General features: G+C 42.1%; 6 protein-coding genes and 2 long non-coding RNA genes across 11 annotated transcripts in view; 2 read left to right on the plus strand and 6 right to left on the minus strand.

The window, feature by feature from the left end:
- Positions 1 to 1,938, minus strand: part of kynu (kynureninase) — a 16,753-nt gene extending 14,815 nt beyond the window's left edge. The window contains exons 1-2 of the mRNA XM_030068248.1: positions 1,823 to 1,938; positions 415 to 607 (exon numbers count right to left, since the gene is read on the minus strand). Coding sequence (XP_029924108.1) covers positions 415 to 583 — 169 coding nt within the window. The 5' untranslated portion in view covers positions 584 to 607; positions 1,823 to 1,938. The remainder of the gene's footprint in view (positions 1 to 414; positions 608 to 1,822) is intronic.
- Positions 1,939 to 9,556: 7,618 nt separating this feature from the next.
- Positions 9,557 to 65,003, plus strand: LOC115370564 (von Willebrand factor D and EGF domain-containing protein). The gene is made up of 33 exons (XM_030067626.1): positions 9,557 to 9,845; positions 15,947 to 16,131; positions 17,348 to 17,576; positions 18,112 to 18,177; positions 21,796 to 22,028; positions 24,248 to 24,337; positions 24,653 to 24,794; positions 25,448 to 25,665; positions 26,394 to 26,467; positions 27,144 to 27,432; positions 29,245 to 29,447; positions 30,506 to 31,416; positions 32,194 to 32,330; positions 32,807 to 32,968; positions 35,260 to 35,364; positions 36,709 to 36,823; positions 38,526 to 38,806; positions 38,889 to 39,108; positions 40,109 to 40,246; positions 46,457 to 46,945; positions 52,233 to 52,403; positions 55,854 to 56,239; positions 56,679 to 57,189; positions 57,772 to 57,867; positions 57,991 to 58,086; positions 58,757 to 58,852; positions 59,503 to 59,598; positions 59,681 to 59,776; positions 60,469 to 60,564; positions 60,839 to 60,934; positions 62,337 to 62,432; positions 63,170 to 63,267; positions 64,630 to 65,003. The coding sequence occupies exons 1-33, from the start codon at positions 9,746 to 9,748 to the stop codon at positions 64,648 to 64,650; spliced, it is 6,342 nt and encodes a 2,113-aa protein (XP_029923486.1). The 5' UTR covers positions 9,557 to 9,745; the 3' UTR covers positions 64,651 to 65,003.
- LOC115371119 (uncharacterized) lies at positions 57,037 to 66,843 on the minus strand. Its single transcript, XR_003929326.1, has 4 exons — positions 66,289 to 66,843; positions 63,837 to 63,875; positions 59,660 to 59,765; positions 57,037 to 57,153 (listed from the first exon to the last, which is right to left on the minus strand). It is a non-coding gene; the product is annotated as an uncharacterized LOC115371119 (long non-coding RNA).
- A 5,103-nt stretch (positions 66,844 to 71,946) lies between these two features.
- LOC115370977 (transcription factor 15) lies at positions 71,947 to 74,773 on the plus strand. The gene is made up of 2 exons (XM_030068080.1): positions 71,947 to 72,672; positions 73,980 to 74,773. Exons 1-2 carry the CDS (start codon positions 72,136 to 72,138, stop codon positions 74,013 to 74,015), a joined length of 573 nt encoding a protein of 190 aa, XP_029923940.1. The 5' UTR covers positions 71,947 to 72,135; the 3' UTR covers positions 74,016 to 74,773.
- Positions 74,774 to 77,337: 2,564 nt separating this feature from the next.
- bzw1a (basic leucine zipper and W2 domains 1a) lies at positions 77,338 to 89,485 on the minus strand. 2 transcript variants are annotated; one of them, XM_030067959.1, is made up of 12 exons: positions 89,331 to 89,485; positions 87,461 to 87,534; positions 87,181 to 87,357; positions 86,334 to 86,428; positions 85,491 to 85,556; positions 83,894 to 84,029; positions 82,667 to 82,776; positions 81,450 to 81,620; positions 80,917 to 81,063; positions 79,362 to 79,500; positions 78,829 to 78,951; positions 77,338 to 78,254 (listed from the first exon to the last, which is right to left on the minus strand). In XM_030067959.1, the coding sequence occupies exons 2-12, from the start codon at positions 87,522 to 87,524 to the stop codon at positions 78,223 to 78,225; spliced, it is 1,260 nt and encodes a 419-aa protein (XP_029923819.1). In that variant the 5' UTR covers positions 87,525 to 87,534; positions 89,331 to 89,485; the 3' UTR covers positions 77,338 to 78,222. The 2 variants fall into 2 exon arrangements, with proteins under 2 accessions (XP_029923819.1, XP_029923828.1); XM_030067968.1 differs by lacking the exons at positions 87,461 to 87,534; positions 89,331 to 89,485 and having other exon boundaries at positions 86,423 to 86,428; positions 87,181 to 87,225.
- A 2,175-nt stretch (positions 89,486 to 91,660) lies between these two features.
- aox6 (aldehyde oxidase 6) lies at positions 91,661 to 119,449 on the minus strand. 2 transcript variants are annotated; one of them, XM_030067677.1, is made up of 35 exons: positions 119,380 to 119,449; positions 118,055 to 118,112; positions 117,089 to 117,185; positions 116,062 to 116,170; positions 115,817 to 115,943; positions 115,313 to 115,374; positions 114,884 to 114,943; positions 114,073 to 114,153; positions 113,077 to 113,221; positions 112,064 to 112,156; positions 111,478 to 111,629; positions 110,577 to 110,673; positions 110,318 to 110,424; positions 109,281 to 109,465; positions 108,742 to 108,904; positions 107,839 to 107,928; positions 107,196 to 107,365; positions 105,088 to 105,214; positions 104,541 to 104,663; positions 103,597 to 103,693; positions 102,188 to 102,312; positions 101,651 to 101,784; positions 100,950 to 101,037; positions 100,736 to 100,822; positions 100,150 to 100,341; positions 99,216 to 99,443; positions 99,007 to 99,102; positions 98,261 to 98,389; positions 96,946 to 97,020; positions 96,786 to 96,838; positions 95,527 to 95,641; positions 94,828 to 94,893; positions 93,867 to 94,055; positions 92,786 to 92,953; positions 91,661 to 92,005 (listed from the first exon to the last, which is right to left on the minus strand). In XM_030067677.1, exons 1-35 carry the CDS (start codon positions 119,431 to 119,433, stop codon positions 91,955 to 91,957), a joined length of 3,993 nt encoding a protein of 1,330 aa, XP_029923537.1. In that variant the 5' UTR covers positions 119,434 to 119,449; the 3' UTR covers positions 91,661 to 91,954. The 2 variants fall into 2 exon arrangements, with proteins under 2 accessions (XP_029923537.1, XP_029923530.1); XM_030067670.1 differs by having other exon boundaries at positions 110,318 to 110,427.
- An 8,434-nt stretch (positions 119,450 to 127,883) lies between these two features.
- Positions 127,884 to 134,090, minus strand: LOC115371133 (uncharacterized). Of its 2 annotated transcripts, none has more exons than XR_003929331.1 (3): positions 134,073 to 134,090; positions 133,706 to 133,784; positions 127,884 to 128,105 (listed from the first exon to the last, which is right to left on the minus strand). It is a non-coding gene; the product is annotated as an uncharacterized LOC115371133 (long non-coding RNA). The 2 variants fall into 2 exon arrangements; XR_003929332.1 differs by having other exon boundaries at positions 127,884 to 128,108; positions 134,073 to 134,086.
- arl4ca (ADP-ribosylation factor-like 4Ca) lies at positions 131,752 to 133,232 on the minus strand. The gene has a single exon (XM_030068068.1). The coding sequence runs from the start codon at positions 132,829 to 132,831 to the stop codon at positions 132,238 to 132,240; it is 594 nt and encodes a 197-aa protein (XP_029923928.1). The 5' UTR covers positions 132,832 to 133,232; the 3' UTR covers positions 131,752 to 132,237.
- Positions 134,091 to 143,673: the final 9,583 nt, after the last annotated feature.

Consider the following 143,673-nt stretch of genomic DNA (forward strand, 5'->3'; position numbering starts at 1 on the left):
CAATTCTTCGGAGGTGCGCGGCAAGGCTCTGCGGCGGTCGCACAACCCCCGTACGCTCCGCTTACGCAGAAGCATAATCCGGCCTTTAAGGTTATCTTCTAATTTGTCAACCATTTTTTCGATTTAAACCTCCAGAAAACGATTATAATAAAAACTGTTACCCAAGTTTATGTGTCACCTACCTTTATGATTCTCGTTAACTTTCTAAACAGTCCTTTAAATAACGCCCCCCCCACACACCCACCCACACACACTTCCACTTTACTTAACCTGAGAAAGTCAAACTGCACTTTGACCCCGCTGTGTGTGTGCTGTGTAAACTGCCTCCCACTTCAGAGCAGTTTCTTAAGTTTAAAAAAGATATTTCTGTGTGTTTGAGTCGGGGGTCGGGGGTGGGGGAGGAGGGGGACTCACATGGAGGCAGATCAGAGATTTTGGGAACCAGGAATTCGTCCCTCATGTGTCTCAGCTCGTCGTGCTGGTCGAGGTACGCCGCCACGTCTCTGGAGGTCGGAGCGCAGCCCAGCGTGGCCGCGACACACTCGAAGATTTCACTCGGAGGCGAGTCGCTGGACGAGTCCATTGTTGCGTCAGACTGGAGCGCCCTCTGCTGGAAGAGATGAGAACTGCATGGACAAAATAGCCAATTTGACTTAAATTTTGACTTAAAGGCCCCATGGCATGCAAATGCAATTTTGGTTGTTTTTACGTGATAGGGAAGCTCTCTCACATAAATACTGTCGCATGCATTAAACCTGTGATAAACGGAGAAATGCACACAGGCCGTTTTTTGAAACTCTCCCTTTAAGACGTCAGCTCCACCACCGGTACGTGATTTCTTTCTCTGTCTCATCAAGACGGGAACATTTTCAGAAGTTGTAAAGTATTTCATTTGTACCGTTGATAACGTTATAGCCGTTAACTTGCCTGTGATTGGCCCGACCATGTGTCACTCAGAAAACAGTCAGCCAATCAGAGGAGAGGTGCTGATTCTCTCTTCTGATTGGCTAAAGGAACCGTGCTGCCAGAGCTCCGGGAGAAAGGCCAGAGAGAGGAGCTGTGAAACTATGTTTATCAGACCACAGGTTCAAAACCACACATACATCTTGCAGGGAGATCAGCAGTTCAAATAAAACCCTGGAAAAATGGACAGCAGGGGGCCTTTAAATATAAATTACAACAGTCATCTCATCCCTTACTCCTCACGAGGAAAAAAATACATTTCATATACATTTGGGAACAGTTTTTTTTTTTCCAAATAGGCCTATGCATGCCTAACTAATGTTCAACTTTAACTGACAACATCAGGGCTGTCGTTCTAACTCCTTTAAAGCCTTATATTATAATATAAATATATGTAAATATTTAAATATGAATTATCATGAAAGCTTTTCATTTTAAACACTAATTATTATTATTATTATTTTTTTTTTACATGACAATTTACAGAGGTTTCCCTCTTTGTTTTACTGATGTAGTGAGTTACTGTTTAATTACGAGTGCAGCCCAGCCAGACTGCTGTAATAACTTCATGAACCACAGGGATCTAACTTGACTTGAACTGGCTGCTTTAGCTTTACTTTCACTTTGAGCATTAAAAGAGAAGCATTACTGAGCTCATCCCTGCATGTGCCTTCTTTTACTTTACACACCGACTTCAGCGGACACAATATTAGTTTAAGCATTTCCACGGCGCACATAACACACTTTTTTGTGTCTCGTTGATTCTCGCGGTTTGTTTTTATTCGTCTTTCTTCGGCGCTTTTGCAAAAAAAAAAAATATGAAAGTGGATGAAGGGGCCTGGTCGGCGTGTTTACTCACCGCGGATCAGGTGATTTCCAGACGAGGTGAAGAAGTGTTGAATGAGTCCTGAGCGGTGGAGACGCTCTTTACCCCCGGTGTGTGTTAATCATTGTCAGCGTGTCGGCTTTAGGTCGCACACACACCGGGTCACACGGAGCCGGATGATGCGCCCGGAGTTTCCTGTCTGCAGCACTTCTCTCTTTTCTCTCTTTACCTTTCGCTTTCTGACTTGTGGCGGTGATTGGGCCGGAAGACGCTCCACACTGCAAATAACAAATAAACAAAATAAAAATAAAAAATTATTATTATTATTATTATTATTATTATTATTATTATTATTATAAAATGCCCTTCTCAAATTACTTTAATTCAATGGTTCTCTTGATTTAATTTAATTTTCTTACATAAATTTCCATTTTTATTTCTAATCTATTTATTTGATGTCATTGTTTTTGTTTGTTTGTGTACAAATCGTTACCATTAGTTTAGTTTTTATTTAGTTTAGTAAGTTATTAGTTATTTAGCTCTAGATTTTCAACAGGTCGCCTTTTTTTTTTTTTTTTTTTCTTAACAGGCTTGCGCCAGGTATTGAGTAATTTATACAATAAATCATAAGACGTCCTATGTTAAAGATTTATTTATGTACAGGACAGTTTCAACTTTAAAGTTAGGACAAATCCAGATGTCCTCCAAATTTATTTATTTATTTTTTCATTACCCTGCACATAAACAAAAACTTGTCAACCAAAAATCCACAGCCCTCTACTTTTACTGTCATTTTTTTTTCTTTCTTTCTTTCTTTTTTTTTTTTTTTTTTTTTTGAGGTTGTTGGCAAGACTTTAGTTCAGTTTTAGTGTCTTTACTGTAGTTATGTTTTTACTGTTGTCAGTTTATGACAGTGATGTATTTTATGAGAAGCCTCCCTGGTCTGACAGGATGAACTTGGTCCCCAGTAAAATGAACAGGAACAGTCTGAGTTTGCTTTTAATTCTCCTCCCCAGGGCGAATAAGACTGAGTAAGACTGAATAAGACTGAGTGAGACTGAGTGTCCTGATGTAAAGCAGACAGAAACCACTGGTCAGATTGCTGTGGCTCTGCAGGACCAGACAAATAATCTGTCATAGCACATAAGCAGCCCTGCATGAAGCCACAGTGAAGTTCCCGTGAAACGACCTCACATGACCTCTACTTCCTGTCACACAGAGCATCTGAAACAGTGACATCATCATCCTGCACCAGTGGCTGCAAATTAAATTTTCAACCAATAAAACCTTCACAAATCTTTAAACATCCTGTCTCACCCACCTGTCCCTTCAAAATGCACCGTGAGTGATCCTCCCTGTACCAAGTCCTGCCCAAACTTCCTGTTCCAACAGGAAATACATCAAATCAAGAAAGTAACCCTGCGTTCCAATACCCATACTACCATACTATTTAGTAGGGAAAAAAAGAATTAGTATGTCCCAATACATACTAAACTACATACTTTGTAAGGGCAGCTGCAGTACATACTAAAAGTAAAAAGTATAAGTATGCGATTTGGAACGCAGGGAATGAGTCTATTTCATGGGGTCTTTGGCCAGTCACATCTCTCTCCCTCTCTCTGTTGTACTCTCACATCTCCTCCAGGTGGCAGCAAAGTCATGCACATGAGGCAGAGGTTGCAGACGTGACGTTTTCAAACTCACAGCCACAGAAACTTCATTGACCCAAAGATGCAGAAGCGGCTTAAGATGACCTGCGCTGCTTGTTTTTACACAGCAATTAGTCTGGAAGGTCATGTGGAAGGGGGGTTGCTGGTTTGATTTGATGGTTTTAATCTATAATTCATTGCACACAAAATATGTGCATTTAATAAGATTTAGTCAAATTAACAGCTGAATTACTGAAAAATACACTGAATCTGATACAGGTCATTTTTTGACCCACTCATGGCAGAGTGGGAGGGGCCACTGAGTCTCAGATTAATTGTGATTAGAAATGTTATCTTTAAAAATGATTGTTCATCATGTTTTACACAAAGCAGTCGAGACTTGGGAAATGCTTGGCGCATTGTGGTGATTAGGTTCAGTTCTCCATTTTTGCCGTTTTGTTTTTGTTTCTCTCTCTCTCTCTCTTTCTCTCTCTCCCTCTCTCGCTCTGTTTTTTCTTACATCTCCTCCAGGTGGCAGCAAACCCTCTCTTATAATATTCCTATGATGTTACTACAGACATTTACATTGAGTCTGTTGTCATTTAGAGTGTGTTTATTCTGAATGCTGAGTCACATGTCTGTTCACGGTGACTGGTAGTGAGCTGCAAACTGAAGAGAGTTTAATCACTGACTATCTTACTAAATATTTCCCAGGGAACAGTGATGTAAGATGTTTCCACCTGATTCAACTCTCCTGATCACACATCAACAGGTAGAGGAAGATCATTCAAAGCTGGAGAGTTAATTTATAATAACATGTAATATGTTTTACATAGCACGCCCATTTCATCACAGCAACTACAACTACAAACCCAAAACACAAAAGGAGGAGTGCTCCAGTGATTTGAATTGACAATACTGAAGTAAAGCAGAAATTTCCCACAGTGCTACACTGCACACAGACACTGAGTCAGTATATTGGGTTTTTTGCTTAATCAGAGTAATGCAACTCATGTAAACGTCTTACCTGATTTGCTGCCATAACCTATCAGGACTATTTCTTATAATCTAGGGTTTAAAAGATATCATTATACATATGCTAATTTATTTGTCAAAACTTGCTCATTTAAAATCTGTTTGTGCTCTGCTCTTCTCTCCCAGTTTAAAAATGTGTCTTTGTTGTGGAGCAGCAGGCTTTTGGGAAAAGGAAAGTGAAAACACTGATGTGTGGAGTGAGAATGGAGGGCCGAAACAGCATGTTTGGATTTACCTGACATGGCATAAAGAGAAAAAAATGTTTTCACTGGAGTTTGAAAACATGAGGGAACCCAGCAGGGATCCTTGAGGAATTTCTTCATGAACAAATGTTTACAATTTTGGGAGGGCATCATCTTCGACCTTTTCTATATGTTGTAAACATGAACATTTCTGATAGTTCTCTAAAACTTTTACACACACACACACACACACACACACACACACACACACACACACAGATTTTTTTGGATTCTAGTCAGTTAGCGCCGATTGAACTTGAATTCATGACAAATATGTGGACTTTCACAAATGAACCCTTTGTTTATATTTTCCATAGGAGCTGGCAGCAGTAATTGTTAATTAGCTTGTAACTTCCGTGCCGAAGAGAAACATACATAAACTAAGCAGCCAGTAAATATGTTTTTCCACCACTACACTCTTAAAAATGAGTGTCATTTCCAACACATCTGGACAGCACACATCCCAGTCCTGCTCCAACACAGCTCACGTTAACGGGAAGTAAGGCCAACCCGAGCCGGCCGGCCCTCGGCACGCAGACGTAAGCCCACCGAAAGTGACTCCATGTTTTTAAGAGTGCAGAAACAATATGGTCGCAAGATGTTTGGGGGCATTGTTGCCGCTGACATGCCTCCTGTATGTACCTCCCTTGTTTTTCTCACGGTAAAGGAGGATGTGTGGCATCTGGAAGTGCTCAGGACTCAACCCCCCCACCACACCCCCTCCCCTTGTCGTCTCTCAGGCTCGGACATCAAAGACGGCCACAGATAATGTTTTCTCTCCCGTGAAGTCGCTTTAACTAGCAGCCACTGCCACCGCCAGCCTGAAATCAGGGAGTTTCTCAGAGGCTCTAATTGTGATGATGCAGCACTTATAAACACAGAGGATGGCTCCGCAAAATTTGAGTGTAACAGGACAAATTGAGGCTTTACTGGAAGTCACTTAGGAACAACGCTGGGGAAGCTACTTTAAAGGAATAGCGTGGCAAGCTGCTAATTACCCCAATGCATACGGGAACGTTAAAGGAATGGCAGCTCTCTGCAAAAAGGAATTTCCAGGTTACATAATTTGGCCTTATCTCCTGTTTTTTTTTCTGGGAATAAACAGGGCAGAATAATGCAGATCAGCCACTAGGATCATGAAAATGACACTTAGTTCAATAAGATTCTGGAAACAAGTGGGATTATCTCATCCCACTGGCAGAGTTTTGATTTAAAAGTTATCTTGTAAGTATGTCATCAGTTTTATGGTTTAATTTTCTTTTCAACCTTCAAACTAAGCTGATGTGTATATGACTGAATGAGTTTGAAGCTGGCTCGATTCCTTGCAAGCATCGGGGAAGGTCTAGGAGGAGAAAGTCAAAGTCTCGCCTTTCTTCATAATCAAAGTGAAGACTGTTGTTTAGCTGGGAAGCCAGTTCGGGGCGGGATGTTACACAGAAAACCTTCAGCTTTTCCTAAAATTTGCCACATGCTGTTGTAATAAAAAATGGATTAATTTTTATTCTAGTATGGAATCAATGCTGGTTGGTTCTGTTTGCTTTGATGCAAACGTCTACAAGAAGACAGTCCTGAGGTTTGACACAGACGATGAAAACTAAGCGTCCGTGGCTTTCTCACTTTACCTACAGCAGTGAAGCCTGGATGAAAAGGCGAGAGCGCTGAACACCTGCGTTTTGTCTTAGACCTTTTATTTAGTGGAAAGGTATGTCTTTCTGTCTCCAGAGCCTCCAGCGCCTGATGTGTTCTCTTCACTGCGGAGGCCGACCTTCTCTGTTTCAGCTTCGCAAGTTCTCGGTTCCCCCTGCGGTGAATTATTTCACTCACAAACTGTTTTCAGTCACATGAGGCGATAATGAACTGAACGACTCAGCCCGTTCTGTTTTTACTGGCACCGAAACCACACAAATCAACGTTTTAATTCAATTACGCAAGGCAAAAACTCAGTTATATATCCACACACTATGGAAACTCAAAGTGCTATACACATCAAATATATACCCATGTACATATATACATACAAAGGCATATATATATATATATATATATATATATATATACATATGAAGATATACATATTATACACACACACACACAGATAGATACATATATAAACATATATGTAGATACACAAATATGCATGTGTATACATACTGTATGTATACACATGTATATACATACACCCATATGTGTGTGTGTATATATAAAAACATGCAAATGAATATGTATGCATAAAATCAAAGTGCTTTGCATATCAAATACATACCCATGTATATATATATATATATATATATATATGTATATATATATATATATGCATGGATATATAGGATATGTAACGTTTTGGTTACAAAGTAAGAAACCCACAATTAAAAAAAGAAAAAAGTGACGTCCCCTCTTAAAAAAGTGACTGCAGGCACAAAATAAAACAAATTCTGGTCCTTTGTAAGAATAAAAGCCAATCTACGTTTTGACCAAATGAAACATTCGAGCCTACTCTTTGGGTCCAGTGTACTTTAGAGAGATATTAAAAAATGTGTAGCACTTTTCCACAGAGCCTCTCAGCCATACAATATTTTGTCCAGAGCTGATAATTAAGTCCATGTGCATCATTTTATTCAGTATGACTTCCTCATGCTACACTGGATCATTGCATTAGTGGACACTGACTGCACTTCCCTCTGCAGCTGCCTGAACATTTACATCTGCGCAAAACTCAATGTATACACAGCAGCGTGATGTGTACAGTCTGCTGGCCACACGGCGCCCTGGACTGAAGCTTCACTGCAACAAAACATCTCCAGCTTAACAAGACATCCAGCCTCATTCTCTGTGCTAAACGTCTTGTTTTTTTCTTCAAGCAAGGTAAAAAGAAAAAAATGGCCAGGGGATGAGATAATCCCACTTGTTTCCAATGCAGTTTCACTTGTTTTGGATTTTTTTTTTCTAAGAACAAGTCTAAATGTGTTGAAACAAGGCAGAATAAGCCAGATCAGCCACTAGGATCAAGAAAATGACACTTGATTCATGAAAACAAGTCGATTACTGCTGAAACAAGTGGGATTATCTCGGCCTACTGGCAGATTTTTTATTGCCTTGCAGGAAGAAAAAACAAGATAGCAGAAAAACAATGGCTCTAAAAAGCTTCTTCAAAAGACTGTGTGGTTCCATGAAGAACAACTTTGTTTAGTGGATGGTTCCCCATTCTTATGAGATTTTTTTCTGGTTTTCCTCAAAGAACTTTTTTGATGGGTCTTTGAGGAACCTTTGCCTGCAGATACTTCAAAGAACCGTGTTCTCAAAGCTTGTTTGTGGTGATTCTGGATGCTGGTTCCTCAAAGAGCTGATGTTATGTTGTGTTGAGGCACCTTTAAACCATCTAAAGAATTGTGGTGTGAAGGGTTCTTTGTGGAACCAGAAAAGTTTCTCTGGCGGTAGTGGTTCTCAAACTTTTTACAGGAATGTTTGAAATATTTTTTCAGCCAAATTCCCCCTGACCAGTGGGGGGAAAAAATTGGTCAAAGAAACCCCTCCTGTGCTCAGAGGGTCAGTGCAGCTCCATCAGTGTGAAACAACAACCTGATACCGAGCAGATTCTCTTGTTTGTGTTTCTGCTTCTTCTTCTCTTCTTCCTCTTTGTTTCCAGCTGTATCGCTGCTACGCTTCAACCACTGATCCATTTTCTGGATTTTTTTATTCCCGGTCATAGTGAACAAACATCCTTGCTCAACGACCATGGCAGCAGATTTTAACTACAAACACACACATCTAACACTTTCAGGAAGCCTGGAGGGGAAACTGAATGTAAAATCTGTTTTATCAAACTCACATTTTATTAACCTTGTTACAGCATAAGTGCATTATTCAAGGAGTTATGCAAGATTGTTCTTTTTTTTTTTTTTTTTTAACATTTTTAAAAAATCTCTCGTCCCCCTGCAGTATTCCAGCGTACCCCTGGGAGTACGCTGACCCCCATTTGAGAACCACTGTCCTATGGCATCCCAGCAACCATTTTTGGTTCCAGCTGGCACCTTTATTTTTCTGTGTGTACTTCTTAATATGGAGATTGTTTTGCAATGTGTTCACTCTTTTATTTACTGTTTAACTCTTAAAAATGTCCTTATGAAATGTTTTTTTTTTCTGCATCGACACAAATTCCAGAACATTTCCTGATTAAACTGGTGATGATTCTGCTCACATCTGTGCAATAAAATGCATTAAAACATTTTATAAGAAAAGGCCAAGTGATTTCTCATTACATGATGAGGAGTTAATTCTCAAGAATCCGGGAATATGATCTTCTGCGGGGCTAATTGGCTGATGGTATGGGAGGAAAAACACAGCAACACCACATGTTGTCTCTGAGGCTGCTGTGCGCTGGGATGGACTGGACCGTCTGATATTGTAGCGTCAAGGGCGCAGATTCAGGCGTGGAAACTCTCTGTGTCTTTGCAGCACCAGTCTCTTCCCTGCCTCACACTGAAAGCAGTCAAATTTATGAAGACCACACAGCAAACTCTGGAGAAACAAGAGCGGCGCAAGTGTTTATAATCTAATAAACCGAGGCCGACGTCTCGGGATCAAACCATCCATCACGCCGACCGAGAGAATTCACGCTTTGATGACGCATGACGTGCGGTTTTCAAAGGACAATAAACGCGGCTAATTTACTGATGTGTATCCCAGTGATGTCCAAGGAGAGAGGTTTGCTTTGCTTACAGCTCCCCTGACAGACCTCCAGGCCGCCCACCTACAGGGAGAGCTGCCCTGGCTCATCTGTTGCCTCCCCTTTTCCTCTCTCTGTAATCTGCGCTCAGAGCTGGAAAGCTACTGCTCCCCGACGAGCGCAGCGCAAATTGAAGCCTCTTTTCTCTAATTACCGGGCAAACGGAGCAGAGAAATAACACTAACACAAAGTTTGCGCCACTTTCGCGCAGTTTTCTCCAAACTTTCAATGGGACCCGACGACTGAGAGCAGCTTGGTCGCATCCCTCCAGTTGTCCAGGAGCCAGATACCGAAGCAGCGCAGCACCATGGTTTACTGCGCGGTTCATGTGGTGCGCCTCCGGCTCCCTGCATATTTACGCATCGCGTTGCTCTGTCTCATGCAGTTAGGAGCTTTCACCCAACATGGTAAGTGATTTTTAAAAATGTTATGTCGCCAAGTTATGGCTTATTTTTGCGCAACGATTTCCAAGTGGCATCTCAACCAGCGTACATCTGTGTTGTAAGACGCACTGCGCAGTGAGGAGCTTAACCCAACATGCTAGGTGATTTTTAAAATGTTATGCAAATTAACTGCGGCTTATTTTTATGCTGCTGACATCGAAAGGTCTGTTTTCTGTGCGCTTTTATGCAAGAATGATTCTCATGGGGCATTCTAGCTTTTCTTAGAAAGAGGGACCGTGCATTTAGGAGCGTTGAGCCAACATGTCAGGTGAGTTTTAAGGTGTTGCATTGCCAAATTATAACTTATTTACATGCAGTAAACAATCAGAAGACCCATTCTCTCCGCCGATTTGCGCAAAAATCACTTCCACATGGCATCACTGCCGTCCTGAAGTGATGTTATGGAGTAAAAGTTGTGACAATAGGTGAATTTTAAAGGACCACGGCCGTTTCTAATCAGAAGCAGAGGGTCAGTGCCCTCACCGAGGCGGGTTCTGCTCATTGTTTGTGGTTATGAAAAGCAGAAAGCAGCGCTTCCTCCTCTGGACTGTGCGCAGAGAGCGAGGCTCCGCGGCCGCATTCCCATCACTCAGCAGCTCCGCAGATTAGATGGACCCTCCGAGATTAAAGAGACGGAGTCAAGGGCACCGGCAGAGGAGGAGGAACAGAGAGTTTACTCAAATTAGAGCGTCTGGAGGGAACTGGTCCGGTCAAACAGCCGTTTACTCCAAAGTTATCAAGTATTTACCTTTAATTTCTTTACCGTTTCCCCAGTTTTTATGCGACCTTGTGGTTTTCTGCCTGCATGCTTCTTGCAAATCACGAGACGGACAAATTACCAGGGAAGGTTTGGAGATGGACTGCTCATTATCATATCAGCAAATGCATTATTGCATTGCAAAAAAAAAAAAAAAAAAAAAAACAGTCCTGGCTGATGACAGACAGATCTCACTGTGTTGTTCTCTTCTGAGGTCAAGAAATTCACTGAAGTGAAAAAAAGAGGAGCATGTCTTAACAATCCCAGGGAGAATCAGAGCTTAACTGAAACATGACAAAGTGTATTAGCACTCAGTCTCTTGTCAGACTTTCTGTTGCACAACTTGTTGCTCAACACGATGCAGTGATGCATCAAACAGCTGGCAGGGTTTAACTTCCCTTCTCCCTGTGCTGTTGACTTCATTACCCATCATGCTCCTCTCCCTCCCAGCGCTGCCACAACACATGCAGTCATGAACTTACAGGGCTGCAAAACCAGAATGTGCACCGAGATCATTATGAGTTTTGCACAGTCACTAAATTCTTATGTAATTTCCTTCAGTCTGGCTCCATTCACACTGAAGCTGAAAATGTCCCATTTCTTCTCAAGGCTGCAGGGGGGAGGTCACATTTTTTCGTGGCCATGCGCTGGAAAATCAGATCACAGATAAATGCAGCATGTATTTGAAGACTCCAATCAGGATTCGTCAGCATTGTCATGGCAATAACTACATCTAACATCATTCAGTTTGTGCCCCTGCAGCTTAAAGAAGTGCCAGCAGGGAAACACAGTAAATAAAAGACAGACAAATAAGAAGTGGGAAAAGAATATGTTTATTTCCACGGCGCTTTTCTAAATAATCAAATGCTTCACATGTAAAACAAATACAGGCCAACTACAGGGGATGAAAAAATAAAGATAACATATACCAACATACAGAAGATCTTTACAACAGGAAATGCCTAAAATCAGTGAGTGTAACATCCTTTGATTTAGTCACTCTACTTCCTATATCTCTTTTTAACATTGTGGTCAGTTTTTATCAGATTCGGGCTACGCACCAAATAAATACAACAAAACATGAGCAGAAAATCAGAATTGAGTATGAAGTCCTGCAGTGTGGACGGAGCCTCACCGTCTGGAGAAACTTGAGTAAAATTTAATCAGGACAGCAGTATTTCTTCTTCTTCTTTTTCCTCCTCTTCAAATAATGCCATGGTCTCTCTGCAGCTTTGCCGGTGTGTGTGTGTGTGTGTGTGTGTGTGTGTGTGTGTGTGTGTGAGACTGACGCTGGGTCGCTCCCATCACACACTCCTCTCCACACATCAAAGCCCATAGTCGTAAACTCAAACGCAGACCATCGTAAAAAGGAAATTCCCTGGGTGGACACAAATCGCTCTCCCGCCACTGAAAGACCAAGCACTCGTCTGCCGACACATCTGATGCATTTAAAGGTGACGACCGATATAAAAGACAAAGTTTAGAGGTCAAATCCTCAATTGGAAAGATTTTAAAATGCAAGAGTTAACAGGTTCTAGAAAATATGTCTTATTACATGTCTGAAGACCTTGAGTTATCATTCAAGATCTGGAAAATAGGGTTAGACCGTTCTTTACAATGTGGATCTCGGAGCAATTAATGTCATCCTTCTATCAGTTATTCACTGGCGCTCTCCTCGAAATGTTTTTTCTGATTCGTCGTTGGCGTCTTTTCTTCTTCATCTTTCATCCTAACTCATCATCCTTAGTTTAAGTGGACACTTTCAGTGTTTTGGGAGTCTAAATGATTTGTTTCTGTGGCTTTTCCAACCTGACAAAAGGAAAATTCTTACAGAGAGAAATTCAATATTCAAAGATTTTTTTGGCATGAAAATATATCATCATGAAATATCGTCTATCTGCAGCTACAGTCCAAAAATTATTGCCACTGGTTAATCAAATGTTCCTTTAAAATGATTGAGGATCTAGTTACATTGACCCCATGAACTTAAAATAAAGTTCTGTGGGTTTGAACAAACACGGCCACACAGCGTATATTACTAATGACAAGCTCACTGTTGCTAACATCAGAGTTGACAAAGTTGCCATCATTTGTTGACAAAATCATTGCAATAGAGTAAATGTCATGTTTTATTAAACTGTTGAAGGACTTTTTGTTTTGGCCCTGTGAGAATAAGACCCGTAACCCCAGTTGTGTTAACACCCTGCTCTCCCGAGTGAATCTCCTCCAGTGGGAAACAGGAGGAAGCCTGGCGGGGTCGCACACATCTGGGCTGCTCAGGAGCTCCTGCTGGGGTTTTCCTCCCCAAGGGCAGAGTCATTAGCTCACCAGCCCGCCCCCCACCGGCTCTGTAAACTCATTAAAGCTGCCGATCGCGACAGTTCAGCCAGCAGCCAGAGTCTCGCCGATCGCCCCGTCCCTGCAGACCTGTATGTTTGGACGACCTGCGACCTCGCCTCTCGTCAGCCCGGCTCCCAGACGAGGCGTATGCACAGACGAGTGACGGCGTAAACAAAGGCGTTTGCTTTCAAGCGGCTGTCAACACGAGGACGAGCCAGCGAGGCCTTGTTTAGGCCTGGGACACTGGCAGTAACTCGGCCCGGTCCATTCAAACCCCTGACAGTCTTAAGACGTCTTAAATACCCCTGGTGTTTGTTTTCCCCGGCATTTCCAAGCCACAACTTTACTTAGCCGCCACAATCAATACGCTTCAAACTCCAACGGGGGAAAAGGGGGAACAAGTTTGTTTGTTGGAAGTCAAAGAATAGCCTGTTCCTTTTGTTTAGCTTTGTTAAGAGAGGGGCCGTGCTGACGACTCGCCGTTTGACCCGTTTTGACTTTACAGATGTGGAGCTTTTGAGAGTGCGGTAGCGTGGAAAACTTTTACATGCTCTGCTCAAATAATTTCAGGCTCCAGCTGCAAGCTGTGTTCAGAGGCTTGTCATGCGCCATTGGCTTTAGCAAAGCTTCCCGGGGCGAGTTTGGAGAGGCACGGTGCTCACAGGAATGCCTGTTATTCTTAGTAATTTAGATAACCTCTGGGGGTGAAATGATCCTTCCTGCTCGCCTGCTTTATGCCGACTGACAGCTTAAGAGCAACTTATGGACACAATTACGCCGACTTTCCCTCTCTCCCGCCTCTCTTGGTCAATGTTGATATGGATTTTAACACTGTAAGCCCTAAATAATCATTTCTTGAGTAGCTGCAGCTATAAAAACACAGTTTCATGAAGGGCAGGACTTTGAAACGGGTAATAATATTACATCAATTTTGAAATAGTAATCTGCGAGATCTGTGTTTTTACAAAAAATAACTGTTGTCGTCTTTGGTGCTAAGTGCTGGTCCCTGCGGTGATTCTGTACTGCACTTCCTGAGGATCACCTGTCAATCAAGCAGTGTGGGCAGGGCTTTTCTTTGGTGGCTATCACTAACCACCCAGTTCTTCTTCTTCTGTTAGGGTTCGTTATTTGTATGTGAATTTTGGCCAGGATAAGCGACACTTGTAAAGTGAAGTTAAACCTTCCGTGAGTGGATTAAGGCACTTATTTTCGAGAATGTTGGCCCGGGGTGAATGGGGCTAACTGTTAGCATATGGGGCTTCTAGCCAGTATCCAGCTCTCAGATAGCACCACAACTGTCCTATATAACAGCTAGGAGGGGAAGGGAAATGGGTGACCTATCCCTTTAAGGTATGGAAAGCGGAAAAGATTCATTAGCAGGATATTAATTCCTGGAATATTAGTTTAAGGAGGACATCTTCAAAATACTCTCCCTCTTGGTATCCAGAACTCATTCGGACAGTTTGAACTTTGAACTTTAAACCAGTCCTTTAATCTCACTGTTGTATTCTGATCTTGAACTTGTCTGTTGAACGTTTAGCAGGTTTATTGGTTTTCTCCTCAAGGACAAACGGACTGTCGTTCACCACCTTCCCATGACGACATGAGCTGTTTGGGTTTTCTTAATCTCTATAATGTCTACTCTCTGAGACTCTAACCCGGTGCGGCAGGACTCTCAGAGATACAGACACCTTCCAACCAGATATGATCACATCCTCAGAGTGTTCATTTTTCATTAATTTTATAATTAAGTCAAAGATCTGGAAGGGAGTTAGGGAGTTGATTCAAGTTCTCCACAAAAGAAAAATCACTTGGAAGATGAGTTTCATAACTGGTCAGAATAACCTATGAATTTTGCTTTTCAACATGGACTAATGTCATTTTATATCATGCCTTTATATTATGCCTGATGAAGCCCATGCGGTGAAACGCATTGCCAAACTTTTAACAAATAAATGATATTAAAGTCACCACATTATGTGCGGCTGAACCCTTTCTTCTACTATGGACTTCTTTCCTGATACCACCAGCACCAATGTGAAGCTCTGAGCTGTGCAGGGCAATCTACCCTCTTAATGTCATTTTATCTTACCCTCACTGGTATTTTTCATAAATTATAGTTTTTAACAACTGAAAACGTAGATCAGAACCCAAAGCAAATCTTCTGTCATTCGCCTGACTGAGCTGTCATGATGCTGATGCCTGAAGCAGGTTGGCTGGGCAACAAATCAGATACAGACACGGAAAGAAAGACGAATAGAAAGCTGATTAGTGTATAAGGAGACGCCTCGATTCAGTCAAACTCAGAAGACACACATCGTTATCCGAATCTTAACCAGACTGCCGTCAGGTCGTACCGGGGATATGTCATGTTGTATGTGGTACATTTGTTTTAAAACCATAAGAATATTCAGCTTTATACTACCATATACTTTGCACTTGATTTTATACCACTGGAAAGTGTGTGCACATGAACAGATGTGTGGGAAAATGTTCATGTTATGAGGGATGGACCAGTATATTGGTGGGAAATCAGTTATCAGCAGAAATCAGCTTTGTAAAGCAATAACGGTATCGGTCCTACAAATATTTTTACTGTTGATAGTTGGCTAATTGTGAACTTTCAAACCGTCAAATTAGCAAGACAACCAAACTAATATGGTCTTTTATGTATTTGTATATGATTCTTACGATGATTCATGTTGGTATCAGAAATTATGAGTGGAAAGATATCCGTATCAGCCTGAGAAAACCAAATCATTCCATCACACAGCATTGTGTAAGAATGAAATACTGAACAGGAGCTGCTGTTCTTGACTAAAGCTGCGTTCCTTGTATGTGTTGCATACTTGAGCAATAAAGCCTGATCTGGTTCTGAAATGGCAGATATGAGCAGAAATCTGTAACCGAGTGTGAAGTCCTGCAGTGTGAACGCAGCTTACCGCTCTCCTCGTATGTCCCTCCTCAGCTCCGGAGTGCTACCCAGGAGGCCACCGGACGTTACGTAACCCGTACCGCAGCGTTGACTTCGACTCCACTGAGATCCAGAACACGGCGATCCAGGATCTGATCTGCGACCACTCGCTGTCGCCGGGCTGGTACCGCTTCAGCATCAACAACAAGCCGGCCGAGATGCCGACCACCTGCGTGGAGGTGAGACGACGTGTTAAACGAATGTCTGCACAATACCATGTTCACAGTACTTATTATTTAAAAATACAATCTGCATCAGCTTCATTTTCAGCTGATAAAAAGCAAGTCATGCAAGTGTAGCTGATCAAGGCAACAAACACAATCAAACTTTAAAGTTTTCTGCTGTCTCCTGCTTTCATCCTGGTTGTTGTATTGAAACCATGAAGTCCTCCTCCTCTTGATTTTGATTAAAAAAAAACAAAGACCACAACATGGCTATAAAAAAAACTGCTGCAGTTGCTCAATTCTCAAGAGAAGACCAAATTATAAGAAATAGGAAAGAAATAAAAAATATAAAAATATGTGCCTAACAACTTTGTAAAAAATGCGGATTAAGTCTAAATATGTGGATTATTCCCACAAAATATTACAACAATAAACATGGAAATAAGAAATTGAGCATATGTATAAAGGTAAACCTATATACACTGCTTTAAAAAAAAAAGCTGAATGTGTATCATGCTATCAACTCATCATGGAAGTAAAAGCACAAGTTGCTGTTAAGAGTTTTCTATAAGCACCAATGATGAGATTGCAAACTTGTGATGCTCATCTCCCCGTCTCACCCGTCTCTCTCTGATTAGCGCTCTGCTGCTCCTGGAGCAGACGACCATATAAAGAAATCCATGTCAGGCTGAGGTCGGCTTGTGGCCAATGAAATGTAAAAAACGCTGGACACTGAGTACTCTACCTGAGCCTTTAGCACACACAGATCAAGATTATTAAGATTATTGATCAAGATTATTATCATTTACGAAAACGAATGAAATAACAAAAACTGAGTTTTTGACAATATTTTTTTTTTTTGCTTTTTGAATTTCAAATACATTATATTACAACTTGCTTTAAAAAACAAACTAAACTGCCATAATTTTTTTTAATTAAAAAAAATTTAAAAATGCAAAACTATAACCTTGACAGGGAAATGTTTTACATTACAATGTTTACCTCATTATTTCAACTTTTGTTGAACATCAACATCTGACATGGTAACATTCTATATGACAGTAATAAGGAAAAGTATAGTAGGTCCCCTTTAAAGATCTGGTTTCTCCTGCCTGTGTAAAGGCAGGCAGGGCTGTGCTGACTGTGGTTTAGCAGCATGTTTGTGTAATAGCCGCCTTCGGGCCAGGTGTGCAGGTGGTAATGACCACCTCTGTCGTCGGTTCCCCTGCAGATGAACCGCTGCGGCACCCAGGCGCCGGTGTGGCTGTCGCTCAAGGACGCCTCGCTGCCTCGGCCCGGCGAGGTGCGGCAGCTGTCGGCCTGCGCCACCTGGCAGTTCTTCCACGGCAGCGCCAAGGACTGCTGCCTCTTCCGCATCCCCATCACCGTGCGCAACTGTGGGGACTTCCTGCTCTACTACCTGCAGCCCACCCAGGGCTGCATGGGCTACTGCGCTAAAGGTGAAGCCCCGGCCGGACGGTCGGAGGAATCTGAAAACATCGCCCTTGAGATGTTTTCATTTGTTTGTGGTTCTGTTGTTATTCTATTAGTGGTTAAAGGTCACAAATCGCTGTTGTCCAGTGTTACCAAATCATTCAGTCCTGTTTTTCTTCAAAGTAAAAAAAAAAAAAAAATAGCAGTGGGATGACGTAATCCTACTTGTTTCTAGTGCAGTTTCACTTGTTTCAGGATTTTTTTTAATCTCATAAATAGTCCAAGTTCAAGCATGTCAGGTTAAGGTAGCAGATCAACAACATGGAACAACTGTGTTTCATTTAGAGTATCTGCTGTAGCTGAAAATATGAAAAATGTTGATCAAAAACTGCAGTAAGATAATTTTGAACTACACATCACTGAGACTACTCATTGTGATCATATCCTGTCATCACATTATCTAGCAAAACAATTTAAAATTTAGCTATAATGATAGGAGAAGACTATAAATGTAGATATATAAATTGTGCTGAACTTGAATCTGTCCATTTCTCCTTTCAGTCACTTCAGAGCTTGGGCCCAGACTTTGTCCACCAGGTGAGGTGGAGGTGAACGGACGCTGCAAAGGTAAGAGACGGCAGAAATGATGATGCTGATTTGACACAAAAAAACAATCGATCGCTGTAGCTGGGTTTTGTTAAAGTGCCACGCCAGGCTGAACCATCTGGGAAGTTGTCATTGGAAACCGTTTGGAAAAAAACTTTAAAAAACTGGATGAACCATCTGTCTGTTACTTCAACCAATCAGATCAACAAACCGCATGAAGTAGCAGGAGAGCGACGATGAGCCGCAGTCTGAGGAACTTTGACGGCTACCAAGAAAGTCAGTGCAGCTCCCGATAAAATTAATGAATATTCAGTGAAGAAATCCTCTCCAGTTACAACAGATATTACAGCAGCATCTCTGCTAACCTGCTAACTTCTTTAAGTGCCATTGTTGTCATCTCTCGCTATCGTCACGTAAACCACGCCGGCAGCTGCACTAATTCTGATGTGATTGTGACCTCGTGAATGCAGCTGCCTCGCAAGGTAAGACTGAGACTGCTGCAGGTGTTTTTCATATCTACTGTCACTGTGCTTCACACACACGTTGTGCTTGGAAACCACGCCCAGGTATACCAACGACCACCAAAGTATAACTGGAGCCATTCAGGGTTTCCCCATTAATGAATTAAACTGTGGCGCTCCACCTGGTGACAGTTTCCTATCAGCCCCGTCCTGCTTCCTGGTCACAGTCACCAGGTAACCAACACTTTGCCCCGACAAACACACACACACACACACACACACACACATACAGTCTTAAACATGTAATTTATAGCTGGGTATCAAAATTCGGGTTGCAGAAGGGAAAAGAAGCAGAATTAACAAGAACTGAAAAGGTGAAATACTAGAAAGAAATACTCGAAATATGCTAATGTACTCATTCAAATAATTTCAATAGACAATTATAATTCCCTCAGGTACCGCGTCTTTCTGTGGGAAACACTGGCATATAAAGTTTAATTAATAAATCAGAACATCAGACTTTAGTTTTGGAGTGTGTGGCTTGTTCCTGTGTGTGTATAGGGAGAAAATGACATATTGATCTTGTTGCACTTCAAATGTCCACCATCAAATATCAAATGTGCAACACTCAACACTGTTTACCTTCTTAAAAAGCACAGCTGCACAGTTTGCTGATAAACCTTTAGCACTCAGTTATTAATAACAGATTTCTTTAAACCAAAAGGTCTGTGTTAGCCTAATGAAGACACTGGATGCTGAATCCTCTGTATTTTTTGTCTACTGGCCATATATGAGCAGTTAACACACAGCGAAGAACTCATGTTTTATAAAGTTGCTAATGGCGTTGATAACATTCCAGTTTTGCAGTTTTATTGTTTTGTTTGTTGTTCTGAGCAGTCTCTGCTTCTTGTTGTTTTTTTTCTTTCAGCTGCTTCTAATTTGCTTCAGTTGTGTTTTGCTGCCACTTCACTCTGAGTACAATGCTCTGTAACTTCATTTTGGGAATCCAAAGGGATCAATTTCCCCTCAAAGAACAACTTTACTTTTCTTGAGTGTTTCTATCCAGTGAGACCACGTTCTACTTTCTACATTTCAGAGGGAAAACTTTTTCCTTCACTACATATATCTGACGGCTGCAGTTTCCTATTACTTTTCAGAATAAACTTTTACATGCAAGACATCGCCTAAGATATGATGCACTGTTAGAGTGTAAACTAACAATATTAAAATACTTTTTACTGGTTAAGGCATCAATAATTTAATTCAATTTAACTCTCCTATCACTAAAATGACTTTCCATTATTGTATATTAATTGGGTCTCTATCTCTGGTTATGAAAACCCTGGAAAAGTCATGGAATTTCAAAGTGTGTTTTCCAGGCCTGGAAGTGTTTTGGAAAAAAGATTAAGGGCCCTATCTTGTGCCACCCGCTATCCGCTGCCACGACCCGCTACCCGCAAATTGCGGATTTAGGAGCTTCCGCTATCCCTAAACGGTATCTTGCGCCACCCGCTACCCGCTATCCGTTATGCCGACTGCATCATTTGCGCCTGGAGGTGCGTCGTGGGCGTGTTTCATGCGCTATCCCTAAAGTTGCTATCTTGCGCACACACTTTAGGGATAGCGGATAGCGGGTGGTCCTGACCACCCGCTATCCGCTTTCCCTAAAGTTTGGGCTGTTAGGAGAGCGCGCCCAGGCGGCTTCAATGCGCGCCCCGACGGAGCCTCGCCACGCACACGGTCGGACTGATACCGGGACGCCGCCGGAATGGACTGAGTATATTACTCATATAGACTGTTTAGAGGAAAGACTGTTTTAATTGGACACTTACGCCAGCACGTTTTATTGTTTTATCATAAGCCAGCAGCTGTGCTATATTTTTATTATTATTTTAATATTGTATTTGCCCAATCTACCTTGTCAATAAATTAGTTTACACATAGTTCCCCCTCTGCCTCTTGTGTGTGGTGTGTGACCCGGGGATTTTACTCAATCAGTACAACCTTGTGACACGTCCACTTGGACACATGTGGCTCCACCTCCCGAATTAACTCGCCTATAATATAATATATAATATGTATATAAAGCCACCTTGCTTTAGCCTCAGTAGAAGCCCTGAGAAAATCTACCTCCCTCTCTCCATCGCGGGTTTAGGATTTAGGATTTAGGATAGCGCATCCTGCCCTTAAAGGCAATGGCACCTGGCACACTGATTGGTTTAACTGGCGTAACGCCCAAAACACGCCTATACATAATATAGCGGGTAGCGCAGGTGTTTTGCGGATAGCGGGAGGTGCACAAGATAGCAATTTTACGGGGGAACGCCTCTTCCTAAATCCTAAATCCGCAGATAGTGGGTTTAGGGAGTCTGGCGCAAGATAGGGCCCTAAGTATCCATATCCAACAAAGAAGAACAGGTTATGTAAGGGCTTTAAGTTACTGATTTTCAATATTCTTTAACTTTGAACACTAATGTGGGACAGCTGATCACAACTTTGTTCCTCACCAGCAGGACTGCAAAAAAAAAAAATAAAATAAATAAATAATAATAATAATAATAATAATAATAATAATAATAATAATAATTTAGTACTATGTTTTAATTTAATAATAACAATTTTTTAAAAAATAAAATCTGTAATTTTTGGGGCTATAAAAATGTATGATCTTCATTTATGTTTTTTATTGTATTATTATTTATTGTACTATTTATATTATTTTATATTTAAATGTTCTGGTCTTTTTTTTTAATTATATTATTTTCTATTTATTTATCTAATACTCTTTTTTACTATTTTCTTGTCCTTTTTTTTTATGTATAATATTCTGGTCAATTTTGGGGCGATTTTCTTGTATTTTTTCTTATAATTTTCTGTTATTTTCTGTTGTTGTTTTTTTTTAGTTAGGTTTTTTTTTAGTTTTTTTTTAGTTTAGTTTTAGTTTTTTTTTTCAGTAATTTTATGTACAATTTTCTTTCAATTCTCAATTCTAAATTTCTTTCTTTTTTGTATTTTTGGTTACTGTGTCGCCATTGTTTTGGGGTCATTTTGTGGTCATTTTCTGGGAGAAATCAGTAACTGGGGTAACTGGGGTTTTAGGTGTTAGGGGTTTGGGTATGCTCTCCCTCAGTTTACAGTGTTACCTCATCTTCTGTGTTACTTACTTCTGTGTTTTTAGCGTCCATCCCAGCCCTGTCATCCCGGCCCGTCATCACCACGGAGCTGATCGGCCACAGCGTCCACCTGAGGTGCTCCTTCGCCGCCGTGCCCTCCAGCCCGGATCTGGGCTACCAGGTGGTTTGGGCCCGGCACATCGGCAACAGCATGAAGGCCGAGATCCGGCAGGAATCCACACTGAAGACGTTCTCGCTGGTGGAGATGGACGGTGTGCACTTCAGACTGGGAGAAACGGTAATTCCTGCCAGATTGTGCTGAATCTGTCAGGCAGCACATGCTGAGGGGTTGACCCCGACCGAGCGAGGAAAGCAGTGGATCATGCCGACCTCGCCGGCAGGGTTCAGCCTGCAACAAAGCAAAGACAAAGTGTGTCATATCCCGTTAAGGAAATGCAAGAGGTGGGTAGGGACGTTAAATCAGTCCCAGGTTGGACAAGCCGTTCTGCACATGCTTTCCATTTAATTTCCTCCATTTGGTGAACGGAGTGGGATGGTTTTTGTTTTCACAAGGACACAGATACACACAAATATGCAAGCCAGCACCTGATGCTATCCACACTGCAAAAAAATCTAAATATTACCAAGTCATCTGGTCTCAAATTCAGTGTTCAAATCTTGTTTTTCTTCCAGAAAGATCAGAAATTTGCAGGTGAGATAAGATAATCCCACTTCTTTTCAACATTAAATTAACTTGTTTCCACAATTTTCTTGAATTAAGTGTCATTTTCTTGATCCTAGTGGGCTGATCTGCTTGATTCTGCCTTATTTCAACACATTTATACTTGTTATCCGGAAAAAAAAAATCATGAAACAAGTGAAACTGCATTGGAAGACAGTGGAATTGTCATTGTGTGAGATGTGTTCGGTGAAGAATCTTTTATTGGATAAATGTTGGAATTTTGTGACATATTGAAGATATCTCTGCAGACTGTGCTCCAGGGGTGCTGTTGGTGGCTGTTGATGGTGTTGAAAAAACAAGATTTTAGCGGTTCAATTAAATTTGGTACGCATTGCATGAGCTCATGTTGAGCCCATGATGACTATGCTTTGTTGAATGTTTGCACTGACTCTGTCAGCAGTTTTCTCCATCACCAACTCACACTGTTTGCAGCTGCTGCTGTGTTACTTTTGTTTGTGGGATTTGCCACACAGGATCACATTAAAACTTCCCAATTCGACAGGTGGGGAATATGGCGCTCTGGTTTTCTTGTTGGTTTCCATGGTCAATCCTTTTATCTGTGCTCCACTGACGCTGGCTTTGTAATTCACTGTGAATGCACCGCAGTTAGGCCCAATCCACTTTGAGTAGACTGAACTCATCGTAAGCAGCAGTTCTGAGGAAAAATCTCATGTCGGCGCCACATAAACAGTGGCAATGCAAAGTTAATTAGGATCCTCAGTCATGCTGGACACACAGATTACCGGCAGCATAAAGAGAGAAAAGGTCCATGTTAGGATTGGCAGCCATTTAGATCATTATACTGTGATCTAACTAGAAGTAGTTCTGCATGTGTATCTATAGAGCTAAGCTTATTTTTGGAGACAACTATTTCATTTTTTTAAGCTGCTAAAACAAATAATTTGACTTCTAATAAGGTCCTTGAATGCCTCCCAACTTGTGTTAGCAGATGTTTGATCTTGATATTGATTGAAGTATTACACTGAAAATACAGGTCAAATTGATGAAATGATCATGAAAAGGTCACGCATGACAAACCTGTCGGCTGTCTGCTGACTGTCTTCTCACACGTGAGAATTTACGGCTCGCAGCATCTCGCTGCTCCGCCGCACAGCTTGATTTTGAAAACAGAGGCTGCCAACAGCTCTAGTTTCCTGGTAATACAACTTGTTGCCAGGAAACATGAAGTCATGAGGCTGTGGAGGCGGTGCTGTGTGAAAGTCAGCTGATGTCACTCTTCCAGCTGTGGCCGCTCGCCGCTCGCTGTCGTGTTTGGACTCCGGCTCCTATCAGTTGTGTCTGGAAGGCTTTCACACGTGTTGATGTCGCAGCTGGGCTGGGTCAAAGGTCAACATTGTTTTTATTGGTTGTTTTTTTTTTTTACCTGAGTGAGTTAAATGTCCCTGCTCTCAGTGCTGGGGTTCAGCACTGAGAGCAGGGACAGGGAAAATGCATTTCCATTCATTTAATAGCAATTTGGGGTATATTTTGTGTTCACTTTAAAACGAAACTTTTTTAATGAGTTTTGACTTTTACAATGCAAAAATTAGTGACTGCACTTTGCCTCTGCACAGCAGAACTGTTTTCTTAAATTATCACACTGGTAGAAAAATCAACTTTGTGTGTCTTTTGTTTGCACGTCTGCTTTACGAGTCACTGGAATATTTTCAAGGCACTGTCCCTCTGATCTCCTCATTACTGATGAAGTAACACTGTGTCAAAAGCCTCAAATCTAAATGTAAAATGAGTTTTGTAAGTAATGTGTTCTCCATCAGTTCTCCTGCAGTGTTTCAACGTTTAGAGCCAACTACAGCCACAGCAGATCTGCAGCTAAAGAGAGTGAGAGTTTCTACGCTGGACTGAAGGTAAAACCAAAACGTTAAAAACATTTACTTTGAAATGTTTCTTCCTCTGCACAGAAATTTAACATCTCCTGATCACCGTTAACTGGATTACATCAATTTAAGAAGAATAATTTTGTGGATTGATGCTTACACTCTGATCAACCTCTTTCACATTGTAGACTGAAAAGATGTAAAGATGCGATCTCCCCAAACATGCAATCATCTGACCGATAGCGATGGATGACATTTTACAATAATACTGAGATACAAGTGGAGATTAAACTTAACTTATAAAATGCAAAGCCAAACTCACTGTGTTTTTTCATCCTCCATCAGTTTTCTCCAGACTTGCTGCACGTGGCGGAGAACAGTAAGGAGCACGAGGTGACGGTCCACAGCACCGTGCCCATCCCCTGCTTTGGACCCGAGCACGGCCGCCAGTGTGGAGTCCCTCTGGCTCTGAGCGTCCACGACCCAGGTCAGACCTGAGGGACAGACAGACAGACAGATATATGTTTATTGATCACAATTTGGGAAATTATTATCAGGCTATCCAGACATTGCACAGGAACAATAGCAGACCACACAAAATATACCTCTCAACACTCAGGGGGGATACCTGAATAGGCCCACCAATTTATGACTTGACTGCCATCTCTGTCATCTGCAAGGTCCTTAACAGCACTGGGGAAAACCTAAATCCTCTTGTGTCTGCAATTGTTGTGTACTTATATGTACATTATGTGGAAGCCTCAACACATTGCTCACATTATCTTGATGGTGAGGACATGCAAGTTGAGACTGCACCTAATTTATTTACACTTCTGCAACACTGTGTCCCCTCCCCCCTGCACAGAGAGATCAGTTTAGTTACTATTATTGCTGTAAAACGTAGACATCAACACAAACAAGAGGGACGGTTTTTCATCCTGTAATCTTAAATCAGATCAAAGAACACCCTGATTATAAAGGGGCTTTAGCACTCCCTGTTTGGGCTTCTCTTCCTTTATGCTCTGACTTGCCTGGTGCATCGACACATCAAAGCCCTCACAGGAAGACGTTATTATGGTCCCCCTGGCAGCTGTGCAGTGTCCGTTAACACTAACTCAAGCGCTCTGTTGACAACTGCAGATAGTCTTGGACAGGAGGCCTCCAACGTGGCGCTGTCCGCCTGCCAGGTGGAGCTCCAGCCCAGCGCCTGTAGGGACGGCAGCTGCGCCCAGGCAACATTCATCCTCACCGCTGTCACCGACTTTACTCGCGACGGGAACCGCCACAGCCTCATAGGTGCCATGCCTGGCCCCGGTGCCCCTCGACTGTGGAGGAGCTATGTCCCAAACTCCTTAAAAGTGAGTGAACTTCATGGAAAGAGGATGTATGGTCCTTGAGGAAATTCCAAGGTCCTTGAAGGGATTCTCATTGGGGCTTGCAGGAGATTCCGGGGGTCCTTGAAGAAGTTTCTGGGGTTTTGAGGCAGTTCCAAAGGCCCTTTAAGAGGTTTCAGGGGTTATTTAGGGGATTTGTTTAGTTGATTCAGGGGTCTCTAAGAAGGTTCCATGGGTCCTTGAAGTGGATATCGATCTACTTGCAGAGGTTGCTGGGGTCTTTAAAGATGTTTCAGGGGCCCTTGAAGAGGTTGCATGAGTTTTTGAGAGGGTTCTTGGTGTTCCAGAAGGTTCCAGTGGTTCTTTGGGGTTCCAGGTGTCCATAAGGAAGTTCCAGGTGTCACTGATGGGGTTCCAGGGGTCATTTAGGAATTTCAAGGAATTCGTATGAGAGACACATCAGGAAGCAAGGATTTGACAAGGTCTTATCAGATAAGACCTGCTGTCCTAATATTTGTCTGTTTGGCGATCTGTCACAGAGACAAGTTCCAAGTGTCTTGGAAAGCATCCATTAGTTTGTGTCAGAACTAGCTATTATCTTACATAAGTCGTGATGTAAGCCCTGCAGACATTGTGTCTCTCAGCGTGTCGTCGTATAGGAGTTTTCCCATCTGTGTTTGGTGAAAACATCAAAGCGAGGGGTCAGAGGGTGGAGCCACACTAACCTTTGTACTGCTTTCCTTTGCCCCCAGGTTACGGTTCAGGACATTCCCACTTCCATCTGCTACTCCCTGACTGACCCGCATGTCATTACCCTGGATGGCAGGTAATTTACCTTTTTACTGAGTCTAATGGGGACTTGAGGCTGTTTATAACACTATTAGTAGCTCCTGTCATCAGTTCTGATTGGTTTAGTCTCATCTGAAGATGTAAAACACCTGCTCAATGCACAACTGTGAGCACACAGCAGTTAATATTACTATTAATTATATTAGAGCAACAAAAAATCTGTGAATGCCTAACTGTCATTTCACCAATACCAGTATCTTCATGGTAGCTAAAACCAGTATACAGTCCTGGGTATTTTTGGTTGTATTCATTTGAATCCTTTCAGGTTAAGGGTTTCTCAGTGACAACCTGTCTAGGATCAATTAACTCTACAATAAATCAACTTAATCAATCAAACTGCATCACATCCATTAAACCCCCTAAAAAGCACATGTATTTTTAGATATCTAACCAATACTAGTATCTTCAGATAATGCCAGTATATAGTACTAGATATTTTTGGTTGGATGAAATCAATCAAATTGTATTGAATTGAATTGTATTCATTAAGTAAGCGGTGAACAAGACCGACCATGTGCCATTTTAAATAAAAGGACATTACCATACCCATATGAATCTAGCTCTAAAATTTAATTCGAAATCTAGTTCCTAGCTAATTTAAACATAAATCCAGTGAGTAATCTATATGATGCTGAAATTCTGATTGTGCAAAGGCGATATGAAAACCATCAGACTGGAACATTCGTCCTTTACCGGAGCCTGACCCGGCAGTTTGAGGTTCACTCCCGCCAGTGGGACTGCGGCAGCCGGCATTACGCCGTTGCTTGCAGCTGCGGTGTAGCGGCACGAGAGGGGAACGATGTTGCCGTCTTCGACATGTGCAACGGCCGCCCGCAGGAAACCAGGCCACAGCTCACCCTTAAGAATCTGGTCAACCACGAGGGCGACGGGAAGGGCAGCCGGGTCAGGGTCCTCGAGTCCCACCAGGGGAAGAAGGTCACCGTAGGTATCCTTTCAGGTTGACTTCGCCACAAATATATTCAGAGACTCACTGCACTGCAATTCTTCCATTTTTGCATCCTATCACTATGAAATGCAAACCCCTTATATGTCTTTTGTCTTAAATTACATTTCACCTGAACATACACACATCATTCCAGTTCATGAGTTCTTAATTTCAAGACTGAACTAATTCCATGTCTGTAAAGACATGGAATGTCACTGATTTTTCCCCACTTACAACTTGAATCTGACAATCTGAAAAATTACAAGGAGTTGACTTACACATGAGTTGTATTTAAACACTGGATATTAGAGAAAAAAACTGCAATAATCCACCTCAGGTAAGTCAACTTACAACAAGCCACAACAATGGAAGGAAAAATGAATAACTGCCCTGATGCCTCAATTTATAAAAGACAAGAGACGATCTTCACATTAACAAGTCATTCAGTCTCATTTTCAGTGTTCAAATGTGCTGTCCTTCTTAAAACAACGTAAACAGAAATCTGCCAGTGCAATGAGATAATCCCTTGTTTCCAATGCAGTTTTCTGGGAGAAAGTATAAATATGCTGAAAAAAGGCAGCATCAGGTAGTTCAGCCACTAGAATCGGGAAAATGACAAGTAAATGACAAGTGTCGGAAATAAGTGATATTATCTCATTCCAGTGGCAGATTTTTTTTACCTTGTTGGAAGGAAATCAAGATTTGAAGCCTGAAGATGAGGCCCAATTACTTGTTAAGGTGTTTTTTCTTTTTTGCGGTGTGCATTTTTGCATGTCTTAACAACATCTCTGTCAGTTCTTATCTCTATCAGATTATGGGTTACAGTCCTAAAAAAAAAAAATCAGATCTGAGCATCAACTCCTGCAGTGTAAATGGAGCCTCGGTGTTAAATTGACCATGCATGCACTTTTCAAAATATGTGGTTGGTTTTCAATGGGCTTCCCAGGCCTGGAGGTTATAACAATTTTTCTAACCCTGAGAAGATCACATCATTCTTCAGTTTGTGTAAAAACATGAAAATCACCTGAAGTGCAGTTACAAGGTTTTCAGCTGACAGCAACAATTTGCTTAAGCCCTGCAGAAGCGACCCAAAGCTTATTTTGTGTAAATACACTCAGACCTCTAAGGTACCTGCAGGCTACAGCTAACAGAAGAGCTCCAGGTCTTTTTTTTAAACAGTTAGTTTAAAAACTAGGCACAACTTGAACATTATATGCTCAAAGATAAACTTTATTAACTAAAAGACGACCCTTCGACCCATTGAATGAAAAATTTTCTCTGAATTCTTTATATTTATCTCAATAATTCAGAAAAAAGGGCTCAGGCCGATTTTTTATCTGAAGTAAATACACTATGATACTTAGATTCACAGTCTCGCTATTTTCAGGAATTAATGTAAAAATTTGTGCAACAAATCAAGTATACAACTTAATATTACACTCAAAATTAACTTTACAAAGTAATGTGCAGGTTCTCTGCTTAATTTATTGCACATTTTTCTCAGCCAAGCACCTAATATGAGTGGACAGATTGATTCTGAATCTGATTTCATGTTCCTTGCTGTTAAATTCAAATTTGTATTTCCTTGTACCCTGTTACTGGCACTCTTGAATACTTTGGTACACTTAATACCAGATACTTGAGGACTTTCACTTTTACATGAGTAGTTTTCGAACAAGGTATCTTTACTTTTACTTGTGTATGAAGTTTGATTACTTTGCACCTCCGTGAATGACCGGCTCTCTCAGTATTTATTTACATAAAGAGATTGTGTTTATTAGCTGACGGATGTGACTCTCCTCTCGTAGTTGATCTTTCCCTCCGGGGCCTTCGTCAGGGCCGATGTCAGCGACTGGGGGATGAGCCTGTCCGTCAGAGCCCCCAGCGCCGACTTCGGCAACATGCGAGGCCTCTGCGGCACCTTCGACCGCAACGGAAACAATGACTTCCACGGCACCGACGGCGGCGTGTACGGCCCTGACGACCTGCAGCGCTTCATCGAGGCCTGGAGGTCAGTCAGTGACATCAGTTTCAGTGGATGCTGAGTTTGTTGTTGCATAAATTGACAAATGAAGCAGTTCACTGCACACAGAACACAGATTCATGCTTATCTAGTAATGCAGCGTTTTTTCATTTCTAGCATGGTTTTTACAGCAAAGATCCTGCCCATCACTGCAACACGGCAACGCTGCAGCGTTATCTGTGTTCAAAACCAGGAGGTGCACAACTCCTTGCTGAGACCCTTTGCAGATTCTTTGCATAGAGCCACACATTCCACAATTACATAATATCGCCTTTGATGCCCTTTAACCCGCACAGACTGCAATAAGCATGAATTTGCTTTAGGCGTTAGTCTACAAAAGGATTTCTTCTGTCATCCATATTTATTATAGTACAAGTGCAAAAAACTTGTGGCAAGTGATGCATTTGGCCAACAAGAGGAATAAGCAAAGCTGACAAAGCCTACAAGTGAAGCTCACAACTGAAGCTCGCTTTGTCTTTTGCAGTTGAATGATAATAAATATATACTATTGAAGAAATACTAGACTACAGCCTCAGTCTTGCCTTCAGTCTGTAATGAACTGCTTCATTTGTGATTAAACAGGGTTGGACCGATGGTGTCCAATCATGCGTGCTGGGCTGAGAGTCTGCAGGTTTTATCGCAGTCAAACACCTCCGCAGTAAATTTCACCCACAGTCTCTGGCTGAAGGTGTTAACTGGTGAAAATGAGACGTGGTTTCAGGGTGGAATGTAAACCGGCACACTCTCAGCACCCCGTGACACATGATTGGAGAACATTACTGTGTGCCCCCCCCCCCAGCAAGGTCAAAGTTCACACGTTTGTTTGACATGGTTGTAATCGTAAGTTAAGTTGTCTGAGGTCTGCTTCTCTTCTCTGGCCAAACTGTTGTTATGTCATGGTATAATTTAGTGACATACTCATACTGTGTGTTAGTTTACCTTCAAGTTGGACTCTTCTTTGTTGGGGTCTCATGTGGTCTAACTGGTCTGTTTTGATAAAGCTTATTTGTTCCAGATGGTTTTACCTTGTTTTGTGTGTGTGTTAGGATAGCTCCCGGCGAGAGTTTATTTGACAAGACGCCTCCTGGGACCAAGCAGGAGGTCAGGAGGCCTTTCTGTCAGTGCCGAAAAGGATACAGCACCTCTCATCAGGCCACTGCCGGGATGGGGAACATGTACAACCCCTCCGCTCACTCTGACTGCATCTCCTTCGATAACGTGGATTACACATCTGTGTTCCCCTCCATGGACACAACGCTGGAATACATCAAGAGTCCCGAGCGAGAGGACGGCGTCCTGGCGATGTCCGCTTTCAACAGCCATCCTCTAGAGAGGCGGCACTCTCTGTACAAGGAGCATGGACAACACGGCGAGGGCCATGATGATGAATTACATGACGAATTCAGGGAGGACCTCCTGCTGTCTGTCAACAGGAGGAGGAGACAGACCTTGTACGAGTTCCAGCCCATCTTCACCGCCCAGAGCCTCAGCCAGGTCGATCTGGAGAGCTTCGCCTACTTCTTCCCAGAGGATCACCTGGCGGAAGCCCGGCCGGAGGTTCAGCCCCGCTGGCCCACGCCGAGCGGCCTGACCTCGGCCACAGCTCTGGGGGTGTGCCAGATGGCCTTGGCCAACTCCACTGTTGGCACGGTGTGCCGGGGGCTGCTGGGGCGCCGCCTGGACGAGGCCGTGGATCTCTGTATGCTGGACCTGCAGCTAAAAGATGACCTGGGCTGGGACGAGGCGCTGCTGCCCTACCTGGAGAACGAGTGTGAGCGGAGACTCCTGGAGAACCGGACACAGCGGGCCCTGGAGGCGGCCAGTGTGCCAGGACAGTCCGGGGAGATGGTGACGGCGCTGCGCTGCCCCAACTTCTGCAATGGGAACGGAGAGTGTACCGAATGGGGCTGCCAGTGCTTTCCCAGCTACAGCTTTTACGACTGCAGCCTTGCCATCAGTGAGTATCCACAGACGACCACGGAGGTCTGCAGTCTAATGGATTTAGCAGGTTAATCTGCTGCGAGGTGGTTATTTTACAGGGCTGAAACTACATTACCTTACCACTGTGTAAAACTGTGGAATTCTCATTAACATACTTAACTTAACACTGCATTTACACTGCATCATTTAGTCTCATCTACAGTGTTCAGATTTGTCTTTTTTCTTCAAACAAGGTTGAAAAAGAAAAAAAAACATGGTTCAGTACAATGAGATTTGATTCCAGTGCAGTTTCACTTTTTCAGGAATTTTCTTAGGAGTAAGTGTAAATATACTGAAACAAGGCAAAATATCTTGGGATTATCTCATCCCACCTGCAGATTTTTTTTTACTTTGTTGAAAAACAACATTTGAACACTGAAAATGAGACAAAATGATGGTTTTCATTCACCTGAGATCAGATCCAGGAGGGGGAGATAGGTTAATAATTCCTTTTGGAAAATGCACAAAAAGTTTGTACTGTTTGGTTGAAAATAAACCATTTTGTTCTACTCTTTTGCTTTAATAATTTATTAGATTAGTACTCTGACTGGAGTAAAAACTATATAGTTGAATAAAGTATTGCAGTATTTTACCATATCTGATCATTTAGACTTCTCTCGTAGTCAAGCGTGTGATGACTAATCTGTTTTGTGTTTACATGATTACTTCTGTTCTGACTTGCTGGTAAAACTAATAATCATTCGTCTGATAAGCCGTTAAAATAGTTAAGTAGTAACACTCTGTCCTCTGATAGGCCAGCCGGTTGAGCTGACAGATCTGGAGAACGGCGGCCTGTGTGACATCCGAGTCTTCGACTGTCGCAGTGTTCGAGTCTTTGGCCTCGGCTTCATCGACTCTCCTGACCTCAGCTGTCACGCCACCAGACTGAAGGTGAGGGATGGCGAGGCCAAAGGTCCTGTTTACACGATGTCAAGTTAATGTTATAATGCCCAAGGAGAGCTTTCATGACCAAAGTGTGTCTTTTTTAAAATATTTCCACAAAATTTCTTTTGGAACATCAATGTGATAGAGACATTATAGACTACTGATCGCCATATTACACTCTACTAGTGTAAGCTGTTTGGTACCAGTGGACTCTTTGAGCGCATTACAGCCAAACTGAGCCTCTGAAAGACAATATGTCAGCCAAGGATGCTGGTAAATGGTCCTGTTTAAAAATACTGAATATCAGCACAAGATATCGGTCTAAAAATACCAGTTTCAGCCATCAAAACCCCATTTCTGTCAGAGTTTACCATGATCAGTGTGAAGGTCAACAGCACTTTGACAAGCATGACTGTTTTGGGCATCGAACCTTTCACCTTTCAATGACAAGACTCATGCTGATGTGTCGGTCTTCTCCACAGTACATGAACGGCGTTTGGGTCCCAGGGGAGAAACAGAGGACGAAAGCCATCTTCCTGAGCTCCAAGGCTTTAGACTGCACCGTCCCGTCGCTGAGCAACATGGCCATCCACACCGAAGACTTCATGATGGACGACAAGCCGTACGCACGATGGGAGATGAAGGTACAGTCTGAACTCGCATTTAAAGTGGTAATCAATGAGTGTCTGTTTGATCTGCACTGCACCTGTCAATCAAAGAGTGTGGGTGGGACTTGGATTTCCTGGTAATGGTGGTTTGAGTTTCTCTTTTCTTTGTCTGCTCTGCCATCATCCTAACAACCCAGTTCTACTTCTTCTGTTTATTCCAAACAAAGCACAAATGTACATTGCATCACTTCCTGTGCTGTTAAAAAACACATCAATGCCGACGAGAATATCAACTGTCTTTCCTTAATTCCTGAAAAGCTGGCTTTTTAGAAAGGCAAGGGTTTTCATCTGCGACAGATTTTCTCTGCAGATTCGGTTTAATTGGTTCAATACATCTCAGTCCGATCTCTGTTCTTACTCACGTTGATAATCTGAAGCAGTTGAATAAATGCACCAGGGCATTTTGATCCAACCCTCGTCTGACTGTGATTATGACTTTACACTCCTTCCCCAAGGTGGTTCTCAGTTTGCACCATCCATGTCTTTTTTTAACTGTCCTCACCTAGAGTTCTCATATTCTGCCCGAACCCGACCCGACCCGACCCGACCCGACATTTTCGGGTCGGGTCGGGCCTAAAATTTACGTGAATTGGGCGGGTCGGGTCGGGCTTCGGGTTCTGTGGGGGAGTTTTTTGTTTTTTTTTTAATAAAAAAATAGAATTATGTGTTCTGTTATTGATTATGACGTTTCATTTTTATGTGACTGGTTTGCAGCAGTATCCCGCTGTGCTGGCATTCTACTTGGGGGCGCACGAGAAAAAAAAAAAATCTCCAGTTTTCTAGACTACCGTATTGACCCGCACATGCCGCGGCACCATCAGTCGGCATAAGGCGGGCCGGCCGCGGCACCGTCCGATACCGCGCCCACCCGTCAGGTCTGCTGGATCTGACAGGTGAGCTGCCTCATGCTGGCCAGTGCGGCGGCCGGCCCGCCTGATACCGACTGATGGTGCCCCGGTGCCGCGGCCGACCGGCTCTGCTAAATAATGGCGATTTTTTTTTCTTTCTTCGGGCTTTATCGGGCTGTCGGGCCTAAAGTTCGGCTAATTAGTCGGGTCTGGTCGGGCCTCGGGCTGGCCCAGTCCGGCCCGGGTCGGGTCGGGTCTTAATTTTCAGGCCCGATGAGAACTCTATCCTCACCTGAGGAGGATGGATGGAATCTGACTTTGAATTTTGGTTTGTGCATGTTTGTCAAAGACATCAGAATGTGAATACTAAACATTTAAAAACATTTCACCTGAAAGCAGCTATAACCAGTTACAATCTTATCTAACATGCTATACACACACACACACACACACACACACATATACACACATAATAAATCTCAATATATTCACATATGTTATTGAAATACTGAGCATATCGCACAATGTTTAAAACTGAAGTACTACTGTATCGTGATTGAAGTATCATGATAACATCATATAGTGGGGCCTCTGGTGATTCCCACCCCTAATATACTGTGTGATGTCCCATTTAGCCCAAGTGCAATCTACATCTATCCAGATAGCTTCTGTGCGATTTGGCCTCGTTTCCTCTCTATCTCCCTTCACTGGGATCCAGTGGGGCTGGGACTGTTTCTCTGTCAAGCTCAAAGCACTGCGCGACCTCTGTTGGGAACTATTTCCCGTGAAGGAACACCGGCAGACTCTAACTATCCAGCGTACCAACCAGTATGACTTAGAAACAGTTGCAGTTTGCTATTGCAATTATAGTTGGCTGGTGTTCTTCGGCAGGAAAAAGTAAAAAAAAAAAAAAAAAAAAAAAAAACTTTCTCCCGGCGTATATGTATCATTGTTTTTGGAAAGGGCTGCTGCTGTGGAGTGTTTCACATGTCCGTCTTCTCCACTTTGAGCATCACAATATAAAATAATGTCCATCCAGTCCCACTGTACTAAGGTTAAGGGAGAACGACTGGAAACCTCACCAAATCACACAGTAACTAACTAGCTGGAGAGATCGCATGAGGGATAAGTGTGAAAATATATTATTGTATTTTGGGTGAACTATTCCTTTATAGTGTCACTCGTTTGACTTAGCTTGAAAATCTATAAAGACATATGTCACAGTCCCGCCCACACTGTTTGATTGACAGGTAATCTCTGGGTCTGCAGTGCTGAAATGAAGACGGAGACTAAGAAAGAAAAAATGAGTATTTCCTAGAGGACGACTCTGAGTAACATCATGTTAACATCTTACCCAGTTGGCTGCCAGCAGAATCTATTGGTCCATTTACAGCCTAACTCCTCCCCTTCCTGTCCCAGGTGACCAATGACGGCTCGCAGTACAGCCAGGCCAAGGTACTGACCATCTACGACGGCATCTGCCAGGTCTGCGAGGCGTCGCGCTCAGGACTCTGTAAGTTAAAGGTAACTCACTCAAACAGCCAATCAAGACAAACCCATTTAAAAAAAAATCCCAATTTTATTTTAAAAAACTACATAAAACATTTCAAAGTATTAAGTGTTTTTTTTTTATATCAGACTTTATATTTTCACACAGTTCAGTGCAACAAACAGTGTTGAAATAACATCTGATTTTGACATGAATTTTTATGAATGAATGAATGAAATTTTATTCATTTGTGTCTTACCCATAATGGTGATTATAATAGCGTTTGTGTTTCGAGTCAACACAAAGTGAATTTTCATGTCGCAGACTCGTGTGAATACAGCCACAAATTTTCCACTTGGGTTGGAAAAATTTCAACTCACGTGACATGGAAATTCACGTCATTTGTGTCGACCAGTAAAAAATTATGATTGTCATATTATTAGTTTAAACATATATGGTGGCTATAAGAAATTTGTGATGCCACTGTTAACTTCTGTGTTAAAGAGGTCAAAAGTCAAAGCTGCAGTGCTCCAGCAGGTTTCCTGTGATGCTGGACTTTAAGTGTGAGGATAAACAAGATTTTTTTTTTTTTTACTTCTGCTTCTTTTATATCCTAATTGTGTATGGCCATTTTACCACCTGACACATCTGATAAGCCCCTCAGGGTTTATTTTGTCTTCCTTGTATATTCTTGTCATGTTTATGACCATCTGTTATGTGTTTGTCCTTGCTACGTAAAGGATGGTCACCACTTTGGGTATTTTGTCTGAACTACTGTTGGGAGCTAAAGAGAAAAAAATGAGCATTTATTTGAGTGCAGGAAGCAGTTGCAGGCGAGGGAAGTGATTCAGTGGAAATGTGTGGTGAAGCGTTTTATACTGTCACTCCTGAGTGTAGAATCAGTGCTCTGGAGGACTTTTTTTCTTGTTAAATGACTAAAACAGAGACACACAGCCTCCCAGCATCCAACATTTGTATCTTTTTAAACCATGCTCTTCTATTTAAACAAGGAAAACAACTTAAAAACTAAACGGTTTTACCTTTTTTCTGAGCACACACACTGAAAAACCCCACTCGTTATAAACAACCTGTAGTGATCCAACACACAAACACACACACATGCACTCAGACATAATGATGCACACAACTCAGTCTTATACAGAGATACACAACACACACAAGAGATGGAGTGGCTGATGTTTTATTTATAGCCGACTTCCTGCTCGTTATGTAGACTCTCCGGAGGAAACAAGCTGAAAACCGGAGCAGAGATGTTTCTGGAAGCTGCTTCAACTTGTTGACATTTAAAACATAATGTGGTAAAGATGAGCAGAGCGATGTTTTAACAAATGTGCCCCCCGTCTCTGTCTCTCGGCCAGGAGAGGACCTGTAACATCGACGGCATGTGTTTCACGGAGGGAGACTCCAACCCCAGCAGCCCCTGCCTCCTCTGTGACCCAGAAACCTCCAAGTTCTCCTGGTCCGTCAACCAAGGTAGAGCCAACGTCCTGCCAGATAAACCCTAACCCTCCAGCCATTTATTAACCCCCTTAAAATTAATCTCTGTTCATCAATACTGTATGTTCAGAAGTTTCTTTCGCCAAAAAAAAAAAAAAAAAAAAAACATCCCTTCATGCCTTACAGTGGCTTGGATTTAACTCTACACCTTGCCCTCATTAAAAATGTGTGGATCTATGAATATGCAAGTAGTCCCCCCACCACACAAGTAATATGATTTTAAAGTCTGTTCTTTGACACACTGTAAGCCGGTGCAGTGATTTGAGACCTGGTGTCAGTGAGGACTCTGTGTTGTACTGCATTTGATAACCTATCCATTTTTTTTAGTGACTCTCTTTGGCCTTGTTCAGACTGTCAGTCCAAATCCGTTTTTGGGCTGACAACAAATCTGCTTCGCCTGCAGTCTGAACGAGGCCTCATGTGAAGCAGCCGTTTCCATTTCTTCTTGTTTTATTTTAAAAAATGAAACACTAAAGCACCCGGTGGAGCTGCTGCTAATGATACGCAAAGCAGCATCCTGTCAGCTCACGGCTGATTGGCTGTGGGATTTGTGACGTACCAAACCTGACCTGGTGTATGTCTAAATGGTCAGACATTTTAGGGAACGTAAACAGAAATATAATAAAAATTAAGCTTTCATGTTCAATTGGAAAGAGAAGCTTTGAAATAGTGAATTAGAATAGTTTAAAGTTGGATAAAACAAGCCATAACAGGATATATTTATGGGTCATACATTAAATTCTAAATTATTTTCGTCGCCTCTGTTGTTTTTAAGGAAATCAGCCTGTATGTTTGGAGGCGGCTGTAGCTACAACACTGACACTCATCCTGTTGTCACCCTGTTCCTCTCCATCAGCAGATCAAAGGAACCAGGTATCAGGTTCCCGACGTGTCCCGTCCCGTTGTTTGGGGGTCGGGGGGTCACACAGAAATACTGACAATCATCCATCAAACTCCATCCGCCCCCCCATCTACTGACACACTCCAACAACTAGTCAAATTAGATTCTACTTTTGCTGTGGATGGTGGTTTCCTGCTGCTTGATTGCACTGAAACTAATTTTTGTTGTTTTTTTTTTTGTTTTTTTTGGCTTGATATTTAAATTATCCTTCATCTGAAAGGTGGTCATTTGCCATCCTGTGTAATTTGCATTTACAGTCAATTTACTGCTGTCTACTTTTAGTTTATTATTTATCAAAGCTTTAGTTTACCAGTCAGTTAGAACATGATTTTTGTATGTTTGTTTGTTTTTGTGCAGCTTTTAAAATCCAAACCTTTCAGCATCCAAACTAGCAAAGCTAAATAAAAAGCCATGGATGTGGCAGTGAAATATTTTGGAGCAATTATTTCCTGGAAGAGACTTTCAATTTCTTCCTGTGGCTGTCAGCTGACTGACAAGAAGCAGAGTGCACCATAATAATTATGAGGTCAAAGGTCAGAGGTCTGAGTGAGGTCACATAAGGGAAACATGGAAACCATTCTTTCATTCATTCAACCTTTGTTTAAACTCGAGAGATCATTGATGGGTTGCCCTTATTTACAATGACTGAGTTGATTACAACAATACAGAAAAGAAAAAAAACAAGTGGCATATTAACAGAGAAAAGGCAAAACCACAATTAGCTAAAAAATGTATTTTAATTCAGTCAATTTCTCTCTTCTTTTCTTCTCTTTTCAGTGAACGAGCCGCCGACCTTCCACCGGCCGCAGGGCGACCTCCGGACGTTCGCAGGCGAGAACTTCGTCTTCCAGTTCACGGCGTCAGACCCCGAGGGCTCGGCGCTCCTCTTCCAGCTGGAGGAGGGGCCAGAGGGGGCCGTCCTCTCCCCGGCCGGCCTCCTCATCTGGAGGGTCCCACCGCTGTCTGAGGAGGACGACGACGAAGGACGGCAGGAGAGACGCTCCGTCCGCTTCACGCTGTCAGACGAGTGCAACGCCCAGAGCACCTCCACCGTGGAGGTAAAGCCGAGGAGGAGGAGGGAGGAGGAGACCGGACGGGAAGAGCGTCACTAAGCGCCGTCTGTCTCTGTTGTGCCCTCAGATCCACGTGGTGCCATGTGGCTGTCAAAACGGAGGCACGTGTGTGACGGACGTCAACTTCCCTGCCGGCAGTGGGAAGTACCTGTGTGTGTGTCCCAAGGGGACGCGGGGCGACCTCTGCGACCAGGACGTCGACGAATGTCTGTCGGCGCCGTGCGTGGCGGGGAAATGTGTCAACACGGCGAACGGGTACAGGTGTGAGTGCACCGCAGGGCTGAGGGGTGAGTTTTTTTTTATGTTTCAGAGTGTAATCTCTACTCTTGGTTGAGTTAAACCTCTGTGGGCGGAGCCAAGTTAACACAGGGCGACCAGATGTTTTCGGTGAAAAGTCCCCGGATCCCCTCTTCTCCAGGCAGCACTGGTATTACCAGGGGACGTCCTGTGATTTCTAGCTCTTATCTCAAGACACAAGAATTCTGTCCTTCTGGTAAATGACGGTATATCACTAAGAGCATAGGTTATGGGAGGAGTAAAGTTCTCCTTTTTATTCTGAACTGGCTCCCCCCCTCAGTTTGCAGACATCCAACAAATTCACTTAATTTTGTTCAAAAACATGGGAACAAGGGTGATTAGCAAGTGAGCAAAAAATTACTGAAACATTAACAAAAAAAATTGCCAAAAAAGGATAATAATTAAAAAAAAAATACAAGCTCACCAGAAAAAAAATGCAAAAATAATTTTTAATAAATTGAAAAAATATATTTCTAATTATTAAAAATGATATATTTAAACGTGGGAGAGTTGGACATCCAGGATGTCCAAATTAGCTACTGAACAGCGGCACGTTCAGAATTATTTTGTTGGAAAGTCAAACCCAGAGAAGGAAGAAGGAAATTTGACTTTCCAATTAATCAAATATCACATGAATGCATTAAACAAACTGCTATTCTTTGGTTTAACTTTACCAATCAGGTTATTTCTGCCTCCAGAAGGAATATGTCTTTGAGATTAGCTGAAACTCCGGTCTGTAAAGGTGGAAGGTCACAGGTTTGAGCCCAGTTGCAGAATGAGAAGTAACACTGAGAAAAATGAAAGCTGACAAGTTTCAAGTTTTTGTTGCTATGAAGTCTAAGGCGGTCATAAAGTTTGATGTTTAAAAAGTACACGTTGCCGTACAAACTCTATATTCTTTCAAACAGCACAACACACAGCAGGGCTGCAGGTGTGAAGGATACATCATCACAGTTCTCACCTGTACCTGATTTCCTGTGTTTTTGCCAGGTGTGACTTGTCTGGAGGATATTAATGAATGTGAGAGGAAGCCCTGCTTCCCAGGAGTCCAGTGTTTCAACAGCTTCGGATCCTACAGCTGTGGGCACTGCCCCAAAGGCATGCTGGGAAACGGGACCACTTGTACAGGTAAGCATAGCCCTGTGCCGTTGAACTATGTGTTGTGCCATAACTGCCAAATCATAGTAATTTTTTAATATTTTTTTTAAACAGGACAACCAAAATGACATATTACTCAAGCAAAATTTTTGAAAAAACACATCTGGATCTTATCTGTAGGCTAACAAAGCATACTGTTGCGGTAAATATAAGGATAAAGACTGTGCAAAAATCATGTTCAATGACATTAAGGAAATAATTTGAGGTATTACGTGGTAACAGAGCTGAATACCAGCAGTTTAGGCAGGTAATTCTGATATTATACGTTTGACTTTAGGTGTGTTTGTCTTTTCTTCGGTTTTAGGGAAAATAAAAGCTTTGGACTTACAGTATCGTCTTTTGACTGTAGAAGTGCAAGAAACCCTTCTGCTAAACTGCTGACATCAGGTTTCATCTTTTGGGACTTGGGATATTTGCAAAGCCATATAAATAAAGTGCCTGTACTATTTAAGAAAGCTACATTACCCAATTTCTCCCTGGGGATCGATAAAGTATTTCTGATTCTGATTCTTATTAATGTGGTTATAGACTGACACAGATGGCTTGACTAAAACTGATTAACAACATATTAAGTGTGCTTGAGCAATACACTGAACCCCTACCTGCTCATTTGTTTAATTCAAATTGAATTAATGAAGTATCAGCCAAATGCCTAAAATATATAATGGTTTTCAGAAGTCTGGTATCCAGGCATTGTCGTCTGGTGATAAACGTGCCAAAGAGCACTCTGGGAAATGTGACCATTACATCATGGGAATAAAATGGGAACATTTTCCTCTCTCCAGGTTTTCTGAAAGATGATAAAAGTACAGATTTTACAAGTTACGCTGTAAAAAAATTGTCCATCTGAACTTTTGATCCTCTATTTAGTCTGACCATCTTGTCTTTCCTGGAAAAATTCAGTGCCGTGAGATGATTTCACTCATGTCCAATGCAACTTTCCAAGTATTAAAGGTATTACCACTTATTTCAAAAGGACACTTGGTGGTTAAAAATGCTTTAGAAACCACATTGTAAGCAGAATTTTTGGTCATTTTCTAAACAAAAATGAGATTTTAAGGCCAAATCAAAGATGAAACAACTTCTTGCAGTGTACTAGACAACATATGAGACCCCATAGACGCTGATCACATGCCGTTCCCCCAAAACCTGGATCCCATTACAGGCAGAACACGAGTTTATCAGTCACTGCTGCTCTTTGAAATTTTTCAGTCATCGTGTTGAGCTCTCAGGCCTCTCATAACAAAAAGAAACTGACTTAAATATCATTTCTCCTTGCACATCTCTGTCATAAATGATGATTCAGCAGACATGGGGTTGTTTCTTATGGTTTTCACCACTTCTGTCTTCATGATCAATTGCCTGTGACATTGTTGACCTTGAAAGTGAAGCTCGTTCCACCGTTCCACTCATTAGAAGTCACTCTGGAGAAGAGCATCAGCTAAATGCCCAAAGCATGAATGTAAATGTCTTCTCCTGAGCTGTGCTCCCGCTCTCCGAGGAACAATCAGCGGTGATGCTCGAGCTGAATGGAAACCAGATGGCTGATGGTGGCAGAACCCCCCCCACCCACCTTCCCTAAACGTGTTCCCCTGTATCGCAGCAGCTGCTAACTAGAGTTAATGGTTTAAAAACACTGCCTTGATGGGAAGGAGAGAACAAGGAAGACGTCGTGTGTGCATGCATGTTTTTAGTGTGTGTGCCAGTGTGAAACCACCAAGTGGACATTCTGTTGAGTGTCTGCGATAACAGACAACAAAAGAGGAGAAAAGTAGACTATATTTTAAAAAATCATGACTATACTTCTAATTTTGTGTCCGGCAGCATGGTTTAACAGCTGCAACTTTCAAAATATTATTTTAATGTTTTGGGGGATACAGAACACCATGTCTGTATTTTAATGTTTTGGGGGATAAACAGACCTTGTTTTCTGTATCCTCACATCTCCACAAGGCAGCTTTGCATTTTAGCAACCCCACCTGGCAGCAAGAGGTAATTTCTTACATCTGCAACATTTTGAAGGAGTTCAGTGCTCATACGATGCGATAATACTTTATTGTCCATTTGCTCACTCTTAGTCCTGCATCTAAAGTGCCACATTTCCACATTATCACTAATAATCACAATAATGAAAAAAAACATAACTATGAGAACATCAAATAAATCAATGAATCAGATGTGTATGTTAAATACAGTAAACATTGAGATAGCTGTGCAACGAGTTATGCAACTATCCTCCAACCCAGCTGGGCTGAGTAGTATTCACAAATAATCCTTTGCTTTTGCTTTTATTTATGTCTTATGTTGTGGGGTTTACACCTGGACAGATATCGTTAGGTAATCTCTCAAAGGGAAGTACACACAAACATGAAGGTGCCAGCTGGAGCTGAAAATAATTCTTAAGAGTAATGCTTTTCTGGTTCCACAAAACAATTTTTAAGAGCAATGGGTCTTGAAAGACCCATTTTTTTAAATGGTCCAAATGTGCCTCCACAAGTCCTAAAAAAGGTTCTTGGAGGAACCAACAGTTCCTTCATAGGGGAGAGAAACAGCACACAGAGATTGCAGTTAATTCTCATTTCTCAAAGAAAAAAGGTGCCAGCTGGAATCAGAATTAGTTCTATACAGTGGTGCTGTAGGACAAACATTTCATGATTTGTGTTAGGGTTATAAAGTGATTTGCAAATAGACAATGGTTCTTCATGGAACCACACACACACACTTTTGTGTGTAGACTGAACTAACATTGAACACTCCCATGATTCTACAAACCGTCTTGCAATCACTGGACTATCCTTTGAGGAACCCCACACCCATCTGGAACCTGTGTGGGCCAAAACCATTCCATTAAAATAAAGTTAAAAACTAAGGACATGATTGCCTTTAATGGAAAAGTTGGCCCACAGAAAGACACACAATACTTTGTCAATTTTGTTGTGCCGATGTTTGTCATTTTTATGGAATACTGTGATCTTAGTCTCACGAGACCAGACTTTTCTCCATCTTTGTCTTTAGAGCTGTATTTTTTATCCCCGTTCTTTTGCTGCTCTCTCTTCGATCCTCTGATCTTCCTGAGCTGAGGGATTTGGGTTCGGCTTCTTCGACTTCCCAGCCCGGTTCATTGCAAAAGATACACAACTTGTGCAAGGACTGTTGGCAGAATCGTGCCATGACGGTCATAAATCTTCTCGAAGTTGCCAAAGATTTCATATAGCAATGAATGGAATGTCCTTGATGCAAAACTATTTCTGACTAAAGTATTTTGTTAAGGGCGCTTTCTAAATAAATTTGCCTTGACTTGATGTGCAGCATTTTGTGATACAATAACATTTGCCTTCTCCGTGCCTCATCACCCCCCGTGTATCATTAAAAACACATGTAGGACTTGCAGATGTAGTCGTTTTAGAAGTCCCGCTCACCGCTGAATGCTTGCTGAAATACTGCTGCAGTTTTGCTTCATCTCCAAGACAAGTAATTTGTAAAAAAAAAAAAAAAAAAAAAATCAACTTTTGCTGTCTTTTCAGACTACAGAATTTGCAGGATATTCTTGAACGTGCCAGTATATGACAGGGTTGCAGAAAAGACCGCATCCAGTTGGGTTCAAGTCAAGATTGTGACCAGGCCATAAATGACTGGCTTTCTAATTGTTTTTTTCTGTTTTTCTGATTTTTCACTTTTACTGAAACTAAGCTAAGGCTACAACCAGAGCAAATCAAGTCATACTCTAGACAAAAACAAACAACTAGAAAAATTATACACTATTTCCCCTCAAAAGTAAAAATAAGGCATTCGAAGTTATGCATAAGAAGCAGATATTGGAGAGTCAAGACTCAAGATCATCTTCTTTGATCCCAAAAGCACAGTTGGTGTTGCAGCCTGACACCAAGACAATACAACAATAAAAACAGCAACATGATTAAACATAACAAGAATCAGAATCAGAAAGATGTTTATTGCCAAGTTTTCACAAACAAGGAATTTGACCTGGGGTTAAGGTGCTTTGCATAAATAAATAACACAATAAAAAGGATCTGGAAAAATAAAAATTTAATTTACAAAATTTACAATTCAAATATTGCACTGCAGAGTGTGAGCATGTGTGCGTGTGTGTGGGCCCATCTGAAGTTAATCCCATGCAGTTTGGGGAAGACACCGTGCAAGATTTCTAATCAAGTTCCAGAACAGAAGTGCTTGCCATCCAATCACCAAAAAAATGCACTTCTCACAGAAATCTCCAAATATCAAAAGTTTTTAATACCAAATCAAAGTATGAATTTTGGGTGCTCTTCAAGGTCTTGGTGTCCTAGTAGGCCCGTTTCCACCGAATAAGTTCCTGGTAGTATTTGCGGGGCACGAACCACTACAGGAAGGTCCTCTCGCTCGGCCTTCTCAACTGCCGTGTCTCCACTGAGAGGAAGGTTCCTGTAAAGTTACCGGCTCTGGATGTGACGTAATCGCTGCACGTTTGACCGGGGCGTCAAAATGCATGTTGTTAAAAAGCGTATTGTTAACGTTAGCTAACATCAGCTAGCACATTAGCGTTAGCTTGGTATTGTTGGTCGTGTTGCTAGGGACGCTAGCTCTAGCTAATGTTAGCTAATGCCGGCTATTTTGTCGCTTTCTGTTGACACCACATCGCGCCATGAGTATTTCCAATCAGCACCAAGTAAACCCCAAGCCCCACCCAGGAGTTTTTCGGGGCCACTCAGAGTACCTAGCCCGAGGCAGGGATGTGTTTAGCCCCTGTAAAAGTTCTTGAACTCTCTCCTTCGGGGTGGTTCCAGCGGTGGAGACACACAACAATGGCCCCGGCCCCGTAAAATTACCCCGAAGTTCCTGCGGTGGAAATGGACCTAATGTGGTATTTTGGAGGAATTTTTTACCATTTATCTCAAGTGGTCAAAAATGATTATATCTTCCACCAAATGGCATGTTATAAATGGCATCAAATGTCTACACTGGCCTTGTAACTCAGGAGCGGTGCAGGACTAATGCATGCAACATCTACAACGGCTACACCAGCGCTGGCCTCATTTAGGGGCTTGGGAAGGACGGCTGGAGATCCTTCCCAACACTCTCTGTCACGTTTGTTTGACTGCTGCCATGTCGATGGTCCGTCACCGTCAATCACAGAGTGTTTCCCGCTACACTCACTGTTAGTTTACTCCCCTTGTCGACTGTAAATGTGTTGATAGGCTGTGAGTGGTAATCATGCCTCACTGAGATCTTCATACAAACTCACTCAAAAGCCCCGTGATTTTTGACATCCTTCTGAGTGACAGAGCCAACTGACTTCATACTTTATTGATAATAGAGTCCTTTAGTAGCCGAGTTGTAAAATAACTAAGTACTTTTACTCAAACACTGTACGTCAGTGGTAGCCTACTTCCGCTTGACTGTTTCCATTTAGTGTTTCCACTTTCTGCTTTTCCTGCTCTACATTTCAGAAGGAAATCTTGTACTTTTTCCTGCTCTACACTCATTTGAGAGCTGGAGTTACTAGTTACTCTGCAGTAGTTTAACTGCCCTAACCCATCAGATGTGATGCATTGATGAAATGTAAACTAGCCAAATTCACTTGCTCATGTTTCAAAGCCACTGTCATTGATGAAGTACAGTTAATCAATGACAAGCAAGCTTCAAAGCACAAACACAATCAGTCCAAGGGCCATTAGCTTGAAATTGCGTCTTTGGACTTATTAATGACATTTTAATTGATGTGGTTTTATTCATTTCTCACGGCCCACTATTGTCTGTACAGAGCCAAACTGTCTTGTAATTTTTTTGTTTGTTTTTTGTATGAACCCAGGCAGAATAGTTCATCTGGAATAATAGGTTTCTAAATAAATAAAAAACCTGTTATAAAAAAATTGTTCACAATGAATAATTTTACTTTCATACTTATCTTGTAACAAACAACATGGTTACACTGTACTTGAGTACCATTTTGATTTCAGAACTTTTATTTGAGATGTTTTCCATTTTTATCTTGTTACTCCTGCTTACATAATGAGTTTGGAGGACTTTTCCCAACACTCGTTAGCAGTTGTTGAAATATTTTGTGATCTAGGAATTGAAGCTTATGGTACAGTTACACTCAGTGGGATTAAATCTGGATAAAAACATCAGATAACTGCTGTGTATGTCAGTGGAAAATGTTATCATCTCTCTCTCCTCCAGCAGTCCCCAGGCTGCTCTCCATCAGTCCCACTACAACATCTGCTCCTCGTTCAACTGTCTACAAGATACCAGATGTTGCACCACAACCCTCCAAAACGAAGACAGACACTCTGCGGAAGACCTCAGATGTTAGCCCCTCCCAGACAAGAGCCGACGCAATGAAGAACAGAATCAACTCACATCCATCAAAAACGAAGGCTGACACTTGGAGGAAGATTCCAGGAGTTAACCCTAGCCCACCCCAAATCAAACCAGAAATGTCCAAGAACGTGCCAGGAATTACCCAAGACGTATCGCAAAGTGAGAGTGATGCTTCGAAAAAGGCTCCAGAAAGTAACCCAAGCCCATCACGGACTAGCATAGACACATCCAAGACTATCCCAGGAGTTACACCAGACCCGGTCAAGTCTGGTCAGTCCATAACTAATGAGACCATTGCCAAGACCTCCATTGCAGCCCAGCCTTCAGTAAATGGAAGACCATCTGCCGGTAAGGACAACATTCCCAACAGCCTCTTTCCAAATCAAAACACTAGAGTAAAAGTGTAATATTTTTAGCTAATGTAGCCTACAGCAGGGGTGGAGAGCAACAAGAATATTTTGGGGGAGTCCAAATTTTAAAAAACATGTCCAGTGTCCAGATCACTGGAGAGCATAGGTAATAAAAGCACATCCTTTATCAAAAGCACTTGCCAGCTTTGTGACAGCTGTACTTTTAAGTACAACTATCTTGTGGAAGGACCTAAAGAAGTGAAGTAAGGGTATTTTTTTTTTTTTTTTTTTTCAAAATAAAATCTTAGACAAAACTCAAAGAACCCTTATTAAATATTCCACGTGAAAAGCAAGAAATATATTTGGATATCAATTGTCTCTAAACAAGAGGTGCAGGTATTTTCTGCAGCTGAACACATCGTCAAGATTTTATTAGCAAATCTGCAGCCACTGCTCTGCAGTGTGAGCCAAAACAACATAAATGATGTTTTTTCTGTTTTTTCTACATTTCCTCACAGACCAGGAAATGCAGGAAACAAGATTTGCAGAAGTGATTTTGCTCTTAACATGATACTCTCTGAGAACAAGATGCAAGAACATAGCTAAGAGGCTACATTGGTGGTTCTGTGCCCTATTTAGATTTGAATATTGTGCAGTTTCTTAGGCATGGTCCATATTTTGTAACCTAAAAGTGCATTCATAAGTTTTATTATTATTGTTCAGACACTTAGCTCCGCCAATCCATGCCATCCATCAATGTACAAATTTCACTGAAATACAAGGGATATTGTCCATTTCTGGACATACAATAGATGCTCATGGCAACAGTGGTATCGCCAGCTGTAGAGCCATGGATAACATGGACAACCCTAACCAACTTGTAGGGAAATCCTCTTTTGTCTTCCCTTCTCTTCTGGAGGGTCAAAGGTCAGGGTCAGAGCAGTAGCCCTGGAGCCTGCAGGGGTTCAGTGACACTTCAGAAGGGAGGATGATTGTCTCCATTGGCCGCTGGGGTTCTTAACCCTCCGGTTCAAGGACTGCTGCAACTTGTCTTGTGATCATTTTGTAGTGGAGAAGAATGTCCACACACTCAAACAAGATGGTTTAATGCACGACAGCACAGGGGTTTTCAACACGGTGTATGGGAACACCCAGGGGTTCTTGAGGGTTTTCCACTGGGTCCTCAGCAACATGAGGAACCATTTAAATGCATCCGATGCCTTTCACATGCATTTAAACACAAAAAATCTGTCAATCAATGTCAATCGATGTCAAACAAGCATCACTGACCTGACCTTTAAATGTATAATTTTAGATCATCACAAATATAGTTTCCTTGTAATTTTTAAAAAAAAAAAATGTACTTACTACTACTACTACAAAATCTCAATTTTTGCTAGGTTTCTGGTCATTTTTTTTCTAATTACCTTTTCCCTATGTTTTTGAAAGAAACCAAAATAATTTGGTCAGGTTTCAAGGGGTTAAACTGTTTTGATGTCATACCTGAAAAGTGACAAATCATAGCAAGATCACTACACTGTAAAAATTCTGAAGTTGAGAAAACTTAAAAATGTAAGGCAACCAGCTGCACAGCCTTTTTGAGTTTCTTCAACTTCTGGGGTTGTAAAGTTTAAACAACTTAAATTTGTGAGTTAGACTGCTTGTTTACTCAAACTGTTATGTCAAGTTGAAAAAACTCAAAATTACTATTGTGATGTACTAACATACATAGGTTAACTTTACTTAAATTCTTAAGTTTAGCCAACTTGAAGTTGTTTGTTCAGTAAAATTATAGTTACAGGTACACTTGGCTGTATATGTCTTGTTGAGCTAACTTTTATTTAAACTCAAGATTTGCAGTTAATGCAACTTGGGTGCCCAGAAGTTCAGTAAACTCAAAAAGGATGTGCAGCTGGTTGCCTTACATTTTTAAGTTAGCTTAATTTACTTACATAAACAGGTTTACACAAAAAAGCATGCTTTTAAGTTGGGATAACTACAACAAAACTGACTGCTGTATATGAGCATTCCACCTTAAGTCTGAAAGCTGCTGCTGGACCCTTCTCAGTAACAGACAAGAACACTCAAGAACACATAACTCTTTTTTTAATAACAATGAAAAACATTTGCTGTGACTGACTCAATAATTTTACTTTTTAACACCTTTTTTTTTTTTTTAAAGTGCTTTGTCAATAATTGTACAAGTACCTCTTTCTTTTTTGCACAATGATTTAAAATATTCTATCTCTTTAGGGGAAAAAAAAAACATGACAAACCAGCACCAAAACTCACAAATTATAACAACTTCATTCATGTAACAACATTTTCTTTTAAAGGTTAAACATTACAGTCACAGAGATTTACTATATTTAGCAGATGTGCAAAGGTCTTTGAAATCACACAGTTCACAGAAAAAAGTGATATGCTCTTTAGGTTTAGAGGCCTGTTTGTGTGCTCTAGTGAGATGGGACTTCAGTGCACCAGTTGTCTTGAAAGTGCAGACGCAGTCTGTGCACAGGCACGGCAGTGGCCAGAATCGCCCCTTGGCAATGTCGAAGTCTGTAATGCTTGAAGAGGACCTCTCGATCAGGGCGTGAAAACTTGCACTCCTTACCCTGCATTCAACTCCTAAAAATAGATCAAAACAACAAAATAGTTAAAACTGTACTCAAAAAAGGGTACATGACAAATTCAAATACATAGAATGTATTGTGATCAATATTCATTCAATCACAGATTTTTCTGTTTGTCTTATCTTTTTTATGTATATTATATAATAATTGATAACACTATCAATTTTATGGCTGGCAGATTATACCTGCTGACAATATTATTGTTTCTGTTAATGTCTAGTTATCCATCAGAGTTAACTTGCAATTTAGTAATCAAACAGACCTAACAATTCAGCTACCAATGAATGAGCAGTAGTATGCCTAACACAGATTGAAAAATAAGCCGAAGTGATACCTCTTCTCTGAATAGACAAGCTAAGCCAGTGTGCTGCTGTTAGCCAGTGATCGATAAGTCCGTGGACCGTTGCGCTCCGACATACAGAGCTAGCACACAAATGGATAGTTTCTGATTCACTGAATACGTCATGTAGCACGTCTTCGATTTTAACTGACAGGAAACTACAGAGAAGCTGTAACGTTAGCTGATACAAAAGTAAATATAGTTGACAACACTCACCTTATTCATGCATATTCATGCCGAAAACATAAAACCTCTGTGTTCTTCGTCTTTTATCCCATCTGTGGCACGCATCTCCTTGGAAATCTAAAATGTGGCGTGAACAAGTGGGAGTGGGAGGCAGGTTATAGTTGTTTTGTTTTGTTTTGTTTTCTTCTTCTTCTTCTTCTTCTTCTTCTTCTTCTTCTTCTTCCGGGAAGTATTTTTCTTCTTCTTCTGTTGAGTTTTATGGTGGAAGTACATACAGTACAGGCCAAAAGTTTGGACACACCTTCTCATTCAATGCGTTTTCTTCATTGTCATGACTATTTACATTGTAGATTCTAACTCAGGGGTGTCAAACTCGTGCCATGGAGGGCCAAGAGGCTGCAGGTTTTCATTCCAACCAACAACTCCACCAGGTGATTTCACTGATTAGTCCCGCCTCTCTGTTTCGAGGTAGGGTGATCAGTGAAATCACCTGGTGGAGTTGTTGGTTGGAATGAAAACCTGCAGCCTCTTGGCCCTCCATGGCACGAGTTTGACACCCCTGTTCTAACTGAAGGAATCAAAACTATGAATGAAAACATGTGGAGTTATGTACTTAACAAAAAAAGGTGAAATAACTGAAAACATGCTTTATATTCTAGTTTCTTCAAAATAGCCACCCTTTGCTCTGATTACTGCTTTGCACACTCTTGGCATTCTCTGGATGAGCTTCAAGAGGTAGTCACCTGACTTCTGCACAACACAACTGATGGTCCCAACCCCATTGATAAAGCAAGAAATTCCACTAATTAACCCTGATAAGGCACACCTGTGAAGTGAAAACCATTTCAGGTGACTACCTCTTGAAGCTCATGGAGAGAATGCCAAGAGTGTGCAAAGCAGTAATCAGAGCAAAGGGTGGCTATTTTGAAGAAACTAGAATATAAAACATGTTTTCAGTTATTTCACCTTTTTTTGTTAAGTACATAACTCCACATGTGTTCATTCATAGTTTTGATGCCTTCAGTTAGAATCTACAATGTAAATAGTCATGAAAATAAAGAAAACGCATTGAATGAGAAGGTGTGTCCAAACTTTTGGCCTGTACTGTATATAAATACATATTTTTGTAATTTTTTAAATTATTATTATTAAAACACACAAAACATACAGAGACAATCGCCAGGGGGTGACATACTTTCAAGGACAAATTTTCAGAATATCATATTACATAAATATATTAAAAAGAGCAAATAAATTAAAATTTTTAAAGGCTTTCATATTCGTGGAGTGGCTAATGGTCCTAATATATGCAAATGAGATGGTTTTGGTTAGTGTGACGACATTTGTGAATATGCCATTTAGCAATGAAATAAGACAACAGACAAGTCTCAGGTTATTGCACACGAGGGAGGAGAAACGACAAATAATTATAAATGAAAGAAAAAATGTATTAAATTAAAAATATATATATACAACTACATACATACATACACACACATATGTGTGTGTGTATATATATATGTATATATATATATATATATATATATATATATATATATATATATATATATATATATATATATATACACACACACCAAATGGTCAAATGGTCGTTCATTCCACTTAAAAAATGGGTTAGAATTACAGTTCATAAGTTGGAGTTTTTATAGTGCTGTATAACTCACAAACAATAGTTGTCTGAACTAAACTATTCACATTGACAGTACTATTTTTGAGAAACATTGCGTAAATTTGTTTTTTCAAGTTAGCTCAGCAAATTGCCCAAGTGGTTGTTCACTTGACTTAAAAAAACAGGTTAGGATAACAAATCATAAGTTGGCGTTTTTACAGTGTAGAAATCATCAAACTTTTACCACTTCAACACAATCTTATCATTTCACCTCTTTGAATCTTTGTCAGTGTTCAAGCCTGGCCTCTAAACAATTTAAGAGTTTAAAACAAATAAAAAATGTACTGTCTTATCAGGGCGTCACAAGGCAGAGAGTCAGCTTGGGGGTCCAGACCATGAAGAAGTTTGAAAACCTCAGCATATCATCTTTCTCACTGTTTCCTGTTTTCTGACGATAATTCTGCTCTGAGGTTTGACTCTGGTTTGTGTATCTCAGGATCGGGTCCGTCTCCAGCAGCAAACGTGTCAGCTACATGCGCCAGCAGGCCGTGCTTCCCCGGCGTTCAGTGCATCAACCGCAGGCCACCGCACATCGGCTACGTCTGTGGCCGCTGCCCGCCCGGTCTCCACGGCAACGGACGCATCTGTACCAAGAACGCCAAACTGGGTATGGCCCCCTCCACTTTATGTTGTGTTTTTTATTACGTAGATTATAAAGATCTACTGCAGTCTATTCTACTGTATTTTCAAGATTATTCCACTTACTAACTCTAATTATTTTGTAGTTTTTGTGACCAATGGACTGGAAGTTGAACCTCTTTGAAAATGTGTTGGCTGCCTCTTGATTCTTCAATTGAAAGTCTTCTAAACCTGATAAATACTACTTACTCGTATTCTGCGGGAAATGACATGATCACACTTCAGTAGCTGCAAGTGTGATTCAGTCACTTCAAAGTCCTTTTATTATTGAGTGTTTATTATTTTCCAACTCTTGTAAAAATGCCAACAATTTGAAAAATGTGACACCTCCTCCTGAAAAATTAAAGTGAATTTGACTGTTGAATTAATAATGTATTATAGTCATCTCAAGCCATTTCCCTACAAAATGTGCTAATTTATGTTTTTTAAATAGATCGCTGAGAAAAGGAAAAACGAAGCAGCAGCAGCAGGCCTGAAGAAAACCTTTAATTATCATTTCATTTTGTCCTTATAAGGAATGTTTTTTTGTCATCCTTTGGAATAAAATTAGAACTAGAATCTGATGAAAAACATCACTAAATTATATAAAATCTTCTCATTGTGGGTTCACATTCTTGTTTCCCTTTTTTCTTTAATGGTTTACTTTGGAATTTCATTTACTGCACTAAATGAAACTGCGGGTGTCTACTAACATTTCCAAGTCACATTAGGTGGTTACAGACTGTCGGGATGCCGGTACTTTGTTGTTTGACTCCGTTTTAAGGGAACATGGCCTGTTGGTGTTTTCTCACAGCTCAGCTCAGTTGAGATGGGTTTTTTGTCCCTGGTTTAAATCATCATGCAGTGGAAGTGGACTTTTTTCATCTATAATGTGGCCTCACCACATCACACCACATCATGATTCAGCTGAATCAGCCAGCCATGAACACGAGATGAACCTCGATGTCACTGTGTGTACTGCACTTTGTGATGCTGCAGAGTGCTAGTGCTAGTAAGGACTAGTGTTAGTAGTAACAGTGGAAGTGGCAGTTATATTAGTAGTAGCAGAAGTAGTTGTAGTCGAGTAGTAACAGTCACCTGGTCTTGAACAAGAGATAAATCACTAAAATGCAGGGAATAAAGCAATGTTAATAGATAATAAATATAGATATACAGATCTTTATATACTGAATATCTATTATATATATATATATATATATATATATATATATATATATAATTGATATTCATTTCATATTCATCTTTTATGCATTTCAAATTCATCATTGATATTACTTACTCACTTACAGTAATGTTTACAGTATATATACTGTAAACATTACTGTAAGTGAGTAAGTAGTAGTAATAGTGACGGTGACAACAACAGTAGTAGTAGTAGCCGTTGTTGAAGTAATTTTAGTAGCAAGAGCAGTTTTGCCCAACTTGTATGAGTAGTACTAGCAACAGTTGTGGTAGTCGCAGTAATAGCAGTAGTAGAAACAGTGTTGTAGAGCAACGTCCTAGCGACCATCAGGCACACCATAGCAACTGCCCAGCAACACCATAGCTACCACCCAGAATACCATAGCAACTGCCCAGCAACGCCATAGCTACCACCCAGAACAACATAGCAACTGCCAAGCAACCCTCTAGCAACCACCGAAAACACCAGAGCAACCACCTAGCAACACCCTAGCAACCATCAAGACTACCATATCAGCTGTCTAGTAACACAATACCAACGACTCACAACACCATAGCAAACGTCTAGCAACAACCCAGAACACCACAGTACCTGCCCTGGAACTCCTTAGCAATCACCCAGAACACCACTGCAACTGCCTAACAGCATAGCAACCACTTAGCAACCCTCTAGCAACCACCCGACACAACACGGCACAGCAAAGGGCATGGCGGCTCAGTGCATGGCCACACTTTCGAACTTAGTGCAAGCACATTTTAAGTTTCCTCAGATACTTCAGTCATTTCTAATTATTATTGTTGTTTCCCGACTCTGATGATTACAGCGTGGGTTGCTTGGCCTCCACGTACTTTACTCATGTGTTGAACTGAAGCCAGAGTTTGGGACTCCAGTGTGGCCGACGCCCATCAGCTCTCGTTTCGTTCCAGATGTGTGCTGTCACCAGTGTTTACGCTGCGGCTCAGCTCCGTCCCAGCTGATGTCAACATCCTTGTTTTCCTGTGTTTATCATCCTGCTCTGCTTGTAGAAGAGAACAAACCTAGGCTGATTCACTGCTCATGCTAATTTATCTGTCAGCCTTTTACTAGGCTGGGGAAGGACAACATGCATGTTTTTTGTTTTTTTCACCAATGCCCCACTGGCTTAGAGTTATCATGCAACCTCACCATGATGAATGATTCACTTCGTTATGAATTTAAAACATCATGTCCTTGTGGTTAGAGACACTCGTCTCAAAAAAAAGGTCACAAAGTCTGAACTCTGCAGGAGCAAATGTTCAGCTATGTCCACAGTGCAGGCCTTAGTGTTAAATTTCAAGTTAACCTTTTTTTTTTTCCTTAGATATGATCTTCTGTGGTATGATTCTGTTTTGTTTTGTTGTTTTATTTTATCCTGTTTATGCACTGTTCTTATGCATATTTGAAAGTGACCCATATCCAGTATACATTTTTGGATTTATTTTTTATAGTAATTGTCTTGTAATTTTAAATAGAAAATTATAATAACGTTAACCTTAAACGTGCTTATATATAATAACAAGTTGCTAATTTTCTTGTCTTTTTTGCAATGTTTTGAGTAATTTTGTGGATATTTTATGGTAATTTTCTTATAGTTTTTGTATAGTAATTTATTTAAAATTTTCAAACAACTTGAATGAATTTGCTCAGGTTTCAGAGGGTTAATTCTGTCATTTGTCCCCCTGAAACTTAGTTTTAAGGCTCTTCGTGTTTTTTGTTCTGTTGTGACTCTGTTCTGGCCATTTTGCCTGCAATTGTTTCTAAAACAATCCAGAAACAACTGCAGAAGAAATGGCCAGTTGGTCGACAGCAATCTGTCCCTTTTGCAGCCTCGCTGTCTCTCTGCTGGCTGCTTGGGTTTTTCAGGCAGACAGACACAGGGTTTTGACGGTGGTGGTCAGTCCTGTGGACAGACAATTAAAACCCACATAAATTCTGATGTGACAGTTCAGACACACGGCAATGGATCAAAGAGAAATGTGGTTTAAAAAAGAAATTAAAGAAACATGGAGCACCCTGCAACCACAACATCCTGGGCTCAAATCCGGCCCAGGACATTTGCCACGTCACCCCAGTCTCTCTCCACTTTGAACTGTCCAATAAAGACAAAAATTTACTGGAGAAAAAAAAAACACGGCAAGAAACCTCTTCTCTGAACTGATGTGCAGTAATAAAAGATTTAGACTTGACATTTTAACAATGATTCCTTTCTTCCCTCAGCATCCAATCACCTTCCCCAGCAGCAGACGTTAGGCAAGACCAGCCGATCCCTGCACAGCAGCAGCAAAGTCTCCCAGCTCCACCTACCCGTCCTGCCCGCCCGACACAGCATCAAACACCTGTCCTCCTCTGTCACCAGAGCAAACCGAGGCGACGTGTCTCGGCAGGTTCCCCCTCCGGGAAGAGGAGGCGGGACAGGGAGGAGGGAAGCGGTCACCGCCACTTCGAGAAACACTCCCAGATCATCAGTCAGCGCCCTCCATCTCACCACAAACACACACATCACCCGGCAAAGTGCCAACCCGAGGACGGGCACCAAGATGTACACCCAAACAAGCTTGACTTCCTCCAGGGAGTCTGTGGCACCGCATGCAACTGTCTCCAAGGTGAGTCTGTCTGCATCTGCTCGAATAAATCATGTTCACACTGGACACTTTTTCTCCTCAAGTGCAAAGCACAGCCATATCTCTAGTAGCAAAGAACAAGAGGCTGAGGGGAGAATGAGCAGATCTTAACAAAAACATCTCAGGTAAGATGTCAATCATTTAAAAAAAGTGACACATCCTCTCAAAAAATAAAAACATGCATCAAAGTGAATTTGACAGTTGAATCACCGTATTACAGTCATCTTGAGTCATTTGGTTACTACAGGATGTGTTTGTATCTTTTTTATTTATTTTTTTCTTTGAAATGAGAAATGAAGCAGCTGCAGCAGCAGGTCTTTAGCAGCCTGCACTATGAGTGAAAGAAGAGTTGGATGGGAGAATCCCATCACCTGAAGGCTGTTTCTTGCTCCTTCATTCTCCTGTCGTTTTCTCCCTGCAGTCTGATGGAGCCGAGCTGTTGGCCTCCCCGTCCAAGGTGACTCCCTCAGCTCCAGAGCTCTCCTCCGGTCTCGGCAGGGTGACACAGGCTAAACACACCGTCCAGCCACAGCTCAACCACATGACAACCACCCAGGCCAAACCCTGGACCCCTCCAAAACCCGCCTTCCCACTGACGGCCGCTCTCACCGCTCTCTCTTATTCTCTGTCGGAGTCGGAGTTCTCTGCAGACGGAGACGTGGTCGAGCCTGGATCTGAAGGCCCTGTAATGCCGCATATCGTACCTGCCATGACGCTCACCACGCCGGGCCGGAGGGTCTACAGCTCTCCCCTCCACAGAGCCGCCGCTACCCAACCAGGAGGAAGGACCGGCGTGACAGCAGAAAGGCCTGCGACTTCCTGTGCCGACCGGCCGTGTTTTCCCGGCGTTCAGTGTGAACCGGTGACGGAGGGAGGCTTTCGCTGCGGCCGCTGTCCTGTGGGATACACCGGAGACGGACGCAACTGCAGAGGTACAGCTCCTGCTCTTCTACTGTAACCCTGGAAACTTTCAGTTTCTTCAGATTTCTTTTAACAAAACAATGGTATTTCTCCACAAAAAATCTCCACATTACCAAGTCAGTGTTAAAATCTTGGTTTTCTTCCAGCAAGGTACCAAACCAAATAGACTTTCTAACATTTCCCTGAATTTTACAAATTTGCTTGCCACAGCCTGGCTGAGAGTGAGTTCAGACTTTGATTGAGGGGCAAAAGTGCACCGCAAATAAAAAGGGTGCCCTGGATTTTCAAAACAAGACAAAATGAGAGCATCATTGCAAAACAGGATGCAGCACAATAATTATGTTATCTTGAGTGTTTTATCACTTGTTTTCATAATCATCGGTACAGCTGTGCAATATGAAATGTTTTGCCCTATTGTTTATTTTGTTGTGTCACAAGTCAACTCTCTGGTCATTTATTACAGGAGTTTATATTCTGTAATTTGGATGATGCTTTGCTAATCTGAAGAGCCTCTCAGGAAACAAGGCCCAGATCTGTTAGATAGATGTCAGCAGGTTTAAAAGCTCCACGGCGCCCCCTCTCTGTGTTTCCAGCTGTTTGCAGACACCCATGTGGCAGGAACATGGAGTGTGCGGCGCCCAACACGTGCCGCTGCAAACCCGGCTACACCGGACAGGACTGTCAGACAGGTAAACCGACTGATCATCACACCTGCATTCACATGTGACCGCCTCTGATCAAAAAAACAAAAAAAAAACAAACAAAAAAAAAAAAAAGGTTGTGTGTGTGCATCTCTCTCTCTTTCTCATCAGCCATCTGCCAGCCAGAGTGTGTGAACGGAGGTGTGTGCATCGCTCCAGGTGTGTGTCAGTGTCCCGGAGGTTTCCATGGAGAAACCTGTCAGGAAGGTGAGGTCTGCCTCTCTCTCGACCAATCACAAGTCTCCTCTCTAAATGGTTTTCACCCTCAGGGAAAAAGATGCCACAAATCTTTTTTTAGAGGAAAAACAGAAAAGGAAGCACAAGCATCCTCTATTTCTTAAAAAGAGAAACAAAACTATATTAATATTAATATTAATAACTATTTTTAGTCAATATTTTGTTAATATCAGTCCTAATTTATTCAAAGGTACTGCTCACTATCTGTTGGTCTGTTCTGATGAATAAAGCATTTTATGAAGAAACTGCATTTTCTACATTTAGTTGGTATTATGCTGTGTTTTTTTTTTTTTTTTTTTTTTTGGAAGAATGCTCCATTTTCACTGTTGTTACACTTAAAATTTCAAGAAAGTGTGAACCCACAGTCATATAGTATATTCTATCGCTGTTGAGGTATTTGGCATAAATATCGAGATATTAAAATTCTGTCCATATCGTGCAGCCCTAGAGTATTCCCCTCCATACAGGGGCCACATTTATAGTTATTTTTTAAAGGTTACTGTCAGAGCTGCAAGAAATAACCTGAGTCCATACAGTCTATATCAGCCCAGTGTGGTTCTGATTTATTATCAGGAATAAAAACATGTCAAAATCATTAATGGCGTGGTAATAAGGTCCTGACGGTGAAGTGTCTCCTCAGCTCTGTGCAGTCCCGCCTGTGGGAACGGCGGCTCCTGCGTGGGGCTGCAGACGTGCTCCTGCCCCTACGGCTTCGTCGGCCCTCGATGTGAAACCAGTGAGTTCACACTGACACACGTTCACCTCTGGTTTTTAATTCAGGTTTCACCGTTGAAACGCAGCAGGAGGGGAAGCTGATGCTGAGGAGTTAAACTGACTTGACACCCCCGTAGAATCACTGCCTTCTGTTAAATTACTGCTTAAAAGATACTTTAACTGATTTTGATTCAATCTAAAACTATGTAGTTAACAGTGTGCAATTTCTGTTTTCTGTTTTCGTTTTATCTAAAATATATATATTTTTTTAAATGTCTTACAATATATTTTTTCTAGTATTGTTTCTATTAACATATAATGTTCACCAGCTTCAGTTCTTTTTTTTATATATTGTTGGCAACTACTGTGGAACTGAATTTCATTTCTGTCATTTTAATTTACTTAAATATTTACCTAATTTATTTTAAAAAAAGTTGGTGAATTTTTTTTGTACCATTATTTAATTATTTCATACTCACTGGCATTTGTTTTCAGTTTTTATTTATTCATCTATTTTCCTTTTATTTAGTTTTTTTATTTACTCTATATTCATTCACTGTCATTTTTAGTATTTAATTTCCTGACTTCTTGTTGTTGTTAACATCATTGTTTTTATTGTTACTGTTCTTCTTCTTCTTCTTTTTATTAAATGTGTTTATTTCTTGTGTGCAGTGGTGTGTAACCGTCACTGTCACAACGGAGGTCAGTGTGTGTCTCCAGACGAGTGTCTGTGTCCGCCAGGCTGGACCGGACCGTCCTGCGAGACAGGTTAGTGTGTGTGTGTGTGTGTGTGTGTGTGTGTGTGCGTGTGTGTGTGTGTGGTGCTGACCTGTGTGTTCTCTCTCTGCAGCTCTCTGCTCTCCTGTTTGTCTGAACGGAGGTTCGTGTGTTCGTCCTGATTCCTGCGACTGTCCTCATGGCTTCTACGGCTCGCACTGTCAGAACGGTAAACCAGAAACAATCAATCAAATAATCAATCAATCAATCATCCAACCAATCAGTCATTGCATCAATCACTGAGTTAGTCAGCTGGTCAAACACTCAAGTATCAGTCTGTCAATAATAACAGTTAACAGTTTAATTCTGCACTTAAAGGAGTATTCCACCTAAATATAACCCTGTTTTTTTTTTTTTTTTTAATTCTACTCGGCACCTTGTCATCATTATATTTTTTCAGAATTTATTGTCTTTCTCTTCTCATTTTTATCTCCGCCAGATGGCAGCCTGGAGGGGATCATGCGTTTAGTCGTGTGTGTCTGCAGCTTATCTACTGGGTCTATCAGCCTGATATTTTTGTGCTTTTTTGTGGTGATTCAAAAGCTTTTGAAAAACTTGTTTTATACCACATCTGAGTGCTAACTCCTCAGCTGGTCGCCTCAGGTCCAGCCACTGGAGAAGGGGAAATATGCAGGCAGTCCCTCTGTATTTTCCCTTCTCCTTTTAGGCGGAAAAAAGGGTTGAGGAAGTGGGTTTTGGGATTTGTTCCTGTCCAGATTTGCACGCTACCGAGTACACTCTTCACTCACATGAAGAATCTATAAGTGTTTTTATAAATGTGGATTTGGATTCTGGACATGAGACTAAGGATAACAAACTGATAATGACTGTCTCTCTGTTTTTCTTCCTCCTCGTCCTCAGCGGTGTGCAGTCCTCCCTGTAAGAACGGCGGTCTGTGTATGAGGAACAACGTGTGCTCCTGCCTGCAGGGATACACCGGGGGGCGCTGCGAGAAAAGTCCGTACCCTCCACGTCTCACATCCTCTCTTCCTCTCCTCTCATCCAGACCTTCTTTGCTCACTTTCTTTTCTTCTTCCTCCCGTTAATTTCCCATCACCCCCTCACTTTCGGCATGCTCTTTGGGGTGATTTCTTTTGAGGTGACTTAAAAACGTGCTATTTGACCCGCACCACATCCTTATTACTGATGTTGAATTTATTTTAAATAGAAAGGGGGACGGACATCAATCTAGGGCTTTGATCTCTCTCTCCCTCTCTCTCTCTCTCTCCAGGTGTGTGTGAGCCCATGTGCATGAATGGAGGAAGGTGTGTGGGTCCAGATGTTTGCGACTGTCCTTCAGGTTGGCGGGGGATGAGATGCGACAAACGTAAGTCACAAAGTGATAAGTGACAAATCAAAAAACACACCTGCAGATCATCCCAAAGAGCTCACATGGTCTCCTGGGTGTGTCTAATAATAATAATAATTTTAAAAAAAACAGCCATTAAATTTTACTTGGATACCAATACAGGCTTTTGAGGTGAGAAGCTGAGGAGATGGACGGTAAAAATGCAGAGCAGTGAGTAAAAACTGAGCTACACAGGAATAAAAGCAGCAGGAATAACAGGCCAGACCAAACTAAATTAAAACCAAGCCGGTGAAAAGGTGTGTGAAGAAGTGTTTTAAATGGAAACCTGGACGTCACACTGACCCGGAGGCAGGAGGAGGAGGCAGACCGGCAACATCAACCTCTGTCAGGACGTCCCTGATCAGTCTGATGTAAAAATCTGAAGCAGAAGTCGCCCCCGTGACAGCGTCCAGACGAGAGTCGGCCATTTGAAACGTGCAGGCGCTGACAGCTGCTTCCACGGAGTCAGACAGGTGGAAACCATCAGGGCCCGTGTTCGCCGCCGCTTTCAGCCTTCGCCGCGACACGCCACCGAGGGAAACGCTTTCTAAAAACCCAGCTGTCTGTCACGCTGATGATGTCATCAGTCCTGAGGCCGAGGTGACGTCATGTCGATCTGACACTGATGTTCATTCAAGTCCTCCTGCTTTCCTCCACTGTTGTTGTTGTTGTTGTTGATGTTGTTGACGTCCGGCTCTGCGGCTGCTGGCCACGCCCACAGGAAATGGTTTCTGCCTCAAAAAGCTCCATCGTCACTGAAAGGCCAGTTTCAGGAGGATAAAGGGGTTCAGGGGAAGCTGATAATTTTCCTTTCCTTTTATTGCAATTAAACGTATTAATATAGTAATTATAAATAGTTACTATGAAATGTTTTTTGTTTGTTTGTGTGTTTGTTTGTTTTTTTAACTAATTTTCAGGTAGTGTTTTTTTTTTTTTGTTTTGTTTTGTTTTGTTTTTGGAAAGGAAATGACCTGAAAATTGACGAGGAAAAAAAGAGAGAAAAAAACTATAATTATTATAACTGTCATTTACAGAAAAAAAAAGTCTAACTTTAAGGTCATTTTCTTGTTTTTTATTTTTATTTTATTTTATTTTATTTATTTGATAAGTTTCATGACTTTTTCTTAGCTAATTTCAGGTTTTCAGGTTGATTTCTTATTTGTTTTTGTTTTTATTTTTATTTTCTGTTTTGTGCAAATTTTCAGGGCACTGTCTTGTAATGTTTTACTAATTCATTTTTGGGTCATTTCTTGTTAATTGATGATTGGTCTTTTTCCCATGTTTTTGAAAGAAACCAGATGAATTTCTTATCACCATTCAGATGAGTCACCTCAGTCTGTAGTAAATAATGTGTGTTTTGTGCTGTGTGTGTCCTGCTCAGCCACGTGTCTGCAGAAGTGTCTGAACGGAGGAGAGTGTGTGGGTCCAAACGCCTGCCACTGCCCGCCGGGGTGGCACGGCATGCTCTGCCAGATCCGTAAGTTTCCACCAAAGACGCCGACATGCAGCTCCTCCTCCTGTCTAAACTAAACTGCAGATTCACATCAAGACGAGCAGGGACGACGGCTCAGACTGAGATTAGCTTGTGCAACACATAATCTACTCTACTTCAAAATAATCCCTGACAAAACCCTGACTTCAAAATTAATCATCTGAATTATTACAGTTTTGTTGAACATTCAGTTCTGAATGTCCAGTCATGGCATCATTAGGCCTCTGCAGTTAAAAAGTTAAATTTACAACAAGGAAACAAAGACCTGGAAATTAGCCAAGACAAAAAAATGAAAACTGAAAACTGAAGAGAGAGAGAGAGAGCAGAATTATTAGAGAATTAAAAAAAAAAATGCACCCAAAGCAAAAATGTATTTATCATTATTGTTTATCACTGTTGTAATTATGCATTCAAAATTGTGTTACAGGGAAAAAACTGTTTTCTGTTTTTTATTTTTGGCTAAATTTCAGGTCATTTTCTTGTTTGGTTTTGTTTTGTACATTTCTTTTATTTGTCTTTGTTAATTTCCAGGTCATTTTCTTGTAACCGTGTACTGACTTCCTGCAAATTTCGGGTCACTTCTTTTCTAAGTTCTCATGTTTTTTTGTTTTTTTTTTAATGAAATCAAACCGATCTGCTCGGGTTTCAAAGGGTGAAGGTGTCTGAAACCTGGATGGACGTCAGGTTAAAGTGATGTTTTGTGAATCTCCTGCTTGTTTCAGCTCTGTGTGAGCAGAAGTGTCTGTACGGCAGCCGCTGTGTCCGACCGAACGTCTGCGCCTGCCGCGGCGGACTCTCAGGTTCCCTCTGCTCCAGGAAGGTGAGCCACACTTGACACCAGGTCACATGATGTCGTCGTGATGTCACATGAGGTCACATGGTGCCACATGATGTCATTATGAAAACACCTATCTATTATCTTCCATAATGGAGTCAGGCTCAAACTGCTTTATTTATCTGATGGAGACGATGCAGTTCAACCTGATTCCAGCGCAGAGCGTGAAACTGATGAGCAGCACAGAGACTTTACAGAGTTTATAGATATTACTGACAAGCCCTACTTGGGCCTTTACATGAACTGTGTAATTAAACATAGAGATAAAATAAATTCATAAAATAACAACACACTACAGATGGGGGGGGGCCCAAATATTAAATATACATAACAAAATACTTTGATGGTCAAGTTCAGTGTGGTCAGAAAAATAAACAAAAAATAAATTAAGTGAAAAAAAAAATCAAACAATCTCAAAAGTTTAGAGCTCAATTGGCTAAAAAATGTCTGCAGTTAATATGATTTCAGTTGGTACTGTGCTCTAAAGCTGACAGACTTTTATGGAGAAAACAGATCAAACAAAAAAATATATATTATAATTTTCCAGTGCTGACCTTGTGCTTCATGATGCCTGTGTCCTCACAGCCTCCGTTCTGGAATAAAGTGTGAACATCATCTTTAGAAACGGGTCACATTTCAACAGTTTAGGATGAACCTCAGCTGAGGTATGGAAAGTCGGGGAAAAGTCACTGAACCTTAAAGCCAATACAGTGAGTCTGCAGCATGAGGACCCTGTAGACTCCACCAACAAAAACAAACAAAGTAATTAAATGGCCCTCACCTCAATCAATTATTGCATCATGTGCCTTTAATATTCAATATCTTTTACCTGCTGTATTTCCAGCTTCATATTAAAATGTTGCCTCTCACTTAACTTTCAACTTAACTTTTAAAATTTGTCAGTTCCTGGACCAAATGTAAAATAATAACCCAAAATTAGGGCTGAAATTTCATTTTTGCAAAGGTAGGCTACTATTTTCAGCCAAATCAAATTGCCTACTTATTACTCATAAAGTTATTCAGCAATAATTTGAATTTCATTGAAATGAAATGGTGTTGAAGTTTTTTTATGCTTATTCTTCTTTTTCCCAAGAGTTTTAGCAGGTATATATGACTGCTTGTTTGATGGATCTGAACTCTGAAATTGTTGTGGCTCACTTATCAGTTTTACATAAGACATTTTCAAACCAGTTTACAGTGTATTGTTTTTACTTTAAGCTCTGAGGTGAGGTTTGTTTTTTGTTTTTGTTTTTTTTTGCTTTTTGTCATTTTTATTGCATCTTGTTCTGTCTTGTCTTTGCAAAAATAATACATATAATTTCAAATCAGTTTGTGGTTGTTTTCCAGCTTCCCATCACACAAGGCTGACCACAGTCCCACGGTCACACAGCAACTCTTCAGGGATCCAGAGCCACACACACACACACACACACACACACACACACACACACACACACACACAGCAGCAGCAACCGCAAAACAAAACTATGATGTCCCAACTCTCTACCAGGGACTCCCAGTAAAGAAAAAAACAACAAAATACATCTATATATACTGTAATAACTGTAATTTGAATTTTAAAAAAGTGCATTTCCCAAACACTAAATACCAATTTTAGAGGGGAAAAAATCATCACCTCAACTTTATGACCCAATATCCCTGAATTATAAAAGACCTCGTTGTGCCATTTCCTCAAACCACAGACTGAAGTTATAAGAAAAAACTAGAAAATGTCAGTCCTTTTTTCTGAGAAGTTGCAGGTTAAAATGGTATATATCTTATTTTTGGGGGGGGGGGGGGGGGGGGGGGTATCGTCTTCATTTTGTACATGAAACACAAATGTATGTTGCTGTTATACCGGAAGAAAACAGTTTTATTTTATTGTTATTCATCCTTGCAGCAGCTTCCACTGTAAATGCCTTCTTTTGTCAGGTTGTACACTATGAACCAAATCTCTATATGAGTATTTATTTATTTGGTTGTTTGATATTGTCTCATATTTCCCTGTTGTATATATCTCAATCGTTTGTATCGTCTGTTATTATTAAAGCATTGTTTATCGCTTGTTTTCTAAGAAAATTAATAAACGGTCTGTTTGAGGATCTCAGTTTCCTCAGATTGTTTGTAATTTATGAAGAAAACAACACATTTTTTTTATGCTGGATGAGAAGCTGGTGAAGATTTCCGAAGCTGCAGTCACACCTACAGTTTGTTTTCTTTGGTTTGATCCAAAAGGGATTTTTATATTTAGTTCGTTAAGGTTCAAACCGACCAATCACAAGCCAGTGAGGCCTTGTAAACAGACGTCACATGACTCAGCAGCAGTTTGAGTTTTTTTTTTGCTATTTTCGGCCGAAATTTTTCGGTTACCGAAATTTCGGTGCACCCCTATTGCCAACACCAAATATTAACACTTCAACTCAAGTTTAAAACAGAGCAAAGTGATTCAAGCTCCTTCATAATGTCGGTCAACACTCATTTCAACAGCATCACCTTGACAACACAAGCAAACAACCAATGACTCAACAGGTCCGCGCTGTTGCCTAGCAACCAGCAGCTGATGACCTCCAGAAAACCCGGATCATTTCCATCATCAGTCCATCCAAATATCTCATTTTGTGCACCTTCTGCTAAAAACTGACGCCTGTGGCCCAACCTGCACTCAGATATTCACTTTATACATCCAACAGCTTTTTCAGCTCACAGTCGATTTGTCCTGAAATTATAAGGCTCAAAATGAAGTTAATCCTCTGTGACAACTGATTGACGTCATGTGGATTTTACGTTCCATGCATTTTTGAGACTTTATATCTCGAGTTTATCGCCCTGCATATCAGTCGTGTTATATGGGCTGCAAAAACGTTGAGGCGCTCATGACTCAGCTGGAAGTTCTAATAATAAACCTATGATAATATTCCTATAATAATAAACCTACAATAAGAAAGCATGGTTTCTCTGTGCGTCTTTGTGCGGATCCGGGATCGGTTGTGAGGTGCGGCGGCTCACCTGTGGCCGCGGCTCCTCCCGAGAGAGAGGAAGCCTCTCCAGGTGTCTGTGGCGTCGCTCTGCTGCCGGGACATCTGTTTCTTTATTCCGGCCTCCGGCAGCGTTTGAGCCCCGTCAGCCCGCACATCGCCCTCCGTCTCCCCCTGGAGGACAAGATCCGAGCTGCGGGGCGTTACTGGAGGATGGAGGAGAGACAGGTGGGCCGGGCCTGACTGGCTCCTCCTCCCCCGGCTGTGGCTCTTGTGTCGGGAAGCCGCTGGGCCCGGAGCCGCCGGGCTGTCGGGGCTAACGTCGCTAAACTAACGGCTAACGAAGCTAACGGCTAACTATGCTAACATCACTAAGCTAGAGGCTGAAGCCACTAAACCAACGGCTAACGAAGCTAACGGCTAACTAGGCTAACGTCGCTAAGTTAACAGCGGCAGCAGCGGTAGCTTCACTTGTTGTAGCCGGTAGCTGCCGGTTCTGGCTGGTATCAACCACCTTAAAATATCCCTTTTCAATGTCTCCCGTCATAATTCTCCTTTTGTTTGTGACATTTTCGCATTTTTTTTACCCTCCACTTGCACTTAAGCAACGCTGACATCTCCCCCTCAGGTCAAGTGCAAATCACCAGGACAACGCAGGTGTGCAAGCCACGCCCCCTGTGCAAACAGAAAGCCAATCAAAAAAGCCCAAGAAGTCAAACTTAAGATTGACATCTCTTTGAGCCAATCCACACATTTAATTTGTTTAAAAGGTCACAGTGCTCCTGACCTGCCTTCCTTTTAATTTAGTATTTTTCATATTTTAGATAGATAGATAGATAGATAGATAGATAGATAGATAGATAGATAGATAGATAGACTTTATTGATCCCAACCAGGGAAATTCTGGTGTTCCAGCAGCAACAGTAGAACATACAATAAAGTTAAATAAAAAAAAGAATAAAGGCTAAATATATACAATAAAGACTATAGAGACTAAAAACTAAAATGTACAGTAAGGGCTAACCTAAGGAAAAGAGATATGAGATGTGAAAAAGAGATATGAGATGTGAGAAAAGAGATATGAGATGTGAATTGTAGTGTTCAGCATTAGGGCGTCCAAATGGGCGCCCTCTCCCATTTTTAAAGTGCTTTTCCCACAGTTCTATGATATTTATATATAATTTATATATTTGATATGGACATGTTTCCACATTTACAGCATAGTTTCGAGAACCACATTAACCATTTGAATTCACATTATCTGAGAGAGCAGCTGGCCCTCCACTTGGTTTAGTTTTGCTCAGTTTCTTACTGTTTACTGACTTTAAACACACCAACCAATCACAAATATGCCTTTTCCAGTACAGTAGTAATTATGACAGCTTTCTATCGGAAAAAAACAGGCTATTTACAAAAGTGTGTATAAGGATATTCTATTCTTTGCGAGTCATTCTAGCGGTTTCTTTTAGCTAATCAGTTTGTTCATCGCTATATAATTTAAAATCAATTCATCAAGACAATCCGTCGCTGCACCCATAATTATGATGCATGGAGAACAGGGGCAGATCTACCGTGGTGGCATGGGGGGGCAGCTACCACCCTAGAAACAGGCTTTGCCACCCCAGCTGCCACCCCAGTTTGGGCGATCTGATAGTTTGGGTGATCTGATAGGAAAAAAATTACATGTCGTCACAGGTTGGAAATTTACATGACTGAAAATGCCGAAATGCAAGTGGATGTGGCAGAAGACGACACAGCGGCAGGTGCCATTCCTCTCATTTTTCAGAGCGATTTCACCGATGATAGAAAGAAAACCACTGACACAACCAGAATAAGATCATCTTTACTTTTCAACTCTGAAGAAATTAGAATAATCACAGCTGAGTCAACATGGAGGCTCTAGATTCAAATGCAAATAACAAATCTAAAAATTCCATGCCACCCTTTAGCCCACCCGTGAATATCTCTCTAGATGTGCACCTGATTGAGAAGCTCTCAGATGTTGTTGCCTAGTTTTAGTTGGATGCAGCAGCAGCAGAAGCAGAGCGGCGTTTGACTTTGCTGCAGGGGCCAGACAGGTTCACGGCCAGCAGGTCGGGGCCACGGGGGGCCACGAGGAAATGAGGATTAAGAGATTAACGATGCTCCTGAGGCCGCATTAGCTCGGTGCCAATTAGGATTCCTCTCTGGCAGCGTCTCGTCGACTCCGGTCCCCGCTCGGCCCGAGACAAAGGAGCCGACCGACTCTTCACTAGTGATTAGGCTGAAGCTGGAGGGTTTGTTAGGCCGCCGTGGGGCCGGCCGGCTGGGCCCTCTGTTGATATTTGTTGCTATTGCTCGAGTCGCTGTGTGACTCCTTGGCAGCGGATTCCCCGTTTTGCGCTTGGTTTGTAATCGGGCTCTTGATTTGTGCATTTCACCAGCCCCTTCTCAACCGGTTTCTCCTAAAACAAAGTGAAGTCTCCCTCTGGCCTCCTGTTGCAGACGTGAACCTGCAGCACACTGACCTTTAACACCATTTTCCCCCCTTTTCAGGCTGTTTTACTTGATGAATGAGGGCACCAAGACTGGATGCAAGAAAAATGCATGTCAAGCATGACAAAGTTACAACAACTAACTTACAAGGCTCGTGTGTGGAAACACTTTAGAAAGGACTGCAGAGCCATGTGGAAATTATTAGGGATTTACTGCCCTCTAGTGGCGATATTAATGAGTCAAGTGGTGCAGAGATGCAAAGAAATGTAGATGAACTTTTGCCTCGATATGAGATTCACCTCTTTATGACAGGATGGTTGTTGTTTTTTAACACCTAATTAAAAAATTACAAAATCAAAATACCCTCCCAGTTGCGATAAATTGATTTCATTGATTTACCATTGTGACCCGAGTGAACAAGTGATTGGAAATCCACTCCAGTCCAACAGCAAAACAAGACATCTGTCCACAGATATTTATATCCACCCCCAAAGATGGCACTGGGCAAGGTGGTGTGTGTGTGTGTGTGTGTGTGTGGTGGCACAAACAGGACGGGTTGGTGGGTCCACCTGTAGTACTCACTCACTGGGCGTCCTGCGCCGGCGGCCGAGCCAGCTGGGGTTCCTCTGCCAGCAGACGGGACACGCGCGCAGGTTGTTATTAGTAACATGGCCTACTACTACAGCCACTGTTAACACTGAGTGTGCCAGACAAGCCTGGGAGGGCAAGACACACACACACACACACACACAAATGTTTTCTGGATGTTATCGTGTTGGAAGGCTCCGCTGGGATCGATGCAGCTCTAACCTATAAGTTGTTTGTCCTCTGTTCAAATCAATAAAACAATAAAGACATTTAATGAAGTTATAAAATTGTTCAAGGATAGTCGGCAATATTTGGATAAAAAATAACATTAATATCTATCTATATACATATAGATATAAATACACTAGAAAGAATGCATACCTCTGCCAACCCTGCAGCAGAGACCACAGATAAGCCCCGCCCACCCCAGGAGAAAACAACTCACCTGTCTCCACTGACTTTGTATTATGAGCAGGTGACTCCAGAGCTGCCCCTGGCTAAACTGGGGCCCTGAGCAAACTTTGTTATGAGGCCCCCCGCTGATGTATGCTCCCGTCCACCAAGTGTACAATAGGGTCAGAATAATAATTTAAAAAGTAATTATGTGAATCTGCAGCAGCCTGGGCTTCTCTCTGAATCTGAATCTGGCCGAAGTTTGACATTTTTACATAAACAACATACCCCCCCCGGATTCAAATGGACTTTTCGAGACCATCTCTTCACTGTGATTGGCCAGATGGTGGCTGTCAATCATCACAGCGACGTGTGCACAAGTTGACAGACCTCAACTGGCTTGACTCGCTGCGTCCAGGCCCCGCCAGCGATGGTTTGGGGGGCTCGTCGACTGCTGGTACTAGGGACACTGTGGGCCCCAACATGAGGCCCCCAGCGCGACATGAGGCCCTATGCAGAGTGTGTGTTCTGCGTGTAGGGAGGGGCGGCCCTGGCTGCCTCCTTGGCCTAATGTCCCGGTCAGATTGCGTCATGCTGGCTCCAGCTGGATGCAGCAGAGGACGCCGAGTGTTTTCCGTGGTATGTCTGCGTGTGCTTGGTTCAAACTGCAGGCATGGATAGCAAAATGACTGTGCACTGTGCTAATGATGCAATACACAATCACTGGGACAGAATTCTGCAAAAAAAACAAACATGGACATACACACCATCAAAACCCTTGGCGTCTTTTGTGAATCCAGCCGTGGCACAAACCGATGGGCACTTTTGACGTGACGACCGTCGGAGGCCGAGGAGGCTCCTGCACACAGTACAAATTCATGTTCCTGACTTTGTAAGGTATCCTGCTGACAAACAAACAGAACGCCGCGAGAACGTAAAACTAAGGATTTTTGTAGATTATGTACACTCATGTTAGAAAAATATAGAACAAGTCACGCTGTCCAGGATGCTGCCCTGTTCAGATCACATGATTCAGGAGGATACAGACGCTCCACCACACCTGGCCACTAGGTGTCAGTATAGACCTCACAGGAAAACTGCTTTCTGGATCTTTAAGTTTTGATTTGGTTTTGTTCAAAATTCACCTTTTTCCAGGCAGTTTTAGATGGATGTCAGTAAACGCATCACAGCTAGACTTGATCCCAACTGGCATCCAGTCAGGCCAGTTTGCTGCATTTGAACTTAATTTGAATTTTCCCATTTGGAAATTTAGCATAAATGCTATTGAGGTTCACATGAGGAAGTCAAAGCTGGACAAAATTTTGGTGAATGAGTTTACAGTTTGGATCATGGAGGAAAAAATCCAATACTGCGTCACATTTGTTGTTTAGTAGGCTAAATTATCTATCATAACTTTTTTTTTTTGAAGTGAGGTATTAGTTTGCAAAGCTGCAGGACATCCCTTAAAATTTCCAACGAGACACCTGAATGCAACACTGTTTAGCAGCCAACTGGGAAATCACAGATATTGGACTTTCCTGTGAGCACCTGAATGCAGCATGCATCCTAAACCTCATCCAATAAAAACCTTTTATCTAAACTAGATTTATTTGGCATTATTCTTATCCTGAGCCATAGAAGATCTGTAAACAAGCTCATGAACACAGAATAAACATGGAACCATAAAATCCAAAGTCAGAAAAAAAAATCAACCCTTTTAATTAACCCTTTTAAACCTGAGAATTTTTAATTGATTTCTTTCTAAAACATGGGGAACATGTGATGGGCTAATAATCAAGAAATAACCCAAAAACTAGAAAAAAAAAAAAAAAAAAAAGTTACAAGAAAATTAGCCTATCAAAGCATAAAATTATCAGAAAATCTGCAAAACAAGAGAACCAAAATAATTGTAAAATTACGTCAATTACGTTAAAAAGAAAAATGAACTAATTAATTAATAAAACGATGTAAGAAATTACAAAAACACAAAACAGATAATATGAAATAAAATAAAATGAGGGCCCGTTTGTTTCAAAGAGTTCAACGTGTAGGCTAAAATGTCAGCGCCACCATGGAGCAGCTCATCCAAACATCGGCACTCAGGGGCCCCGTATCGGTCCAACTTTTATTTAAACCTGCATCCTCCAGGCCCCGACAGGTGCCCCCCCCACCCGTCGACCCCCCCTCCCCTGCACACAAGCTCCACCTGTCTTCCCTTTTCCACGGCGCGGTGGCGACCCAGAAAGGATCCGTCATTCAAGAAATGGCATGCCGATCCGCCGGGGGGCCGGACGGCGCAAACCCCCTCGGTCACCGGATCGGCGGCAGCTGCTCGGCCCCCTCGGGTGCTATTTTCACCCCAGGATAAAGTGATGGGCAGCCGCCGCCCGCCCCGCACGGCCCCAGTAGCAGCAGAGGCACCATGAAGTCCACCGGGAGCGACAGGAGCGGCCAGCCCGACGGCTTCCCGTCCGACCTGGACGACCTGGAGAGCGGCAGCGGCAGCGACAGCTCCGACGACAAGTCCACCGGCGGCGGCTGCAGCCCCGTGACGGTGTCGGCTCTCGGCGGAGGGCACCGACCCGGAGCGCCGCGGCGGAGGAGGAGGCGGAGCGCAGGAGGGGGAAAGGACGCGCGTCTGGCGGGCGTCAGCAAACAGCGGCAGGCGGCCAACGCGCGGGAGCGGGACCGGACCCACAGCGTCAACACCGCGTTCACGGCGCTCCGCACGCTCATTCCCACCGAGCCCGCAGACAGGAAGCTGTCCAAGATCGAGACGCTGCGCCTGGCCGCCAGCTACATCTCCCACCTGGCCAACGTGCTGGTGCTGGGGGAGGACTGCCGCGACGGCCAGCCCTGCCTCCGCTACCACAGCCTCCTGCAGGGCCCGGCCGCCGGCCTCAGCGGCTCCGCCCTGCGGCCCATCTGCACTTTCTGCCTCAGCAACCAGAGGAAACTGGTGAGTCTCTAAACACACCTGCACACACCGGGAACACTGGCTCCTGAAAGACCGAAATGATGCTCTTCTTGCAGACTGATATTCCATGTTGATGCTGCTGATTTTATTCAAAATGCGTCTGTTCCATAAATGAAAAATAGGCTATTAGTCTAATCACTTGATGAAAAGGTGTAGGCTAGCTCAAACCAATTCTCCTCCAACCAAAACGAACACAAATGACAGGCCTGTTCCGTCTTTATCTGACAACTTTCCACCCCAGCGGACTAAATCAAACTTAATTTAATGATTTTATTTATCGGGATCAATAAACGCTGATCGACACCACAGGGCTTTGATGTGATTTGGGATAAATGCGCCAGATTGAAGCAGAGGGGTTAACTTCTGTCTGTTGTTCAGGGGCAGGCTGATGTCAACAAGAGAAACTTCAGTTGCTAATTTATTTGTCAATCCAAATTACACAAAAATATTAGATATTAGATTTCAAAATGATTTTAGCCAAAATAAATAAATAAATAAAAATAATAAGGATCCTCCAAAGTGATGAAAACAAGTCATGATAGTGTGCAGTCTCATTAAATTAAAGTAAATGAAACTTTTTCAGACACTCCTGGAATATCCAATGCCACATTTTTATAATTATTATTTTTTTTGTCACAATTAATATGTATAGCTGTGGCTAATGAAATTAATATTGAAAACAAAATGAACATGTAGAGCTGTGGGTTTGAAGTGTTTATGTGTCTGTCTGCTTGGCTGCAGCGCTGGCAGCTATAAATAGAGACAGAAACTGGCATTAGTGCAGGAATATTATGTCACAACCACCTCAGAACCCCTCAAACTGGAGTTTTACCAAACACTGCACTTATTTTAGTGCTCTGCAACAAAAAAGGAAGAAAGGAAAATTCACAAGGAATATTCTTGATTCTTGGAATTGTAATCTTGGAATTTTCTTGATACTTTACTTACTCTAGAAAGTTCTTGACAAAAGTGAAACTGCACTGGCAATAAATGGAATTATTCCCCTGCAATCTGGGAAATATTTGTAGCCTACTTTTTATGAAAAACAGAAAAAATATTGTAAGATGGAAAAATGACACTAACAGTTTGGTTAGAAAAAAGAAAACACTCAAAAATATATATAAATGAATAAATTATTTTTAAAAATACGATTTTAAGTTGAAAATCGGGATTAAGTGGCTTGGTATTTCTTTATTGTTATTTAATTTAGTTTATTCCAGGACAACCTGTGGTGCTTTCACTGGCCTCTTCCCCTGTGGTAAAAACAAGTGTCTGTTTTTCCTCCACAGCTCAGAGACGGTGGGAAGCACTCGGCTGCTGTGTGAAGCGCCCCGGACCCCAGGCCCCAGGCCCCGGACCCCAGGCCCCGGCGGGGAGCCCCTCTGTAATGTTTACATGCAGACGCATCGTACGACTGTAGGACTTTGTAAATATTTATCTGCAGTTTGCCGAGATAGAAGAAGAGGAAGGAAAAACTGAAATGCACTTTCTGTTCACGTTCGTGTGCGTCTGATCCTCTGTGTTTTGGTTGAGCTGTAACCTGAGCCGATGTGTAAAGTTGCACCTGACGGGGTCTATTTTGGTAGCACCAATAGTACGACCACCCGCCACCCCCCAAACACACACACACACACACACACACAGACCTCCACCCCCCCAAACTCAGGCCAACTCCTAAAAAAAAAAAGCCTTGTCGCCCTCGGTCACATGACGGTGAAGCGCAGAGCTGTCGCTGTCAGTTGAGTTGTGTTGTGCTGCATTCAGGAGCTGTAGGAAATCACACTGCGGCATTATTTCCCTACCATTTAAAAGGGGCATTAACGAGTCTACTCCCTCTGCTGGTTGCTGGTAGGCATTGCAGCAACAGGACATGTTCGCGCATTTATTTATTTATTTTTTTAATTAAAAAACTTTTTTTATCCAAGAATTTTTTTTTGAAAGTCATGTATTTCAAATCCACATGATCCACTGTGTAGATAAAACAGCTGCAGAGCAAGGCTAATGACTCCCATAGATTTTAAGTCTTTATGCTAAGATAACAGGAAATGCTACCCATAGAAAGTGAACGACTGGACGTCCAGAGGAGGAAATGGAGTCCAACATCTGGTCTCAGTCTGGGGAAGTTGTGAAAAGGGGATTTTGCCCTAAAACGCTAGACTATTCCTTTAAAGGGACAAAATTATTTTAAAAAATAATAATAAAATAAATACAAAAAAATAATTAATAAAATGAAATTATTTAGAAAATTAGTACAACAGCCTTGGTGGTTGGGACTTCAGGCATGTAAATTATCATGAGTTTTTTTTTTTTTTTAATTTAAATTATTAAAAAAAAAAAAGATTCCAATTGATTTAAGAATACTGCTTCGTCATGGTGACTATGGCTGGGAAACGGCTGACAGCGAGCAAAACCTATTCTGCGTATTGATTGGTTTGTTCCCCTCAGGCCCATTAGAAGAGCAAACTGACATGTTTACAGACAGACGCTCATTTTATAAAATGTGACGGCGTTGCCGGAGTGTCACCTGTAAACAAAGTTTTTCTCCTGGGAGGACGACAGCGCACTTCAAAAAACTGTTGGTTTAATAACTGATGTCATCTTTTGTTCAGGCTTAAAACGCCAGTGCTTCTCTCCACCGCCACGGCTAACTTTTTTTTTTTTTGTTACCATAAGGATGGCCATAAAATTGCAAACAATTACTGCAATTACTGGAAAAATTGTAAAGAAAAAATAATCAGAAAATAACCCAGAAAATTTGTAAAGGAAAAAAAAAATGAAAAAAGGACAAAAAAATTGGATTTTTTTTTTAATCCACGAAAATTACCAGAAAATGACCGTTAATTTAATGTTGGCTAAATAGTCTAAAAGAGCAACACGATCTGTTTCAGCCCTTTAAATGATTTGTTTGTTTTTCTTCCAGTCATTTTAAGGAAAGCGGGGTTTGTTTTTAAGCCTGGACTCAAGATGAAACGATGAAATGTTTTTTCTGCAGTGTGATCAAATGTTTACTTTTGCATTGTTGCACAAACCTTACATCAGTATTTTTTTTTTTTTTTTTTAAAAAAGGCAACTTCCCGTGTGCACAAAAACGTGGCTCGTCTTTGCATATGCACTGATTTCTGGAAATAAACCAATTCAAGTGTTTTTACAATCCCCTGGATCCCCTCATATTGATCACTTATTGATTATTCAGTGCATATGCATAAGATATTTCTTTTGTTTACTCCAGAAAGAAAGTAAAAGTTGCACACTACCTCACGGATGATTTGTGCAGCCACAGCGACGGCGGCGTTGTGCCTGCGGCCTGCAGAGCTCCACGGCGTCGACCATCTACTTGAATCTAAAGAAGGAAAATGTGTCTTTGCACATGGCAAATACTGACAAGCTGCTTGAAGAGAAATGTATTTTTGTACAATAAAATCCAGAATGAAGAAAACCGGTTTCTCCTCGTCATTAAGCCGGCCGGGAGCCACTGTGCTCAAAGGCTCCTCGGCAGGCAGAGGTGTTTTGTCTCGTACCTTCACACACATGGACAGGAGTTCATCATAAAGTTTTACTGTGAAATGTTTGGAGTTTTATTCCTCTGAAACCTCAGCAGATTCATTTGGTTTCAAAAAGCCAAAGAGAAACTTAACAACTTTACTATGACTTTACAGTCATAGGAATAATAACAAATAAAAAAAAATATTAATAGAATTAAAAAAAAAAAAAAAGTCCTCAACATAAGAAAAACTGAAGACCTGAAAATTATCAATCAATAAAATGAATCTCCTGTAATACAGCACTTTTTATTTTTAATTTTTATTTACTTATTTGGAAATTTTTAAATAATTTTCCCTGTCTTTCCCCTCGCCCCAATTTTCCAATTCAAATTTTTGCTCATTTCCGGGTTCAGGTTCAGGTTTATTTAAAGCCCAAGCAATAAATAAAAGTGAAATCCCTGTAACATAATTCTAAATATAGAATCATAGTAATAATCAATGTCATATTCATAATTATAACATATATACTCTCTTCATTTAAACCTAAGGTTTTTATTACATATTTAAATAATTTCCCCGTCTTCCTTCTTCTTTAATTTTAAGGTCATTTTAGCTGATTTCCAGGTTCAGGTTTAATATCGCTGAGTTTTCCATGCTGTAACATGTATACACCATGAGGATAACGCCCCCTAGCTTCATCCTCACAACACACAAAAACCAACCAACCAACCAACCAACAGCTGCAGGAGAAGAGCAGTTTGAGTGCTGAGGAGGTGCAGGAGGCCGCACAGCCAGCAGGGGGCAGGTTTCAGAGGGTCATGTTTGAGAGCCTCTTTAAATTCAAAACGTCTGATGTCGAGCTGAACTCTCCTCATCCTGCTCCTCGCCAAAAGCTGAGCCTTTTTTAAATTTGAGGGCCATCCAGTCATAAAAAATGTTAGAATTTATAAAATCCTGACCAAAACTGTAATTTTTCAAAGTTTTGTCTTTGTTACTGTTTATTTTTCCCCCTCACATCCACACACATTCCAGGTCCACGCAGTGAAGCCTGATGGGTTTCTGGACTGTCACTCATTTTAACTGCGGTTTGCCACCATATTTAAACCTCACAAATTGGGGGAAAAAAAAAAAAAAAAAGCAATGAGAAAGTCAAAGAGAGATAAAATCATTTCAATAATCTTTATTTCATAAAAAAGTCAATTGGTGTATATCAGATTAAAGAAAGTAGAAACCAATAATAATCAATTAGCTGGCGAGGCATCTTACAGAGGGGGCGTGTCTTCAGGAGGTTCGACCAGTCACCTCGTCTCATGGTACGACTTTACCAAAAAAAGTGGAAGGAAAAAAAAGAAACAAGGCGGAGTTTACAGACCTACAGCCAAAACATGAGCAAGGCCGAGAGAAAAATAAAAGAAGAAACAGGAGAGAGAGAGGAGGGGGAGGGAGAAAAGAAAGAAGAAACCTTTGGCAAAATTGCGATAATTCACGTTTTCGGCCGCCTCGTGGTCACATGGCGAGAAGGCAAAGTCCAATACTGACTGAAACCGGGCGCGACTCCAACAGCTGGCGGCAGCAGTCGTCCTCGTCGTCGTCGCCGTGGCGATCACGTGGAATGTTTCGTATCCAAAAGTACAGAAGGCATGATAACACGCGAAGAAAACAAGATCGAAAAAAAAGGAAGAAAGGGGGCGGGGCTGAAGGGGCGGGGCCGCTCGTCTTCCCGCTTCCAACACCTAAACTTTATCGTCAACCTGTGAATTTTCATGATTGAGGTTCAATTCACAAACCTGCGCGACACCGATGATACGAAGAAGGAGTCAACTTGTCCGTTGAAGCCCTTTTTCTTTTTTTTACTTTTAATTAAATGACGTCTAAACAATTGAGGGGGTGAAGGAGGTGGAGGAGGAGTAACAGGAGGTAGAAGAGAAAAGGAGGTCGGAGAAAGAGAGAGAGAAAGAGATAGAGAGAGAAAGAGAGAGAGAGGGAGAGAGACATTCTACTACTCCTGCTGCTACTTGGTTAAAAAAATGCTCGGCTATCGGTGGAGGGTTCAGTCCGCCTCCTCTTCGTCCGATTCTGACTCTGAAAGAGACGCAGGACAAAACACTTTCAACATTTCTCTCCATTTTAAAAAGAGGAATTCTTTTTGACGTTTTGGGGCAAAACCCTGTTTTTTCCGGACGCCCTGTCTCAGTCTGGGGAGGTCGGAAAAAAGGGGGATTCTGCCCAAAACGAAGGGGTGTTCCTTTAACAGCTGTACAGCGAATGCTGGTACGTGTTATTCAAAATCTGTGACGGCACAGGACAACACGCCGACACGTGTTGGCGATGTCAGGGGAGAAGTTTTAACCTCGGTCTTTGGTCTCGTGTCGTTTTGAGAAAATGTGAAACTCGCTCTTCTGAGAGTGTGTTTACAGACATATTTCCTCAAAAAAAAAAAAATCCTATTAAATTATTTTTACTTCAAATATTCAGGCAGGTTTTTAGGTTACTAGTTTTTACATTACTAAGTGTGTATGAATGTGTATTATGTCATACCAGTCAAGTATAAGTTTTAATTATTAAATATCAGAACATAAAGACTAAACATTTCGCCAGTTTGGCCTCTGTCTACACCCTTTTGTGTGTGTGCGTTTGATTTTTTCGCCTCGCTCACCTTCCTCGGCGTTCTTCAGCCACTCGACGAATTTCTTCATCTGCTCGAGGAAGACGCTCTTTCCCTTGGCGAGGTGAGCCTCAGTGTACCACTTCAGAATGGCCTCTTCGCTCAGGACGTCCGCTGGGAGCCGGACAGCGACAGAGAGACAGCAGCGTTACAACAAGGACAGGACCAGACTCTCTAAAAACCCCCTCCAGTATTTCATGTTGCAGATCTCTTGGTGGCTCTTGAAAATAAGCTTCAAGTGCGGCGGTTTTTTATGAGATTAAAAATTGTGAATTAATGCTTCAGCTCTCAAACTCAAGACGAGGCTCCTGACCTTTCCTTAGAAACAAACCAAACTAAAATGGAAAGCTCAGGGCGAATAAACGAAATCACCAACCAAGAAAGTAACGCCCCAAAATTCATTTTTACAATCTTGCCTCTTTCTCAGTTTAGATTTCTTTTAACTAGTTTTCCCTCATCTTCTCTGGAGATTCTTGGTTTAATTGTTTTATCGTGTGGGCGTGCCGAGCTGCACCGTGCGTCACCTTTGTAGAGGAGGACGACGATCTTCTGGAAGGCCTTCATGAAGTGGATGTTGTCGTAGCAGTACTCCTGGATCTTCAGCAGCAGGCTGAGCTCCGACAGGCCCTGGGAGGTGAAGGCGTTCAGCAGAGGGCTGTATTGCTGCGGGACACACAGAGACACACATGAAGACCAGGGCAAACTCAACGGGACGATGTGGGAAACACGGGTCCCTTAAAACCGATGCACCTCCCATTTCTGGAGCGTCTGAGCCACCAGTTTACTGCGAGGTACTCGTTTGGTTTCTCCGAGATTCACTTTCCCCAAAACAATTCTGCTGCTAAAAACAAACAAACAAACAAACAAACCAAAAAAAAAAAGAAAAGATCTCAGTCCTGCAGCAGATGAGGCCGGTTTACCTTCCTGATGATTTTACTGTTAATTTCACTTCCACTCTCATACACAACAACTTCCAGCAACACTATTAATGATGATCTACTGGTTTTTGCACTTGTGATTAATTTAAATAACCGTCACTGTACTCGCGGTAAAGCTGAGTACATTTTCTTGTGTTGCTTGTTTTAGCTCATGGCTCTTCCATGACTGTTTCTGCAAATCCAGAGCAAATTCAGCTCCTGCCTCCAGACTGCAGAGATCACTGTATAATTTTTGGGACCTTTTTTAAAAATCACCATAAATCTGGTCAGAAGGACTCACTGCACCAAAACCTCCATGATAATTTCCCCCCCTTCCTTGGTCTGTTTTCAGTTCCTCATTTCTCATGTTTTGCTGCAGGCAGAAAATTCTTTGGCAGCCGCCTGAAGTTTCTCTCAACAGGAAGAAGCTCGAGGTGGAGACGGCTCGACAGAAAACAGCCTCTACAGTGGATTTAGTCTCTTCTTCCAAAAAACACGACACACAGCAAGTTCTCTCTTTAGTGCAACTGGTTATCAACCAAAATGGCTGATACCAAAACACTGGTGTTACGCGGTCAGAGGGCAGGGATTATTTTTTATTATTTTGCTTTAGTTCATGGCTCAATATGGCCGACAGCTTTAACGACAAGATTTCAAAGCTGATGCAAGAAGTCACTTGATATTTTGGATTTCGTCTCCTGCTGAACCTGTTTTTCCTGACCTGCAGCTGATGACTGGTCTCTGCACTGAGTCTGTGGTATTGTTATCATTTTAATCTTCCACAGCGTCGCTTTTATCGGTTCCTTCTGCTGATACTGGGGCTGGGCAATGTGGCCAAAAATTAAATCTGGTTTGTTCTCCTGTATTTAACATGATTCACAATTTAAAACTAGATTTCTTAGTTTAACCTAAAAAAAAAAAAAAAAAAAAGGCCAAAACATAATTCAAATACGCATTTCATTTAAAACCCCCCTCAAAAATGAACAGCTGTGAATTTTGTTCAGATGGTGAAATAAAACCTATCACAATAAAAGCCCTACAATCCACAGGCTCCGGGGATTCACAGGGTAAACTACATCTGGGATTAAGGGATGCTGGTCTAACCAGACGCCTCATATAACACAAGAAAGGAAAGAAAGGTCATGTGTCTGAGGTTAAATACCTTCAAGTGTTTGATGGCTTGTTCGGTCACCAACTCTTCCTTCTTGTTCCACTCCACTGAGCTCATCACGCTGGTCCAGATGATGCCGATCATGGTCTGCTCAGAGATGTTGGCTTTCTTCATCTCCTCCCTGGTGTAGGCGATAATCTGAACCAAACGGGACGCGCCGCTCGTTAAAGTTCACGTGCATCACATCGATAAAGATGCTTCACGTTAAGCATCAACACCGAGTCACTGGAGACCCGCTCGCTTAGTCCATCGCTATACAGAATGTGATTGATTAGTGTTCAAATAACTGGATCATCATTGATTTGGGCTATTGTGTTTCTCACAGTAAAACAGCTTTAACACTAATCACAGGCTGAGTTACAGGAAACAGCCATCTGTGAGCCTGTAGCCCTCAGATCAATAACTTTACATTCACAAGCAGAATTATTCAGCTTTTAGCAGATTTGTTCTTGCGCTGCAGCTGCACCATCCTCCAGGTTTAATGTTTCAGGTTTCAGGGCGAGCTGGCTGACAGCGGGCCTCACCTCTTTCTGCGGGTCGCCCCGGGACATCTGCTCCTGGAGCTCCTTCTGCAGCTCCTTGCGAGCCCCGATGGACTGCTGGTTCCGGGCGAAGTCGGACAGCTCCTTCAGCCCCGCGTCGGTGAAGTACTTAGAAAAATGCTCGCAGCTCCGTTTGTTGGCAGGAAAGAGTTCCTGTTCAGCACAAATCACAAGTTTAGGTTAGCAGCGCCACGATCACAGAAGAGATCCGTCAGTCGTGCAAACAGTTCACACGCCGTCGACGGGGTGGGAAACTACGGCCACAGCTGCTGGTAATCAAAATTTAACACGCCTTAATCACCTGACAAAGTGATTTCTGGTGACCTTTTCCCACCTCAATTCAGTCCTTAGTTTCCCACTGAAACACTCTGTAGCTGTGGCAGGGAGCAGGAGTGTGAGAGTGTGTGTGTGTGTTTGTTGTGTTAACTTCCTTCCTTTGTCTAATGTGTAGTAGTGAGGCGTTTAAGGCACCATAATGACACTGTATTTTGATACCCAGCTCTGTTGATCACATGTTTGCTGGTTACACGCTGTGTGATTCTGGGCTGTCCCACATGAAACGTGGCGATGCCTCTGGCTGTGGCTGGAGAGCAGCGGCCCTGCGTCGCACTGTGACAGAGCATTATTTAAAGATGGCCGTCATCTCAGTCTTACGACCAAAAATAGCCTGGGACAAAATTCTGACTGTCAGAAATTTAGGAGCGCTGCTATGACCTGCGTCTGCTAACCAGCCAATGGGAGCGCAGCAGAAAATGACAACACTGGCACTAAACCCAATGAAGGTAAAACTAGCAAAACAAAATGTTTCGGATTCCACTGAAGAGGAGAACAGCCGGCTCCACTTTTCTCCTCCTCTTTGGATTGCTATCCAAACACATTAACATCATTTCGTATTAATTATTAACATTTATACATATTAATATATTAATGCCACTATTGCAAGGCTCCATTCACACTGCATTTCACTGTTTAGCACTGGAGGTACGCAGATGTTTTGTTTACTGACTTACATCGTAGCCCGTAAGATTCAGTCAGTGTGATCTTCCTACATACATCAAACCTGGTGTCACGTTCATCAGATCCCAAACCCTGAATTCAGTGTGTGTGTGTTTGTGTGTCAAACTGTGGCACTCATGGGAAACTGAACAGGTCTTAGTGCTCTTGGGCAGCGGTTAGTAAAAGCCGGCGTAGCCTCGTACCATCAGCCTGTTGTCCATGCCGACTTTGCGGAGGCTGGCGGCAACAGAGTTGATGTCCTTCTCGTTGATCCAGGACTTGAACAGCTTGACAGCGAAGGCTGCAGAGACTCCTGCAGAGACACGACAAAACACCTTCAGGCTCAGGCCAACTCCACACACACACACACACACACACACACACACACCCCAGACACAACTATATAAAACATCTGCCCCAGAAAACAGTTTGGAGATATGGGAAATAAAGTGACCTCACATGACCTCTAGTCACTAGAAAACTTAATATTTGAAATCGCATCCCTCATGGTTCACCAGTGGGTATACAGAAATTCAACAAACAACACTTGGAGACATTTTTGAACCATCTCTCCTCCACCCATCGAATAAAACTGGTTCAGAAACTGATTTCCTGTTGGTTTGCAATTTTCAGTGTCACACCCCAACATCCTGTTATTACAGGAAATGCATCAAACAGGAAATGCACAAAATCAAGAAGTGAGATGCCATTTCGTGTCGTCTTTAAATCCACCATCAGAAAACTGCACACTGGACATGAATCAGTGAATGAATGTGGAATAAAAGCCAGTCTCACTTTGGAACTGGCTCACAAACAGGCCTGTATAATTAGACACATATGATTCTGAAATGTTGATTAATGTGATTCAGGACTGCAGTGAGCTCAGCTGTTCCCACTCTAGACTCCCCTTCATTCACTCTTTTTGACTAAATGTCGAATTTCTGTTACTTTAATCAAAGCTGTTTTCACGAGACCGTAATTTTGAAACTTAATTATTCTATTTTGTTCTGAGGGAAGTGAACAGAACATCAGCACAGCGGAAAGTAAATGTCTGAATAACTAGTTCCTAATTTTTTTAAAAAACCAAGGTTGCTTTTACATGACTGGTCCCAAGAAATTATTGATTTCCTTGCCTTTTCCCTTCAGGCACAGACCTTTTCAAAACTCCCTGACTTCCCAGAAATTACATGGAAAATTAGAAAACACTGGAGGATGAATCACATGTAAAATAAAACATTTCCTGGGTTCTTTTTCTCCTCAAAACGAGCATGAAGCATCTTGAAGGGAAACCTGTAATCACCGCCGCCACAAACCCAGAGGCTCTGATTTGGAAACGAGACAAAGCGCAGCAGACAGGAGACACACCCGCTCGATGTCTTCAAAATAAAATAAAAATAAAATAAAAAAGTAAGAAGGGCTTTGTGTCTCACCCTCTTTGACGAGGTTCTCGTTGAAGAGGCTGCTCAGGATGGAGGCTGATATGTTGCCGTTGGCCAGCAGGATGCCGGTCAGCATGGCCAGTTTGTTGCGCTCAGACTCAGTGAACCCCTTTAGAAACAGCAGCAACTGCACAACACACACACACACACACACACACACGTTCAAAACGGTGCTTCTGAATCTTCCCATTTCCATCCCACAATGAAAGACTAAAAAAAAAATATTCAACTAACAAAAGGATGAACAGGTTAAAGCAGACGTCCTGTCACAGTAACCTCCTCTGTTGTCTCTCTCTGTATCTCAGACATAAACAACGTGACTGTCACTGATGCAGGGCCGGGCCACATGGACTAAAACACACATGTCATTTCTTTACTGTAATGCAGTTTTGACCAGGAAAAGACAACAATCACCTCTGACAGAATATTAAAATGTCAATAAGATGCTGATGTGCTCGTCCAGCCCTGCACCGACATGTTAACACAAGAGCATAAACAATGAACTTGATTAATGATTAATAAATCAAACCACATAACTGGAAAGATTAATCAAACAATGGACTCTTTAACATGTTGAGTCATTCACTCCTTAACAGGAAATAAACTGCCAGTCCAGTTCCTCAATGGACGTTTGTCAGCAAAAAGTGCCAAGTAACTCAGCTCGATGTAGGGCGGGTCCATATTTTACGAATAACGTACAATAAGTCAATAATGTAACTATCGACAGGCCGACCCGTCTTGAAGTTTAAAACGATAGAAAATACGACAGGAAACGTAGATGATACTTCAGGAGAACGACAAAATTAAATTTAAAATGGACAGAAGATCTAGGGAAAAAAATATTGGAAGAAAAGGAGTTTAAAGATCTATTTACTTTGCTCTCACACTCCAGAAACAGTGTCAAAACTTAAATTAAAAAAAAAAACAATCATGAAATTCCCCTGTTAGTGAAACTAATTTTATGTACATACACATTTAAACCTAAAAAGCTGGTCCTGTTTCCTGTTTTTTGTGTTCTGTTGTAGTTTATTGTTTTAAGTCGAGGGAGTTCGGGCGGGGCTCCAGGTGATCGCTGGTTACCTGCTGAGGTCGGCATTTTGTCCCGGGATGACTTCCCACACAGTTTACAACCCCGAGGCTTTGTGACTCTTTTATGACGCACGTTTCATGTGCTTTCACAATACTTAGAGCTAAGACAAATTAAAAAAAAAAAAAAAAAAAAAAAGATTATGGGAGGGTTATATTTCACAACTCCACAGTGGAATTCTCTCACTGATCTGCAGCTCGACTGTGGCTGTGACTTACAGAAACACCCGTTCCAGCTGCTTAATCAATAATTTTGCAGCAGAAGAATATTGCAGCACACCTGTTGAATCATTTGTCAGCGACGGAGCAGCTGCGTGATGTCAGCCGGGGTAACTTAATGAACATTTTGTCACGGACACACCCCGCCGACAGATCCGCCCGACCAGAACAACCACTTGGCAGCACGCGGACTATTTTAGGCGTCTGGCTGAACAGCAAACTCCTGCAGCCTTCGACACAAGCCCCGTCATGTGAAACCTGCTGCAAACACACACACTCTCACCTTCTTGATCTCCTCTTCGAAACCTTTCTCCAGGTACTTGTAACGCCTGATCAGCTTGTTAAAAACCTATCAGGGGACAGAAAACGTCAAGTAAAAGTCAGTTTTCATGCATTTATATTCGCCACACGTTAATTTCCTTTCATCTGATGAGTCCGTTTGGTTTTCAGTTTGACTGGAAGGCAGTCATATCTCATCCCTGCCTGTGAAAATTATTTATCAAACTGAAAAATATCACAAGGACCTAAAACCACAATCCAGTCATGTGTGTACCGAGGCAGCGCCACAGCATTTCCCCCCATAACTTCTCCAAACGTCTTTGTGCAACGTTCACACTCGTGTCCGGGCATGAAAAGCAGCTGCGTATTATTCCAGGCATTTACAGACTTTCAAAAACCCTTAAAAAAAAAAAAAAAAAAAAAAAAAAAAAAAAAAGCCCAAAATAAGAAAATAAGGAACAAACCCTTACATTCAAATGATTTGGCAACATTTTCAGTCCCTACAAGCTTGTTCATCACCAAACACAACAAAAAACTCCCAGAGCAATGTCTCTTAATAACTGAAAAAATACATAAAAAAGCTGATTTGCAGGGTTTGGGAGGTAGAGATGAGGGTTTTACTGCCGAGAGATTCTCATGCTGTGTGCCAATATTCATTTTCTTTAAATATTGTAAATTTCATGCCAAAAAAAGGACAGTATTTTTGACACGGTTGAAAGCGGCAGACATTATATTCTTGTGGATTTAGCCGCTGTCTCTCTCTCAAAGTAGAGGAAGAAGAGGAATTCAGAGTAAACAGGTTGAAAAAGTGCAAAGCAAAGCGTGGCCAGGTGTGCGCTTCATGTACCTGAGCATATGCTTGCATTGTCTCCAGGTCTTCTTGTGCCGTGAAGAGGCAGAACTCGGTGCGGGTCATGTCGTCAGACAGGGTCCCGCCTGGGGCTGCAGGGACACAACGGTGACACCCAAATTATAAATAAAACCCCAAACACCGACCAAGACTGCCTGTACTTCCTGATGTAATGATTCTAATAACAACTTTATTTATATCGCAGCTTCACTCAGACACTGCAAGAGCAGAAAACTCACAAACCCAGAGAGCAAACAAAAGCAAACTACAGTAGAAATGAAGTTAAAACAAGACAAAAGACACAACAGAAGAGAGAAGACATACGACGGTCCAAGAGACAGACAGTAGAAAATGTAAAGTACACCTAAAACAATAAAACAGCATTTAAAAAAAAAAAAAAAAGACATCATGTAAAACTAAGTCTATAAAAGTGGATTTTAAGAAGTGATTTCCACACCTGATGCCAGCAGCCAAAACAGAAAATCATCTTGTCAAGTCATTAATTCAAGCAGACATGTTTATGTAGAAATTAAGAGCCAAAAATTCAAGTTTAAGACTATTTCATAACTTTTAAGGGCTAATAACTCAAGTCCAGACGCCCTGTTGCTGTCCAACCTTTTATTGTTTCTTATGTTGAATCCACCTTGTCTGTTTCAATTCCACATTTTCCCATCTTGAATGCTTTATTTAAAAACATACCACATGGAGAGCTTGGACAATGTGATTTACATCATTTTCCAAACTCTGCAGACACAACAAGCAGAGAAAAACCTCACGGATGTGGCAACAGCCTGGTTTTTTTGGTAAAAAAAAAAAAAAAAAAAAAAAAAAAAAAAAAACTCACCCAGCATGCCGCCAGCCACCAGGATGTCAAAGAGTGTCTCTGCATACCGGCGGTAGTCGAGCTTGGCGCCAGAGGCATCAAGGAACTTTGCGACCGCTTCCAAATCAGTGCCAGTTTGATTCAAGCCTTGTACGATACTTTCTTGAAACTGAGTAGGGTCAAACCTCTCCTTTTCATCTGGAGGGAGCAAGCAGATGAGTTATTAGAGTTGGGTCAAGTCAAGGCAATAAAAAAAAACAGAAATGTGTGAACATAAAGTGGAGATGAAGAACAACCAAACCTCTTTTCCTAGTTTTGAAACGCTGGCCGGTTAGCGTTGGCTTTTGCTGCTTTTGATTATTCATAAAAGACACCCTGGTGAAAGAGAAAACACAAGGCGGTTGATGTTTACTCGATTGCTCAGAGTTAATAATACATGGACGGCCAACAGGCTCGCACAGTTTCCCACAATTCTGTCTGGGTGGAGCTTTGGGTCGCGTCCCGTGTCAAACCTGTTTCAGCTGCACTTAAAAACTCTTTTAATTATTCAACACCTGTACCCTGCTGTTAATGCAGCCACTGTGTTACTGTACAAGAGCATCTCCTGGAGTGTGTAGAGATGAAATCACAGAAATATTCTCTCACACACACACACACACACACACCAGGGTTGCCAAGTCCGCGTTTTTTCCGCCAAATTGGGCTACTTTTTAAGTGTTGCCGCGGGTAACAAATTTTGTCCACGGGTTTGGCTTGAGCAGACATGAATAAAGATTCATATTTTGAATGACCAATGTTTATACCCAAATCCTGTCAAACTGACTCCGGGCCAAATCAGCATATAAACTATCCACATATGTCACCTGCTCCACAGATAAATAATATGCCAATGCTGTGTGAGGCCACTCAGCACATGTCCAATCACATCATCAGCACCACTCAGCTGAAGTAAGGTATCCCATATTATATTTTAAGTTCTGATATACTGTAAATTAAATAGGTGAAAGAACTGTTTCGGGAAATTGCCTTTAATGTTTATGGCGTTATTTTATAGATATTATAGTGCATTTTGCAATTATAGCAACGCTGTTGGACTTTAAAAGCAACATATATGGATTTTTATGGGCATATTTTGAGTTCTGGTATTGGGCTGATTTTTGGGCCCTTTTTATACCAACCAGGTTGGGCGGGTTTTGGGCTGGTTTTGAGTTGCTGTTTGGCTGCTTTTGTCTCACAGATCTGGCAACCCTGACACACACACACACACACACACACACACACACACACACACACACACACACACACACACACACAGAGTAAAGTTAATCCAGATTTTCAAGCTGAAACAGGAAATAAATCACAGCAGAGCACATTTGACACGTGTGTTACTGAACTTCAACTAAGATATGGGTTTTTTTTAAAAAAGCATATGGATTCATGCGGTGCTCAAACAGTGATGAGTGACGGCCACGTTGGTGGGAGTTTGTCACGACTTGAGCTCACTCTTCAGCCCACCTTTGTGTTCACGTTACAGGAAATCCCCAACACGGCCTCCAGTCTTACTTTCACACTTGGTTTGACGGCGAGAGACACGGTGGCGACCACTTTCCATCACCGTCCCCGCCGTGGTGCGCAGGTCCCACCGTGTAAATAAAATCTAAACACCAATTTAGGTCGAATATTTCCCAGATCCTGACCAAACTAGTCGCTATCCCAAGTTAGCGCCGGGCAGCCGGGCCTCACCATGCGCCTGGCTAGCGCGAAGCTAACCGCTAAGCTAACCGCTAAGCTAGCCGGGCCTGCTAGCGAGCTAACGAGCGACTCCGCCGTTTTAAGTTGAGAAACGCGGCCGCTTCCGCGTTGAAACCGAGGCGAGAGCTCCACCGATTTTAAAACACAACAAGTTGCTCGAATGTCAACGCGGCTTGTGTGGGAATTCAACGAGACGGCACAAGTTTAAGTTTCAGAGTTGGGCTGCGGCTAACGCTAGCTAGCTTAGCCGGAGCCGCTGCTTTCTCATGATGCAGGTTTGCCCTCCATGACGGCAGCATCCACGGGCTGGAGAAAGACTCATCAGCCGGTTTAAACCCACACATCAGGCCAGGCCGAAGTCTCTAAACCACGGGGAAAGTTGTCAGAGGAAACGATGAGGAGAAAGCGGCGCTACTTACCGAAATTAATGCAGATAAAAAACGATTGGTGACCAGGGAAATCAGACGGAGTATCGACTCTTTCCACGACCCAAACAAAAAGACCTTCCCGTCAGGACTGCCGGCGCTTCCGCCCACCGCGCATGCGCCGCTTAAATGTACCAGTGTGCGTGCGTGTGTGCGTGTGTGTGTGTGTGTGTGCGTGTGTGCGTGTGTGGAGGGGGGGGGGGGATTTTTAAAGAGACACTCTTCTCAACTTTTTATTTTTTTATTTTTTTTTTGTAAAGTACATGTTAGTGCGCCGGCGTATTCAGGGTCACTAGTCAAAAATAGGTCCAATATTTTTTTTTCCTGTATACATATCTATAAACATTTAAGCAATGCAATAAAATAAGATTATTTTCAGAAATAAATATGAATTACATTATGTTTGGTATTGTAATAAATAAAATAATAAAAAAAAAAATGTTTGCCCCCCCCCAGCGCAAATTTCAAACTCCGCCTATGGCTTTGGTTGTTTCAAAATGTTACTTCATTTATTTAGTTTAGTTTTCATTAGTTTCAGTATTAGTTTCACTTTATTTTAATACTTTTCTTTCTTTCTTTCTTTCTTTCTTTCTTTCTTTCTTTCTTTCTTTCTTTTTCTTTCTTTCTTTGTACAGTATTAAAAGCATAAAAAAAACAGATTGTGCAGGTGAGATAAAACACTCCTTACAGAGTTATAGGTTATCTCACCTAAATACAAATAGTAAATAAATTCAAAGTTGCATATAAAATAAATATCAATAAAACATCAAAACATGCATACCAATAATAGAAATATGAGGTAGAAGGAAAAACATAAAGAAAGCTAACTAATAAAGTACCTGTTTAATAATCAGTGTGTGTGTGTGTAATATTTATTTGTCTGGGGCATGATTTCAGAAGTACATAACAGGTATTAGCATGCAAACGCAGCACTTTGTGAAGGCAGCTGCTTGTTGTTTTGGCAGATTTGACCAAAACTGAAAAAACTAGACATTTTCTGTCTATTTTTATTTTATTTTAGTTAGTTTTGTGAGTCTGTTTCAATTGTATTTCGCATTTTTATTTGACTAAAAATATTTTTTACACACCTAGTTTATGTTTTTACTTCAGTGAACTGTAATAGACTTGGCAGCTCATCTTTATTTGGTGGAAATGCTGAAGAACGGCTCTTCTCCTGGTGGAAGCGGCACTGCAGCTTCACTGTTTCCATGGAGGATCAATAAAGTGATCTGATACGTGTGTTCACACGCCACAAAGTGTTTAATCAGAATAAATTTTTTTTTACATGTGCAAAGAGGTTCTGCCTGCTGGGAGGCGTCTAATCTGCTGGAAATATAAACATAATCCAGGCTAAGTCACGTTGTCAAGCAGTGGCGCCCCCATCAGGTCGTCCATCAGACTGTAGAAAGGAAACCTGGCTGCTGGTTTGGACTTTTTGCTCGATGGTTCTGTGGATTCTGGCTTCGTTCGTCTTTTCAAACAACAGATAATATATATATATATTCTTTGAGTTTGTCTCCTTTTAAAATAAACATCCTGCATAGAGTAAGACTGACAAACTTAAAAAAAAAAAAAAAAAAAACATCCAAGGCACACTGTTCCATAGAAAAAATGTTTAAAAAAAAACAACAAAAAAATATGTAATAATAAAGACTTTTAAACATTTTTTCTATGAAACGTTGAGCCGTTGAGAAATAAGACACGACAGATTATGATTTACTCATTTAGTGACAATAACAGTAAAACAGCAGCGTGCTGTTATTCTGTATATCAGCACTCACTGAGCGCCTCTTGTCCAATCAGACTGAGCCACTAACAAACTGCTGCATCATGTCTGACATGTATGGTGCTACATTATATTTGTTCTTTTGCTCTAATTATGTTGTTGCTCTAGTTTGTGATGTTTGTTAGCTGTTGATGTATGACTCTTGACCTTTAACCTTCAGCTCCACCAGAGCTGAGAACACGCTGAGGGAGCAGCGTCAAAATACCAAGGAGCCACAACGAACTCCTGAGGAGCTCCAAAGCTCCTTCACCTCTCTGGAGCAGAAACACAAAGAGAGGGAGGCCAAAACACAGACTGAGGAGGACAACAAGAAGGATGGTGATGATGAAGCTCCCAAACTGACCTTCGTCCATCTTGACAGATAATATTTTTTCTTTCTTTCTTCTCAATGGCCCTGATACGCCGTCGTATGCAGGTTCAATATTTCACCTGAAAATCCTTTGTTGTTTGTCTAGTCGTGTAATTTTCTGCTAACAGTGCTGTAAGTGTACCCGCTGCGAATGAATGAACACACACTGTGACAAATCTGTTCTGTGTTCACTGGGTATTTATTGTGTTGTTGTAAAAAATGACACCACCAGTCGCTCCAGACAGCAGCATCGGCTAAACCGCTGACATATAAAGGCGTTTCCTTCACAACATCAGGACAAATTCAGTTTCACTTCAATCGAGAGTCAGAGCTTGTGACAAATTAGTGCAAAAGTTAGTGAGTTAATACAGATTACAGTGCGCAGCTTATGCATCAGAAATTAGTAAAAGAGCAGATTAAAATGCATGTTTGTCAGTCAGTAAAGCGGTGATTTGATTACGTCAGAGAAGTCAGTTTTCTGTTTCATATATTCACGGCCCGCGGTTTCAAAGATCCTGGTTTACCGGCTGGAATCTGGAAATAAAACAACACAAAAACACAAATCAGTTATTTAGTGATTTCGTTAAACTGTGGCGATCGTGCCAACATGCAACATTTGGGAGGAAAATGACTGATTTACAGTCTGCAGAGGCGACAACGTTCATATTTATTTTATTATGGAGTTTTCTCGCATTTAGTTTTGGGTTGGTCAATTAAAAAAAGTTATTTTGTTTACCTTTTTTTAAGTTTTAGATTAGTTTTGTGTATTTTATCGTGACAAATGGCTAACCAGACTGCAAAACCTGACATGAAATCTTTTTTTTATTTCTCATGTATGTAATTTTTCCAAGTATACTGATGTTGATTAATTTTCCATTAAAAAAAAAATGTATTCCTTAGTTTCTGCGACCACTGACCTGGGATCAGGGTGTCCGTTTGAGACAAATTTTTAGACCAATCATCTTTTTCTTATTCAAATCATCCCTGCAGTTTTTAACTGCATGACTGTATGAACTGTTATTATAACAGATGAAATATTTATGTTGAATGTAAGACTTCAACATTCAACATTAGGACTACTTAATGTATTCCAAGGCCTGATATTTGCTAAAAACTGATTTTAATACACATTCAGGGCCCTATTTTTGATTAATTCAGACCAAAAATCTTGTTCTCGGTTTCAAAACTTTCATCAGTGGAACCCTTGTACAGCCGTCTCTTTGTTTTTCAGAGTTTCAGAGTGTTTTCAGTGCGCTGCAGTGTGTTTCAGTGTGTTTTCAGAGCGCTGCAGTGTGTTTCTGTACGGTCACAAACCTTCTGTGTGAACGGCGTGGCGCAGGACAGGCAGGCCCTCTCCGGGGTGGCGGGGCTGTCCAGGGGAAACGGGCCGACCAGACCGGAATCGGCCCGGGCCGCCGCCACGGCGTCTTTGATGGCGAAGAACACAGAACTGCCCAGGAAGAGGACGGGCTCACCGATACCCTGCAGAACCCACCAGAGAACGGAGAACTTTAACACATCAGAGGCCAAAAAAACAACAGGGAGACTCCAGCAGCTCAGGCCAGGGGCCGGTTTAAAGAATACAACAGGGCCAAGGGCCACGAGATAAAAACAAGCCATTACTGACTCCTCTCCAAATCTGTCCTGCTGTAACTAACATGGCAAACACACCACGACATGATGGCAGGAACTTGTTTCCTTTTAACCCACTCAGGGTCGCCGTATATGGGGGAAAAGTTAGGACAATTCCAAGGGCCCTTGCCTGACAGGGGCCCCAAAAAATTGGTAAAAACTAATATAAAATTATGAAACCATCATCGAGTATATATATATATATATCTCAAAACTAATGCTACCATTATGATCTCTTTGTTTTTACTTTTTGACAGTAAAAGTTAAAAATCCCCATTGACCACGAAGTAAACACTTGGCTAGATGACATACACAGCGGCATTTAGGGTTTCTGTAATTTTCATTTCTGTACTCTTTTTGCGTACTCACCTGTGTGCGGGACAACAAGGGAGACAGTGAGCAGTAACCAAGTAACTGTCATGTTGTTCTTTTCACAAATATGGGAATGATAGTCAAAAAATATCATTAAAATGCATAGTTTTATATAAAACAGCATCAAAATTTTTCGCAGGCTATACAAGGGCCCAATAAGATTTCTTTTCATGGGGCCCAAAATCCCTGGCGGCGCCCCTGAACCCACTGAAAGCATTACATATTCAAAATGTAACTACAAACAGACAAGAAAATTCTTAGGTAACTGGTAAACAATTTGTTAAAAAAAAAAAAAAAAAAAAAAAAAACACCAGAAAACATGCGACATGAAGCTGCAACATGAAGCTGTGACGTGAGGTTGTGATGCGAGGTTGTGACTCCGGGCTGTGACCTTGGAGGAGTAGATGGCGTGCGGGTTGTGGGAGTCGGGCAGCAGGTGCACGTTGAGGCGCAGCGGCACGTCGCAGACGGCGGGGATGTGGTACTGAGACGGACCGAGAGCGCAGAGGAACCCAGACGGAGAAAAGGTCAACTCCTCGAGACTGAAGAGACCCAGACCCTGCAGGAACGCTCCCTCTATCTGAGGAGAGAGAAAGAAAGAGAAAGAGGAGAGAGATTAAAGACACGAGAAAAAAAGAAAATGAGAAGAAATAAAGAAAGACAAAAAGAAACAAAGGAAAAAGAAGGAAAGAAATAAAACAACAAAGGAAACAGAAAGACAAAATAAAGAGAAATAGAAAAAAGACAGAAAAAGAGAAAAAAGAAAAAAGACAGAGAGAGAACAAAGGAATAAGGAACCTGACAAAGAAAGAATAAGAAAGAGAAAGAAAGACAAGAGAAACAGAAAGAAAGAAAGGAAGAATAGAAAGAGAAGCAGAGAAAAAACAGAGAAAAAGAAAGCAAAAGAAAGAAAGAAAGAGAAAGAGACAAAAAAGAAGCAAGACAAAGAAGAAAGAAAAAGAAAAAAAGCAGGATAGAGAGAATGAAACAAAAACAAACTGAATGAACAAAAAGCAAACAGATGAAAGTTCACAAGTGAAGAAAAAGGATGAAAAGGAAAGAAGAAAAACAGGAGAGGAGAAAGTCGGGAAAAGGATGAAAACAGACGAGGACATGAAAGACAAAGAAAGACGGAGCAGGAAAACGAAAAAATGAAAGGTTAAAGAAATAATGAAGTGAAAAAGAAAGCAGGAAGGGGAATGAAAGAAAATGAAGGAAGAAAAATCACATTTGGAGAAAGAAAAAGACAGAAAAGACAGAAAAGAGAGAATAACACAGCAAACAGTGTTTTCACCACTCGTCGTTCTTCACCGGGTTCTCCACAGAACCACAGAACTTCGTCTGTCTCTCACCTGGCCGATGTCCACAGACGGGTTGATGCTCCTGCCGATGTCCACCACGATGTCCGTCCTCACCGTCTGAGGACAAAACAACACCTCAGTCGTCTCAAACACATCTGAGGAAATAAATACACACCTGAGTTCAGAAACGTTCTGAGGAAAGGCCGGAGAACAGGGAACTGGCTCGGTTCCTGTGGGGTTCCTGTTAGCTTAGCATAAAGACTTGAAGTCTATGGGAGCCGTTAGCCTGGCTCAAAATCTTAAATCTCAACATGTGTATTTCAGATCCACAGGATGTGTAGCTTCAGAGTTGAGGGAAGGTTTATGTTTTCTCTTTGACTGAACCAGGCTAACGACTCCCATAGACTTCAAGTCTTTATGCTAAGCTAACAGGAAATGCTACTGTTAAAGGACTGCCTGAAAGAGAATGATCTTCCATAGGAGGTGAATTCTCTGTTGTCCACTTTCCACAGCAGCCTCAGTATCCACATCAGATTTGAGTTGGTCATCCAAACACGTCCCAAGATCACAACCTATAATAATTATTATATATAAAGTTTTCTGGACATTTTTCTCCAGTTTTTTTGTTTGTTTGGAATATTCCTTTAAGTAAGCTGGGACTTTCTGGTGCCCTTGGAAAAATGAGTTCATGGGTCTTTTGAAGTATTCTGAAAAAGTGTTGAAAAATCAAATTTTCGTCCCGAGGCTGACCCTGCAGTCGCCCGTCAGGCAGTCCAGCTCCACCTCGCTGCAGCACACGCCGTAGGTGAAGTAGTGGTACGGCCGACCCTCCATCTTGTCCCAGTCCATACCGAGATCTGGACCCCTGCAAACACACACACACACACACACACACGCACACACACAGAGTGGGGTTTCAGAGCTGCCACATCACTCCTCCTCCCTTTCCTCCAGCCGCTGGTTTCCATTCATTCCACTACGATATGAACATGAACTTTCAGAGCCTTCACACTTTCTTCACTCCAGTTTTCCATCAGCCCAATAAAGTCCTCCACATGAGTTTTCCTAAAAGCAGCAGCACTGTTGTGTTTTCAGGACTTTTTCAAAACTGAAACGCTCCCTCCTCCTCCTCCTCCTCCTCCTCCTCCTCCGCCAGGGAAAATAGTCCCTAAGCGGGGAAACGTTTTGCTTTCAACAGCCAATTATCAGCTGTGTGGTTTCTGAATGTTGAGGACTTTGTTCACACTGCAAAAACTCAAAATCTTACCAAGATTATTTGTCTTATTTCAAGTCAAAAATGTCTTATTTCTAGTCAAAATATCTCATTACACTTAAAATAAGACATGATCACCTCATTAGTAACTTGTCTCTTGTTTCAAGTGAAAATTTGCTTGAAACAAGTGAAAATTTGCTTGTTTCATTGGCAAAATTTGTTTCTTGTTTTTAGCTAATTTTCACTTATTTCAAGTGAATTTTCACTTTTTCCACTGGCAAATTTTGCCAATGAAACAAGCAAATTTTCACTTGTTTCAAGTGAATTTTCACTTGAAACAAGAGACAACTGTCTAAAAACAAGTTACTTTTGAGGTGATCATGTCTTATTTTAAGTGTAATGAGATAGTTTGACTAGAAATAAGACATTTTTGACTTGAAATAAGACAAATAATCTTGGTAAGATTTTGCGTTTTTGCAGTGCACCACACAAGCAGAACATTATAAGGCGGCTGCTTCAACCACAAACTCACATTTTGACTCTGAGCTGTGAAATCTTTACTTTCCCTGCAGGATTTGATAAATAGTTTGATGACGTGGAAAATGAGGAGGAGTTGAAATGGCCCTTTAACACCATCACTGCAGCTACGATTACTACTAAGAGTGCTACTTCAACTACCACTACTGCTACTAGTGCTTCACATGCTACTGCTAACACTTGATACAGACAAATTAATGACAATATCTGGTTTATCGGTGATTTACTGAGTCAGAGTGAGTCGATCTCTTCGCCTCACCTGTGGAATCCAGTCGCCGACAAACTGATCTTCTCAAAAAACGCGGCCATGATCTGAGTTTGGAAAAATGAGTAAGTACCCCTTGTCACAATGAGGACGGCTGGAGAAAGAAATGCGTCTCGTTCGTGAGATGCTGGGAGCTCATTCATCGTAAACTTACCCAGCTTTCCCATGATCCCTTGGGGTTCTGTTTCCTGATCGGCTCCAGTCGCTTGTACAGCGTCTCACAGGCGTTCTGCAAGACAGAGGAAGGAAAACGTCTCTCGGCTCAGAGTCTCTCTCAGCAGTGCTGTGGTCGAGTCCCGTCTCCTGAAAATGACGCTCTCATACAACGAAACCACGTTCTCATTTACATTTCCAGGGGAACGTATTTTTGCCGGATTACGTTTCTTCGTAACGTACCAAAAGAATGTCGGTAACCCTTTAATTTTAAAGCCACACCAGGAGGCCGGTGGGGTTGTGAACGGGTTAAACAACCAACTTTCACCCAAACAACCCAATCTGAGTCCAGCACAAGGCGATAGTGGGGCTCCTTTTTTACAAACTTTAAGTACGCTACTAAAGCCAAATGTCTTTTACACTTAAACCCAACCTTTCCCCAACCATAACCAAGTAGTTTTGTCTATTTTTTATTTATTTATTTCATTCGTTTTATCAAGGACAGTGTGCACTTACATAAGTTATTCAAAAGAATAAAAAAATGAGTGCACCAGATTTAGCAGGGGAGCTAATTTCCATATGCAGTCCTTACAAAAAACATTAAAGCAATCAACACGATAAAACAAACAGACCTGCACATATCAAATATACATTATAAACACTATAAACACCACATAGTATGCATGTGTGTGTTCCGCGTGTCTAAACCTAACCATTCCCTAACCTTAACCAAGTCGTTTTGGTGGCTAAAGTAACCAGACCGGCTGCACGCTATAGGCCAAGAGATATGTTGATTAGAAATGTATTTCAAATGCGTCAAAAAAATCGCAGTCCACAACAAAATAATTTTCCCAGCAAACGAAAATTAGTTTAGTTTTGTGGGAAACCAGAGCAATCAAATTCAACACAGCTAAAGCAAATGTGTGTAAAATGTTGATATTTCTGATGTGTTTTAAACAGCTACAACAGCCCGGAGGTCAAACTGACTCCAAAGAAACACTGATTGACTGACTGACTGACTTGTCCCCTCTAAAATTAGAAAAAGTCATTAAATATGAGGTAAAAACCACGTTAATCATGTATTTAGAGATGTTAAAGAATAGGAGCATTAAAGAAGTAAATACTTGGCCTGTTTTTTCACAAACCACAGATTCTCTCAACATTTTCAAACCAAATTGATATTTTTCAGACGACACTCCTACAACGTTTGACTGTGTGCCTTGATTTTTTTTCCAAATATCTTCTGGACCGTGCAGATCTGTGCGACAGAATCAGATCCCGGAGACCCTGCAGAGATCACAGGGACGGGAACTTACCTTGACCGCCATGCCGTTGGCATCGGTGCCGAAGGAGGCGGCGGAGGGGCAGGTGTTGGGCACGGTGCTGGTGCTGGTCTCAGAGATGTAGATCTTGGAGCTGGGAATACGAAGCTCCCGGCTCGCCACCTGACAGGAACCAGGAGAGCAGCTTAGCTTTGTGGAGAACTCAGGATTTACAAAACAAGCCACACAGAGGTGGCTCTGACATCTTTAAAGGAATACTCCAACATTTTGGATGAAATACTCCTTTTCTTGACTTCCCCAGACTGAGACCAGATGTTGGACACCATTTCCACCTCTGGACGTCCAGCGGTTCAGTTCCTATGGGTATCACTGGGTCTTACCTTAGCATAAAGATTGGAAGTCTACAGGAGTTGTTAGCCTGGCTCAGTCAAAGTGAAAAAATGTATTTCAAATCCACATGATCCGCTGTGTAAACAAGACAACTTCAGAGCTGCTGTAAGGTTTATTAAAAGGTGATTTTGCCCAAAACGTTGGAATATTCCCCAAAAAAAGTAATGATCAGGTGCCAGACGATCATCACAGGTTTGTTTCCCGCACACCGTCTCTTGTCCATGTGGAGTCTGACATCAACTCGACTAAACATTTTCTCTTCTCAGTGTTTCTGTTCAGCCGACACAGTGCTCATGAAACACACACACACACACACACACACACACACACACTGGGGTGGTGTATTACCTGTGGACATTATAGTTATATTACAATGAGGCAGCGAGTACCTGCTGGATTTTGGTGTGGAGTCCCTGGCCCATCTCCACGCCGGCGTGGCTCACCAGGACAGAGCCGTCTTTATAGATGTGGACCAGAGCTGCAGCCTTTCACACACACGCACACACACACACACACACACACAACCAGCGTCACGTTACAGAAAAGCACATGAAGAGCCTGACTGATGACAGGATGAGGGTCGGCGAGCTGCCCACACCTGGTTGAGGAAGCCCTCTCCGAAGGCGATGCCGTACTTGATGGGGATGACGGACAGCCCCCTCTTCTTCCAGCGGCTCTGCTGGTTGAACTGGGCGACGGCCCGGCGCCGGGCGCTGAGCTCCGCCTTGGCCTTGCACTCGTCCCAGCAGCGCAGCAGATTCTCGGGGTCGAACTCCATCTTGTAGTGGGTGAGGGACGGCCCTCTGTACATGTTGACTTCACGGATCTGACAGGATTAACTGTGGTTAGTTCCAACATCTCCATCAGCGGCATCTGGACCTTTAAATCCAGAGAGACTGACACCGAGCCAAACATCACACCACACGTGGAGCTGCACACTGGTCACAGCTACACAGAGTCCTGGTCTGGTTCTCATCGGATCAATATCAAAATTAAAAACCAAGAAAAAACTGAAACTGTTTTTTTTTTGGGTCTTTTTAAAAAAAAAATTTAATCTCTGCAGTGTTGTATTTCATCATATCTCCAGGTCACCCACAGTATTTTGGACTGTTGTCATTAAATTTTCATGCAATTTAATTTTATTTCATTCCAACAAAGTTTTGCTATCTTCAAAAAAAAAAAAAAAAAAAAAAAAATCAATACAAATGAAAAGTTTTAATTTTAATTTAATTTTTTTTTTCTTCTTTAGTATTGGATACCCCTGGGCATAGGGTAGGTACTGTATGTGGGCATGGGTGGGTGCGTGGGAGGATACATGTTGGATGTTTGTGATGTATTGTGACGTCTTGTATTTGAGGTTTCTATATGCAAAAAACCCAATAAAGGGGAAAAAAAAATTAATTTTAATTTTACACGGCAGCATAAACGGCGGGAATCTTATTTTGGACAAAAATATAAATCTTTTCGAGTCTTGATAAAAGACGTCTCATGCCCCTGGCCTCTGTTTGACCCCTGACCCCCGAGCTCCTGACCTCGTGTGCGGGACGTCCCAGCACCATGGCCACGTCGTTGACCATGTTCTCCAGGACCATGAGGCTCTGGGGCACGCCGAAGCCCCTGAAGGCCGTGTTGGAGGGCAGGTTGGTCCTGCAGGCGGCGGCGCGGCCCCGCAGGTGGGGGATGTCGTAGGTGTTGTCCATATGAAGGAGGATCTTCTCAATGACCTGCAGGGACACGAGCACCTGAGCCGCCTGGAGCACTACCACGGGATTAACACTCTTTGTTTTGTTTAAAACAAATTTCTAATGCACATATTTTTATATTTCTTATTTTCCCTTTCTATTTGTTATAATGACAAATACACTTATATGATATTTCTCTTGAATTTGAGCAACTTCCTATAAATTAAGCATTTCTGATTCTGATTCTGATTGCCTGTGGGATTTGTCCGTCTGAATCTCACACACACACACACACACCTCCTCCAAAAGCCCTCTCTAGTGACAAACTGAGAGCAGATACCAGTCAGTTTTGTAAAAGGTCACACATTTTCGGAGACAGAAACAGAAGAAATGACACAGTTTTGAGTGGAAGGCGCCTTTAACGGCTGCGGCTCACCAGGATGGACTCGTCCACGGTGTTGCCGGCGTTGGTGTAGTACTGAATATCTGCGGCGACGATCCTCCCGTCGTCCATGAAGCCCACCTGGAGCAGACAGGGATCAGGATGAGGGCTGCAAACTGTCGTCTCCAAAGCCTTTTCACAACAAAACCACCGCCTTCACTCTTTGATTTTTGCATTTTAAAAAAAACCAAATATTTCAGTAAAATACTTTGTATGTTGCCAGCACGGGGTGACGAGCTCCTGTGATCAGCATGTCCTCGCCTCGCTCCAGCACGCAGCGCACGGCCCGCTCCGTCCTCAGGGGGAACACACACACGATCACACATTTACACACACAACACCACACATCCTGCTTCTTATTTTCAAAATAAAACCAGCTCGAGGTTTCTGTTTTCACCACAAACACTGCAAAAACTCAAAATCTTACCATGATTATTTGTCTTATTTCAAGTTAAAAATGTCTTATTCCTAGTCAAAATATCTCATTACACTTAAAATAAGACATGATCACCTCAGAAGTAACTTGTTTTTAGACAATTGTCTCTTGTTTCAAGTCAAATTTGCTTGAAACAAGTGAAAATTTGCTTGTTTCATTGGCAAAATTTGTTTCTTGTTTCTAGCTAATTTTCACTTATTTCAAGTGAATTTTCACTTTTTCCACTGGCAAATTTTGCCAATGAAACAAGCAAATTTGTCTAAAAACAAGTTACTTCTGAGGTGATCATGTCTTATTTTAAGTGTAATGAGATATTTTGACTAGAAATAAGACATTTTTGACTTGAAATAAGACAAATAATCTTGGTAAGATTTTGCGTTTTTGCAGTGAATGCTTCATATGTGGCATCACTCTGAGGAACAGTTTTTTTTTTTTTTTTTTTTTTTTTTTTCAGCGTGTGGGTGTGGCCTTACTTCCACGCGGCCACAGCGGTGATGCAGGCGATGATGGTCGTCTTGGTGACTTTCCCTCCGAAGGCCCCGCCCACCCTCTTGACGTGACAGGAGACCCTGTTGGACGGGATGGCGAGCGTCTCGGCGACCGCCTCCTGCCACACAAAACAGCCCCCACATCATGGATCTGTCACGCTGTGCGAGGCAGGCTTTTATTTTGGAAGGTCTGACTTACTGTAAACCTCTGAGCAAAATCCATTTTATCTTCATTTTTCATTTTTTGGGAAGGTTTTTTTATGTTACTTACTTAAAATGATTAATATTATTATTATTACAGTTATTATTATGTCATTTTCTGATCATTTTCTTGGAATTTCTTGCAAACTTTGGGGTCATTTGTTGCTTTGGGCGTTTGGCTGGCCGCCCTGCGTGGCATGGCGTGCGGAGCAGCCAGGTGAGCAGGTGAGCAGGTGAACAGGTGAGCAGGTGAGCAGGTGAACAGGTGAGCAGGTGAACAGGTGAGCAGGTGAACAGGTGAGCAGGTGATCTGGCTCTCACCTGGGTCAGCGTGGGCCACTGGCACGACACGTACAGCCTCAGCTCGCTCTCCTCGCCCACAGGGACCACCAGCATGCTCTGTGTCTCCATGTAGAAATGCTCCTGACCGCCCAGATGGATCCGCCCTGACCACACACACACACACACACACACGCACACACACACACACACACACACACACAGGTTCAACAGAGGACAAAACGAAATGATGGAAAGACTGAAGGCCAAGCGTGGGCCTGTGGGCAGCCCCTCTTTTAATTTTTAATTTTTAATTCAACTTAATATCTTTTTTTTTTTTTTAGGCTTTGAATTTTTTTTTTTTTTTTTTATTTTTTTTTTTTAACTTTTTTGGATAATTTGTTTCTTACAATTTTATTTTATTTTAGAAATATTTTTTGGGCAATTTTCTCCTGTTTTTTTTTTTTGTTTGTTTGTTTGTTTTGTTTGTTTATTAATGACCCGTAATTTTTCACTATTTGTTCTGTAATATGGTTATTTTCCTGAAGTGACCACATGTCATTTTGAAAAAAATCAAATTAATGTTATCGGGTTTCCAAAGGTTAACACAATTAAAAAACAACAGGTTGAAACTTAAATTAAAACCCATCAAGATTAAAATAAATTTTAACAAAAAAAAAAAAAAACATTAGATAGATAGATTATACATAATTACGTAAATAAATAAATACACAAAAATACATGTAATAGAGACCTTAGAAGGAGCTTGAAAATGTCTGAGAGTGCTGAAAAGGTTCTGAGAAAAGCTTGAAAAGATGCTTTCAAGAGTCTTTTTTCAAAAAACAGACGAGGAGACAGACGAGGAGACAGAGGAGAAGGCAGAGGAGGAGACAGAGGAGGAGGCAGACGAGGAGACAGACGAGGAGACAGACGAGGAGGCAGACGAGGAGGCAGACGAGGAGGCAGAGGAGGAGACAGACGAGGAGACAGAGGAGGAGGCAGACGAGGAGGCAGACGAGGAGACAGAGGAGGAGGCAGAGGAGGAGGCAGACAAGGAGGCAGAGGAGGAGACAGAGGAGGAGACAGACGAGGAGGCAGAGGAGGAGACAGAGGAGGAGACAGACGAGGAGGCAGAGGAGGAGACAGAGGAGGAGACAGAGGAGGAGGCAGAGGAGGAGACAGACGAGGAGACAGAGGAGGAGACAGAGGAGGAGACAGAGGAGGAGGCAGAGGAGGAGACAGAGGAGGAGGCAGACAAGGAGGCAGACGAGGAGGCAGAGGAGGAGACAGAGGAGGAGACAGAGGAGGAGACAGACGAGGAGACAGAGGAGGAGACAGAGAAGGAGGCAGACGAGGAGGCAGACGAGGAGACAGACGAGGAGACAGACGAGGAGACAGACGAGGAGACAGACGAGGAGACAGAGGAGGAGACAGAGGAGGAGGCGTCTCACCTTCGTAAACGTGGTCGACGGCGCTGAAAGCCTCGGTGACGTTTCCTCGCTCCAGCAGCCGCCGAGGCTCAAAGAAGGAGCTCCTCTCAACGGCTTCCTGTCACAGAGAGATGAGATACACCAACACACACACACACACACACACACACACACACACACACACACATACACACACACACACACACACTGCATTATCCAAGCCTCTGAAACCTGGATGGACGGCAGATTATCGGAGTTCAAACTGACTCGACTCCTTTCAGACACGAGGAAAAAGACGACTTGGTAAGAACTGCCCCAAACAACAAACAACAACAAACAACAACAAACAAACAAACAAAGAAAACTGCAAAAAAGGAAAAAAGAAACTAGGGAAAAATGTCCAGTAAACTATATATAATAATAATTATTATTAGAGATTTAAAATTATGTTACAGGTCGTTTTCTTGTTTTTTTTTTTCTGACTGAGACAAGATTTTTGTTTATTTGTTTGTTTGTTTGTTTTTGTTGCTCAGTTTAAGGTCATTTCCTTGTTTGATTAAAGACAAAGGACAGAAAAATAAGTAAAACATCACTGGGAAAAAATCAAGTAATTATTATAAAAAGATATTTAAAAAGAAATTACTAAAAAAAAAAAAAAAAAAAAAAAAATTTAATCACAACAAAAGTGGCCCCCCAAAAACTGCCAAATAAATAAATAAATAAATAAATAAATGAATGAATGAATGAATGAATGAATGAATGAATGAAGAAAACTGCCATAAAACTTACCCAAATATTCATTAAAAAAATACAAAAACAACAACAAAAAAAAATAAATTAAATAACTACCACAAATCCACCCCTTCACAAAATAAAAATCAGTAGTCATTATGTCGTAAATAATTGATTTAATCAAATAATATGAATTAAAATTAAAATCAATTAAACTCCAAGAAGGCACAAACCTCGATGGTGAGAACCGGATCCGGGAGGTCCTGGTAGCTGATCCTCACGGCCGCCGCGCCGCGTTTGGCGTGAGCTTTGGTGTCGGCGAGCACCGCACACACCATCTGACCCACACAGGACACCTGCAGGGCGCCGTTCACACACACACACACACACACACACACACACACACACACACACACACACACACACAGTCAGCTGAGGAACATTAAGGAAAACTCCCTGATGATCCTCAGTGTCTCAAAGGGAAGTTTTGTGAATTCCCTGAGTGACTCTGTCCAACATACAACTCTCCAATGACTTTCCAATGAATTAACTCGAACCCTAAACACTGCACTGGCTTATATTCCTCCTTCCCTAATCTCAGCCATAACCAATAATTCATAACCCTAATCTCAACCCTAATCTGAGTCATAATCCTACATCTAACCTCAACTTTAACCAATTAGACAAAATTAGTCTATTTTCCTTTATGAGGATCCAAACTGTCTTCAGAGCACACACACATACACACACACACACACACACACACACACACACACACACCTCCTCCTCGGCCAGCAGCTCCTCTTCGTACCCAAACGACCTTCGGACTTTCTTGCCGGGGATGTCTTTGGAGGTGACGACATCGACGACGCCGGGGAGCTGCAGGGCCTCGCTGACGTCCAGCGCCCTGCGGGACACCACACACACACACACACACACACACACACACGTCTCCTTCAGGAAAGCGCTTTAAACTCAGAGATGCAGCAAATTGCAGATATTTTCCCACATATGCAGGGTTTTTTTCTCTCCTGTAAAGACATGAACATTTTTTTATTATTATTATTCTGTCTGCTCTTATTGTGAAGGCCCACCGACTGATGAAGGCATAAAACACACAACGCTTTTCAAATTCTGCACATTTGCTGAGTAAAATAAGAAAAGTACTTGTATATAAATAATATTTTCTTTTATATAACAAAACCCAGTTAAACAGACCGATCTGACAAAGTTCACATACTGGAATGTCATATCAGCAAAAAAAAAAAAAAAAAAAAAAAAGGCAGAGGAAGCACCGGAGAGTAAGAAGACAGAACAGAGGAAGAAAAAGCAGAAGAGGAAAAAAAAAAGAAAAAGAAAAAGAAGAAGCAGTGGAAGAAGAAAAAACATGCAGCAGAGGAAAAAGAAGAAGAGGCAGAAGAAAAAGAGGAAGAAAATGCAGAGTGTGCAATAAAAAGCATAAATAAAATAATAATAAAAACAGAGTTCTGATCTGCTGCTCAGAGTTTAGACGACGACTGTGAATCTAATATTTATTAAAGCGTCTCAAGCTGCTCAAAATGTAAACCACCATCATAAATGTGTTTTTCTTTCATCATGTGTCAGTCAACTAAATTTATCTTAAGAAAATCTAACAGGAAGATTATTTGAAGATTTAAAAAAAAAAAAAAAAGAGACGCTCAAGATTTAAACAATGACTGTAACATTTATTTATTTGTTTATTGTTTTTTATGATGTATCACTCTCTCAGTCTTTTTCCACTGTTCTCTTTTTCTTGTAAAGTTTATCTTGTCGTATTTAAAACATTCCCTCAGGAAACCAGACAGGAAAATGATGTGCAGATTTAAAAAAACAAAACAAAACAAAAAAACAAAACCTGTGTCTGTTTGTTTGTCTGTACTCGCTGAAGTTGCTCCTCCTTGTGTCTGCGAGGCTCCCGGGACAAAGCCTCACTCAGGACGTGTGTGTGTGTGTGTGTGTGTGTGTGTGTGTGTGTGTGTGTGTTGTACAGCAGGAAATGCCTGAGTGCATTAGAGTCACGCTGACACTTATTGTACGAGCACAATGCAGCGGCTCCGACTCACAGCTTTCTGTTGAGGCACACACACCGAAGTTCACTGATATTCACACACACACACACACACACACACAAAGCCTCTTCACTCGACTGACTTCTTCTTCTTTAATTTGAACCCCTCTAAGCTACAAGCTGCTCTTCTAAACACAACAAAACAGAAAATATAAAACCAGACATACAACAAGATCACTGCTCCACAACAACATGCTGCTGGCTCAAGAGGCAAGAAGAAGAAGAAGAAGAAGAAGAAGAAGAAAAAGAGAAGAAGCTGAAGACACAGAAGAAGAGGCAGAAAAAGAAGACAACCAAGAAGAGGAAGCAGAATCACAAGAAAAAGAAGAAGAAGAAGCAGCCGAGGACACAGGAGTAGAAAAAGAAGCAGAAAAGGCAGCTGAAGAAGAAGAAGAAGAAGAAGAAGAAGAGGGAAAGAAACAGAGGCAGGAGACGACAGAGGAAGAACAACAAGAGAGTGAAAGAAGAGGCAGAAGAAGAAGAACACGACAGAGAGAAGCAGCAGAGGACAGATGCAGAAGAAGAAAAAAGAAAAAAGCAGCGGACACAGCAGCAGAAGAAGAAGAGGAGGAGCCGGTTGAGCTCGGCAGGTGGTTTTGGTTTTCTCCACCGAGGCTCTGAAAAGGTCAAACTGACATTCATACACGTTTCCATGGAAACGGCACTGCTTTGTTTTGCTGTACTTCTTCTTCTCCTTCTTTAATTAAATCACCATTAGCTGCCACTGAAAATAGCCAACAGGACGTGCGGCTTGTTATTCCAAAACAACACGCGGCCGGCAGCGGCGGCGGCGGCTCACGTGATCTTGGCGTGTGGCCGCGTGCTGGTGACCAGAGCCAGGAAGAGCTCCCCCTCTGTCCGGGGCAGGTCGTCGCAGTACACCGCCTCACCCGTGGCCTGGCTGAGGGCGGAGCGGTGCATCACGGGACGTCCCACCGGGTCCTGGGCACTCTGGCTCTCTGACACACTCTGAGGAAGAGGAAGAGGAAGAGGAAGAAGAGGAAGAGGAAGAAGAAGAAGAAGAAGGAGAAGCACAGGTGGAAAAAAGAGGAAGAAAAGGAAAACACAGAAGAAGCAAAAGAAGAGGAGGCAAAAGTACAAAAAGAATAAAGAAGAAGCAGGAGAAGAAGAAAAAGTGACAAAAAAGAAGAAGCAAAGGCAAAAAAAAGGAAGGAAAAATAACCAGAAAAGGGAGCAGCAGAATAAAGAGAAGCAGAAAAGGAAGAAGTAGAAGAAGAAAAAGAAGATATTAGATAACCTGAGAGTCTGATAGAATCTGATCATTCCAAGCTTTTCACAGCGACTCAAAGTAAACTTTAAAAAAAAAAAAAAAAAAACATCAACAGGTGAAGAAACGTGAATGTTATGATGAAGTTTTGAAAGTAAAAATAATTATGTTTTGGATATGATTTTAAGGGTTAAGTGCCCGGCGTGTCGCTGACCTGGAAGTCCTGCAGGCCGGCCTCCACCTGTCTGGGCAGAGGTGTGAGCGCACTGCACACCTGGTCCACAGGCTCCGCCCCCACCACGCCCTGAGAGCCACAGACAGGCACACAGACAGACAAACGGACAGACAGACAGGCAGGCAGACAGAGAGACAGACAGGAAGACAGACAGACAGGCAGACAGAGAGACAGACAGGAAGACAGACAGACAGACAGATGTGCTTTATTGATCCCAAACTGGGAACTTGTTGCGTCCCAGCAGCCGCCTGTCCAGACGCTCCACAAAATATACAAAATATACCCACCAAAAATACAAAATATATAGAAAACACAGAGAAACATTAGAAAACTAAACACAGCACATAAATCTCAATACAAACAATATCAGAAAAATGGAAAAAAAAATTATTTTTTCCCGGCCGCAGTGAAGCCATCACTGCAGCCACCGATTAAAAAATGAGCTGACAGCCAGAAAATCAACAGTTATTTTGCTAAATTATCGAGTACAAATCCCAAACATCTGCTGGCTACAGCTTCATGAATTCCTTGTTGTTGGTTCTTTGCTTCATTCTGTCTCTTATGATGAAATGAATGCTTTGGGTTTTATATTTATTTATTTATTCTGGCTGCTGGTCAGGCTGATTAAACAGTTAAGTCCCAGTTTGTGCTGTGAACTTTACCTATTATCTATCATTACTTTTTATCATGACTTTTTAGAAACAAAATGATTAATTGCAAAAAAGTAACTGATAACTTGACAATGAAAATAGCTGTAAGTTGCAGCCAAAAGAACAGCTGTTTAATTAACCCTCCAAAAAATCACTGATAGATTAACGATAATCAAAACACTCCCGGGCTGCCCGGGTGCTGCGTCGTGTGACGCTGAGGCTGAAGTCCTACCAGATCTCTGAGGCTCCGCACGACTTCCAGGTGGAACTTGAAGAAAAGGCTGAGAGTCAAAGAGCGACGAAACTCCACCTTTCCCCCGGGAGCCGAGGGCGGCAGGGTGAGCTCCTCCAGCAGGACGTCGCAGGCTCGGCTCAGTGTCTCGTCGTCCCACGGCCTGAGGACGACACCAGGACGTCAAACACACCAACTTTAAACCTCACTGATCGGGTTATTGTGCTTGTGACCGTCGCAGGAAGGAGTTAGGCAAGGAAGCAAAGAGGGAAGGAATGAAGGGAGAATCCATCAAATGGAAACGACAAACCAAGGAAGGAAGGAACTAAGAAGTGAGGAGGGGAAAAAGGAAGAAAGGAAGGAAGGTTAACAAGCAGAAAAGAAAAAATGGTGCAGGTAAAGATCAGTATGAAACCAGGGAGGTAAACTGCAGAAATTTGTCTTCTTCAAACTATCGACTTCTGACCAAAACGGCGGATCAAAACTGAAAATGAATCACAGAAAACTGTCCCGGGCCGAGTGGAGAACGCTGTTCTGACCTTCCCACGAGCGCCGTGCAGGTTTTGGCGGCGCTGACGGTGGCCGGTCCCACTCCTCCGTAGTAAACACTGAGCTCCTGCACCAGCCGGGATCCCTCTCCGAAAAACACCCTCATCCCGCACGTCACCGTGGCCAGGGCGCTCTCCTTCCTCGGGGCCTGGCGGAAAGCTCGGACCACCTCCCCCTGCAGGACAAACAGCGCACTTACACTTAGAGGAGCCGCCAAAGACCATGTTGGGTTTTTTTAGCCTGTTTACTCCAACACATGCATACTTCCCATCGACTACTTAACATAAATATCAACCATTTTACGAAGCATAACACATTTTTTTGGTGTGTTTTTCCCTCCACTTACAGTCACTAGTTTCAGTCGTTTTGTTAAACAACAAACATGAAACCGAAACTGAAGATCAAGGGACATGAAACCGGCTTGAGAGCAGTGATTCATTACAACACTGTCCATGTTACTTTATCTTTGCTTCATAATTTAGCTGAATGCAGCATAGCGTTCAAGTGCTATAAAAAAAAAAAAAAAAAAAAAAAAAAAAAAAAAAATCAAACATGGACGTTGTGAAAAGAATGATTTGGCTGCTTCTTAATTAAAAAATAAAAAGGTACTAATGTTTTTCCAAGTAGCAAGTGAATGCACCACTTCTATTTATTGAATCCAGAAACCAACACAAAAATTACATATAAAATAAAAGAGAAATCAGGTACATATTTAATGGTGCAGCCTCAGAAAAAAGATGCTCTGAAAATTGGTTGGGTAATGTAAGGTATTCATACGGTGTAGTAAAAAATACATCAAAACAGATATGATCCTCTCAGTAAGCTATGATTTTTGTCGTCCTGTATATTGGCAACCGACACAGGTTCATGTTAGAGTCCGGTTTTGTCCCAGGATAAAATCTGTTCAGCTGTACCAACGTAAGCAGTGTGGTGTTGAAAAACAGCTCACGTACACTCCAGAAAATATGAATAATATGGTAAAAAAATATATAATAAACAAAAACAGTATTTGTGATAATATTTGTACCTTTCTCGAAAGAGGAATGAAGACAGAGACGATGATTTCCTCTGGTTTCAGGATGGTTTTTCTAAAGCCGATGAAGAAATCTTGATTCAGTGGAAGCTCTCGTCTTCCTGCTGGTACAAAACAGCCAGAAATGCTGCTCACTCTGTTTTTACAGTGGATTTATACACCAAGCCAGGTTTCTGACATTTTAGACTTCCCCTTACTTATTTGTATTTCTAGATGAATAAACACTAATTAAATCAAAGGAACGGGGACTCACCATTTGCTGATATTATACTTAGTTTGCAGTTCCCAGCAGCCAAAATGGGGTTCAGGTCTGAGTTAGGATAAGCGCTCGCAATGTTTCCTCCAAGGGTCTAAATCAGGAGATGAACACGTGCAGCTGAATTTATCAATTCACTTTCTGAAAATTTTCTTCCATTTCTTTCCAATTTTTTTTTTTACAACCCTGAGCCATGACAATATAGTGCTGTTTATGCAGAAGGGTGAAATGCACCTCAAGGTATCTGCACCCCACAGGCCACCACTGAACAGGACAATGAAAATGAATGTCAGTCTCAGCAGGGATAGTAAGAGGACATGCTATAGATTTGCTAACGCTGATTTTACAACCCGAGAGCTGACAAAATAGATAAATGGCAGCCATGACGTATGGTAAAGACGTAGAGGGGACTGTAAGAGATAACAAAACATCATCAGCATACAAAGATACCTCATGGTTGTAACCACCCGCTATTACATCTTTAATAAACTCATGGTTTCTAAATGATTTTGCTGTGAAGGTCCTAAAGTGAGGATGAAAGGCAGTGGGCAGATGAGACAAAGGTGAATTAACACCGTATACACCGACTGCTGCATTAAAATGTGAGTAGAGGGATTAAATCGAGGAAATGAACTCTGAACGTAAAAAAAGTGAAGTGCCACTCTGTTCGGTCAAATCTTTTTTCAGAATTTAGGGAAACTAAAAGGGAGTTTGTGTATATTTAGGCAGTTAATAAGAGTCGTCTGTTGAACATCAACCCTTCAAAAATTCTGTTTGATCTGGTTTCACCAGTGTTGGTAACAGAGCTTCCAACGTTCTAGCTAACAATCTAGTGATAATCTTATAATGTGAGTTTCAGTTCAGACGGTCAGGCCAGAGTCATGCTGAGTGGACTCACAGCAACGTTGCGGATCTGCTGGCTTCCCAGGTTTCTGAGCTGCTGGATCAGGGCTCTGAACAGCTCCGTCTTCTCCGAGGAAAACTGAGCAACCAGCTTTTCCAAAACGGACTTCACAGCAGACAGACTGGAGCCGGCGCCCACCCACACTCCTGCAGCAAACCAGGCATGTTGAATTCAAAATTTAAACAATCATTTAAATGTCAAACAAGTTTCATGGCTCTTTGAAACCTGTTAAGTGTTTCGTCTCTGTTGTCTGTCTGTTAGCTACATATTTTAAAAATAATGAACATATTTGTACAACGAAAGTACATAAATCAAAATAAGGCCTCCTTTAAGTATTACAGCTATTTTTTTGTTGTTAAAGCATGACTACTATGCTGCATTCAAGTACTGGAGGGAAAATCCAACATCCAGGACTTCCCAGTCAACTGCTGAACATCCTTGCATTCCCGTGACACTTTATAGGAAAATCATAGCTGGAAAACAAAATTGCAGAACTGCCCAGTGTTGTCAGAGGTTTGTGAACCGCTAGCGAAATGCTCGCTGGACATTTGTTGGTGCTGCGAGGACGGCGGTTTCCTACCCTGTGGCGTCTGAGTGACTTCAAACAGCTCCTTCACTCTGCTCGGGGATATGATCAGTGGGTGCACGACACCTTTGAACTTTATGTCCGGACCTTGAACACAACACAAAAAGACGAGTTTGGAGTTCATAATCAGAATGCATTACCTTTCATTTTAGACAGTTATATTACCTCCAGCTCAACTTTTAATATCTCTGTCATACAGAGGATCCGCTCTGAAAAATCAGTGTCTAGTAAACCCAGGACTTTGGCTGTTCACTATAAATTCGGTCATTTGTTTAAGGTTTATCCTGGTTATTATTGCGTATGTACAGATATCTTTTTCCGATGAATTAAACATTTCAACTGAATTCAGCAGAGACATTAGGAGTTGGTGTGAGCTGCTCTTTGGGAAACAACTTCATCAAACAAAATGTAAACTTGAAAAATATCTGTGCAACTCTCTTTCAGCAAATCCAAACTCCTTTAGCTGAGGTTCAAGTTTAAAAAAGCTCGGCAGCTTGGCCTCGGTTTGTAAACCGGGTCTCAGTAACTCTTCACACACCCAGGCGTCATTTTTGTGGAATCCAGCAGACTTCCACATTGCTGATTTAAAGTACTTTCAGGAATATAATGCAGGGATCAGATTATGTGAAGTCAGCCCTTCAAAGTCACATAATATTGCACATAAACAGACGAAGCAGAATATGTCAACATAAAAAAGGAAATCCTGGTATCTTTTTTTTTTTTTTTTTGAGGACATTAAACCTCTCTTTTCTCTTCATTTTCTTATTTGAATTGGAAAGTAGATCCGGCAGGTAGCATCAGCAGGAAACTGACCTAACAGTACTTTTCCAAATAACTTGTTGGATTGTCAAAATTCTCTTTTTACTGGTGTTGTTTCTTCCGGGTGCAAGGTTACTATGCAGACACTTCCTGCAGATTTTCCTTGCCGGATCTACTTTCCACTTCAAACAGCAAAATAACAACAAGAGAGATGTTTTGCGGGCAGGTTTGCTTGTTTTCCTGCTGACCGGTGTTGGTGTTGCCCATGAGCAGCGGCGCCTGCGGGTGTCGTGTCTTCAGCTGGAGCAGATCCTCCAGCGAGGCCGGGGACACCCAGGTCATCCGCTCGCCACGAAACGTCCGCGTCCCCTGGCTTCCTGCCTCCGCCATCAGCTGGGAATTTTTACACAGCGGTTAGTCTGGCAGTCGGCTGTGCAGCATCGATAAATAATCTGCACATTCAATCTGACGGCCTCGATCAGCCCCGACTCTACAGCTCCCACAGGACACCGCCGGGAGAAAATAAAATCACTCTGCCGGGAGAGGGCGGTCATATTCAGAGAAAAAAACTGATTGAATTTGTAGATTTACAAGAAAAAAAAACTGGGATGTTATCCGAGATTACAGTGGAAAATTTATGAGAAGAAAATGTGGATATTCTGAGATTATGAAGCCACAAATTTGTGAGTAAAAACTCAGAAAGTCTGATATTAAGGTCGTAAATTGATGAGAAAAAAACTCGCAAATTAATGAGAAAAAAGTCAAGCCATGTGCTTTCTTTACAAGTATAGGACTATAAGAAAGATAAGTATAAGAAAAGGTCTTTTTCCAATTTTTTTTCTTGTAAATTTGTGACTTTATAATCACAGAATTTTCTAGTTTTTTCTCACAAAGTTTTTCATGACTTGAATCTTCTTGGATATTTTTTCTGAGAATATTAACCTCCTCCCTTCTAGAGATCCATATTTTTTTCTCCCTACAGTGGCCCCGTCATAGTACATTGAAAATATGTTATTACATTTATTTACATTATTATATTACTGAAACGACAACATTTTTAAATTGCTGAAACTCCAGCGGGCCGGTGGTGCTGTTCAGAGATTTGATGCTCAATTATAATTCAGACTCTGCACAGCGGCAGTTTGTTGTTGATGAACTTCATCGGGTCATGCTTATGATGAATCTTCATCAGGATTTCTGTTTTTTTTTCTTCAGGATTTCTAAAACGACGCCTGGAGACTCACAATCAGCTCGGGCGGGAAGATGAGCTCCTGCGTCGGGTCGAGTGGCAGGAAGTCGTCCTGGTCAAACAGCTGCGGTGCATCCTGCAGCACATTCAGGGAGGTTAAGAGGTGAAAAACAAGCACTCCTTTGACAAAATCCAACTTTAACATGAGATTTGAACCATGAATTGTGGAGCAAACAGTTGGAGTCTCGACCGCAAAGACAAGTCTGACGGAGGATGTGACTGGTTTTAACTACAAGATGGACAACAGAAAAAGTAAAATGAAAAGAAAGAAAATTAGAGCATAAAACACACAAAAGAGAAAAAAACACCAAGAAGAAGACTAGAGGAAACAATTAAAGGACAGAAGAAAGAAAATTAACAGAAAAAATAAAGCCCCAAAACACAAAACAGAAAAAACACCAAAGAGAAAAGAAGAAAAAATGAAAATAGAGAAGAAAAGAAAGAAAAGAAAAAAACAAGAGCTCAAAACACAAAAAAATTGAAAAAAAATCAAACACCGAGAAGAAGAAAAAATGAAAAGAAAGAAGAAAAGAAAGAAAAGAAAAAGAGGCACCAAACACAAAAAAAGAGAAAAAAAAAAAACACCAAGGAGAAGAACATGAACACTAAAAAGAAATCAAAGAAAAAAATAAGAGCACAAAATACAAAAAGACAAAAATAAGACACCATGAAGAAGAGAAGAAAATATGAAAAAAGAAAAAGAAGCAAGCAGTAGAAGAAAACAAAGCAGAAAGTGGTAAAAAAAAAAAAAAAAAACAAAGGGAAAAGAAAAGAAAAAAGAAAAAAGAAGTGTGTTTTCAGCTCACATGCTGGGGTTTGTCGGCGCAGCAGGGCCCGTCTCCGTTGGCTTGGCAGCAGTTCACTTCCTGTCAGGACACACACCACACACACCACACACACATACCACACACACAATTATTCAATTTACTCTTCACTCATTCATCCATTCATTTTTTACAACTTGTGCCTTCATATATTTAGAACTGGATCACAAGAACTCATTTTTCTTGGACTAAAGACGGGATGACCCCCAGCTGAAGATGACGGACTTCATTAAAGAGACGTTTTTAGTCCTGAATTGAATTATGAAGCTCAGGTGATGATCTTCACTCATGGAAACTTCCAGCGACAGAAAAAACAAGCGTCAGTTCTTCTCGACTGATTTCATTTGGAACAAAGTGATCAAATCCCGTTTTCCTTCCACAGTGAGCCAACAGTCACAGCCCGGCTCGTACCTGGCAGAAGGTCCTGCAGCCGTCCACGATGGGCCGGTACCCGGTGCAGCGACACAGGTTCCCTGCAAAACAAGAGCCAAAAAAATCACTTCTTAACATGACACTGGGCAAGAAAGCCATTTTATCAGTCATTTTGAATTTGCAGTTTGGGATTTTTTCAAGTTAAAAATCAGTTCAGAGTCTCGTCAGCAGGTTGAAGCTGGTTGGGCTTCACAGCGTCAGAACAAACCACGGCCCGCTGCAGGGTTTGTTGAAAGGCTGTTGCAGCTGAAGGCAGCAGCACGAGCCAGAGCCATGCAGCGGACCGGCAGAGACACCGTTCACTACGAGATGTACCCGACCACAGCTACACCCGCTGAACCGCAGCTACACCCGCTGAACCGCAGCTACACCCGCTGAACCGCAACTACACCCGCTGAACCGCAGAGCAGAGTCGACTCCCTGCGGGACGGGAAAATGAACTTGCAGGTGTGAAGGTGTGTGTGTGTGTGGTGGTTGTTGTACCGGCCAGAGCCTCGGTGATGTCGTCCATGTTGGGCTGAGGCTTGTTCCTCAGCAGGGCGTACATGGACATCACCATGCCGGGGGTGCAGAAGCCACACTGAGAGCCGTGAGCCTTCGCGATCCGCTCCTGCACGCCAAAACAAACAAGCACACCCCAGATTCATCAATCAATCAATCAATCAATCAATCAATCAATCATTTTAGTCACAAGTTTAGTCTCCAAGAGCTCCGTCTCCAGGGCTGACCTGGACCGGGTGGATCCTGGTCTTGGTGCTGCCGACGCCCTCCACCGTTGTCACGGCAACGCCCTGCAGCTGGCAGAGCGGCAGCAGGCAGGCGTTCACCGCCTGGTGCCTGGAGCCGCCCGGTGAAGGAAAGTGCATCTGAACCTCGGATATCAAACTACAAACTCAAACTAACATCTTAGTTTACTGAACTTGAAATGATATCATGTTCTTACAAAACTAACTAACATAAAATAAAAATATACAGAAAATTTAGTTTTAGTCTTTGTCAGTTTGGTCAAATTTGTAAAAACTCTGTATAATTCCTGTTCTGAACTTCTTAAATCTTTCCCCTCACAAATACCACCATATTATAATTAAAAAAAAATAATACTGAAACTAAAAAAAAAAAAAACTAAATTAAAACATAACATTGTAAACAATAAAAACTAAACTGTGAAACCACACTAGAAACTAACTGAACTGGAAACAATAAATTTTAAAGAAAATTTAAAAACCCTAATGAAAAGTACAAAACTACAATAACTCTGGTCTGAATGTGGAAGAATTTTTTGCATATTTCAACACGTGATAATACGGCCAGCACAGTCACTAAAACTGTGCTGTAAAACACTCTCTTACATAACTCAAATAATAAATAAGTGAAAAAATGTGTCAGTGGCAGAGCGCTGCTCATTATTTGTATTAATATTTATTAATAACATGAGTGCACCTGTATGTAATAGCACCTCTAAAACAAACTGTTAACTAACAGGCATTAAACATTATTTATTCCACATGGGGCCGATTTAAAGGACACAATCAAATAGATAAAGCAAGATATTGAAAATGCCGTATCTATTTAAGTGCTTGCTTGATATTGAAAATAAGCAAAAATGAGCAGATTAAACAGAACTTCCTGTGTGTGACTCAGTATTCTCCACAGCAGTGTGTCTGACCTGGACCAGGTGAGTTTACTGGGCCAGTTAGTATTTTTCAGCCAATCAGAGGTGAGCAGCAGCAGCATGTGGCGGGTGGTGAAGGATACAGGATGGTTTTGGTGGCGGGTTGGTAGCGCGACACCATGACGGTGCAGGCGCCGCAGCCGCCGCCGCCGCAGCCGTACTTGGTTCCTGTCAGCCTCACTGGAGTCACAGTCAAGGAAAACAGCAGCCCTCATACTCCTAGGTAGTACTTCATACTCCTAAAAATACTCCTAAAAACTCCTTAATACTCCAAAACACTTCTTCATACTCCTTTATGCTCCTAAATACTCTTAAATATCCCTAAATACTCCTTCAATCTCCTAAATACTTGTTGTTGTTGTTGGATGTTTAGATTTTTTACTGTATATAGTCTTTATTATTGTATATATTTCTGCATTTATTTTATTCTATTTAATTTAATTTAATTTTATGTTTCTATTGGCGCTGCTGTAACATAAGAATTTCCCAGTTTGGGATCAATAAAGTAAATCTATCTATCTATCTATCTATCTATAAACACTCCTAAATACTCCTTCATACTCCTAAATACTTGTAAACACCCCTGAATACTCCTTTGCACTCCTAGATACTCCTTCATACTCCTAAATAGGCTACTTGAAAACACCCCTAAATACTCCTTCATACTCCTAAATACTTATAAACACCCCTAAATACTCCTTCATACTCCTAAATACTTATAAACACCCCTAAATACTCCTTTGTACTCCTAGATACTCCTAAATACTCCTTCATACTCCTAAATACTTGTAAACACCCCTAAATACTCTTTCATACTCCTAAATACTTTAAACACCCCTAAATACTCCTTCGTACTCCTAGATACTCCTAAATACTCTGATCCACAGAACAGAACAGAGCTGCTGCAAATGTGACGGAGCGAAAAACACCACTGAGGACTTCACCAGCCTGTCAATCATTAGCCAGTCGTTTTTTATCATTAGCCAGTTGGTTAACCAGGCTGTTTCTGCCTGGTTAAGGTTAGGTTCTTCCTCAGGCTGGGAGGATACTGTTGTCCCGCAGGAAGGACAGCAGCGTCGTCTCCGGGTCGGGACGCTCCTCCGTCACCTGGAGACACACAGAGACACCCAGAGGGAGGGCGAGAGGGAGGGAGGGAGGAAGGAAGGAGGGAGGGAGTGAGGGAGTGAGGGAGGAAGGAAGGAGGTATGTGAGGAAAAACCTGAAGTGGCTGTGTGGTGGGAAGGAAACTCGGAGGTAAGCAGAGGGACGGAGGAATAAAGGTGAAGAAATGCACTGGGAGACTAATAATGTTAACACCAGCCCAGCCCAGCAAGTGCTCCTGTCAGAAGCACACATGTGGACTTTTACCTGCTCAGGTGTGTGTCTGCCATTTTGAATTTTTTAAGACGTCAACAGACAACTTTATGTGCCAATATTCACTTTTGCAGTTTTCTGTTTTTTCCTGCAGATTTGTTTTCTCATCAGGGTGGAAAAGCCTCTGAAACAGCCAGCAGCCCATGTATAGCTCACACACACACACACACACACACACACACACACACACATACACTCCCTCCTGATTCCCCTGCATCAGTGTCATTTAATTGAGTTATTCCACTTTCCATACCATCTTTGTTCCCCTGGCTTTCTCTTTGTCCTGGGGACTTTAGTTGTTTGCTGTATTTCCTACTAGAAGAGGATTTCTGCAGCACATTTCAATACAGTGGAGACACATAAGTCTCTTAAGTTTAAAGCAGATGCATGACAGCAGATAAGAGCGAAAACACTGGAACAAAATCAAAAATCAAGACAAGTTTTAAACTAATTTAGCCATAAAAACTGAAGTGACAAACAAATTCAGTGATAAAATCAAATTGGATTAGGCAGAAGCAGGAGCAGAGGGTTTGAACAGTCATGAATATAAATATAAAGTACGAAGCAGAAATTGAATCTATTGATTGAGTGATTGGGACTAAAAACAAATCAAAAGCGGACATAACTAACAGGAGAGAAACTGCAGTGTCTGACCTACTTAATAACCTCTGTCCCGCATTTTTTCTCTTCTCTCTTTCTTTCCTGCTTCTTTTTTTTTTCTTGGACGGACCGTCTTTGTTGATGTGGGATTGTGAGACAAAAAAAGACCAGCGGTTCTGCAGCAGGACGTGTGTGTCTGCTAAAAACGCTGGTCAGGATTATTAATCTATAACATATCTATAATCTGTGAGGAGGGAGGAAAGGAGTCGGCCCGGACTGGAAAACACGAGTCTGTTGCGTCGAGGCAGATTCCGGGCAAACTTTATCAAAACCTTCAGTGACGCGACAAATTCATAAGTGATGTCCGAATAAAATGTCCGAATAAAATGTTTTGGTTTACCTTCCGTCCGTTGACGAAGAAGCACAAAGCGTCAGCGGCTCGTCCTGCAGACATTTCTCCAGCTGGATCCTGCAGAGCAGCGGCAGGTCAAGTCAGGCCGAGCCCACACACACGCACACACACACACACACACACACACACACACACACACACACTTTGGATCGCTTCATTTCAACTTTCACCACAACATTACTTACAGTGGATCCTGTGTGCAAACAATAAGAGCGTCAAAATTAAAATAAAGTAGCCTAAAATAAAATAAAATATAAAAAGCGACAGAGAAAAAGAAAACATTTTTTTAATTTTTAATTTTAATTTTTTATTCACAGTGGACCCAGTGTACAAACAATATGTGCATTAAAAAATAAAATAAAATGAAATAATAACAAATAATCAAAACGGGCGCAGGGCAAAACAAACCAAAAACAAATCAGAGTCTTGTTAGTCTTCTCCGCTCGTGCTCATTTCCTGTATAGATGACAAGAACAGAGCACGCCTGTACAGCTGGGAGGCTTTTATTCTGAAGGAAATGTGACCTGACTTCCTACGTGACAATTTACTACATTTTTGTGTTTATGTACTCACTGACCAGATGTTACCGATTAACTGGAAATGACTGACAGCAAACTGATAACACACACACACACACACACACACACACACACACACACAAAGGTTGCGACCTGCCCTGCTCATTGAACTCCAAAAGTTCTCAGTGAAATGACTCTGTTATAAACTGAAGCACACAGGAAAACAAAAGACAAGACAAGAAAAGAAAAGAAAAGAAAAGAAAAGAAAAGAAAAGAAAGAATGGATAGACAGATAGATAGATAGATGAACAACTCAAATGTAACCTAAAGAAATCTATATACACAGCAATTATATTCATTAATTAATCCAATGACAAATAAATTAATTATTAAATACACAGGCCCTAAATGTATATAAATACATATAAAATGAATAAAATATGTATAAATCCATATAATTGAATTAAATAGAGTACCATACCAGCCAACAGAAACACTGAGTGAGGTGAGGACAGCAGAAGCTGCCGGCTGTCACCACAGGGTGGCGTTGTGACACTGCAGGCCACCGCAGGGTCTCACAGACGTGACTGGTTTGTTGTAACTTCATGCCTGTTGAGAAATCATTTTATCTGAGGATTATTCATTCCATAATCTCATAATCACAGACAATTATAATTAAAAAAGAGAGAAATTAAACGACCACCTCCAGTCTGACCATCACCCACAGGAACGAGTTATTATGGTTTCATAAAGGGCGCTTCTTTATGTTTCTACCTCTAAAGTAACATTCTTTATAACACTTACAGGTCACCATGGAAACAGGAATCTGATGAAGCAGCACAGGCTCACACACAGACACCATTAATTAGAATGTTTCTATTTAATGTTGTTACTGTTTAGTTCACACAACCACCTAGCGACTAAACAGCAACCACCCAGAGCACCGTAGCAACTGCCCACAATTACCATAGAAACCACCCTGAACACCATAGCAACTGCCTATATACAACACTTAGAAACCATCCAGAACGCCATAGCAACCGCCTAGAGCACCATACCAAGCACCTGGTAACCACATAGAATACCATAGCAACAGTCTAGAAACACCCTGCATGGCAACCACATGTAGTGCCATAGCAACTGCCTATCATTATGATAGAAACCACACTGAACAACATAGCAATTGCCAAGCAACCAATTACAAAACCACAGCAATTGCCTAGCAACACCCTGGCAACCAAATGGAATACTATAGCAATACTATAGCTACTGCTTATGAACAAATTTTGAATATCATCCAGAACACCATAGCACAACTGCCTACAATTACCTTAGGAAGCACCCTAAACACCATAGCAACTGCCTACAGTTACCAAGAAAACCAACCTGAACACGATAGCAATTGCCTAGTAACACCTTAGCAACCAAGTACAGCACTACAGCAAGTACATTTAGCAACACCCTGACAACCACATGGAATACAACAGCTACAGGCTAGAAACATCCTGGCAACTACATGGAATACCTTAGCAACTGCTTACAAACACCCTAGCAACCATCCAGAACATCATACCAACCACCCACAAAAACCCTGGCAATCAAATGGAATACTATAGCAACCACTTAGCAACACCTTAGCAACCACATGAAGTACCCTCCCAACCCTTTAGGACTCCAGAGCAGCATGTTAACCACCCTGCAACAGCCTAGCAACCGCCTAAAAAATCACTGCAAACATCACTAGCAACTGCCTAGAATACCATAAAACACCACAGAAACACCCCTACGAAATAGACTAGCAACCAAATAGAGCACCATAACAACCACCTAGGAACAGCGTAGAAACAGCCTCGCCTCTAAGTCACTACAGCAACCACCTAAACATAAACAAAAAACACATTTCCAACTGCACTGAACACAACAGCAGCCGCTGAAATTACCAAAAAAAAAAAAAACTAGCCAGCACCCTTAAAAAAAAAAAAAGAAAAACTCTTAACCTTGTTGCAGAGCTGTTCAACACCTGACCTGCCACTTTATGAATGACCCAGCACCACATTAACAATGAACTACCCTAAATAATTTACCCAGAAACTGAACGTTTGTATTAAGGTTTCACTTTCACTTTTTGACACAATTTAGCATTTTCTGGTTTATTATCTTATTTTGTTTCACCTATTACATTGTTGCTCCTTTACTTTATTCAAATTGCTTTATTCTAATTGCGTTCTTTTGTTTGTGCGGTTTAGGTGAAATTCCTGCTGAAGCCTCCAAGATTTAAATTTTTTTTTTAATATCAAACTCTAAATCCTCAATGATGGACACGGTAAGAAGGCTGAGAATGTGGGTTACCTCTATTGTAGAGATAAAAAAGACGGGAATAAGCTGAGTTTAAGTGGGTTTACCCTCCGATACATCACTGCCGTATTGCAGAAAATAAAAAACCAAAGCATTACTTTAACATCTGACCCTGCTAAACTATCCCTTCCTCACATTTGACAACACCTTTGCTGGTTTTTGTGCCTGCCTCCCTGAAGAGACGGTCCATTATCAGCCTGGTCGTCCTTCCCAGAGGAAGAGGTGGAAATTACAGTCCCATTAATCATCGCTCGTTATCTGTCCCTGGATATATGAGCTGCTATAATAGGATCAGTCCTTAGCAAGGGCAGGATAAGATGGGAAAAAGCAGGGTTTGTACAGAGTCTCTGAAGGCCAGAGGCACCGCTGTGGATCAGAAGTGAACACACTGTATGGATATATCTGTGGAAAGGTACAAACGTCTAGGGCTGACATCTTTCATCAGCCATTCAGCCGCAGGCGGATCCTCTCTCCACTTATTTACACAAATCAAAGAGCAGCGGGACAGGATTTACAGCTTAATGGGTCAAAAGGTCGCGCCACCAAAACAAATCACACCCTCCCGCAGGCAGGACGAACCGTTTCCAACGGCGACAGCGACTTCGACAGAAATCATCCTGATGAGAGAGCGGACACCAGGCCCGACCTGGACAGATATTCACAAATTCTGTTTGGGTTTGGTCACGTCGGCGTTGTTTTAGTGAAAAATGATGGGCCTGCTGTCTGTTCAGAAAACTTCTGTACAGCGCTGGAGTTTACGTGACACTGAAGGCAACACACTGTTTCATGTGCGTGTTTCAATGTGATCTAATGATGGAGGACGAGCAAAATCTGGGGCTCGAGTCGGCGTTTTGTCTTTAGCTGCTCGGCTACATCAGGAGAATAGTTTTATGATGTTGTAGCTTTTTTTGTTGAAAGCCAAATAACTTTATTGTATTTATGTTTCTGTTAACCCTCCTGTTACCTTCAAATTTACTGATTTGTTTTATTACGTCGGGTCAACTTCATCCCGGCGATTTAAACCTCCAGAAAATGATCATAATAATAACTGTCCCCCACATTTATGTGTCAGAAACTTTATGTTTCTTGTTGAAATGGCCCTTTAAATAAACACAACCCCCAAGTTTCCAGTTTTCCGAGGTTCCAGTGGCGTATCTGATGTTCATGCACCCCCTGCTGGCGAGGAGGGTGAATGCACAGCCTGCAGAGCAGGTACTCCTCCATAACGTCTGTCACCGGGTCTGTTTGAATGTCACTTCCTGCTGTTCACTCGAATGTGCAGGTAGGAGTTTATGAAGAGCACCTGAAGGCAACATTTGTCATGGCCACTCGACAGAGATTTTTATTTTTATTTTTTTTCACTTAAATGGGACAGTCTTGCAAAATAATAATAATAATAACAATAATAATAAATGTTGAAAATACTAAAAAATGAAACCATGAGCTCGCTGCACCCCATTTTTAGCTTAGACTTCATCAGGGAACAAGATGAGGAGCAAATTAGCAAGAAACGATCTGAAAATGATGGTTAACAGCTGACGTGTGCCACTCACGCTAACCAAGCTACCCAACCCAGCTGGGCTGCTCGGACGATTAAACTTAAACATAAAACTTCAAACAAATTCAAACTTTAAACGTAAATATGACAAAACCTGATTTCCTGGACAAAATGCTCACCGTGAAGACGTTCATCTTGTCCTCGTTTGATTTGAGGAGAGCTGTTCCACTCCAGCATGACACTTTCACACACCGCGCTTGGACAGACCGTTTATTTGTCTGTTTGTTTTTTTGTTTGTTTGATGTGACACATGCTGACTCCCCCTGGTGGTCGTTTGGTGTAAATCATTTCCCTGTGGCTCATCTCCCATCACCTGAACACCTCTCATCCTCACATGAATACATGGCAGTGAATGTTTCAGGACAGGTGTGTGTGTGTGTGTGTGTGTGTGTGTGTGTGTGTGTGTGTGTGTGTGTGTGGTAACTGGCTCTGGCAGGCAGGAGAGCAGCTGTGCAGCATTTCTCTGTTTTCCAGACACTAAATCAAACCAGCTGCTGTTTTTTTCCCCAGGACAGTGAGGGATGGTGTCTGTCCCACAGAGCTCACTGTGAGGAGACCAGGCAGGCCACAGTTTTATTTTTAATGTTTGAATTAATTAAAAACGTCTCAGGGGGGAGATTTCTTGAAATTTACTTGCTGAATTTCTGGTTATTTTCTTGTAATTCTTTATAGTTTTTCTGCATTTTTATGGTAATTTTGTTGTTATTTATTGATTTATTTTTTATACATCTATCTATCTATCTATCATTAGTATTATGTAATTTATTTATTTTATAATTTTTTTTATTGATTTATTTTCCCTTACTCTTCCCTTACTCTTTTGTGGAGATTTTTGTTCCAGTTTCAAAAACGAGCCGTCATCTGATTTTTTTCATATTATTTATTTGGTCAGTAAAACGGTGAAAGCTCTCTATGTTTGATTAGATTAGATTAGATTTATTTATTTATTTATTTATTTTAATGGTGGAGTTGATTGTTTTGGAAATCTCAGATTGTCTGGCAGATGTTTTCTGTTTAAAAGCCAAATCCAGCTGTGAAACAGGGTTTGCTGAATTCTGGTGAACAACAAGGACGTTTGGAAATGTTTTGAAGATTTTTACCGACCAGATTTATTATTATTATCATGTTATTCTGCTATTTGGAGCTGTTAGCTGCTTCTCACTGCTCGTAAATTTTGCCTCTGGTGTTTTCTCGGCTCTAGCTGTCGACATTTATTATTTTTTATGTTCTGTTTGTGGTGTGTTTGTGTCAAAAAGCCTGACCTCTTTCTCTTTTTTCACGTCTGTTTGGACCTCTGCTCCATGTTTTGGCTCCGGTCGGCGTCCAAACAGCTTCTGTCCTGCACTCACCCGGCGCCTGGTGCATTGTGGGAATGAAAGCCTGACTCATGTGTCCTGAAGGCATCGCCTGCTCTCTGAGCCCAGACACAAACAAGAGATTATGATGCTGTCGAGATGTGGACAGACAGCAGGATTACATGGAAAAAGACAAGAAAAGAAATAATAAAATTAAATAATTAAAATAAAATGAAATAAAATGAAATAATTAAAATAAAATAATTAAATTAAAATAAAATAAAATACAATAAAATAATTAAAATGAAATAAAATCATTTAAAAAATAAAATAATTAAAATAAAATGTGGGGCTGTTTAAACACCAAACACAACAGGTAAAAAAAAGAAAGAAAGAAAATATGATTTTTTACCCGGGTGAGGTATTTCTGCGGCTCACCTCTCCTCCATGATGTCGAGGGATAATTCTGGTGTAAACTTCAGCGGTTACATAAAGTTTGCATCAGCGTTTCCCTCTCTAAATACGACCAAAATCAAACATGGCTGCCGTGTTTGAATGAAAAAAAGAAAAAAAAAATGGAAAAAAAAAGAATTTAAAAAAACTTCAGCTGACTGACACGCTGACATGCAAAACCTGTCATTTGCAGCCATGCACACCCAGCCACACACACACACACACACACACACACACACACACACACACACTGACATAATCACATTGCAAGCTCATGCAACCACACACACACACACACACACACACACACACACACACACACACACACATTGTTTTCCTGTTCACCTGACCAGCTCTGGTTAGCTGAAGGCTCAGGGTGAGGGTGAGGGGACATCAGTGACTCCACAAACTAAAAGCTCACCAGCTCCCCTTCAGTTTGTCCCACAGGTCTAAAATCTTACACACACACAGCTGACATAATGCAAAAGGCATGTGGTGAATTTCATATTTCTAGCGTCGAGCACGGCCTCGTTATTGCTGCTCAAATGAGATTACTGAAGTTGAACAAAAAATTCACTCTCATGTTTGAGCTGCTGTAGTTCAGGTTGTGTTTCAGCCTCATAATAAAGGAAGATATTTTCAGAAACTCGATGACGTCGCCTCTCAAACGAGCCCTCGTCCGTGCGTTTCGGCCTCACAGTTCTTCTGTTGCAGGCTTTTTCATTCGGGTGTGACAAAACAGGCAACATTTAGAACAAATGGTGGGTTGGAAGGGCTTTCTGTCCTAAACACCCGTTTACTTGTTTACATGTGGCAACTCCCCTAACCACACACACACACACACACACACACACACACACACACACACACACACACAAGCTTCACACACTCACACCTAGTCCTAGCAGAAACACACGCCCATGCATGTGTGTGTAACGCTGTCAGAGTTTCACTTTGATTGAAAACAGACAAACTTTCTCCTGAGTTCAAGACTCTGAAACTGCGATGAGATTAAACGATGTGTTGACCTCCTTCCTCTCTTTCCCACGCGCTCTTGCACGAGGGCCGGGCTCCGAGTGTGTCATTAAAATGATTATGAGCTGCGGTTAAAAACCCCCAACATGCAAATCAAACTGCTGCTCTGACGCAGGACGTGGCCGTGCTGGGAGGAGGAAGCACACCGAGCTGGAAACGCCACCCTGACTGGAATCTAAAGGAATACTGCAACGTTTTGGGTGAAATACCCCTTTTCCTGACTTCCCCAGACCAGGGCTGTGTCCGAAATCACTCCCTAACCACTATATAGTGCACTATATAGTGATTACGCCATTTTGTAGGGGTGTCCGAATGTCTAGTGATTATTAATGTTCACTATATAGTCCACTAGATGTATCCCACAATCCACCGCAAAATGTAGTGGACATCCAATGGTCACTAACCAGGCAATATATCCCATCATGCATTGCGGAACGGCGCCGAACAACGGGCGAAGTAGTGTCCGAAACGGTCCGCTATTGAGTTCACTATATAGTCCACTACATTGAATTCCCTATATAGTGAGTAGGGAGTAGTGAGTGAGTGAGTGAGTGATTTCGGACACAGCCCAGATGTTGGACACCATCTTCACCTCTGGACGTCCACTGGTTCAGTTCCTGTTGGTAGCATTTCCTGTTAGCTTAGCATAAAGACTTGAAGTCTTAAAAAAAGCAAAAGTTTTATTTTTATTTTATTTTTATTCATTTTTTTGCGATCATAGTTAGTTATAGTTATCATAAAATATCTAAAAATCTAAAAAATCTTTAAAATAGATCTAATTTTAATTTTTAATGTTTAATGCAATTTTAATCAACTTTTGCTATTTCTGCCTGACACTGACAACCAATATCAGAGAAATTATAATTATTCATATTTCTATGAGAATTAATAATATTATTTTATAATACATCTCACTTAAATGCCCACTTTTTTGCTTTTTAGAGATCAGTGGTGGAAATTCATAGTTCACATTTTGGAAAAAAAAAAAAAAAAAAAAGTTTAGCAGCTTGAATACATTTTTGCTTTAATTTGGAGATTAATCTGGAGCGGTGCCGTGGTTTGGAGTGTAGAGGTCATAGTTATGAAAAATGACTGCGCTGATAAAACTGGTGACATTTAAGAGAGCATGATGAACAGAGGATAAATGTATAAACTCATTTCAGAGACATAAAATAAGAGCCAGAGCACACAAGATCACTTACAAAGAGTTTAATCCCAAAAATACTTTTGTTTCTTTTTTTTTTTTTTTTAATTTTGGCATTTCGGACATGGTTTGGTTTGGCTGTGTTTTGGCTGTATTTACACCGTCTGGGTCGGTGGCTGTCATGCTCAGCTGATCGCTGGAGGAGACGAGCGCTGCGTTCACGTCACGTCGGACTGAACGAGCTGCCGACTCACGTCTGCACCCTGGTGGTGACTGCAGGTAACACACCGACATTGGCACTGCAGGATACTAAAAATCCAGATTATCACCTCAGTTCTTCTCAAATATGATGAACTCTGCTGGAGAAAAGCAAAAGACGTCTGTTGCAGTTTGTTTAGCCAAAGCAGAGAAACAGGATGCAGGTCAGTGTTGTGTCCAGCGGGGGCAGCACTGAGCTAAACAGAGTAGAATATGTGGCGGTCAGTGGGGCTGAATGCTCTAAACTGATCAGTCCATTTGATTCCAGATATTGATCAGTAACTGGAATGTTTCTGTCATTGTTCCAATATCTACAATGCAGACAGAGTTATGGCTTTAAAATGATGTCAGTTTCAGCAGATTTCCACGAGCATTGAGGCTAATAAAATTGTTGTTTTTTTGTTTTTTTTTGCTTCCCAAATGGTCCCACATTTCCTTCCTCTGAGCTCAGAGAAATGTGGACCTTCTGAAGCAGCGGCTGCTTGTTTTCACCAACACACAGGAAAAAAATATTAGCATTTCGAGAGCTGATTTTCTGAAAAAGTCCCATTGACCGCTGTTCATTTGACTCTGTTTAGCCTGTACAACGCCCCCTGGAGGTGGGAACACATCGCCCTGCATGGACTTGATTTTAAATTCAAATAAATAAATGACTACAGGATGCGTGAACATTTCCAATCTGAGGTGAACGCGGCGGAGGACAGTCCAACTCAACAAAGAGACATTCAACAGTCCAGTCCATTAAGACCAAAGTGGAGACGAAATGCTGACCGCAGCGCTTCATGATTCTGATGAGCTATTCTGCAAGCTGTCAGTCATGTGGTTAGTGGGCGGGGCATGGCGCCAATACTGCTGGGGTCTGAGGGTTCGGTTCTCCACGGGAACCACCCACGCCGGAGCCCCGCGGGTGCTGTGGATGGCGTGGGATGGGAGTGTGAAACACGCTAGCAGCTGAACAGGTTCCAGCCTGTCAGATCTCCCCGACTGGAAGACACTTTGTTCCTCTTCCTCCTGTCCCGTTACTGCCACCCGGTGGACACATTCAGGGATGCACTCACACCTATTTATCTTGGCTGATTCTGACCTTTTTTTTTTTTTTTTTTTTTTACAGAGCAGAAAAGCGACAGACAGACTCAGAAATGGGACGTCCTGCGTGAAGAGGGCAGAAACTCAAGCCGCTTTGATTGGAGCGGCGCTACATGTATTCAGCAGGACTACAGAGGTTTTTGTCGTTGCATTGCTAATCTCAAACCAACAAGGCTGCACGCACACACACACACACACACACAGTCTAAAACATAAATAATCTTTGTTAGCTTCAGAAACCCTGCTGCAGAGGAACTGAGGAGCTCCAACACGGCTGCCAGACGCTGTTCCTGCGTGTTCAGACCAAATGTCAAACGAGTTTTCACATCGCGAATGCTGCCGAACAACTTGCGTCATCCGGCCAGGATTTGCGTCTGTTTGCGTCTTTGCATTGCCTGTTTGTCAGTGAAACTCATGAGAAACTCGCTTTGCATTCGGTCTGAACTCTCAGTCAGTCAGCCTCCATCTGCCCAGACTGCTGCACGGGGGAAGCTCTGCTACCGACACCCAGCCTGGCAGCTGCTCAGTGGGGCTGCGACGAAAAAGATTTTTCTTTCCACGGTGAAAAACAAACAAACATATCACCATCTGCTGTTAACCGCAACCCCCCCATTCACTTTGAATGGGGAGCCAACTGGCCCCTGTCCCTGACATCTGAACCTTTAAACCAAGGTCCGCCTGGGCAACACTGACTCATGAAAATTATGTTCCCATACAACTAAACTGCATTTCTTCTTTATATTTATATTTCTTCTTTACATTTATATGGAAATGTATTGATTGAGCACTGTGGCTTCCTGCAGGACCTGAACCTCCACCTCTGTCCGAGCTCGACCTTGAAACTAAGGGATTACAAAAGTTCCCGTTAAATGTTACAGCTGTAAATCCGTTCCCCTCGCAGTGTACCTGAGGATGCAGATTAGTTGTAGGAGAACGTTCCTCTTAGCAGACAGTCTGTCTGGACATGCTGGTCCTCGTCCCGTCGCTACGACCTCAAATTTCAACCATTAACAAGTTTATTTGGGACTGTCCTCCAGAACACAGCCCCGTGTAGTGTTTGTGCAGCAGCTAATTAGGACCTATAGTTACACTTCAAAGTTAAACGCCCCCTAGTGGTCGTGTAAACAGTGACACTGTGGTGTCACACTGAGGGAGCAACAAAGTCTGATGGACGGGTCAGTCAACACGACTTTCAGGCAGCCGAGTTCAAATCCCAGCTGGAGCAGTGTTCGTTTGTAGGTAGCCAATGTTAGCTAACATTTTGTAAACCTAACCCTGACCATTTCCCAGCTGTAACTAAGTATTTTTAGTGGCTAGCGAGCTAGGAGCTAGCTGGCAGGCTAACATTCATTAGCAAACAATTGGCTCACTAGTAGGGATGGGCGTATCGATTCTGTGGTATCGATATATCGATACTCACATGCTACTCATTTGGCATCAATTTCCTTAAACAAATATCGATACTAACAAATGAGAATTGGGAGTGCATGCACAACTTTCAGCTGTTTTAGATAGCTTCCTTCACTTATGTGCTGAGACACCCCTGTGCGGTGTATTGAGCCGGCCCGTGTCACGGGACGTCCCGACAGCACAGCCAGCAGGAGTGGCTCGAATGCGGGAGCCGGAGGAACACAGAAAATAATGGCAGATCGGTCTTTTTTTCATTTTTTAACAAGAAAAGTGTAAGAAAACAACAATAACGGTGAAAATGTGCAAATTTTTGTTCATATTTAATTTATTTCATTCATATTTATGTTATTTATTTTAATTTTAGTTTTATTATGTATTGGCCATAATAGATATGGTATAAATGGTCTGTATTTGTCATGTAATTTGTCTTAAATGTAATAATATTTTGAATGAAAAAAATTGCCAATAAGAAATTATCAGTATCGGTATCGATGAAAACGCAAGAAAAAGTAGCCTATCAGTATTGTATCAAATCCTAAAAGTGTGGTATCGCCCATCCCTACTCACTAGCTATCTTGTATTAGATTGCTCCTGAGGGTCGTACGTGTTGCTGGGAAACGCTCCTGTTAGTCCTGTTAGCTGGAGCGACTGATGAGGTCGTGTGGACTGGAGGACATGTTGGTTTACTGTCGTCGCTGTTGGGGGGAAACCTTGTATCTCCAGTTTTGGTGTTTTCCATGTTTTAGCTTCATTTGAGTATTTACATGCTCCTTTATGTTCAGAAAGCTCTTCAAACCTCGAGGTTATGATAATTATATAAACTGTTTTCTTCATTAGTGAACAGCTGATATCAGGGTGATACAAGGTTTTGGTTGGACAGCAGTGATATGAAATTTTCACACATGTCAAAGTGACTTTTGGCCCATAAAACAAATGCGGTGATGACGGTAATGAGTCGGTAATTATCGTCACAGCCCCACTGCTGAGTGACGTGCACGCAGCGTCACATCTGTGCCTGAGTCCTGAAGCGGAGAAACCGGCACAGCGCTCCTGCCGGGACTGACGGGGTGTGTGCGGCCCCAGCACTGAGGGCACGGCCTCGCTTGACTCCACGCTGTTTTTTTACAAGCCCTGGTTTCATTACACTCAGTGATGTGGAGACACAAACCTCCACTAGAATGAGCAAATACCATCAATAATTTTGCCAAAAAAAAAAAAAAAAAAAAAAGCCTTTTCCTTCATGTTGCAATGTAAATTCCACCACTCCAATCATCATTTACAATATGCATTTTGTTCATAAATATTTCTATCAGCCAAATATGGTGGCTTAACTGTAACCTGCAGATAAAAAGGTGAGTACATTTGGAGGTGAGTTTGGGTGGATTCACCCTCCACCACACCTCTGACTGTAATTCTCCTATTTAGTGACCTTAATGTAATTTATGGTATTTATAACACAAAAGTCCCACTATGATAATAATCCTATAGGAAGTGTGTCTGTGGTGATCAAACCCACTCAAACTTTATGATATTTTTTTATGTCCTATGGCATCACTACAATACTCCTATAATATTCTTATGATATTTCATAGGAGCCTCTTGTGCGTGGCACTCAAAATAGTTTACAGTGACCTTATTGTACTTTATAACAGTCTATTTGTTTAATCTCTAGAAAATCCCTACAGTTCCCCTTTAATATTCCTCATCACGGGATTATTAAGGCCAGCCCGAACATCACTGCCTCTTCTTCCTCTGCTTCAGCGACTTCCTCCTCTTCACGATCATCTCGTACAGTTTGTCCATGCCTTCATCCAGACCTTCTCCGATGATGGCGCAGGCCGGCTGGACGTGGTACGGGGTGGAGGGGCTGAGCTCGGCCAGGGCCAGCTGCCTCTCGATCTCCCCGACATCCAGCGCCCGGGGCAGGTCCTGCTTGTTGGCGATGACCAGCAGCGGCGTCCCCTGGTTCTCCGAGAACCTGGTGATCTTGTGCAGCTCCGTCCTGGCCTCCTCCAGCCTCTCCGCGTCCACCGAGTCCACCACGTACACGATGCCGTCGGTGCAGCGGCTGTAGGGCTTCCAGAGGGGCCGCAGCTTCTCCTGCCCGCCGACGTCCCAGAAGTGACAGCTGATGCCCCTGGAGGCCCCTCCGCCGCCGCCGCCGCCCAGCCGGATCCTCTCCGTGTTGAAGCCGATGGTGGGCACCGTGTTGACGAACTCGTTGAATTTCAGCCGGTACAGCACGGTGGTTTTGCCCGCAGAGTCCAAGCCCAGCATGACGATGTGCAGGGACTGGAAGGCGGCCAGATTGGAGAAGCTGTTCCCCATGTCGCAGCCCTGGATGGAGCGCGGTCCCCCGTCAACGCAGCAGATGTGGAAATATCCTAGGAGCAGGGACCCATGGCGGGCTGTCACCTGCTGCAAGGCGCAAAAGGCGCAGAAACGGCCTGATCCGAGCCTCCTCAGCCCGCCGCTCAGCAGCTCTGGAGGGCGCAGCCCCTGTTTGCGCGGCGGCACTCCGGCAGCCAGACAAGCCGCAGCATCCCTGGACTCACTCCAGCGACATCAGGCGTGGGAAAATATTTCAGAGATTAAAAAACAGCATGAGATAATATGGAAAAAGAAAAATCCGTGCAGCGCGTTGGCCGTGCGCATCTGTCTCCAAATGCGCAAATTACGCGTCGCCACATGTCACATGTGCCCGCATGTCTCTGTGTCCGAGCGCAACAACACACACACACGACACACACACTGCTGCTGCGAGGCGCGTGGAGCAGCCCGTTTAAAGGAGCCGTGTGAAGCTGCGTCAAGATGCGGAAACACGTCTGCATCAGGGATACCGCCTTCAAAATAAAAGCCCGTAAGCTGCAGACTGTCATTAAAGCTCCAAACTCTTTTCTTTTCTTTTTTTAGGCAGTTCATGTTGATCAGCCTGACCGTCCCAATCTCCAAGACACAGGAACTCCCCCGACATCACTGAGAAGCTGTCTTCACGCTTTGTGCACGAAACACAAACTGATCACCTTCATTAGTTTACAATAAAAAGGCGCATATTTCAGCTTTCAGTTTACAACAATAAATATCTGTCAGATTTAGAAATAATCTGTGTTTGGCTGGATCACAGTGGCCTCTGCTCAACCACTGCCGTGCTTTATTTAGTTTTTTTTAACCTTACCGTCTTCAATAAAGGATTTTTACTTACTTTTGTAGCATCTTGACTGGAGATGTTGTTTCCTCTTAATACTTGAGATTTTTCACCAGCTCGAAAAGTCCAGCAGACCCTAAGCAGCGCAGAGTGGAAACAAAAAAAGATATAGCAACATAAAATCCATAAAAGTCCAAATGCACAACAACGTGCCTGACAGTGTACATTCAAATAAATTGTTGTGAAATTCATTAAAATAAAAAAGCGTACTTTTTTTTTTTTTTTATAGTTTAGTGACATGACAGCTCCTGCAGCTCGCGTGGTGCTTCTTTATTTTATATTTTATTCAAAAAGTCACTCAAACACCAAACAGCATCGGTGAGAAATTAAATTAATATTCATAATAAAAATAAAAGCAGCTCACCTGGCTGTTTGCTCCGTCTGTTGACCGGAAGTTCCCTCCTGCTCTGCAGCTTGACGGTTTACTCTGCAGCGGCCCGGCCTGCAGGGAAACAGCGACCCCTGGTGGCTCCAAGATGTCAACACAGTTTTCTGCCTCAAGGGTTTTCAACCTGTGGGTCCTGACCCGCCGCGGGGTCCCGGGACAGCACCTTCTTGTCTCACTGACGGGGGACAGAAATGTCTGAATCCTGCTTTATTAATTCATTGATTCATTCATTTATTTGTGTTTATTGATGAGGTTTAGTGCAAATAGAGTTACACTGGTGTTTCTCTGTCAGTTGAACAAACTTATGTGACCTTTAATGTCCCACAAGTGATAATAAATTTGATTAACTTTACTCTCAAGGATGTAAACATGTTTTACATGTAGGCTATCTGCAGAAAACAGACAAATACCATTCCTGAAAAAAAAGATACAGATAATATCAGTTTATAGAAATGAGAAAGGAAATGGAAGGACCGTCCCGCTTCCTTCTGCTGATGGAGATCCAGCGAGCGAACAGCTGAGCAGCCGGATGTGACAGCAGCTCCACGTCAGGAGGGACAAAACTAAAACCCACCGAGCTGCTGCTTTGTCTCTGATAAACCTTCTCATGTCCACCTCCTGCCTCTTATTTTGGATTGAAAGCGAGTCTATATTATTATCAAATGACCTGTGGAGCTCTGAAATGATCAGATCAGAGAGTTTCTGTAACATCACACAGAGACTTGAAGTGTCTGAGGTGCAAATGAATAATAATACTTACAAGTTTTTAAATTTATAAATTATATTTTATTTTTTAAATTTATATTTCACTATTTAATTTGTACTGTATTTTATAATTTTATTTTTAAATTCATATTTAATTTTATTATTTATTTACTGTATTTATTATTTTATATTTAAATGAATTTATTTGCTTTCCATATTTCATTTTATTGTTTTATACTGGAATAAACGTACGTATTCATTTATTTAATTTTGAAGTTTACATTTCATTTTATTATTTCATTTTTACTGTATTTTATTATTTTACAATGAACTTAATTATTTATTAACTTACTTATCTACTTATTCTAAGTTTATTTTATTTTGTAGTTTGATCAACCCGCTCTGTGACTTCTGGTGGATTTTCTCTCTAACACACTTCCTGTCCGCGCCACCAGCTCAGCCTTTTCTCCTCAACACTCAGTGACAGCAGCTGTCTGCAGTTCATCTGTTGTCCACTGGGTGGCAGCACAACACTTCATTTCTGCAGCTTGGGAGGCTCTGGCTCCCACAGAGCTAAGAATTCTGGGAAATCCTCAGCAGCAGCAGCAGTGCAGCTTCATTATGTTGTTTTATATTATTTTATTAAATAGTTTTATAAATTAGTAATAAGTTTTTCAAAGACCATTAAAAAGATGACAAAGAAATAAAGCTCATCCCTGAGGTACATAGTCTCTCTCTCTCTCTCTCTCACACTCACACACACACACACACACACACACACACACACACAGGACCACACTAAGTGCTTTGTGCTGTCTCTGCTTCAGTGATTTGCATCTAACTAGTGTGTGAGATCAATAAAACCAATTATAAAGGGGGCGTGGCTCCCAGTTTTCTATACAGAACAGCAGCATGCAGACACACACACACACACACACACACACACACCCAGCATGTTTCACCGGCATGGATGTTGCAACACTGGCAAAGTCTCCCAGCGCAGCAGGAACTCATCAAGGAGAAGATGTTGATAACAGAGGGGTGTGTGTGTGTGTGTGTGTGTGTGTGTGTGTGTGTGTGTGCGCGTATGAACAAGGAACAAGTGTGTGTCCTTTAACGAGACACACACACACCTGTCTATGTAAGACCACAACCCACTCTAACTTCTCTCTTTCTTCCCACATTCATTCGCTCTCTCTCTCTCTCTCTCTCTCTCTAACGAGGCTGAGTCACCTGAGTGTCGCTCGCCCGCCGCCCACACCAGCTCATCCATAAAACACGAGGCGTTCGCAGCCTCCCTCATTGATTTCCCTCTAATTTATTCGGCGGCTCCTCGGGGTTTCTCTGCTGACTGACGACAGGCAGCGAGCGGCTGTTTGGCGCTGAAGGTCAAAGGTCAAACCGACGTCCCGCTGTGCAACAACTTGTGGTCGGTCGTCTTGTTGAGTCGAGCGGGAACTGATGCGTTTGAGACGTTCACACCGTAAAGAGCGGCCGTCCGGTTACTGATCTGACAGCCGTGCTAACTGCTGCTGAGCTGCTGCATGGAGGAAACTCAGTTCAACAGATAAACAATAATTAAACGATCAACAGTAAATATGACCTGACGTCTTCCATGTAGGAGAGACAGCAGCTTGAGAAGAGGGCAAACAATCACATCAATAGAATCAAACAACACAGACAAGAAAATCAACTCAAAATACAAACAAATCAAACATCGCAAATGATTCAAACACTTTAAAAACTGAATCAAACGTCACAAACAACCACGTGAATAATCAAATCAAATAAAACAATCAAATGAAACAGCTCAAATGACAGAATCACACAACATAAAAATAAACATTTTAAAAATAGAGCTGAATCATCGATGCAAAGGAATCACACAAAGTTAATGATCTGTGCCGTCGTGACGCACACGGGCGTCGCTTCTCTCTGAGCTGCTCCGCAAAAACATTTAAAACGAGAGAAACTGTTGGAAAAGTCGCCGCTCGGATCAAAGTCCATGAAAATCTGACGCAGTTTCTTACAATATCTGCAGTGTGTTGCAGTGTGTTTGCAGTGTGTTTGTAGTGTGTTTGTAGTGTGTAGTGTGTTGCAGTGTGTTGCAGTGTGTTTGTAGTGTGTGTTGTAGTGTGTGTTGCAGTGTGTTGCAGTGTGTTGCAGTGTGTTTGTAGTGTGTGTTGTAGTGTGTGTTGCAGTGTATTTGCAGTGTGTTGCAGTGTGTGTTGCAGTGTGTTGCAGTGTGTTTGCAGTGTGTTTGCAGTGTGTTTGCAGTGTGTTGCAGTGTGTTGTAGTGTGTTGTAGTGTGTTGCAGTGTGTGTTGCAGTGTGTTGCAGTGTGTGTTTGCAGTGTGTTGCAGTGTGTTGCAGTGTGTTGTAGTGTGTTGCAGTGTGTGTTGCAGTGTGTTGCAGTGTGTGTTTGCAGTGTGTTGTAGTGTGTTTGCAGTGTGTTGCAGTGTGTTGCAGTGTGTTGCAGTGTGTGTTTGCAGTGTGTGTTTGCAGTGTGTTGCAGTGTGTGTTGTAGTGTGTTTGCAGTGTGTTTGCAGTGTGTTGCAGTGTGTTGTAGTGTGTTTGCTCACACTGCAGTGGTGAATAAATCAGTGTGTTGCAGTGTGTTTGCAGTGTGTTGCAGTGTGTTTGCAGTGTGTGTTGCAGTGTGTTGCAGTGTGTGTTGTAGTGTGTTGTAGTGTGTTGCAGTGTGTTGCAGTGTGTTTGCAGTGTGTTGCAGTGTGTTGCAGTGTGTATTTGCAGTGTGTTGCAGTGTGTTGCAGTGTGTTTGCAGTGTGTTGCAGTGTGTTTGCAGTGTGTTGCAGTGTGTTGCAGTGTGTTTGCAGTGTCTGGGTCACACTGCAGGGGTGAATAAATCAGTGTGTTTGCAGTGTGTTTGCAGTGTGTTGCAGTGTGTTGCAGTGTGTTTGCAGTGTGTTTGCAGTGTGTTTGCAGTGTGTTGCAGTGTGTTGTAGTGTGTTGTAGTGTGTTGCAGTGTGTGTTGCAGTGTGTTGCAGTGTGTGTTTGCAGTGTGTTGCAGTGTGTTGCAGTGTGTTGTAGTGTGTTGCAGTGTGTGTTGCAGTGTGTTGCAGTGTGTGTTTGCAGTGTGTTGTAGTGTGTTGCAGTGTGTTGCAGTGTGTTGCAGTGTGTGTTTGCAGTGTGTGTTTGCAGTGTGTTGCAGTGTGTGTTGCAGTGTGTTTGCAGTGTGTTGCAGTGTGTTGCAGTGTGTTGTAGTGTGTTGTAGTGTGTTGCAGTGTGTGTTGCAGTGTGTTGCAGTGTGTGTTTGCAGTGTGTTGCAGTGTGTTGCAGTGTGTTGTAGTGTGTTGCAGTGTGTGTTGCAGTGTGTTGCAGTGTGTGTTTGCAGTGTGTTGTAGTGTGTTGCAGTGTGTTGCAGTGTGTTGCAGTGTGTGTTTGCAGTGTGTGTTTGCAGTGTGTTGCAGTGTGTGTTGTAGTGTGTTTGCAGTGTGTTTGCAGTGTGTTGCAGTGTGTTGTAGTGTGTTTGCTCACACTGCAGTGGTGAATAAATCAGTGTGTTGTAGTGTGTTTGCAGTGTGTTGCAGTGTGTGTTTGCAGTGTGTTTGCAGTGTGTTGCAGTGTGTGTTTGCAGTGTGTGTTGTAGTGTGTTTGCTCACACTGCAGTGGTGAATAAATCAGTGTGTTTGCAGTGTGTGTTTGCAGTGTGTGTTGTAGTGTGTTTGCTCACACTGCAGTGGTGAATAAATCAGTGTGTTTGCAGTGTGTGTTTGCAGTGTGTGTTGTAGTGTGTTTGCTCACACTGCAGTGGTGAATAAATCAGTGTGTTGTAGTGTTTTGCAGTGTGTATTTGCAGTGTGTTGCAGTGTGTTGCAGTGTGTTTGCTCACACTGCAGTGGTGAATAAATCAGTGTGTTGTAGTGTGTTGCAGTGTGTTGCAGTGTGTATTTGCAGTGTGTTGCAGTGTGTTGCAGTGTGTTTGCTCACACTGCAGTGGTGAATAAATCAGTGTGTTTGCAGTGTGTTGCAGTGTGTTGCAGTGTGTTGCAGTGTGTGTTTGCAGTGTGTGTTGTAGTGTGTTTGCTCACACTGCAGTGGTGAATAAATCAGTGTGTTGTAGTGTGTTGTAGTGTGTTTGCTCACACTGCAGTGGTGAATAAATCAGTGTGTTGTAGTGTGTTGTAGTGTGTGTTTGCAGTGTGTTGCAGTGTGTGTTTGCAGTGTGTTGCAGTGTGTATTTGCAGTGTGTTGCAGTGTGTTGCAGTGTGTTGTAGTGTGTTTGCTCACACTGCAGTGGTGAATAAATCAGTGTGTTGTAGTGTGTTGTAGTGTGTTGCAGTGTGTTGCAGTGTGTATTTGCAGTGTGTTGCAGTGTGTGTTGCAGTGTGTTGCAGTGTGTGTTTGCAGTGTGTTGCAGTGTGTATTTGCAGTGTGTTGCAGTGTGTTGCAGTGTGTTTGCTCACACTGCAGTGGTGAATAAATCAGTGTGTGGTGTGTGAAGTGTTGTTGCTCAGTGTTTTCTTGCAGCCTCTGTAATAATTCAGTGTTCAGTGAAGTTTGAAATTTATTTGTCTTCGTGACATCAGTTCTCCCTCTATATCTCTCTACTACCCCCTCTAATCCTCTCCTCTCCTCCCTCTCCTCTCCTCTCCTGTCTCCTCCCTCTCCCCCCCTCCCCTCCCCACTCTCTTTCTCTCTCTGGAAACCAGGTAAATGATGAGTTCTTGTCTTGTCAAGCAGGGCTTTTATTTTGAAGCCAGCTGAACGTCTGGCCTGTAAGTGGGTCAGCGCTGAACCGGCCACACCCTTTGGCCAAAAAGGGGCGTGGCATATCACACACATTAAGTGGCATTACTTCCAGAACAGATACTGAAATTTCAAACAAATTTGGCTAGAAGCGATGTCACGGTTCCCATGGCCAAGAGGGGCGTGGTCGTGGGCGTGGCCAAACACAATGAACTCGCGTCACATCACAAAATTTGGTCATCAAGGTTTGTTTGGCTCAGGAACCACAAATGAACCTCTCACTCTGATTGGGCAACACCCGCTTGTTTCTCCACAGGGGGCCGTGTGCGGCGTCCTCTGATTCGCCGTGCAGCTGCCGACGAGCTGGTCAACATGTGGCCACGCCCACTTCCTGTTGCGCTCTTTATCAACACAGCAATGACAAACTGTCTACCAGCTGTAGGCTTTCTGTTCCATCCAGCTGCCTCACATGGTGCTTCACTCATCTCTCTCTCTCTCCTGATATCTTTCACTCTCTCACCTGTTCTCTCTCTTCCTCTCTCAGCCATTCGTCGTCTCTCTTCCTCTGTCACACTTTTTTTCACTCTCTCCATCCTGCACTTTGTCTCTTCCTCCTCTTAATCTCTCTCTCTCTCTCTCTCTCGTCCTCTCTAACAGACGGTGTTTCTTTTCTCCATCTGCTGCTCAAGCAATAAGAGAGGAAAATGAAAGGTCGAGCGGGCATAAAAGACAGCAGGGAGAGAGAGAGAGAGAGAGAGAGAGAGTGAAGATAACCTTGACAGTAGTGGTTGAGTAGGGAGGTTACCACGGAAACAGTCAATCATCCAATCGCCACTCTCAGTGAGCCACACACACACACACACACACACACACACACACAGAAGACAGCAGTGAATATCCCCTACATGTGTGTGAATAAAAGAATAACACACACTAAGCTCATAAAACAGACATAAAACACTCAAATAAATCAGAGAAATACACACACACACACCTACATCGAACAAAAGAACAAACAGCACACACACACACACACACACATGTTAAGTATGGTTGCCATATGAACACACACACTTCATGTGAATCGCCTCAGGGCGCCAGATCAGCAGCAGCACGTCCAACAGGAAGCTCCAGCTTTCACCAGCTGGAGGTCTGAGGGAGAGGAGGAGGACGAAGAGCCACGCCACGCCACGCCCGCTTTCTGACAAATACTGTTTCTAAAAAAGAAATTGTGTAAAATTAATACATTTAACTATTCTTCTTGTATTTTTTTTTAAACTCATGACTCTGCACTGTCCAACCAAAAATTTTGCTCATATTTAGTATTTAGGCTGGCTGCCCTGAAAAGTCCACATGAGAGTTGATGCTAAATGTTTTACAGTCTTTAAGTGACAGTGAAATAATATTTTAACCAGCAGAATAATCACGAGGCGTCAGATGCTTTATAAAATGAAATATCAAAACCAGTTGAATCAAAGTGATGATTCTGCTGAAGCTCAAACTGAGGGCAGCGGCCCAGCGAGGGTCGCCCCTCACTGTGAGAGAGGGCCAGTTCCTCTGTGGGAGTGTACGGCTGAGTGGGAGACACATTCATTTATTGAACACACAAATGTTACTGTAGTCAGATCTACTCATGCCGTCATGGTGGGGAAGTCAGATTATAATTGCACTAATTTACGCATTGACACAGTCGGCGATTTTTTCCCAGCATTCCTTGCGGCTTTTGGCAGCTGCAATGTGTTGCTTTTTGCCTGGATGATGGATTTATATTCCTCGTATTTATTTCAGATTACTGTCTGCTCCTCCGTCGTTGTAAAGTATGCGGCTCGGGTGGATTTTTCCTTGTCTGTGATTGGTTGCATGCAGCAAACTCCGCCCTTTTTATGTGAGCGCACACAGATCTAGACTGGAAAGCCTGGGTTGAATTAGCGAGTTGATAGCCGGCTTTATGGTACTGAAAATCAGGAGTGCGGATGTCCGGTTAAGTGAAGCCAGATAAGTAAGAGAAAGCCCAACCATGTTAATCCAGCTTTATGGTACAGGCCTCTGATCGCATTGTTTACTGGTACTGAGAACACACACACACACACACACACACACACATCCTTCAGCTACCAAAATGTGAAAACCAAAATGCAGATATGAGTCCCGAGGTTTTCCCACGACAGCGGCGAACGGCTCCTGTGATCCCGAGCGCCAGCCGAGGAGCGAGAGCTGTGAAAACTACAAGGTGGAAAGGGTTTTTTTTTGTTGTTGTTTTTTTTTCATCTTTCGAGGGCCCTTTGCATTCTGGGCCGGCGTCTGGCTGTTTGCACGCAGACAGCCTCCAAAACAACTTCAAACAGACCTGGAGCTGCTTTACATTTCCAAGAGGCTCTCAGCAGCAGCCAATTTGTACCCAATTAACAAAAGAGGAGAGCGGCGAAGAGAGCGGCTGCTTTCCCTCATATGAGCCTCCAAAACTTTACTGCAACACAGGCAGAGGGGGAAACACACTCTTCATTATGATAGCAGTAATCCCCCAGAGAGCGGGGCTACTCTGCAAATATCGAGCGGCTGCGATCGTTACCGGGGCAGCGGCGTCTTGACTTCACAAACTCAGATTAGGCTGCAGAGTGTTGTTGTTTTTTCTGGAAGACTTAGAAATCCAAGCGCCGCATCGCAAATGATCTGTGCTGTTTTCTCCTCGGTGTGCTCGGTGGCTGAGAACGAGGAACGCCTGAACGGGGGAGTCTCCTAATCGCATTAACAAAAGTCCACAGGGATTTTATGGATTTCACTCGATGGCATGAGGACTGAGCTGTGGTCCGCAGGCAGAAGAGGAAGAAAACCAGAAGGATCGCAGAACTGAAACGTCTGGAAACGCGACCTCGGTGGATGTTTTTTAAACAAAGTTTTTATTCACCGTTTGGTTTCTTAAATGAGGCCAATTCTAACAATAATACTTGAGATGGTGCAATTTTTTTATTTTTCATGTCAATCAGTGTTTTTTTTTTTTTTGACATTCAGGTCATTTACATAATTAATGCAATATTTTGTTGATGGAAACTGTCATGTGCACCTTTATCTGATTATTTAAACTTTAGATTTAATTTAAAGCCTGTTGGAGGACTTTTACTTTTAAAGCTTTAATGTCACCCTCTGAGCAAAATTCACACTATTTTTTTAAAATTTTAATTGTATATATTTATTTATGCTAATTTTCTGTGTTTTTTTGAAAACTGTTTTATGTTTTTCCAGTATTTTTTTCTTTCAAATTTTAATTTTATGGTAATTTTGTCATAATTTTTTTTTTTTTTTTACTTATTTTACTAATTTTCTGGTAATTATTCTTTTATAATATCCATTTATTTTATTCATACTGTGTATATGACTGATAATTTCCCTTTTTAATGACTTTGGACTCTCGACATGTTTTCCAAAATCACTCCAAATCATTTCCAGTCACTTTAGTCATGTGGTTATTCTCAGATTTGTAAACGTGTCTGGAAACAGAAGGTGAGGTGATGAAGAGAAAGCCGCTCAGCACAGGTAGATCTCTGCAGGGGAAACCTCATCACTGTCGCCACGGAAACCCTTCCTCGCATCTCTGAACAAAAAACAACTTTTTCTGTGTGAGCGTGTGCAGGAAGAGAGAACGGACAATAAGGAACCCGACAGGATAAACACACACACACACACACACACACACACACCCACACACACACAAACAAAACACTGTACAACTTTGTGTTACACATGCTTGTTAAAGAACACCCGATGATCTGATGTCAGCGTTTCCTCTGATGGAAACAGGACAGGAAAAACACGTCTGCATCGCGGAGGGGTGGAGCTTGGCCAGCCGTCGCCATGGTAACGGTCCGGGGAGCGCATGTATGCTGGGGCTTTTGCGTAATCACAGAAAGGTAACACACGTAAACTCATCACCGGATTCTCTGGCAGAACCCGGTTCCTCACAGTAATCTGATTTATTACGCGCCTTTAAACGTAACACAAGTGGTAAAAACAGAAAAAAAAAATCCCACGTCCTGCTTGTGATGACCACTAGGAGGCAGACGTGGGCGGTGTTTTCCACAGTCGGCGGCTTTTTCTTTACGACAAATCCGTTGTGACAGTCCGAACTCCGGGGCAGAGTGATCTCACTTTGGAAAAATGTCCTCAAT

The sequence above is a fragment of the Myripristis murdjan genome, chromosome 2, assembly GCF_902150065.1.
Source record: "Myripristis murdjan chromosome 2, fMyrMur1.1, whole genome shotgun sequence".
Classification (NCBI taxonomy): Eukaryota; Metazoa; Chordata; class Actinopteri; order Holocentriformes; family Holocentridae; genus Myripristis; species Myripristis murdjan.

Coding starts and splice junctions, on each gene's coding strand:
- LOC115370564 (XM_030067626.1), top strand. CDS start 9,746: ATGGTTTACTGCGCGGTTCATGTGGTGCGCCTCCGGCTCCCTGCATAT. Junction 36,824..38,525: donor CTCCTGGTCCGTCAACCAAG/GTAGAGCCAACG, acceptor TTCTCTTTTCAG/TGAACGAGCCGCCGACCTTC. Junction 57,868..57,990: donor CGGACAGGACTGTCAGACAG/GTAAACCGACTG, acceptor CTTTCTCATCAG/CCATCTGCCAGCCAGAGTGT.
- LOC115370977 (XM_030068080.1), top strand. CDS start 72,136: ATGAAGTCCACCGGGAGCGACAGGAGCGGCCAGCCCGACGGCTTCCCG. Junction 72,673..73,979: donor TCAGCAACCAGAGGAAACTG/GTGAGTCTCTAA, acceptor TTTCCTCCACAG/CTCAGAGACGGTGGGAAGCA.
- bzw1a (XM_030067959.1), bottom strand. CDS start 87,524: ATGAATAATCAAAAGCAGCAAAAGCCAACGCTAACCGGCCAGCGTTTC. Junction 86,429..87,180: donor GGTGGCTGGCGGCATGCTGG/GTGAGTTTTTTT, acceptor GTGTCCCTGCAG/CCCCAGGCGGGACCCTGTCT. Junction 78,255..78,828: donor GCTGAAGAACGCCGAGGAAG/GTGAGCGAGGCG, acceptor CGTCTCTTTCAG/AGTCAGAATCGGACGAAGAG.
- aox6 (XM_030067670.1), bottom strand. CDS start 119,433: ATGTCTGCAGGACGAGCCGCTGACGCTTTGTGCTTCTTCGTCAACGGA. Junction 114,154..114,883: donor GCGCCGACAAACCCCAGCAT/GTGAGCTGAAAA, acceptor AATGTGCTGCAG/GATGCACCGCAGCTGTTTGA. Junction 105,215..107,195: donor CGGCCACACGCCAAGATCAC/GTGAGCCGCCGC, acceptor GGTGTCCCGCAG/GGCGCTGGACGTCAGCGAGG.
- arl4ca (XM_030068068.1), bottom strand. CDS start 132,831: ATGGGGAACAGCTTCTCCAATCTGGCCGCCTTCCAGTCCCTGCACATC.